The sequence below is a fragment of the Engraulis encrasicolus genome, chromosome 11, assembly GCF_034702125.1.
Source record: "Engraulis encrasicolus isolate BLACKSEA-1 chromosome 11, IST_EnEncr_1.0, whole genome shotgun sequence".
NCBI lineage: Eukaryota > Metazoa > Chordata > Actinopteri > Clupeiformes > Engraulidae > Engraulis > Engraulis encrasicolus.
The window spans coordinates 17,288,598-17,396,703 of record NC_085867.1 but is presented as its reverse complement, the minus strand read 5'-3'; the positions used below and the strand labels follow the sequence as shown (position 1 = coordinate 17,396,703).

Below are 108,106 nucleotides of genomic sequence, written 5' to 3'. Positions count from 1 at the left end.
TAAGTGCACTTAAAATGAGATGTAATTAAGTTGCTCTCAAAGAAAGTACACTTAGCGAACCAGTGGCATAACTATAGGCGGTGCAGCAGGTGCAGTCGCACCGGGGCCCGCGACCACTGAGGGGACCCGTGACCGGGCCCTTCGAAGTGGTTCGCGGGCCCCCACAGTTTAGTCAAGTCAAGTCAAGTCAAGTAGGTTTTATTGTCAATTTCTTTTACATGCACTGGTCATACAAAGAATTTGAAATTACATTTCTTGCTTTCCCATACAGACATAGACTAACCTAGGTAAGGACATAGACAGTATAGACATAGACAGTACTTATACATGGACTTAAGACAGTATGGACATAGACAGTGCTCATACAGACATTTAAAGTGCAAGACTGGACAACAGAAGACTTGTAGAGGACATACATTAAGAGGTATTTGTTGTGCTTATATATTTATGTTTACTTATATATAGCAATTTGAAGAACGAATACGCAAAGGACCCTATGCGCTTTCATTATTTGTCCAGACACTATTTATAGACCGTGGCAGACTCCCACAAGATATACTGTATATTTTCATACACTATCATTGGCTGTATGTAAACAGGGAGCGCGAGTAACGTTCTGTTTGTTTATATTGATTTCATATCACTCATCTCCTTCAGGTATTTTCCAGTTGTTGTCACATTTCTAGTCCAGTGACTTAGTCTGGGTTCGGCAGGGTCTGGTTAAACGAATGAGACGAGGCACATTTTTAACGGTGTCCATTCTAGTTTATGATCTGTGACAGCGGTATTGCTGTAGTTATTCCCAGCGTTATAACTTAGTTTTGTGTTCTCCAATTGACAACTAGTTGTGCTGACTCGCTAACAGCATCTCCACTCCATATTGATTTTATCATCTAGCGTTTCTCCTGTTAGCATAATATAAGTTAAGTTCTTCTGTTAGCTTGGCTATGTTACGAAGTGGACTCGCGAGTTGTCAGCTCTGGGAGGGGAGAAAGAAATCTAAATAAGTGGACCATTCTGTGTGCGTGTGTAGGGCTCTATCTGTGTATGTTTTACTGGTGGGCTGTCACCAATGTGTTGGCATGGTTGTCTTGGATGTTGTGTTTCCATTCAAAGTGCACCGTCTCCACCTTTTCCCATGTTTATGGTAGCCGGGACCGTCTTCCATTACCAGCATTGCATATTGTGCCGTTATTTGATGATGCCAAAGGACGCAAAACTTTGCAGTGGCACCTTGTGTATGTGGGGTAGTGGAAGATTGAAATCATTATGAAGGCATATCCTGTTGATTGTGCTAACTATCTTTTAAGTCCTTAGTGTTATTTTTTTTATCTATGAAGTTTAAACTGGGGTGCTGAAGATCAGCAGGGTTGTCTCCCTCGTCTGTGTAGCCTGCTGTGCTGTCAGCTGGGCAGGCACCGTGCGCTCGCAAGCACACGCACACACTGCTATTCTCCAGCCCACTGTCCCTGTCTCAACCAGTCTCTAGACACATATTCCGAAAGCCTTTCTTTGCGTTTGTCCTGGGTTTTTTTGGGACAGATAACTTAAATAGGCCTACTCTATGATGTAAATGTGCACATCGTTGCAGCATTCACGATGCTATTGCAATTGCAAAGAATATAGCCCACCCTTTCACCCGTAATGTATTAGGCTAGATAAAATATCCTAAAATTTGAACAACCTCCGAGGGCCCGTGCTGGATACTCGCACCAGGGCCCGTGACCGAGTTGTTACGCCACTGTAGCGAACCATACTTCAAGTGGACTTCGAAGATGTTTGGCTAAAGTGTATTTAGAGGAATATACTAATAGTGTTCTAAAAGTGAACTTACTAAAAGTGTATTTTTTAATAACATATTGCAATTGTACTTTTTTAAAGTGCAATATGATTACACTTGTGTGATTTTCTATAGTGCGCTTTAAAGTAAATCGCTTTAACATATTGCAAGTACACTTTTTCTAAGTGCACCATGATTGTACTTCACCCAAATATCTTCAAAGTGTGCTTACACAAAGTGCATTTACCCATCATGCACCATCATATTGTCCCATCATGCAATGCACTTCTTGGAGCTAAATTTCTCAATCAGAAAGCCATTTATCCTGAAGTAATATTTTTGGTTTGCATGAAAATATTACTCATTGTTATATTCTGTGTTTATTGTAGGAGTTTTAAAATTTTAAAGTGGTACACAAAAAATGACCATGTTCCCACCGTCATTATGATGGTCACGTATATGTTCTGGTATAGGCTCACACTTCCCTTAACATCATGGTGGGAGGTAAGTTGGAACTAGTTGTTCAAACAAAGAATACTGAAGAGGGTCACCATTAGTGATCAATTCAAGTGATCAACTGCAGGAAGGTGGATCAAGATTAAAGTGTAATTTGTATCTGACATCTCTGTAACAATGCAATGATTGTAAATGTCAGTCGTGCTAGGCATGCATATTGTATCACTACTGTGACATGTGGATGTGTGTAATGTACAAGCTCTGAGGACCAGCATGGATTGTAGTATTACATTTATATTATTTCATGTACTTGGGAGTGTACAGTAAATATACTTCAAGCATACCTGTTACATATTTACAATACTTAATATGATATACTTTTTACAGACTTAAAATGTTCCAATGAAGAAGCACGAAGTTAATATGCTTTTATTGAACTTCTAGTAACAATAAAATGTTATAGAAGTGTACTCAAGCACATACGAATGCATGAAAAGCGTGTTTGGAGCATACTTTCAAAAGTATGCTTGTAGTCCACTTAAAGTTGTCCAAAAGCGGTGCCAATTTAGCATCCTCAGTGTGCTGCAAGTGTGCTGAAGTACTGCTTTAGTAGTGCTTCAGCGCACTAATAGTGCAATGAAGCACACTTAAAATCGCCAAAAATAGTACACTTTGTACTAAGTACGGTCAAAGAAAAGTACACTTTAAGTATATGGGGTTTTCACCTGGGATGGTTTGAGATGGTTCAAATCAGTTTGAACCAGTTTGATTCGAACCAAACCAACAGCTCGATCCAAACCAGTTTGATCTTGTTTGAGCCGGTTTAAAACCAGTCTGAAACGTTTTGAACCAGTTTGATCTGGTCTTCACCAGTTTGAACCAAACCAATTTACTCATTCTAACTCATTCACTCATTGACATCAGCATGAGTCAGGATGAAGCCATTGTTCTGATTATTTAAACTAAAGGGATAGGCTACCGACAGTCTATTTGGGGGTCTCACCACAGTCCCGTCCCGAGACCAGTATAAAAGCGTTTTCCTGGTGACATAGTGTTGTGTCTTGCACTTACCTTTATCCTACCTGCAGATGGCTGCGTGCTTACTACCTGCTACCTACGATACCGTACAGTGCTACTACCTACGATACCACATTTTTTGGCGACGAGGATGTCTGTAACCGTACCCCTACCTGCTCTGTTCCTGCCTTTTCCTGGGGAGCCGGCAATCGCATTGCCGACTTGGATGAAAATGTTCGACAATTACATGCTTGTCATTGCGGCTACGGGGGACTCCTGGCCAGAAGCTAGGAAGCGCGCCGTGCTTCTACATGCACTTGGGACAGAGGGACAACGGATCTTCTATTCATTGCCGAATACAGGTACTACCTACAAATCTGCCCTGGAGGCTTTGAATAAACACTTTGTGCCCAAAGTCAATGTGATCGTGGAACGTCACAAATTCCGCCAGAGAGCACAGCGACCTGACGAGTCGATTAATGAGTATGTAGCCGCCCTGCGAGAGCTAGCATCCCAATGTGAATTCCGTGTCATGGAAGACCAAATGCTACGTGATCAGTTTATCGAGCGAGTCGCTAACACTCGCATCAGAGACAGACTTTTAATAGAATCGGACTTGACGTTTGAGAAGGCCATTTATTTATAAATAATTGTATTACCTGTATTTTAAGTGGTGCCCATATCACAAGCATACCTTGACTATTGTTATTAAGAGGAGAGAGGGGACAAATATAAGAAGACTTAAAATGTAAGGTGAAAGTGGATTGAAGAATGCTTCTGTACTGTTGGACCACAGTGCTACACATGCTAATGCTAGCACCCCTGCATCGCTGACGGTTGGAGCACTGACGTGTATAGTATAACTGGACTGCGGATGTTCGATGTGTTGTGAAGCAACGGCTGGGGGCGGGACATGGGACGATTTTTGGGCGGAAGAAGGAAGTAGAGCGCCTTTTTCCATTGATCTCTATGGTGGACTTGAAGCCATATAGTTCCTAGGCAATTCTTGCCGAGTCGGCCCTGTTTCGTTAAAACGGTAGTCTCCCCTCCCTCCCAAACAACCCAGATATTTTTTTCGGGCTGACCCTTTATTTAAGAAAGCTATTAAAATAGTTTAAATGACCAATGAGCATGGCTATTTGGGTTGATTGGCAGTTGCCATTCTTTAGAATTATTGTTTTGATTGACAGGCAGGCCGTTGTCAAGGAGAAGGGCGAGTCTCGCGGCGTCTCCAGGGGAAGCCCCCTCCCTCCCTGCTGCATTACTTTCAACCAGCTCTGCTTTCAAACAGCTTCATTACTGCGATGGGTTATTTAATTTTGGTACACTTTCCCCACAAATATGCGTTGTTGTACTTTTGGATGTACTTCTCCGTACTCTGTAAGGACCTCTGCAGTTTTGGTAAGTAAAATAAAAACATGTATATACGTGGCTGATTGACCAAAATGACTGAGCTTTGTTAAACAAAACACGTACGACAATGCTAGCTTGTTATTAGCCCAAGACAGCATGCTGATCTTTCAGTGTTTGATGATCTGTCGGCTTGTCAAGTAACTTAATTATAATTTGAATGCCATTGCTTTTGAAAGCAAAATGTGTCTGTTTGGCGTGCGTCAGGTGTAATTCCCTCCTTCCGTACCGTAGCCAAGTCCTTACATCAAGATGAGTAAACATTTCACTACCATTCTGGCACTATGCTGGCCAGTGGCCACATCGGAAAAGCAACGTAGTCTAGCTGTGTTCCTCCGTCAACTGTTAAATATTGTTTGTTTCTGTGTTGCCAAATTGCTAGTTGGTGATGAAATGATGGTCATTGGTACGTTCGTTTTCAGTATGCAAATTGCGTCATTAATGTTGACTGTACTGAGTGACGAGTGCATAGTGTAATGCAAATTGTGTCATTAATGTTTAATTGTAGGCCTACTGACGAGTGCATTGTGTAGTAAACATTTCCCCATCCTCATGTGACATGGTTTCATTCTGTAGGCAAACAACAAACCACACTTCACCTGGAAAACAGAGCCAGGACTCACTGTCAGGTAAGTAAAGTTTCAAATCCTTAAAGTATGCTCCTGAGTTAAGACCAGAGACCTTCCAATGTAAAGCTAACACCATCATCTGCTTACTCTGCATGTGTTTATATATTAGTAATAAAATAGTAATGAAATATAGTCCAGGAAGACAGATACTGAGGCACTCAAGGTTGCAATTTTTTTTAAAACTTTTTTTATTTGGCTACAATGCCTACGCGTTTCGGCCCTTATGGCCTTCTTCAGGGCGTATCAAGCTTGTATCCTTGATACGCCCTGAAGAAGGCCATAAGGGCCGAAACGCGTAGGCATTGTAGCCAAATAAAAAAGTTTTTTTTTAAAGAATTGCAACCTTGAGTGCCTCAGCATCTGTCTTCCTGGACCAAGTTTGAGAGCCTCTACACTGATGAGCACCAAGGAAAAAAAGGTGAAGACCCAGAAGCACTCCAATTACCTGCTTGTGAGTAATGAAATATATGTTGTTCTCATCACCCTTCGTTTGTCATCATTTTCTTTACAGATGTCTGAAAATGTACAGTAGGCTACACGCCAGCAGGTCTCACCATAGTCAACATCATCAAGGATTGTCACTCTGACCTGAGAAGAGGCCCCATAGAGACACGGACAAGGACCAGCCACTGTTGCCAGTGCACAACTGAGGACCCGACCAGCCTGCTGCCATCTATGATACTATATAGTACCCGGTATGTAACATTACACTACACTCAGCCAATGCTTTCATCCAAAGCTTATCACTTATTTTTACATGTGCCTCCCAATTTGAAGGGACAAAAAGTAATTGGACTGGATAAAAGTATACATCAAGCGTAGTAAACTCTTAGCATTTTGTCAGTAGCCACTATCTTCAATAATTACAAGGGTACCAATTCTATTGACAGATATGCATGCCCACACCATGAAACTACCACCCCATGATTTTCACTGATTAGGCAGCATGCTTTGAAACATGAGCAGCCCATCTCCTTATCTATTGTGTTTTCTTCCCATGAACCTAAGTTGTTGGTGTATCAAACGGTGACGTATTCTCATCACACTTCATATGCCATTATTTTATTTACAGCGGAGCGGTCTGAAGACGTGGAGTACACTGCAGCAGGTATCACATGACCAAGGACTTGGACAACGTCTCTGTTTACATCTATAGTGTATTACACAAGTGAGTCTACACCCCCATATTTCTGCAGATGTAATGGGACAATAAAGACATTTGAAAACTGAAAATGAAGTCTGCACTTCAAGCTCATCACATTAAATAAGTAAAACAGGAGCTTGGTGAGCAGACTTAATTTTCAGTTGTCATTTGACTTTGTTAGTCCTGCACCCAAAACTTTTTTGAGAAGGATGTTCATGGGTTTTTCCTTTTTAAACAAATGTAGACATTTGTAGACACTGAAATGTTATAGTTACTCTATATATACCAGTGATATGCTTCAATTATGTTAATGTTACATTAATTATTTTTTTTTTAAATAGATTTGTATTTATCGTTACAGCTGAAGATGTGCACAGTACGCTACTTCCTGCATCCTACCACCACAGAGGATCCGATATGCAGAACCAGCTTCAAAAACCATTGCAATTATGAAACACAGTTAATAAATGCTTATATACAGCAGCCCGCACATTTTGTTTAATTTGTAATATTGGTTAACACACTATTGTAACAACTGTTTAGATCGGTGTTTCCCAACCAGGGGTACATGTACCACTAGGGGTACGTGAACACAATGCAGGTGGTACATGCATTGGCAGGTATCAATAAAAAGAAATGTATGGAGCATAATCATATTGGGATAGAGCAGTGGTTCCTAACCTATGGGTCGGGACCCAACTTATGGGTCGCCAAAGATCCACAGTGGGTCGCTAAGCCCTCTTGATTTTAAGGGGTTTCGTTTTAATACCATATAGCCCATGTTGAATATATGACAAAGTAAAGCTTTTAAACTGATATATGCATAGAGGCAACAAAATGTAAGCGACACATTAAACAGTCATTCTATATTTGACTGAAGACAAATTGAGGAATACAATTTTCTAATGAGTTTCCGCATGACTCCCTCTCGCCTGGGACTCCCTCTCGCGTGGGCGCTGGCATGATTGGGTCACCAAAGCTTACAATGGTAAAAATATGGGTCCCTGAAGAAAAAGGTTGGGAACCACTGGGATAGAGGAAGATATACAGTAGACTAGAGCATGAGGGAGGGGGTACTCATGGTATGACAAAAATGCTTAGGGGGTACATGAGACAAAAAAGAAGTTGGGAGACACTGTGTGATTGAAGTAATGCATTTCTTACAAGCTTGGGGAAGAATGTCCACTCCATGATTTGCAAGTTTAAAAAGCTGAACATAAGGGTGAATATTTCATTTTAATCTTTATGTCAAGCATACAAAACACCCAGATGTTTAGTCATAGCCTACTGTAGGCCAGCTATGTTTTACTAACTGAAAGGTGTTAACTTTGGTTTGTTTACCATACCGTCTACTTCTAAGAGTGATTTTGTATTCTGAATCTTTTCAAAAACTGGGGGGGATCAGCAAAAAAATGGTCATGATGACTGCTCGACACCGGCAATCTTCATCTTCAATCTTCCGGATGACAGCTTGGCGTCGAGGAGCCTTTCTTCAGCGTCCATGGTTTGTCTGTCAAACGGAAAGGTTTTGCATGTCATTTGATGCCCAAACATTCAAAGTTATTTACAAATGTCCGTAGAGGATTAACTTGGTGTGGCAGACACAAACCAAACAATATTTTACGCAGATGTACAACATGAAAATTGGACCATTCTGAGCTCTCATACAAAAGCAATGTTGATACTGAGTATTGCTGACATGGATTATGTTTTGCCAAACGGTACGCCGACCCCAAAGACACATCTGCATGTTCTGTGTACAGCTCTGTTTGTAGCCTAACTTCCCATTTATCTTTAATTGCGGCTACATTACAACGTGGTGAAGTAACTTATAGTAAGCTAGGTCTTTCGCCACTCGGCTGGCTCACGTTAGATGCTAAGCTAAAATTATTATGGTCATCATAACAAGCTCTTCAAGGTTTCGTTAACCCAAAGTATCATTTTATTAATAGCATGGTATATTTGCCATACTTACCGATCACCAGTTCCATTTGAACTTGTGTTGCTGTTTTTATGACAATCAAGGGTTTCTGTGTCGACCAGTTCCACAGCTGAAAAGTGGGTTCAATATTTCTGCTGGGGACGCCATGTCATATTCGGGTGGGAGGGGCGGGACATGTCTTGAAGTGTCTGTTTGTGGATTGGCCGGCGATGTCGACCTATCAGCAATGTAGCTCAACGTTGTCAAGGGGATTATTATATTTCCGCATTTTTGGGGCGGAAGTAAATCAGCCGCGGTTGCTTCAAAACCGTTGAATGGAGTTCTATCGAACTCCGCAGTCCAGTTATACTATACACGTCAGTGGGTTGGAGCCATACACAGGCAGCCTCAAAAAACGACCGCGAAAAGAACAAAGGAACTTTTGGCGCGAATGCTGCTGCTGCTATTCTGCCAGTCACCTTGCAAATGATCGTTCATTCATGCCCTGCTGTCCACTCCACCTGCAATGCATGCGGGAAAGTGGGACATTTTTCAAGGGTGTGCCGGTCTGAACAACAACAACACGTTCGGCAAGTGGTTATGAATGACATTACAGTGCTTTACGTGACCGATACTGCTGCTGCCCGAGACAAGATTGTGTGCACTGTGCAGGTTGACACAGAGGGACATTCGCATGCTGTGCAGCTGAGTGTGGATACAGGCTCGTCAGTGTCCATCATCCCTGAGCCCCTGTACCGCACCTACTTCCCCACCTGCAAACTTCTGCCGCCTACTGTGAACCTGCTCACATACTCCAGAGACAGAATTCCTGTGACAGGCTGCATGGAAGCCACTGTCACACACGATGGCCGATCTACCACAGGCACATTTGTAGTGGTGAAGTCAGGCATGGCTTTGCTTGGACTTGATCTAGTGGCTGCACTCCACATGCGCATCGAGGGCGCAAAGGTCATCACTCTTCCTGGGGGCTCTCCTGCTGCTTCACCTACGTCTCCTGTTGCTTCACCTACACCCCCTGCTGCTGCAACACATCCACCTGCTTCACCTGAGAGACAACTGCTGCTGCCTGCTACGGAGGATGCTGACCTGGAACCACACATCGTGCTACCGTCTTCCAGGACTGCTTACCTGCCTGCTCGCCTACCATGCCCGAGTCCACTGCTGCATGCAACCCCTGCCAGTACAACGACAAGACGGTGAGAACTGCAACTGCACCGCATACACCAGCGGAGTTACCTGCTGGACCATGGGAAAAGGTGGCCATTGCCATCACAGGCCCCTTTGAACATGTCCCATGGGACTGTCGCTATGCCATCACCCTCACTGACACCTACAGTAAGTGGCCAGAAGTAGCACTCACCTCCTCAGTCACCACAGAGGTGATTACACGCTTCCTAGCCACAGTCTTCAGTCGTGAAGGGAACCCTACCTGCCTGGTCTCCGACAACAGCTGCCAGCTCACATCCCGTGAGTTTTCAACTTCCTGAGAGAGAGAGACATCATACATCTCCGCTCCAGTGTCGAGGATGAGGCCATCGAGAGACTCAACCGGGGGCTGAAAGAATGCTTACAGACTGCAGACGAACTACACAAGCCCTGGAAACAAGATGCGACAGAATTCCTGCAGACCTATGGAGCCACTCCACATGCTACTACTGGAGCTACACCATTCGAGCTGCTGCGGCAAAGAAAAATGCGCGTCAGGCTCAACACTGCACACTACACTGCACCACACTCACAAGTCATTCAGAGGGCTGTTCCCAAAGCAAGCTCTGGTGTGCACCAGAGAGGGCAAGGACATGGACGGTACAGACAATCTGCCCTTACCTGACTGCACACAGCTACAAACACCAGAACCAGGCCGACTCAGAACCTCGGGGTTAGAAACCCACCAGCCTGGCTTTCAGACTTTGTGAGGTGAAGGAGAACTTAAGAGAAAGAAAAAAAATACATTCAGAGACGGTTGTGAAATCAAAACAGTGTTTTAATGTTGAAATGTGATACTTGATTACTGCAACGTTTGAAATGTGTTGATACTAAATACTGTGAAATGACACTACCTGATTAATGCAATGCCTAACTAATGATACTTACCAAGTTCCAGGTATTTTCCCATGCAATGACTTAATTCATAAATTCAGAATTTAATATAGTACTTAATTCCTACAGTGACATGTAATGATTTTCATGGTTTCTATGTTCCTTATTCCTACAGGTATCCAGTAATGGTACATTATCTTACAGTGATTAATCCATTCACGAGATAAGATGCAATGTTTTCTTGCCTAATCCATATGTGTTACTTAAATCTTTTTCAGTTAACTTCACCTAGTTTCTAAGGGAAGTTGTTCCTTAAAAGAAAAGGGGAAAATGTTGTGTCTTGCACTTACCTTTATCCTACCTGCAGATGGCGCCACCGCGCATCTATAAATAGATTGCCTAAACTGAATTCGAGGGGTTGGAATAAACGAAGTGTACAGTACAGTCCGTGTCTGTCATGCCTGCGTGCTTACTTACCTGCTACCACCTACGATACCGTACAGTGCTACTACCTACGATACCACACATAGTCATTGTCAGAATCTAGCACTGACCACAGCTTGGTTTTGCGTAATACCTACAGACGGCCGTCACCATCAAAAACTTTCGGCTAAAGTGAAATAATTTATTGCATTTTGTCCACAATTACTTTCTTTTTGGGCCTGCTATTCACATCGAGTGCAAATGACGGTGCAAATCAACACGAAGGTCTTGACTTGGCCGTTTCGGTTTAGGTGCTATTTTCCAGTGCAGAACACAGCTGACACACACCACAGAAAGTCATTAGGAAACCCCTACCCCCCCAGGTCAAATTTTTTTGTACTTAAGTGTATTTTAAATATATTCAATTTTCGATAAGTATATTTTAAGTACACTATATTTTTTAAGTACAGTACTTAAATATGTTTTTAAAAATGTATTTATAGTTGAGTGTATTTTAATCACATTTTAAATACATTTATATTTTTAAAGTAATGTACTTAAATATAGTTTTAGAAAATATACTATTAGTGTACTGTATTTTAAGTGTATTTTAAATGTATTGGTATTTTTAAGGTAATGTGCTAAAGTGTGGTAGGCTATTAGAAAATATACTATTAGTCTATTGTATTTAAGTGTATTTTAAGTGTATTTGTACTTTTAAAGTAATGTGCTAAAGTGTAGTATTAGAAAATATACTAGGCCTATTAGGCCTAGTGTATTGTATTTAAGTGTATTTTAAGTGTATTTGTATTTTTTAAGTAATGTGCTAATATATGGTTTTAGAAATATTAGTGTATTGCATTTTAAGTGTATTTTAAGTGTATTTGTATTTCTAAAGTAATGTGCTAAAGTGTGGTAGGCCTATTAGAAAATACACTATTAGTTTAAGTGTAGGCCTATTTGTATTTTTAAAGTAATGTGCTTAATGGAAACAGGTTATAATACTTAGGCTATATTATAACCACTGGGCCTGTACGAGTAGGCTGTGAAATAGAATTGTTTTTTATGCAGGACATGGCCATTGAGTATGAATGAGTAGGCCTATTGTTTTTATTTTATGCATTATATTTTAATACCCTCACGCAAGAAGGGAAAAATAGCCTCAGTATACCCACTTAAAACTGATTGATCCATTATTTAGAATAGCATAAATATACAGTATACCCACTTCAAAAAATGCTCTAATAGCCTTTACAGTATACCCCATAGATGTGTATAGAAGACCTGCCCAGTCCAGCACAGGCCAGCAGCTGCCCAGCCCAGCCCAGTCTAGTCTTGCTCTGCCCAGCAAAGCACAGCAAAGCACAGCACAGCACAGCCATCTCCAGTCCAGACCAGCCTAGCCACTCGTCCTGCCCTCTGAACCGTGCACCATCATAGCAGCTGCCCATTACAACACATTCAAGCACAGCCTAGTAGTTGCATATGGTTTGCGTTCTTGGGTTTGTTTAATGAAAACAACTTGCATTATGATTTATACAAGACATTAAACGAATGACTTTGATGATGAGGTGATGTCTTTGTGTATGCTTTAGATGTTAACTTTTATATTACTAACTACATAAAGTGTTGTTATGAAATTGCCAAGAGGCTTAAGTCAGGGGTGTCAAACTCAACTTAAACAGGGGCCAAAATCAAAATCTGTGATGAAGTTGCGGGGCGAATTACATTTTTATGAAAGTATACAGTACACACGCAAATACCAAAAATACTCATTCCCATCAAATTTGGCCCGCAGGCCTGAGTTTGACATCCCTGGCTGAAGCTGTACATTTTAGTAATATGCAGGTCTTTAAATTAATAAACAAGCCAACTGGCCAAATGCTGGTGAAATTTAAGTTTGGCTGGTAGAAAAGCCCAAACTCACTAGCCACTTTGACCCATGTGTGTGTGTTTGGATAGTAAGACTTATCATACAAGCCATTTTGGGTGGTGACTAAAAAAGTTAATTTAGAGCCATGCATATGGTCTGTGTTACAATAATGTTGTAGGCCTAACATAGGCTCTGGAAAAAGGATTGAGAGGTATGCCTGCTGATATGACATGGGCTGTCTGTGGCACCTCAAATCATGGCCTATAGGCCTACTTTATTTATAAATAATTGTATTACCTGTATTTTAAGTGGTGCCCATATCACAAGCATACACCTTGACTATTGTTATTAAGAGGAGAGAGGGGACAAATATAAGAAGACTTAAAATGTAAGGTGAAACCTTTTTGTAGCACATCCGGCACATTGACAATGCATTGAAGTAAAAGCATGCAATACGATTCAGCACTGTAGTGAGATAAGTGTAACCAGAATGGTAAAATACTAAGTAAAATACAACGTTTTCTAACAGTGCACTTAATTAAGTTAATTAATTAAGATAATGCCTGTCCGTCCGTGACACGTTTATGAATTGTGATTCCCTCTTGTATCCACAAGGTGGCAGACTTGAGTTTTGGCCTGGAGCTAATGCGTGCTGGTAGAGGTGGTCTTATTTGGGCTACCGGTATTTATTAGGCATATTACTTGACGATGTTTGGATTCATGCAGTGATGCTGAAATGGCGTGATGGCCTACAAAAGGCTACTAATAATGTCTGGTAATTTGTCATTTACTTTATTAATTTGAAATCCTATGGTACTTTTTCAAATCATGGTACTTATTCAAATTTAAAATTATCACTCACGCAGTAGGCTATTTTTAATGTCTACTTCCGTTTGTTTTCTATGTATCAAACAAAACTGTTTGTAGCCTATCCACTAACATTTGAGGACATACGGTCATCTGGTAAGCACATCACTCTACCAACACAATGCCACGGGTGGGCCAATTAATTGTATGGAGAGACGACTTGCTGGAAGAGATGCAGGGCTACGGCAAGTGGGGCTTTTTTTTTTTTTAGAAGAACCAATGATATGTCGTACGTTTATTTACGGGATCTATTTAATTGCATGGAGGCTAGGGCTATACTGAGATATGCCAAATGTAGGCCTAATTAATATGATAGGCCTAATATAAATATTAATCACAACGCAGAATCATGAATAGCTTACATAGGCTACTTCAGTTTGTTTACCGTATAACAACCAAAACCTTCGATTGAAATCGATTGAAATTTGACGAAATTACAGTCATCTGGTGAATACATTACTACCAACTCAATGCAGAGAGGTGCGCCAGTTGGCTGTGGTAAGATGGCCGCCGTGTGCGGACGTTCGGCTTGTAGGTGCCCAACACGTTCCGCCTGCCTGATCCGTTCCCTTATGACTTTCACGTTTTAAATGTTTATTTTGCAGCCGCCAGAACATTCACACGAAGAGATATGCTATATATTGATATTATATCCTTACTTTATATCGTTGTTTTGCATAAAACGCGTGTGTCGCTGTAAATAATAGGCCTATTGTGCTCTGAATAGTCAGTTGGTTAGCTGACCAGTTGGTGACCTTATTAGCGATTCTGTAACGGTTATATATTATTATAAAACAGACAGTTTAAAACAGAAACTTCCTCCTGCAAAATAAACACTTAAAACGAGAAAGTAAAAATTTAACGGAACAAATCAGGCAATTTATCTTCCGTATACGTCATACTGCGCATGTGCAGTGTGCAAAGGGAACGGATCGGGCAGGCAGAACCCCATGGGCACCGACACGGCTTCCATTGTCGGCCGAACGTCCGCACGGTGACCGCGATTTCCTTGGGTTGCTGTTGTTCCTGGAATGACATCGCAAAGTTGGCACTGGATCAACATCTGGTTGCTCAGTTACGTCATCGTCGAAGTTGCGCCTCGCGCATCTTCTGACAGAAAGTAACTTTCAGCGCCAGCCTCGCGCATCTTCTGGCAGAAGTCAAGTCAAGTCAAGTAGGTTTTATTGTCAATTTCTTTACATGCACTGGTCATACAAAGAATTTGAAATTACATTTCTTGCTTTCCCATACAGACATAGACTAATCTAGGTAAGGACATAGACAGTATAGACATAGACAGTAGGCCTACTTATACATGGACTTAAGACAGTATGGACATAGACAGTGCTCATACAGACATTTAAAGTGCAAGACTGGACAACAGAAGACTTGTAGAGGACATACATTAAGAGGTATTTGTTGTGCTTTTGTGCTTTTCCTAAAAAAAGTCCTTTATAGCGTTCTGACATGGTAATAGTAGCATTTTGAAGAAAAATAAATATTAAAAAGGTCTAAAAGTAAATACAAAGGTTTTAAAAGGTTAAAAGTAACTTTCAGCGCCAGCCGAATTAACGTCTTCTGCTTCTGACAGAAAATAAATAGAGCTACAGTCTTTTCTACTACTCTGTAGGTAAGTGATTGAAACGTAACTACAATACGTAATATGATTCTGAGAATATGTGAATAAAGTAATAACATAGTTTAAAAAAAGATTGCCTACTTTAGAACACAGTCTTGAGCAGGGGCGATTTTAGCTTATGATCTTTAGGTGGGCCCCTGGTGCTGACAGTGGTACCTGACAGAAGTACCTGACAGAGTAAGCGTTTCATTTCTATTTCAGATTTGAGATTTTGTTTTCAAAAGGCTTTCAATTTTAAATAACAGTTCACTCAATGAAGGACTACCCACAAGTCATGACATTTCATTTCCCCACACGAAATCTAGGCCTAACTTACATTATCTACATAGGTAATCCTTGTGATTGGTAGCCTACTGTGTGTCATATATGCACTCTAATGGTTGGCATAGTTATTATGTGATTGAGAGGAAAGAAAAAGAGAGAGGAAAATATTATAAAGTATAAAGTATTATACAGAGTAGATACAAAGCCAGATGACAATGAAGCTTTTTTTGTCAAAACATGATAGCCTAGGCAGCTAGTTAGGGCAGCTCTACAGGTAGGCTACAGTAATTTGAACAGGAAGCTTGTTTCATCATTTGGCAGCATAATGACTAAATGCCATTTCACCTTGTATGGATTTTACCCTTGGCACAACAAGTAGAAAAGACACTGAAGAACTAAGACTCTTAATTGGATGATATTACTGCACTACATATTTAGGGCTAGGCCATTGAGTGACTTAAAAAATAATCAGAAGAGTTTTCCCTCTCATGTGCGCAGCGCTCCTTGCACCGCAAAGCACAGTTCCAATAGGTAGCTCAATAGATAAATAGACATCTCCTTCTCAAGCAAACATAAAAATAACAATGAAAACATCCCTGCCCAAAGTCATGCGATTATGGGAATCTCGCAACAAGGTGCGCGCTCCCTGTCACTAAATGGACAGTAGAAACGGCACGGGCACCAAAGTCACTCCTGCTCATTCCGAGCCAGAAGGCTATGTTCCAATAAGAGAAAAGTAGGCTAAGGTCCAACCTTCACACTTCCCAATCATTAAAATCAGTAGGCTAAGTGAGAAGTTGGAGAGCCCGCATTCTCACATCATAATTAGGCCTACAGCATCACCAAAATATGGATAAACCTCATTTGGGCGAACCTCGACTATCAATGTAATGGTGACTCGCAGTATAATTTTCAGCCGAGATGTGCCCGCGGTTCGCTATTCCAACGCAATTGCTGAAGCATGTTTCATTCCCTCGAGTCACAACTTCTAGCTAAACGCTGCCAGGCAGATATATAAATTTGACTGTCCTGATTGTAGCATAGGCTATTAGTATTAGTAACAACCCATATTTAACACTATGTCCTCATCATTTCTCCTCTGATTTTTTTCTGATACGTTTGCAAAAGATATGACATGGTTTCCACAGTAGGTTGATGCGCATTGTATTCCATCCGTATTTTGACTCCCCTTTCCGTTATCTTGCTATCTCAAGCTTTTGTGATTCTGACTGACTCACCTTGTCTTGCATGAAGTGGTCAACAGAGAGCCCCATAACACCGGCGAAAGTAAAATTGTGCGTCGCAAGGCCACCTCACAAGATCTTACCCACCGCTATAAGCATATTTCACGGATATCCACAATCTATTAATGGACGTTTTTAATGGTCTTTCATGGCAACACTTTTTTTTAACCAACGCTTACAAAATTATGTCAGTTATGATGACAATCAATGTTATCATAGTCCGCACATAGCACTGTAGCCTACACCACCTTATTGTGTGTGGTGTGTGCTCCATACCTTCTCATCACAAGAATATGCGCCGATTTGGGTTCTGCCTCGGCTGCATGATAAATCCAGAAACTACTTTCGCAAAAATCATAACTGAACACAACTCTGGCGGCAGGCAGTTGCATGAAGATGCAAACCAATCAGAAGAGGTGTAGCAGACTCGTCACAAGACCTTTCTTGATGCTCATACACAGCGTTGCCAGACGGGGCAGTAGCAGCAGAATATTGCGCAGGGGCAAAGCGACTGCGCAATTGCATTAATTTCCAATTCTCAAATAATATTGTGAAAGGCTCCTGAGCTAGTGGGGCCGAGCCAAGTCACGGTGGGGCCGTGGCCCCACTAAAAATAGCCTAAACTCGCCCCTGGTCTTGAGTCTTTTGCAAGAAGTGGCTTATTACAACTGTCCGTTTATTTAGCTACAATACCAACGGCTAGCTTAGCTGTAGTAAGCTGTCAAAAGCCATGCTATATTACATCACATTAGTAATGAAAAAGATGCCATATAGGCTACCACGTTGAGTCTGTGCCGTTATTTGCCATACATTTGTGATGATAGAAAATTATTAACAGATTAACCTTCAACCTAGCACTCAACTGCGTGATTTACAATTAGCTTGTTATCGAAGTGAACCACCTTGCGCGAAAGTGCAGTAAATAAAGGCCGTGTTTAGATATCACAATTATTAAGCTTAAGCTTACGTGATTTTAAATACACTGTAAAGACCTTAAAATGTAGAGTCATCAACATATTGTCAATTGATCCCTGGAACAACATTACCATGTTGACCCAGGACCCACATTTCCTATTGACCCTGGAACATCATTATTTACCATGTTGACCCAGGAACAACATTTTGATATGTATTGCATAATGTTTTTGTGTGTGTATTTTCTCCCCAGATTTAAAATTCACAATGTCTGGTGAGTCTAGGATTCTGACTTAAAAGCAAGTTACGGAGTTGAATAATTGAAGGGACATTCGACTAAAAACTAACTCTCGTTACAGTATTTCCAAAAGATTGCACAGTCGGTGTTCTAGGGTCATACACCATTGGCGGGTCCCATCTAAGGAGTCTGTTTGAAAATGATGACATTGTTGATGAGGTAATAGAATAGAAATAGAATGGAAAGCCTTTATTTGTTATGCAAAGCATAATGACTTTTGAGCTCCCCTACAAGGTGCACAGTCCTTTACAGATGAACACAGTCCAGCAAGTAAGTTCAGTGTAGTAACAGCAAAGAGTCTTTAATTCGTATTCATTTTAGATCGTCTCTGGTAACAGCTTTGGGGAAGAAGCTGTTCTTCATTGTATTGGCTTGGTTTTGGCTGGTACAGTACCGGTAATGCCTTGTAGCAGCTGACCTGTCAGGGGCAACAGTGCGAGTAGATGGAAGCAAAGGGTTTTGAACGATACTTGCTTAATATTTAAAATACTTGTAATTTAAACCCATTTATAACAAAGCTTACCTTTTCTTAAGGTCATTGATGCCCTGCTGTTCCTGAAGTGTCAGGTATTTAAAAATTTCCCTTACTGTTGTTATGCTATTGGTCTCGTTTTGGAATATATTTTAATAATGCATTTGTAAAATCTGGCATGCTTCCTTTAAAGGCGTTCCCAGGTGTCCTGGCTATTTCCAGCCAGGCCACCACAAAAATTCTGGAAGGATCCAGAAGGGCACACAGTGCCTACTTTTTGAAGGTACTTGCAAATAATGTGCATTTACAGTTCTGACAAGTAATCTGGAAACAATATGACAACCTCTCTCTCTCTCTGTCTCTCTCTCTGCAGAAAAACACCTTCAAAGCATACCATCAAATACTGGGGGCATTCCATGTATCTAGTCTTCTATACACATCTATGGTATACCCATTTGGCTATCCATCATTTGCATGTGACCATTATGTTGTCATAAGGACTTTGTGAGATATTTAACAGAGTTCTATGTGAGCTGTGTCCATATGTGTCTAGCTTCATGCTAAAGATGGCATGGACAATAATAACCTGGCTTATATGTGTGAGTATGAAATAGAATTGTTTTTTTTTTCATGCAGGACATGGCCATTGAGTATGAATGAGCACCAGTGGGTCTATTGTTTTATGCATAATATGCCAATAGGCCTACTCCCAGGAAGGGAAAAATGGTCTAATTTGTTCCCATATCATCTTTTGAACAAAACTGGGGACAACACCCGGTCACTTGTCAATTCAGATTATTTTAGAAGGCAGATTAGGCTACGGCATAGTTTATGTGAAAATTGTGTTAGCCTGGTTGGTGTCTGACATTCTGGGTGACAATGCACCAGCTAATGGATATGTAAATTGGATTGTGATTTTCTGGCGACAGCAGAGATCGGACATTGTTAAAGGGGAAAAAAACTTAAAGAAAATGTGAGTAAGTGAAGATTTAATGGAAACAAAGGTTATAACACTTGGGCTATTAGGCTATAAATCCACCACTGGGCATGTGCCCAGGTCAAAAATGTTTGTACTTAAGTGTATTTTAAATATATTTAATTTTCGATAAGTACTAATACACTATATTTTTTAAGTACAGTACTTAAATATGTTTTTAAAATATACTTATAGTTGAGTGTACTGTATTTTAATCACATTTTAAATAGATTCATATTTTTAAAGTAATGTAGGCTACTTAAATATAGTTTTAGAAAATGTACTATTAGTGTATTGTATTTTAAGTGTATTTTAAATGTATTGGTATTTCTAAAGTAATGTGCTAAAGTGTGGTATTAGAAAATACTGTACACTGTATTCCCCAACAGTACTATGAACTAGAAAAGTTTACGCTGTAGAACTCAATGTAGCAAAAATGTCCAGATGACATACACATTTTAGGTGTTCTCAACAGGTTTTCAGGTACCAATAAATTAACTCTGGTTGGCATTGTGTTTTTAAGTACAACTGACATCCTAACACAATGTCTTTGAGTTTGTAAATTGGAACTCTATCTGGCATATGAGTGGTTAGATGTCTTGACAACAGCTGAGGCGACCATGGAGTAGTGGTTAAACAGCTGGTCTTCAACCTCAAAGGTTGCAAGTTCAATCCCCAACATGGAGATAACCTTACCTACTTCCTAGAACATGGTATGAAAATGTTCAGATGGCCACCAGACCCATGACTCCAGCTTTAATTAGCAATATTTTTCACATTTAGTTTTGAGCGAAATTACAAAAGAAAAAGGCTTAGGTAAAGCAAGACAATGTTTGAGTTGCTGTGGTCTGGATAGGGGAATGGCCACAAGATCAGAGGATTGCAGGTTTGAATCCTGTATTACCAATAAAAAACACTCAAGTAGATATTTATTGTTTATTTCTCTCGAAACTGTGAAAGTTACAAATTCTTTAAATCATGTCAATTGGAACTATACAGTATCTGACATATGAGACTATGGATGTCAGCATGTTGTGCTTGGGCAGTCATGGACTAACAGTTAAGCAGTTGGCCTCAAAACATGATGGTTTCAAGTTCGATTCCCAGCACAGGATGTTAGTAAAAAAAATAAAAAATAAAAATCACATTCAAACATTATTGTTTTGGTATGATGTCAGTTGGTCGAATTTGAAGTGGAAAGTATGTGTGAAACACATTTGACTGTTAATTATGAGTAAGTCCAATACTTTCTAACAAAGAGGGCTAACTTTCTACCAATACAAAACCTGCAGTTGAGTGGTGTAGGGGATAGTCCTCTGCATATAGCCATATTGGCATGTCCTTATCTTGAGGTTGAGAGTTCGAATCCTAAGGCTGGGTCACTCACTTTTTTGGTTGTTTTAGTTGTTTTTTTAATTGTTTACCAGCTTCTGCTTTGTGTAAAGAAGAACCCATCCATGTCAGAACCATAGAAACCCTATTTTATTAAAATGTAACATAAAATACAAACTTCTCTAAAAATGGTGAATCTGTCAATGGGGGATAGATTTACTCAACACCATGTGACCATCAAACCACAACTGACAACTTGGCATGGAAAAATGTGTCTATCAACCTCACTTCAAGGTAAGAAAAGACCCATAAAAGTGTATTGGTGTGTATGTGTAGTAGTTTACTATGTTGCTGTGTGTGACATTAGGTGCTCTTGATGCTACACTGGGTGTATGTTTTGTTAGCAACTTAGCTTAGAATGTTAGCTACTGCTAGTTAGGCTAGCACTGTGTAGGCCTTTCATACAAATCTTTTTCTTGTATCATACATCTGCAGTGTATTTGCAAGTGATGCGTTGCATTTTCATGATGACATATTGCACATTGAACTTCTGTATAAACCAGTGTAGCAATCATGCTGTTGGGCCCTAATCCAACAAGTCCTCATGAAAGCCTTAAACTTATTAGGCCTATTTATGCTCCACAGGCAGCCGATATGGGACCACCAGAACTCTATGATCCATCAGCTCTACTCAACACTCCAAAGGATAAACAACTGACTGTGTTGTGAAGTCTGACACTATTTTGGGAGAAATGTTATTGTAAGTTAGGCTATATGGATCTCCTTCAGCCTCCAACTCCTAATGCAAGATTCAGAAATGGAAAACAAATACATGATTAAATTGCCTAATGTGAGGTTGATTCTTTTGTAATATATTGACTGTTGACTGTGTGGTCTAAATTTTAGATTTAGATTTAGATTGTTGTGTATTGTATGATTGTTGTGTTATTGTCTACTGTTTTTGTTTGTCAACCACATGGAACAAAAAAAAAAAAAAACTTGATATAAAGCATTGTTCATGTTTGTGGAATTAAAGCTCATGTTATATTTGGTTTAAACAGAGGGGTGGTAGCCTAGTGCATTAGTATAAACCAACCAATCAATAAACCAACCAAGATTTTTTTTGGGCTCTAAAATGGGAAAACATAAATCTTTTAATTTTGGAATCAAAAACTTAGAGCCAATATAGCTAAACAATGCTGTGCTTGTTTACTTAAAATTTTTAACTGTCTGCTTAGTACTAATTGCATTGATTTTTGCACCATTCTCGAAATATTTATGTCAATGGAGCATGTTAGATCTTTGAGTAGCAGCTACTAAAACATTCAAGATTTTATTTTTTCTCATAACATTCATTTTCACATAACATGTCTGATTTTATGTAAGACTTACACAAACGTTTTAGTTTTCAACTCAAATCTTTTGTGTAAACCATTGTTTCTGTGCATTTTAGAGTTTGGAGTACATACTTGACTTGGGCTGCTAAAAACTAAAAATCTAATTATGGAATTAAAGTTTTCAATCTTTTCAGTCATTTCAAAGTTTTTGATCATCTTCTGAAAGATTTTGTGTCCTGCATATGCATGCATGTATGTAGTATTTACATAAAACATTTGGTCACAAAACTAAAACTTTAACGGGAATAAGTTTCCACAAAAGTTTAGAGTTCGTGGAACATGTTGGGGAATACAGTGTAGTGTATTGTATTTAAGTGTATTTTAAGTGTATTTGTATTTTTAAAGTAATGTGCTAAAATATGGTTTTAGAAATATAATATTAGTGTATTGCATTTTAAGTGTATTTTAAGTGTATTTGTATTTCTAAAGTAATGTGCTAAAGTGTGGTATTAGAAAATATACTATTAGTGTATTGTATTTTAAGTGTATTTAAGTGTATTTGTATTTTAAAAGTAATGTGCTAAAGTTTGGTATTAGAAAGTATATTTGAAATGTACTTAAAGTTAAGCATGATTTTAGTATATTAAGTACACTTGTACAAATTGATTTTAGTACCAAAACTTAAAATGTGTTAAAGCTCTACTTAATTATATTTCAAGTTATACTATAAGTTGTCCCAAAATAACACAACTTAAGTATGTACTTCTGCAGTGTGCTAAAGTGCTTTCTTATGACCTTGAAATAGATTTGTAGCATACTTCAAATAGTTACACTTAAGCACACATTAAAGTACACATTAAACATCTTTTTAAGTGAATTAGTAAGTATATTTAAAGTGTACTTACGGTTAAGTATGATTTTAGTATATTAAGTACACTTGTAAAAAGATTGATTTTAGTTCCAAAAAGTCAGCTTAAAATGTGTTAAAGCTCTACTTAATCATATTTCAAGTGCATTTAAGTATACGATGAGTTGTCACAAAATAACATTATTTAAATACACACTTTTGAAGTATATTTTAAATACAAAAATACATACTTATTAAGTATATTAAGTACACTTTTTTCACCAGGGTACCTTTTAAACCATAATTTTAGTGTATTTTAACCTAGGCTTATTTATTCATTACGCTTTGTAACATTAAATAACCTTCCACCTTCCATTTTGCTAATGTATTTTCATGGTAAAAACACCTTGAAGAGCACACCCAGATTTGCCAGACAGAACATTCCATTGACTTTGAATGGGGTTTCATTTCTGGCAAATTAGAATTAGATTTGTAACAAAAATAGAAAAACTTGGTATGGAAATCTATGGAGTATAATGAAGAGGGAAGTGTGGGTCACCAGATCAAAGAACAAAAAACAGCTGACAGCTAAGCATCAATGATATCTGGGCTTTCATAACCCTCATGCAATGCCACTGCCATTGACTTCAATGTTAAACACAGTCAGGTCAGCAGTCTAACCCATGACTGTGGTTTTGAGTAATGAGCAAGGCTGAGACTTTTTAAAGCCTCACGAAGCTTTTACTGTTTAGAGTTAATTGGTTAATTCAGATGATTAGGTTAATAGCTTGTTTAGACAACCTTTTCATGATATGCTAATTTTTTTAGTTTATTTTTTGGGTTTATTTTTTTTAGGGAAAAATGGCCTAATTTATGGCCTAATTTATTCCCATATCATCTTTTGAACAAAACTGGGGACAACACCTGGTCACCTGTCAGTTCAGATGATTTTAGTAGCACCTTATGGATATGTAAATTGGATTGTGATTTTCTGGCGACAGCAGAGATTACTATTAAAGGAAAAACGCTGTTAAAGGGAAAAAAACATCAAGAAAATGTGAATAAGAGAAGCAGAGGTTAAAATACTTAGGCTATACTATAAATCCACCACTGGGCCTGTGTGAGTATGAAATAGAATTGTTTTTTTATGCAGGACATGGCCATTGAGTATGAATGAGTATTGTTTTTATGCATTATATGACCATTTTAATATCCACACGCAAGAAGGGAAAATAGCCTAATTTGCTCCCATAACATAATCTGAGTTAATCCCTCGGGCAAAGGTTTGGACTTTGAGTGGTTTTTGTGTCGTCCGTCCGTCCGTCGTCCCCCCCCCCCCACCAAAAAAAAACAAACCAAAACAAACAAAAACATGATAATACTGAAGCTGAATTGAGTGGCTTATGATATTTGTGTCCTTATAAACATATGTGTTCATACTATCTTCCTCAATAGCGTTTGTGTTTGGAGGGGAGTGTAGCTTTATGAGTGGCTTTTGAAAGTTAAAGTACATGTTTGATGTCTTTCCTTTCCCGATAGTGTTCATGTTTGTCGTGGACCATCGACGTTGATGGTCCCAAAGGAGCTTGCAATGGAACCAACGTTACAGAAAATGCAGTGACGGGCCAACGGGTGAACGGCATCTTTCAGCCGCACCCGCACCCGAACCAAACACGCAACCAGCAATCACCACTCCCCCTGCAGCAGCCGCAGCCGCAGCAGCCGCCGCCGCAGCAGCCGCCGCAGCAGCAGCCACCCCCTATGGGCCACTTTGATGGACCCTACCCCCCTCTCCATCAGCAGCAGCAGCCTCCACTAAACTCTTTCGAGGCCCAGGGCGACCTGAGCCAGCCCCAGCCCAAGGTGTCGGCCGCCCCCTACAGCCAGCCCAGTGAGACGGACACCCTGGGCATGTTCTTCCACGATGACGATAGTGGTTCTGGTGTTGTTAACGTCAACGACGTGGAGAACATGGAGACACCGTCTGGAGGAGACGTGGTGGCGAAAAAACAGCTGAATGGCATATCCCACCTGCCTCACACCTGCTCCTGTGTTTGCACATGCGCCTGTGCAAATCGGCAGCCTTTTGGTGGTGGTAGCTCCCCCGGCTCCGGTTTCTACCTACAGGTCACCGAAGATGCCCAGCGGGGCACGCAGGGCGAGGGCGACTCTGCAATCACCCGACCTCCGAGCGTGCCCGCACCTGTCTCCCAGCAGCCAACCCCCCCAGCCGCCTTCCCACTACAACAGCAGCAGCCCCCACCACCAGGGACATGCTCCGCCATGGCTATGCCAATACAGCCTTCTAATTACAAGCTGCTTGATTTCTCTACGCCTCAGTCACTAAAATCCAATCAGGCCATTGTCGCCATTCTTATTATCTCATTGTCGCCGCCGGCACCGCCTCTGTCTCTGCCACAGCTGGCCAGCCCGGCCGCGGCAGCAGCGTCACCACAGATGGCTGGTGGTAGTGGTGGTAAGGCGCCTGGCTCCGGTTTCTACCTACAGGTCAACATTGATGCCCAGCAGGGCACACAGGGCAAGGGTGAGGGCGACGCTGCTTCTGCCACCACTCGTCCTCTGAGCGTGCCCGCACCTGTCGCCCAGCAGTCTGTGCCCTACGGCCCGCACGGCTACCCCATGCAGGATACCCTGGCACAGCCACATCCCCAGGTAAACTACACAACATCTCCTGCTCCCCTTATGGTGTCTGCTTTGTGGTTGTTGTCGTTATTGTTGTGGTTTGTTTGATTTACACACTAACACACACACACACACACACACACACACACACACACACACACACACACACACTAACACACAACACACACACACACAGCTGTCTAAAAGTACTTTGTATTGTTTCTTTGTGGGTCTCTGATTCCTAATCTTTCCTTTAAAAAGTCTGGATGGATAGATCAAGGTCTCCACCTACGCTTGCCTTTCTGCTACACGTCGACACTAAACACACACTTGCGCACATAGACACGCACATACAGACAGACATATGCACAAACTCAGTATGATGAAGATGATGATGACGTCGATGATATTGATATAATCAGTTCACTGTATGCGTTGGTAGATATTCGTGTATTTTTGTTTATGTGTTTTTGTGACAGTGGAACAGTGTGTGTGTGTTTGTGTGAGTGTGAGTGAGTGAGTGAGTGAGTGAGAACGTGTGTATGTATACTCGCATGAATGTGTTTCTGACGGAGGAGTGATATGTGGTGAAAATGTGGTGTACCATTTCGTCTGTCTTCTGTATTTTGCAGCCATTTCTTCTTCCTCTAAACTCTTCCTCTCCTGTTTTTGCCCTGTAGTGTAGCGGCGATGACAAGTGGGGAGACTGGCGCCCCCATCTAAACATTGACCATGACCCAAGGAGCAGTCAGATGGTCGTCATGGGATCCAACCACAGGTAAGTCACACCCATCACAAGTTATACACACACACTGAAAAGAAACTACCATTAATAAATGTAAACTGCAGATACACCCAATTTAACCCATGCTCGTCTCGCACGCTCTCTCTCCCCCTTCAATACCCTCACCCTCTCTCGTCCTCCTCCTCTCCCTGTCATCCTCCTCTCTCTGTTATCCTCCTCCCTCTCTCGTCCACCTCTCTCTGTCAGTCTGTCGTTAGAGAATGGCTCTTCAGAGGCCATTCAGTCTAAAGCAACGTACGAGTATGCACAGTCTCTAGGCTCCCAACCACTCAGCCTCCCCAACTTCCAGGTAAGTGTGTGTGTGTGTGTGTGTGTGTGTGTGTGTGTGTACACACTCCCCAGTGCATGTGTGTAGACTGATTATGGTACAAAATATACCATCCCACACATTTATTTCAAAGAGCTTCTATTTTGGACGTTCCATTGGAATCTTTTTCTGTGCGGTGGGTCAGTGTTATCTAACTGTATAGTACTTGTGTGTGAAGGGGCTGGTGAGTGGGTGTCTTTTGTCAGATGTAAATTGAGCAACTATTTATGGATGAGTGTTACTGTGCTCTATGTGCTTCACTGTATAAATCGCTTCATGACCGCTTCATGATAGTATAGCAAAGTGCGTGACAGGAAGAAAGTTACACTGTGGATAGAAGCAAGAAATTCGGTACATGTGTTACTTATGTGACTTTCTAGAAGGGATGCCTCAAAAAATTCCAACAGGAAGTGAGATTTTGAAAAGAAAAAAAAATCTAAATGACTGCTTATTTCTTTTAAATATACAGTATTATGAATTGGCTGATCACGTTGTTTTTGCCTTAGTTAATGATGTATGGTGAGAGAAATAAGATTCAGCGGCTTACTAGCATTTTCATTGCGCAAATCCAAGCTGGCGGCCTCTTGTACTACAAAGTGTCATGCTTCAAGCAATTTACTGTTGATTGATTTACTGTGAGGGTCATCCAGGATTTCATGTGTCATTGCAAACCATTAACCTGTGTTTGTTTCGGTGCATGTGTTTCCAACCATTTTCCACTTGGTGTACAAGGTCATCTTTGAGTGTCGCTTGGCTGAGTCGGGGCTGTGTGCCCCGGCCTTCCACTACTGTGAGGTCATCAGTCTAGCTGTCCAGAAACAGACACCATACAATTCTATTGAATGCATCGCACAGGACAAAGAGGTACGCAAGCACACACACACACACACGTATGCGCGCATGCAGGCACGCACGCACGCATGCACGCACGCACGCACGCACGCATGCAGGCACGCACGCACGCAGGCACGCACACACCTACGCACATGCACACACAAGCACACGCACACACCCACGCACATGCACACACAAGCACACGCACACACCCTGTCACTTAGCCTAGTACATCGCACAGCTCTTTGAGGTACACACACACACACACACACACACACACACACACACACACACACACACACACACACACACACACACACACACACACACACACACACACACACACACACACACACACACACACGGCCGTCTAAAAGTACCTCGTATTATCTCTTTGTCGGTTTCTGATTCCTAATTTTTGCTTAAAGTCCAGATGTCTGATGTGCTCTCAGTAGATCTTTGACCTGTAATTCATCTGATATTGAATCTAGCTCTGTGTGTGTGTGCGTACGTGCGTGCTTGTGTGTGTGTGTGTGTGTGTGTGTGTGTGTGTGTGTGTGTGTGTGTGTGTGTGTGTGTGTGTGTGTGTGTGTGTGTGTGTGATTTGCAGCTGTCTGTCCGATTCTACGACCCCCAATTGAAGGAGAAGCCGGAGCAGGAGCTCTTCCTGAAACCTGATTGGCTGGACCGCCAGATAGAGGTCTCCAGAAACACACACACACACACACACACACACACACACACACACACACACACACACACACACACACACACACACACACACACACACACACAAGACGGATAGATCAAGTTCTCCACCTACACTTGCCTTTTTGCTACACATCGAAACAAAACACACATTCTCTCTCTCTCTCTCTCTCTCTCTCTCTCTCTCTCTCTCTCTCTAACATACACACTCACTCACACACTTTCTCTTTCACACAGACACTCACAATCTCTTGCTCCCTCTCTCTCCCTCTCTTTCTCTCCCTCTTGCTCCCTCTCTCTCTCTCTCTCTTGCTCCCTCTCCCTTTCTCTCCCTCTCTCTATCTCTCAAATTCAAATTCAAATTCAAATTCAAATTCAAACTGTGCTTTATTAGCATGACTGTAATGATACAATGTTGCCAAAGCATACAAATTCCAAAACAAAAGTATGAACATTTACAGAAGATCTGTTTGCGTGTTTGTGTGTGTGTTTGTGTGTGTGCATGTGCGTGTGTGAGTGTGTATGTGTGCGTGTGTGTGTGCATGCATATGGACAGGCATGTGGGGGTGCAAGGGTGTGTGGCTGTGTGTATGTTTTCATTGTGCAAATCCAAGATGGCGGCCTCTTGTACAAAGTGTCATGCTTCAAGCAATTTACTGCTGATTGATTTACTGTGAGGGTCATCCAGGATTTCATGTGTCATTGCAAACCATTAACCTGTGTTTGTTTCGGTGCATGTGTTTCCAACCATTTTCCACTTGGTGTACAAGGTCATCTTTGAGTGTCGCTTGGCTGAGTCGGGGCTGTGTGTCCCGGCCTTCCACTACTGCGAGGTCATCAGTCGAGCTGTGCTGAAACAGACACCATATCATTCTATTGAATGCATCGCACAGGCCAAAGAGGTACGCAAGCACACACACACACACACGTATGCACGCATGCACGCACGCACACTCCTACGCACATGCACACACAAGCACATGCACACACCCTGTCACTTAGCCTAGTACATCGCACAGCTCTTTGATGTACACACACACACACACACACACACACACACACACACACACACACACACAGCCGTCTAAAAGTACCATGTATTATCTCTTTGTTGGTTTCTGATTCCTAATCTTTGCTTAAAACCCAGATGTCTGATGTGCTGTCTGTAGATCTTTGACCTGTAATGCATCTGATATTGAATCTAGCTCTGTGTCTGATATTGAATCTGGCTCTGTGTGTCTGTGCGTACCTGCGTGCTTGCGTGTGCGTGTGTGTGTGTGTGTGTGTGTGTGTGTGTGTGTGTGTGTGTGTGTGTGTGTGTGTGTGTGTGTGTGTGTGTGTGTGTGTGATTAGCAGCTTTCCTTGCGATTCTACGACCCCCAATTGAAGGAGAAGCCGGAGCAGGAGCTCTTCCTGAAACCTGATTGGCTGGACCGCCAGATAGAGGTCTCCAGAAACACACACACACACACACACACACACACACACACACACACACACACACACACACACACACACACAAGACGGATAGATCAAGTTCTCCACCTACGCTTGCCTTTTTGCTACACATCGAAACAAAACACACATTCTTTCTCTCTCTCTCTCTCTCTCTCTCTCTCTCTCTCTCTCTCTCTCTCTCTCTCTCTCTCTGTCTCTGTCTCTAACACACACACACACACACACTTTCTCTTTCACACAGACACTCACACTCTCTTGCTCCCTCTCTCTCCCTCTCTTTCTCTCTCTCATGCTCCCTCTCTCCCTCTCTCTCCCTCTCTTTCTCTCCCTCTTGCTCCCTCTCTCTCTCTCTCTCTTGCTCCCTCTCCCTCTCTCTCCCTCTCTCTATCTCTCAAATTCAAATTCAAATTCAAATTCAAATTGTGCTTTATTAGTAAGACTGTAATGATACAATGTTGCCAAAGCATACAAATTACAAAACAAAAGTGTGAACATTTACAGACGATCTATTTGCGTGTTTGTGTGTGCATGTACGTGTGTGTGCGTGTGTGTGTGTGCATGTGCGTGTATGCTTGTGTATGTGTGCGTGTGTGTGTGCATGCATATGGACAGGCATATGGGGGTGCGAGGGTGTGTGGCTGTGTGTATGAATTATTAATACATTTTTACACTATACATTATTACATTTGCATATTACTGTGGCTGGAGTCCCTCATTTTGTGGCATGCAAGCACATATTGTGCGGCAAGATCTGGTGAGAGCCCTTCGCCGTATAATCGCCATCCTTTCCGCTTCTGGGAGGCGTTCGAAATTTGGGTATATATTTGGGAATTTGGGGAAGAAGATTTTCCTCACATCCTCATATTTCTTGCAGTATAGCAGAAAGTGCACCTCTGTCTCAACCCTCTCTGCTTCACAGTGACCACATATCCTTTTGTCTTTGGGTAGCCATGTTTTTCTTTGTCTCCCTGTCTCTATCGCGAGAGTGTGGTCACTGAGCCTGTACTTGGTCAGGATTTTCCTCTGCTTCGTATCTCTGACAGAGATGAGATACTCTGCCAATTCATATTCTCTATTTAGGGTCAGGTAGGCATTCATTCTGCTTTGGTTAGTAGTTTGTTTTGTCCAATGTTCCAAGTAGTCTTCTTTTCTTTCGTTCATAATTTAGTTGACACTAATTGAGGTTTTGGAAGCAGTGCTGGGCTGAGCTTTGTTTGTATTCTCTCTCTCTCTCTCTCTCTCTCTCTCTCTCTCTCTCTCTCTCTCTCTCTCTCTCTCTCTCTCTCTCTCTCTCTCTCTCTGCCTTCCCCATTCTGCCCCTGTTCCCTTGTTCTGTTTCTTCGCTATAGTTTCTGTCAGTCTTTCCCTTCCATTGGAGTCAAGTGGCTGTTTCATCTCTTGAGACCTCTGTTGTTGTTTGGGACGAGAAGACTCACCCATTGGTGAATCAGGATGAGCCAGAGGAGGAGGTGCGTGTCTTTGTGTGTAGATGTGTGTGTGTGTGTGTGTGCGGGTGTGGGTGTGTATTTCTGCTTGTATATACATTCTACATGTTTACATTTAATCGTGCATATAGAAGTACACAAATTTTCTGGTTTATTTAGTCATTTATCATGGGTTAGTTAAGGATTGGACGGTAAATGGTCACTCATTTGTCTGAAATGACAGCACGAAAATGAATACATACTAATGATAACAAATACACTAATCGACTCCCTCGTATACGTTTGTCTCCTCGTAGAGCAAGCCCCTTCCACCTCCCCATTCCAGCGTCCACAAGATGGCCCCACCAGGAGCCGGGACCGAATCAGGTAACATGCTTAGGAGAGGAGGTGAGACTCACATCGTCTAGTGCCCAGTTAGGGTGTTGGACTAACTGGACCCTAAATGGTAGCCCTAAAGTACAATAGCTGGTTCAATGCCTGACACCAGTTGTGCTGCCCTTAGGACTAATTCACACACTGGGTTGTAATGACACTGCATTTCCTATAATTGGAATCTTTCCTTATGTACCGTAGCCATTGTCTACAACAGTGTTTCTCAACCTTTTTTTAGGCGAGGCACCCTTTCAATTCCTGAAAATTTTCAAGGCACCCCAAACCAACAAGCTGTAACATGGCATCGCATCGGATACCACAAAAGCTTAGAAAAGTAATACATTTGGAGACGTCACACAACCTACGTTCGAAGTTGCAGCTTACTGAGGCGACCTAAATTTACTTTATTGTGCGTAAATGGCAGATGAAAGACTCCACTGACTAAGCAATACTTAATTAATTTAGACAAATATGTATCATATTTAATCATTTATTTATCAGCCACGTTTCCGCGGCACCCCTGAGGGTGGCCTGTGGCACCCCGGTTGAGAAACACTGGTCTACGATGTCATTTGGTGACTGGCTATTACATTTTCATCATTTGTGTGTGTGCCACAGGTGCGAGCAGACGTTATGTGAATGCGCTAAACCGTGGCACGGGAGCCGGTGGTGTTGGCGAGGGTGCACCCAAAAAGACAACGCCCGCGCCCGCGCCCGCCGACCTGTTCGCCCCCCTCGCCCCCATGCCTATGCTGCCCGCCAACATCCTCTTCAGCCCCAACGCCAGTAAGACACACTGTACTTAATTGGGTATTTTTTGAGACGAGGACTGTGTACAAGGTTCATTTATCTTATCATGGTCAAGTAAGCTGCCGTTTATGTGTATGTGTGGGAGTCAGTAATAAACAATTGTGTGTTTGTGTGTCACTGATTAAACCCATTTGCGTGCTCATGACTGTGGTAGTGAGATAGTTAGTGCATGTGTGTGTCTGATGAGAGAGAGAGAGAGAGAGAGAGAGAGAGAGAGAGAGAGAGAGAGAGAGAGAGAGAGAGTCTACAGTATGTGATCTCTGCATTCTGTATTTCCGCAGCGGATGGAGCCAACCAGACGCAACCCCAGGTACACACACACACACACACACACACACACACACACACACACACACACACACACACACACACACACACACACACACACACAGACAGACAGACAGACAGACACACAGACACACACCTAGCTATGACGGCACTTGGATCTCGGCATTTTGTATTCACGTATAAAACACACGCTCACACCTTACTATGACGGCACTTGGAGCTGAGCATGTTGTGTACACATTGTATAACACACACACACACACACACACACACACACACACACACACACACACACACACACACACACACACACACACACACACACACACACACCAAAAAGTGAATGTCTCAAGTCGCCATTATATAATACCCAGGGACCGGGTTCGAGTCCGGCCTCAGGTCATTTCACGATCCTTCCCCTCTCTCTACCTCTCATTTCCTGTCACATCGTCAAACTGTCCTATCCAACTAAAGGCATAAAAGCCCCAAAAAATTGTTTAACCCATTGACGCCTAAAGCACCTGCAAAAAAGGGTGCTGAATGCCTGAACTCTTTTTAAGAAAAGCTGCCCTCAGCCTATAAAAACCTAAATATCTCAGCTTCTGAAGCACATAAAAATATTCACTAAGCTGTATTTAAACGCAAAGACCCTCATCTTTCATTAGAATGTGTTCATTCATCTCAAACAAACAGAGATTTTTAATAAAGTTGTGTCAAATCTCATGACCCTGAATGCTGCGTAATGCAGCTCCAGGCATCAGGGCCAATGTTGCGCAACGCTAGCCTGGGAGTACCCATGCTGCCTTGCGCATTCTTTTCGAATTGATCACACTTGTGATTGAGTCAGGATTTTGCAGCCAGACAAGCGCAACGCAGCATCAGGCATCAATGGGTTAACAAAAAAAAGCTACCTGGATAACTTGTATCATTTTTGGACTTATTTCTTTGAATAAAAAATCATGGGTCAATGTCTAAACCACTAATGGGGATCTCTGCTTGTTCAAACAGTATGCGGTTGACTGACTGTTCTGAGTCTTTTGTGTGTGTTGTGTTTGCGTCCAGAGTGGCGGAGATGGCGACTGGTTCACTTCGCTTTACCCAAGGAAGAACGAGACCTCCCTCTCTGATGACAAACACAAATCGGTGAGCCTCTCTCTCTCTCTCTCTCTCTCTCTCTCTCTCTCTCGACCTCTCACACACACTCCCTTGATCCCCTTCTCACCTTCTTCTCACCCTCTCACACTCTCTCTCTCTCTCTCTCTCTCTCTCTCTCGCTCTCTCTCTCTCGCTCTCTCTCACACAGAGACACAGACACACACACACACACACACACACACACACACACACACACACACACACACACACACTCTCTATCACACACACACACACTCTTTTGCCCCATCCCCCCCCCTCTCTCTGACCTTTTCTTAACAAAAAAAAGCTACCTGGATAACTTGGATCATTTTTGGACTTCTTTCTTTGAAATAAAAAGTCAAGGCTCAATGTTGTCTAAATCACTAATGGGAATCAGTGCTTGTTCAAACAGTATGCGGTTGACTGACCGTTCTGAGTCTTTTGTGTGTGTTGTGTTTGCGTTCAGAGTGGCAGAGGTGGCGGGTGGCTCACCTGGACATTTTTCTGCTTGGCTGCGTGGCTAGTCGGTGGGCTAGTTTGCAAAAAGAAGAAGAAAGAGGCCTTCCTCCCAGATGACCACACTAAACTAGTGAGCATCTCTCTCTCTCTCTCTCTCTCACTCTCACTCTCAGTCTCTCTCTCTCTCTCTCTCTCTCTCTCTCTCTCTCTCTCTCTCTCACACACACACACACAAACAAGTTAATGCTTGCAATTAATATCTGCAAGAAAAGAAAGCAAACAGAAACGTGTGTGTGTGTTTGTGCACATATGCGCGAGTGTGTGTGTGTGTGTGTTTGTGCACATATGCACGAGTGGGTGTGCGTGAGAGTTTGTGAGTGTGTTTGTATGTGTGCTTGTGATGGTGTGTAAGGTTTATGTTGTATGGTGCATCACTGAGGGGTCACTCCTCTTTCTGTCACAATTATAAAAATAGTTTGCAGCCATCATTATGCAATCCGTTTCCTCCCCTAATAAATATCTCATTCTTTCTGTGTCATTAAGTTTGCTAAATTTAGGGTGTATGTGTTAAAATTGTGGGTAAAACATTGATCTAATTTCTTTGAAATGGGAGCAGCTTGTGAGAAAATGTAGTTCAGACTCTATTTCGCCGTTATTACAGTAAACGCATAGCCTGGTAGCCATGTCTTGCCTGTGTCTTCCTGTCTCCATAGATACATTGTGGTTGCTAAGCCTGTATTTTGTAATTGTGCGCCTCAATTTTGTGTCTTTTAGTGTTAAGTACAAGCGGATTCCGAAAAAGTTGGGACACTTGGTATTTTGTGAATCAAAATGCTGGCATTTTCAAAACATTCAATATGTTAATAAGGTAGAGCATTGTGTACAGACAACATATCAGTTGTTAATGCCAAGTAGAATGATTGTTTTGGGGTAATTATGTGATCATTTAAAATTTCACCCTTGCAACAAATTCCGAAAAAGTTGGGACAGGGCCAATAAAATGTTTTTTATGTTGGATAAGACTAAACACAATACAAAGGAGGAGACTTAACATTTAAATACTTTGACTGATGGCATGATTTTATTTAAAAAATAGCATATGCAAGACATGATTTCAGCAGCTTAACTGATAGGTGTGTTCTTCGACTTGTTTACCTTCTTGTTATGCTTAATGTGGCATATCCTGACTGCAAGATGTTTACTCTTATGATGGAACCACACTGATGGAACATAGATTGAAATTTGCCATCATTATGGGGCAATATCTAAAGGCTGTGCTCCAAAATATAATGCTTTGGTGGCTATGTATGATGTTTAAAGTCTGAATATATCATTCAGCCTTCATTTTAATGTGCTACATAAGTAAGAAGACCATAACCAAGGCATCTCTGCACCCCTTTACCATCATATATGCTGTCTTTCAGACTGACCACTAAATAAAGCTGAAGTGTTCATTTTCTTCATAACCTGTAGGGTGCATGACTCCATGATTTAAAAAAGAATGAAATATTTTCCATTCTGTAATCAGAGGACAGTTTCACATGTGTCCTAGGTCCATCTAGAATGAGCTTTGCCACTTGCAACACTGTTTAATGTCTGCATCATGTACCTTAATCAAGTGTTGTTTATAGTATTTTTTTCAACAGCTGTCATTGTTGAAGTGTCATAGTTTGCTTATTGACGATGGGTATGTCATGATCTCATAACTCATGCAATGAATTTACAGAACTCTACATTACAGAAATAGGCCTTATATGGCTGCAATTTTGATAATTCAATCTTTCTGTGTAATCGATCAGTAATTAGTCCCTCAAAATCTTCGTTACTGAGTGCCACAGCCTCTCTGTCATGGTATTTTATTTGTGCATTCATGTTGGCAGTCAATATAGTTCCTTTCAAAATATTCCTCCTTGTGTTATTTTTAGAATTATCCAACTATTACAACATTTTTTTGGCCCTGTCCGAACTTTTTTGAGATTTGTTGCATGGGTCGAATTTTAAAGGACCACATATTTCCCTCAAAACAATGCTGTTGCCTCATTTTAACTCTTCCTATGTTGACCTTGTGCCATTGTGTATCTTATGCATGGATTAAATGTTTTGAAAATGACAGCATTTTGATTTTATTCACAAAATACCAAATGTCCCAACTTTTTTGGAATCCGCTTGTATTTCGCTAGGCTGTAATCCTTACTAAGATATTGGTATGTTTTCAATTTGCTTTGTTTATTTATCGCTTCGGTCCAATATGTAATATATTTTTGTATTTGTGCATCGTTAATCTTTTTTATGTCAGTTCTTTGATTTTATGTGATATTAACTGTGACTTCTTGTTTCAGTCTTATAATGAGCTGAATAAGGTGACTGGTGTCCACATTTGCCTAGTGCATTTTTTGAGCTTTGTAGTGGTAGGTATGGTAGGTATTTGGGTCGCTTGCTTCTAAACGATTCCAGAATTTGGAATTGAAGGCTCTTTTTTAGATTTTGAGTAGTAGGCGGCATAGGCCAAGTTCTCTCTCTCTCTCTCTCTCTCTCTCTCTCTCTCTCTCTCTCTCTCTCTCTGTCTGTCTCTAACACACACACACTCACTGGTCCCTCCATCCGTCTCTCTCTCTCTCTCTCTCTCTCTCTCTCTCTCTCTCTCTCTCTCTCTCTCCATACCCTCCCCATTCTGCCCCTGTTCCTTTGTTCTGTTTGCCGTCCTCACTGTAGTTTCTGTCAGCCTTTGCCTCCCTCAATCTGTGTCAAGTGGCTCTTTTCTCATGAGACCTCTGTTGGGTTTTTTAGATTGTTTGGGACGAGAAGAAACAGAGATGGGTTAATCAGGATGAGCCAGAGGAGGAGGTGTGTTTCTGTGTGTGTAGAAATTGTGTGTGTGTATATCTGCTTGTATATACATTCTACATTTTTACATTTATTTGTGCAAATAGTATAACATTTTTCTGGTTTATTTACTAATTTATCATGGTTTAGTTAAGGATTGGATGCTAAACGGGCACTCATTGTCTTTGCATCTGCACTTGTTCTGTATACTGTATTTCCTGTGCACTTTGTATCTGCTAGTGATGTTGGCTATGTGATTATGTCCTCTTTTGAAAGTCGCTTTGGTTATAAAGCGTTTGCCAAATGCAATGTAATGTAATGCAATGTAATGAAATGACTGTAATATAATGTAATGAAATGACTGAATACATGATACTAATATAATAAATACACTAATCGAGGCCCTCGTATACATTTGTCTCCTCGTAGAGCAAGCCCCTTCCACCTCCGCCATCTGCCTTCCCAAAGATGGCCCCAGGACGCGGGAGAAACATGTTCAGGAGAGGAGGTGAGACTCACACCGTCTAGTGCCCAGTTAGGGTGTTGGACTAACTGGGCCCTAAATGGTAGCCCTAAAGCACAATAGCTGGTTCAATGCCTGACACCAGTTGCGCTGCCCTTAGGACTAATTCACACACTGGGTTGTAATGACACTGCATTGCAATAATTGGAATCTTTCCTTATGTACCGTAGCCATTGTCTACGATGTCATTTGGTGACTGGCTATTACATTTTGATCATTTGTGTGTGTGCCACAGGTGCGAGCAGACGTTATGTGGACATAGCGAACCGTGGCACGGGAGCCGGTGGTGTTGGCGAGGGTGCACCCAAAAAGACAATGCCCGCGCCCGCGCCCGCCGACCTGTTCGCCCCCCTCGCCCCCATGCCTATGCTGCCCGCCAACATCCTCTTCAGCCCCAACGCCAGTAAGACACACTGTACTTAATTGGGTATTTTTTGAGACGAGGACTGTGTACACAGTGAATTCATTTGATTGTGCTCAAGTAAGCTGCCGTTTATGTGTATGTGTGGGAGTCAGTAATAAACAATTGTGTGTTTGTGTGTCACTGATTAAACCCATTTGCGTGCTCATGACTGTGGTAGTGAGATAGTTAGTGAATGCATATCAGTACGTCTTTTCTCTGATTAGGGTCATCATGTTTGGCTTGATTCCAAAGGCAGTGAAATTCTACTTGATTTAAAGTGAAACAAATGACAAATGCTGACACTGATCCTTAAAATACTAGGATGTTACTTCTTGAACTGTCTTACTCAACGATGGCACGATGTCTTTGATTTTTCATGTCATGTCACCTGTCTTTCCTCTGTTTTCCCCCTTTTTTAAACTCACTTCCTGTCTTCATTCCCTGCCACAGCCCCGCCCACCATCCTCCAGGACGGCGCTCCCCCCATGGCCCCGACGCCGGACGCCATGGGCGGCTTCTACCTGACGGTGCCCGCGCCAACTGTGCCCACCTTCTTGCCGACCTACCAGGTCGACGGCAGCGCCCCCATGGCAATGCCCCCTCTCTCCATGCAGCACACTGGACCACCCACACCACAGTTAAACTCTGAAATGCCCGGACACATGACCCCTCAGTTGCCCGGTCAGATGCCTTGCCCTCCCATGCCCGGCCAACAGATGCCAGGGCAGCAAATGCCGGGACAAATGCCCCCGCCGATGCAGGTGCCTAAGCAGGTGACTCAGCCTATGCCAGGCCAAATGGCAGGCCAGATGCCAGGCCAGATGCCAGGCCAAATGGCAGGCCAGATGCCAGGCCAGATGCCAGGCCAGATGCCAGGAGGGCACATGCCTTCCCCGCAGGTAATTTATCATGGTGTAGGTAAAGAATTGACGCTAAATGGGCACTCATTTGTCTGAAATGACGGCATGAAAATTAATGTAGCAGAGTGGAGATTAGATGTTAAACTAAGATAATAAATTACCTCAAGCACGACTACGCCAGCTACGGGGGTCATGCCGTAGGAATTTAACCCTTTAGATGTAGGAGATGGAATGCTAGGCAACACAGGTTTGCTGTACCAAACCCAGACACGAGGATCCCAAATGATTAATCTCTTTAATAACTGTACCAGTGGGGTCATCCCTATGTTCCCCAGGTCCTATGTTCCCCGCAACCGGGGTACTTAAGACCGTTTTTTTTTCCCAAAAAGGGTTCTATGCTCCCTGCTGCTCCCAAGTAGACTGCTGCCACATGGCAAAGCGCAGGCTGTTGTTGCACATCTGACAGGTTAGGTTTAGGGATAGTTTTGTTCAGGGCATACATTTACAACTCAGAAACATTGCATTACTGACAGGTTAGGTTTAGGGATGGTTTTGGGAAGGGCACAATTTGAAAACTCGGAAACATACAATGTGGTCAACATAGAACCCTTTTTTAGAAAAAGGGTCCTATGTTCCCCGGTCCCATACAAAGAAAGGGGAACATAGGACCCGGGGAACATAGGTACTCTCCTGTACTAGGCACAGATGTTTATGTGAAATACAATATGCAAACGGCAAATTCAACATACTCATCCACGCTCAAGCACTCACACGCACACAAAGGCCTACACAGCGCCACTAGCCGCGGAGGTGAGGTTGAGTGACGTAACTTATACAGGAAGAACTTTGGTATAAGCAGATTCTTTAAGTATAGAGATATGCCAACATAATAGGTTTCTATGGGCACCTAACGTGACCAGGTTCCGGTCTGCCTAAAGGGGCGTGTCATAATGCTCCTAGCATTGAATAGAACAGTCCTCAGGTCTGCCTAGGTCTGCCTAAAGGGGGATTTCCCCTCCAATAATAGAACCCGGAAACAATGGGCCAATGGAACCTCTCTCTCTCTACTATAAGCGACCACACGTACCTGCGCTCCTGCTTAGTGCCTTCAGTGCATCTCGCACACAACACACAACGTGCATGCTCCTTTCCTTCATAACCCACCCCAACCCCCTCATCAGCGTCCAGTCAGTGTGTGTGTGCATGCATGCCGTTTCATCGTGACCTCTTGGTGATGTGTAAAGGCTCAGGGGTCCGTATCTCGAAAGCGTCTTTGCTAACGACGGTAGCAACGTTTTTCGTAAGAGCGACTCAACTCTCTCTCCACAGCGACGCTCACCACTAAATCCAAGGGAATGGTAAGACAGTCTTAAGACGGTCTTAAGACGGTTAGCAACGACAAGAATCGAGAAACGGACCCCTGATCAGTTCTGGTGGTTGTGTTTTGTTTCTTGATTTGTTTATTTTTGTAACCATTGTTGACATGGTAATTGTGTTTCAACAGGCCCCGCCAGCAGCAGGCATGACTTTGTACAACCCCGCCCAATTTTCACAGGTAATTAGTGCAAATAATTCACAGAATTTTTTCATGTGGTGTAATTGTGGGGGTAAATCGTAAAAAGTTTTTAGATATGGAAAGTGGTAGCCTGGTTCATACCAGACGGAAGCTACACAAACAACGTCTGGTGTGAACCAGGCTAGAAAGTGGTAGCCGGCTCTCTCCAAATCGTCTGGGTCATGACTATGACCACGGTTCCCTTAGCAGGGACCAGATCTAACACATGGGACGTGACGTATGCACGGATCCAATCGAAGCACTTTCTACTCACGCCGAATGGCTGAGAGGCTGTCAGTCATCCACTGAGCCCGCCCTTAGGGCATAAATAGCTGGGTATGACGCAGCCTCGGCCTCTTTCAATACTGAGCATTATGCCCAGCAAGGCACTGTAATCGCAACGCAGTGTTAGATCTGGTCCCTGCTAAGGGAACCGTGGTCATAGTCATGACCCAGACGTTCCCTATCGCAGTGGACTGCGATCTAACACATGGGACCGTATCCCATCACGCGTGAATTACAGTGGAGGCCTAAGCACCCACCTTATGGGCTTATTATTAATAGGGGTAAATGCAGGGATAATATGTGGTGATTAAGCACATTAGAGACCAACATGTTATGCATTTGTTACACTTCCAAAAAGGGTTGTAAATCTGGGTAATCACAGGTTCACTGCTCCCAGAACACCCTGCAGAAAACTAGGCTCACTCACATCTAACATGTAATAACGAATGAATGTGTGATGAGAATTCCAACTGGCTGCTCTGCATATCTCTTCTATGGAGACACCCTTCAGTAGGGCCCAAGAAGAAGAGACTCCTCGAGTCGAATGAGCGCGCAGTCCCTCTGGAGCTTCCAGAGACTGGCTGCTGTAAGCCAGCTCAATGGTTTCCACTATCCAGCGTGATAGGCTTGGTTTTGACAGTGGCCTACCCTTAGCCTGAGTGCCAAAACACACAAATAACTGATCAGACTGCCTGAAAGACCTGGTGCGCTCCACATAGCAACGCAGAGCCCGCACCGGGCACAGTTTGTTCAACTGCTCCTCCTCTGCTGATGCAAAGGGAGGAGGTGAGAAACTGACTAACTCAATGACTTGATTACGGAAGGGAGTAGATACTACCTTGGGTGTGTATGCGGCATTTGGACGCATAATGACCTTATCACCTGCTCCGGAGAACTGCATACAAGTCGAGCTCACTGAGAGAGCTTGAATGTCACCTATGCGTTTTGCTGACACCAGGGCCAGCAAGAAAGCTGTCTTTAGGGAAACAAGCTTCATGTCCACCTCACTCAGGGGCTCAAAGGGAGGCCCAGTAAGAGCACGTAACACTACTAACAGATCCCATGAGGGCACCAGCTGTTTGTGAGGGGCCCTGAGCCGTCTCACCCCAGCCATAAATCGTGACACCAGAGGGTGGTTACCAGGTGTTGCACCACCTATGCCCACATGACAAGCAGAGATAGCTGCCACATACACCTTTAGTGTAGAGGCAGCCTTACCATCATCAAACATGTGCTGCAAAAAATCTAATATGACACCTACAGCACAGTTGATGGGGTCATGACCCCGTGAGATACACCACTGCTCGAATAAACGCCATTTCAGCGTATAGAGAGAGCGAGTTGATGGAGCCCTAGCACTCTGAATAGTATTGACTACTGCCTCAGATAGTCCTGATGCTAACAGCCTTCCCCTTTCAGGTGCCAGGCCCTGAGCTGCCACAGCTCCGGCCGGGGGTGCCATATGGATCCTCCCGCCTGTGACAGCAGGTCCCTCCGTGAGGGCAACTCCCATGGCGGCTGTACTGACATCCTGTTCAACTCTGCGACCCATGGCCGGTTCGGCCACAAGGGGGCTATTAACAACAGTTCTCTCCTCTCCTCCATGACTCTGCTCAGCACCTGAGGAATTAGAGGCACTGGAGGAAATGCATAAAGACTTCCGCCCGGCCACGGATGTGCCAGTGCGTCCACCCCCAGAGGTGGGTCGTCTCCCCCCAGAGAGAACCAAAGCTGACAGTGTGTGTTCTGTCTCGTGGCAAACAGGTCCACTTCGGCTTTGTAGAACCGCCGCCATACCTGATCGACCAACAGAGGATGGAGGCGCCAGTCGGCCGCCTGCGGGTTGCCCCTTGAGAGTAGGTCCGCTCCACAGTTGAGGTGACCTGGAATATGAACTGCTCTGAGAGACAACAAGTGATCTGCTGCCCATAGCAGTAAACCGTTCGCCAACCGGTGTAAAGCCAGGGAGCGCACGCCCCCCTGGCGATTTATGTATGCCATGGCCGTGGTGTTGTCTGTCCTCACCAGAACATGATGGCCTTTCACCACTGACAAAAAATACAGTAGGGCTAGAAACACTGTCTGCAGCTCCAACACATTTATATGAGCTTTGGCCTGGGCTGCAGACCAACGACCGTTCACCGATCTCCCGTTGCAGACTGCCCCCCAACCAGTTGTAGACGCGTCGGTCGTAATCACCACTCGGTGCGTCACTATGCCTAGAGACGCTCCCGCACTGAGAAATTGGGAGGATCTCCATATTGTGAGGGCCTTCCTGCACTTTGAATTCACTACTATTTTGCGGTATTTGTCTTTGGAGGGGTTGAGCTTCAGAGACAGGTACCACATTTGAAAAGGCCGCATGCGCAGTAGCCCCATTGGCAGGGAGACTGCTGCTGCTGCCATCATTCCCAGCAGCCTCTGGCAGAGGTGAGATGACACCCATTGGCCTATTCTGAATTGGGCCACACAGGTCTTGATTGCGGCTGCTCTCTCCTGAGAGAGGTGAGCTGTCATAGTCACAGAATCCAGTGTCATGCCTAGGAACTGTGAAGTCTGACTTGGTTTGAGAACACACTTCTTCCTGTTTATCACAAATCCCAACTGGCCTAGGTGTGCCTGCACAAGACTGGCCTGCTGTGCAGCTAACTCTTGCGAGTGGCAGCAAAGAAGGCAGTCGTCTAGAAAGTTGAACAAGCGCACCCCCTGCTGGCGTAATGGTGCGACTGCCGCTTCCAGACACTTTGTGAACAGAAAAGGGGATAGGGCTAGACCGAATGGGAGACGCGAAAACTGATATGCTTTCCCTCTGAATGCAAATCTGAGAAATTTCCGATGCCTTGGCACCACCTTTATGTGAAAATATGCATCCTTCAGGTCTATGGTTACAAACCAGTCGTTTGGTTTCACAAATTGAAGGAGCTGGCGGTTGGTCAGCATCCTGAATTTTCTTTTCATGAGTGATTTGTTCAGCCTCCTTAAATCTAAGATTGGCCGAAATCCCCCGCCTTTTTTCGGGACAAGAAAATACCGGCTGTAAAAGCCTGCGTTTTCTTCCCCTTGTGGCACCATCTCTATTGCCTTTTTCAACAACAAGGAGTCTATTTCCTCCTGTAGGAAAGGGACCTGACCCTCCCGAACTATTGTTTGAATCACCCCGCTGAATTTTGGTGGGGGGCGAGCAAACTGAATTGTGTAGCCCACTGAGACAGTCTTCAAAACCCAGGGTGATGCCTGTGCGCATTTGCGCCAGTTTTCCACGCATGCCTCTAGGCATGGCATGGAGTCTTTTAATTGGTCGGGGACGCTCCCGCTCATCGCCAAACCTTTTAATCTTTGATTTAGACTCAATTGGTCGGGGTTTTCCCCGCTCATGGTCAATTTGTCTATATTCGGCTTTATTCCCGCACCGTCTAAGGAGGGGGTCAAGCTCTGAGGGCAGCTTGTCACACTGTTTAGGTAAACATGGGTGAGAGAATGCTGTTTTAATATTGGATGCAGAGAGGGGGACAAAACATTTTCTGTTTGTGTGTGTGGTGCTTGTGGAAACTGACACAACGTGCTTGACATGAGCGGTGCATGTGAGCAACGGGCAGTCCTTTTTCGCTGAGGGGAAAACTCCTCCCCCCCCCCCTCTCTTCAGGACGTGATCCTCAGGTCCGCGTCCTGTTCGCACCACCACGGCGGGCAGTAGCCTGGCGCGGGACGAACGGCGCTCTCTGCTGCTGCTGCTGGGGTGCTGGCTGTGGGGCCTGTGGCTGAGGCTGGGGCGGCGGCCTAAACGGGTGTCGCTGCCATCCTCTCCTTGCCGGCATCTTAGCTGGAAGAGCTGGAGAACGGGATCCACTCCCCCGCTTCATGCCAGGAGCTGGTCCACCCGGGGGGCCCCGGGGTTCACCTCTGCTGCGTGGCATCCAGGCCATGAAAGCCTCCCGGCTTTTCTGCTCCACCTCAAATTTAGCAGTCATTGTCCCCACAGCATCACCAAACACTCCTTCAGCACTCACCGGGGCATCTAGGAGTGGGGCCTTCTCCCGTTCCGACAGCTGTGCCAGGGACAGCCACAGAGAACGCTGTGTTGCTACTGCCGCCCCCATAGCACGGCCCACTGCCTGAGATGAACAGCGCGTGAGGCGGAGAGACAGGTCAGTCGCCCTGCGCAGTTCCACCACCAACTCACTCTCAGCATCCAGCGTATTAGACAGCTCCGTGAGTAGCTTGGCCTGATATCTCTGCAGCAACGCCGCTGTGTTGATGGAGCATGCTGCTTGTCCAGCCGCCAGGTAGGACTTTTCAGCGAGAGTGGCCTGGAGTCTGGCCACTGGAGGACGGCAGGAGAGGTTTGCGGCCCAGGCGCAATGCAGGTGAAGAGGGCGACAAGTAACTCGCCACCGTATCCTCCACCTGTGGGAAGGAGAGATATCCACACTCCTTGGCCTGGTCCATATGCATGTAGGCAGCAAAGCCTGGGACTGGGGCACGGGCCGAATAGGGGTTGCTCCAGGTCTTGACTAGCTCCCTGTGCACTTCTGGAAAAAACGGGATTGGGCAGGGCGCCGGTGTTTGGGGCCCGGCGTAGTATTCCCCATCCAGCAACGACATCTCTGTGCTGGGGGGGGTGGGGAGAGGGAGGCCGAGTTTGCTAGCTGCCCTGCTAGCCACCTCGTGCAGCTGCAGACCCAGTGTCCTCGAACCTACCGGGGGAGAGGATGCCCGGGACTCTTCGACCACCTCCTCCTCATATTCACCATAATACCCCTCTGCATCACTGAAGTCCTCTGGCTGTTCCTCCGACTCCTGCCCAAATACCAGCTCTGGCAGGGGCTGGTCGTGGAAGCCACGCGGTAACTCCACCGCCTCGTGGTGCGACCTCACTCTTGCATGTGGGGCTGGTGCAGCTAGCTCCCCTGCTGCCTCGTGGCGTGAACTCCCGCCAGATGGCAAGGTGGGAGCGGGGTTGGCTGTGGCGGGCTCGCGACAGTCATGCCCCTCCATATCGTGATCTGTGCTGCCTTCGGCTGTGGGAATCTCCTCAGCCTGGGCAGCAGCTTCTCTCGCCTCTCTGCGAGTCCAGTAAGCCGAGCGCTTAGTGATTTAGCGAGTGTCAGTTCCGCACAGAATTCGCAGGTAGAACCGCCCGACAGCGCTGCCTCGGCGTGCTCTCTGCCGAGACAGACAATGCAAAATCGGTGCCGGTCCCCTTTGTCCCTGCTGTGCGGGCACTCCGGGTACAGCAGCCTCGACATCCTAGACACACCAGAGAAACAGTTAACACTCACAATCGGTCCGAATTCTAAAGAAAACTACCGAGTGAATGCTCCAGTTAGCTAATGTAGCAACCACTAGCAAGCAGAGCTAACAGAAGTAGCAAACTTGCAAGCTAGAAGCTAATAGCCAAATACAAGAAACAAAAATCAACTCGTGGCACCCAAAGCCTGTGACCAGAGAAAATCCACTCACCGGCTTGAAAGAGTTGAAGCACACGGTTGAAAACTCGAATCTGAGATAAAGTAGTTGCTTGACGGATCACTTCTATCGAAGTATTGAAAGAGGCCGAGGCTGCGTCATACCCAGCTATTTATGCCCTAAGGGCGGGCCCAGGGGATGACTGACAGCCTCTCAGCCATTCGGCGTGAGTAGAAAGTGCTTCGATTGGATCCGTGCATACGTCACGTCCCATGTGTTAGATCGCAGTCCACTGCGATAGGGAACTCTGTAGTTCCATGAGCTCCACTCACTGGTCTGGGACTGTTGCGTGTTGGATTCGTTTTAAGAAGTCGTGACATTATCCGACATATACTGTCCTTGCGGCCAACAACTCATCAAACTCTGTATCCTGTTCCATCACTTTAAACAGTCAATATAGTGTATCTACAATACAATTGCAGTGGAACACCTGCTTTGGCAATTTCCGGGAATTCCGGGAAAAGGCGCTGTAGACCACATCCTTGTCTGCGGCATCAATAGGAAGAGTTACATCGTTGCCGTAGGATCCCACTGTGAAAAGCGGCAGTGAAATTTGTCCATATATGGTCCAACATGGCTGATCTCCTGATTTTGTGCAACCTTCAAAAGGTTCTGGACACAGCGCTAGTTTCCATAGAGGAATTGATAACCGTTTTTGCACATTTTTAAAGCATGTAAAGGGCTGTGTAATTATTACTCGACCTCAAATGGTAACTTATTTCAGGACAATCGCAGAACAGCCAACTTTGTAGAATTAGCACACGTAACCTAGCCATGGTAACACAAACATATGGCAGAGATGGGTTTACTCAGAACCTTTGAGGCTAGCATAAAACCATGTGACAAGAGATCAAAGCATAACCCAACTTTGTTCTATCTATGGCTCTGACCTGTGTGTGGAGCTCTTGGAGACCCCCTGGTGGAGCTGTGTGGAACTACACAGGTCTGGTGAGAGGCGGGCAACAAACGTTTTGGATATCGTCCACAAATGTCTTTCAACAAAACTATCTTCTGTGTGCTCCCCCACCACCCCTCGTCCATTCTTCCCTCCCCCTCCCCTAGGCGGCTCCGGTGGCCACACGTGTCGGGGGGCGGCTGGGCAGACGGAGAGTCTACCCCACACTTAATTGGTGAAGCCCTTATATGGATCCACAGTGGTCAATTATCTTCTTCTTCTTCTTCTATTATCTATTCAGCATAATTAAAATTAAAAAATATATATATATCAGCATCCAATCCCCTCGTCTAATATGCATGTTCTGTTCTTCTGTATCTGCTTTCTTCCTCCCCTTTTTGTTTCCTTGAGAGTGATGTGTGCGTGTATGGGTGTGTATGTGTCGCACGCACACGCACTCATGCACACACACACACTCTCTCTCTCTCTCTCTCTCTCTCTCTCTCTCTCTCTCTCTCTCTCTCTCTCTCTCTCTCTCTCTCACACTCACACTCTCTCACACTCACACTCTATGTAACTGTGCTCCATGTGACTGCACCTTACCTCAGACCTCCACTACCAAGAACTGCTTGCACTATGTGATTTTGCACCTTACTGCACTACCTCATACACACACAACACACTATGCTGCTACTTGATCAACTGGACTAGAATGGACTATGCTGGACTGCACTGTGTGTAGTACAGCATAGCCTTGTCTTAGTATTTTTGTCTTTTACTATTATTATTATTATTGTTATGTGGTCTTCTATTCTATTCTTCCCTATATGTTAAAATGTTATATGTTAAAATTGTTATTATTACTTCAATCAGTTAACCACTTTATCACTTATTGTTACTGGTTCACCACTGGTCCATCACTTTCACTCACCAATTTTAAATGCTCAGTTATTATTTATTACTTAATCACTTTACTGTTATTGGTCCATCACTGTTACAGTCCTGTCTTGCACTTTGATGTCAGTTTGTAAATGTCAGTCCTGTGTATGTCTATGTCCTTTCATGGTGTAGACTAGAGACAGAAAAGTAATTTCAATTTCCTTGTATGACCTGCTGTGCATATGAGGACACTAACAATAAAAGTTGACTTGACTTAGAGTAGAGTAGTAGAGTAGAGTAGAGTAGAGAAACTTTATTGATCCCCAGGGGGAAATTCAGGTGTCAAGTAGCTACATAAAAACAAACACAGACACACACACATGCCAAGAGGTTCCAGATCTGGGCCAGCTCTGGCATCTCAGGCAGTCCAATCCCCAATAATGATGTCCTTCTTAGTGTCCTTCTGTATACTGTTAAACAGTTGAATGGCCCAAGGGACAAAGGACCTCCTTAGCCTGTCTGTCCTGCAGGTGAAAGCACGGAGTCTATGACTGAACAGACTCAGTTGGTTAGTGAAGGTGGCGTTAAGGGGGTGATGCTGATTGTCCATAATAGAGTCCAGTCTGCTCAGTGTTCTGCTCTCAGCTGTTGAGGTGAGTGACTGCAGCTCCATGCCCACCACTNACCCCGCCTTCCTCACCAGTCTGTCAAGGCGTGCAGCATCTCTCTTCCTAATGCGTCCACCCCAGCAAGTCACAGCGTAGAAGAGCACACTGGCCATGACAGACTGGTAGAACATAAGCAGAAGTTGGCGGCAGACATTGAAGGACCTCAGCCTTCTGAGGAAATAGAGCCTTGTGTGCATGTGTGTGAGAGAGAGATTTAGAAGAGTGCCTGTCAGGGTTTTGTTATGTGCAATAATGATCACTAGTAGACTGCATTCTATAATTTGCCCGTGTGTGTGTGTTTATTTTTCCCCTCGTCTCCTGTCAGTCTGCCCATTTCAGGTGTGAGGTAATGGGGTGGGTTATTATGACATCCCGGGGCCCTCTCTTGGCTCCTGCTGTGGTTAACAGTATTGGGAGTGTTGATGTTGGGTTTTTACATATTTATATAAAAAAAGAAAAGAAAAATGCTCTTGTGAAGGGAGGGGATTGGCTGCCCATTGTCTTTTCTCAACCAACCAAACAGAACCAACAGACTTCCATCTCATCCAATCAGATCGTCTTACCCTTCCCAGGAACTTTGTCTAATCATTCTCTAATCACCTCATCTCTGCTCATCTTTTCTTTTCTTTTTTTCTTTTGATTGTGATCTGATTTTTTTTCTTCTTTTTTGTGTTTGGTGTCTCAGAAACTTGTGTATCCCCTGTAATTTCAGTAGAGGTGGATTGTGATATTCCATAAACCCAAAGTATCGCTGTGTTTGAAGGAACAGGAGATCGACTTTCTTAGATGTTTAGAATTGACTGTGAAATTATTGACAAATGTAAAAAAAAAGTGATAATAAAGATATTTTTGCTCTTTAGTACTTTGAAAAAAATGCCTGGTGTAGTTTGTGTGTACATCGTGCATCATTGTGTCTTAATAAATAATTCTCCGTAAAACTCCAAACTTGCTCTCAAGAGGAATGATTAGACCAAGGATATGGATCACTGGAACCATGTTGTATGGTCTGAAGAGACCAAGATCAACAAATTAAACAAATTTGCTTTAGATGGTGTCAAGCATGTGTGGTGGTAAACAAGTGAGTTTGAATTTTTTTTAATGTTATCCTCTCGATAGTCAAGCATGGTAGTGGGACTGACTGACATAGTTCAGGGATGCACGGATGCGGTCAACATTGGAAATCTGAATTAGTCTACACCTAAGAACCATGCATGTCAATATGCACTGTGACTAGGCCTACTGAAGCAGATCATGATACTCTCCATAGGATTGCATTCAAATCTCACACCAATCTATTTAAGCCAGGAGCAGACTCAAAATGTAAAAATTACGGTAAAGAAAGGTTGAAAAGCACACCGATGGCCTCCCTTTTAATCCCTTTTCATTTCGGGATGAATCGAGCCAACACGGTCCCTTCTCTACCGGATTTCAATCTGGAGTGTACTCACTTTTGTGAAGAATGTTCAAACATTAATGGCTGTATTTCTTTCTGAGTGAACAAGAAATTTAAGCGGTTATATATGTTGTTAAAAGGTCACTTATTTGTGTCAAAGTGAAATTTCTTTAAAGGTACACTGTGCAGGAAATGGCCAGAAAAGGTACTGCACCTATGCTGCTCATTGAAACTGGGCTGCCTATTGCCAAATTTGATCTTTACATGGAAGTTTACTAAGTAATAAACAAATATTTTCTAGTATGGTCCAAGTAGAGTCATTTTTGCAGCTAAAAATGGCTATTTTTGGAAATTCAAAATAGCGGACCATGGAGAAGATCCCCCTTTTCATGTATGAAAAGTGCAATTTTCCCAGTCATAATGAATACTTAGAATTTGATGGTGGTGGTAAGTATTCATGAAAAATGTAACATTAGTGAATGGGCAGCATGAATTCTGGAAATAAATAACTAAGAATCTCACACAGTGTCCCTTTAATGCTCTCCCATGAAAAGAAAGATATACTTACAAATCTGAAAAAATGTGAGGGGTGTACTTGTAACGGAGGCTAACTAGAACAGAGTTGGCGTGGAACGTTGGTAAAGCTACCTCCGATAGCCTCATACAGTCTCGTGCCGTTGGGCCGAGAGACTAGTCTCTTGGCCCAGCGGTATCGTACAGTAGGCTACTGTGTCTCCCATTGCCGAACCGTTGTAGTTGACTAGGTCGCACGTTCGATCCCCGAGGGGGGTGAACAGGTGCAAGATGACCTCCGTCACAGTGGTGCCGCTGACCCGGGATGGGAGTGAGGTTTAAGGGGGAGAGTGTAACGGAGGCTAACTAGAACAGAGTTGGCGTGGAACGTTGGTGAACCTCCCTCCGATAGCCTCATACAGTCTCATGCCGTTGGGCCGAGAGACGAGTCTCTTGGCCCAGCAGTATTGTACTGTGTCTCCCATTGCCGAACCGTTGTACTTGACGAGGTCGCACGTTCGATAACCGAGGGGGGTGAACAGGTGCAAGATGACCTGCGTCACATACTGACATGACATACTGTATTCTTTGACTTTCGCAAAGCCTTTGACACGGTCAATCACAATGTCCTCATTTCCAAGCTTTCTCACTTTAATCTTTCGACACACACACACTCTGTGTCAGAGTCAAAGAAGCACATTCCACTTGTGTAATGAACACAATGGACGTGCCACAAGGATCTGTGCTGGGAACTCTGCTCTGCTCAATGCCTACCACAACACTGTAGACTAATGTGTACAGATGTGTACAGATGATACTAACCTGTCTTACTCTGAATGTCAGTCAGACAAAGGGCATGTTCTTCTTTAAAAACAAGGGGCAGACTCCAACAGCAAATATTAAAACTAGACATGAATTCATTGATATAGTTACTGAATTCACATATCTTGGTGTTACACCTAACCTCAAATTTTAGACATAGGCCTATAATATCATCACTTCCTATGGATGTAGCCATCCTACATCCTATGCATGGTCTCATCTTTTCACACATTTCATATTGCATTACCTGTTGGGGTGTTTATTTTTCACAATTGCTCTAAATAAAAGAGTGTGTGACACTGGGCGTAAACTAGGCTATAGTGCAGAAGTGGATAGAAGAGCTAAACCTCCATTATGGGCTTATATATATGGTCCCACAGCTTATGCCTGCTGGCCCATGTTCCCACACTTCTAAGAGTTTATTCAAATGTAGGCCCTATATGGCAAGGAGAAAGGCATGTTCTCTTAGTTTACTCGGAAATGTGGGAACATGGATTTGTAGAACATAGGGCGTATATTTGAATAATTTCTTTAAAATGTGGGAACATGGAGCAGCAAGAATAAGCAGTGGGACCAATGAGATTTGGGACCAACGGGATGGGACCAATGGACTGTGGGAACATAGAGCTGACCCCGGGGAACCTGCATGATAAACGGCTTATAATAATTGGTTTATTATGGTAATCTTTATGAGAAATCCGATTCGCAGAGGTAGGTTTTTAGATTTCTCAAGACATAGTATAGGCCTAGGCTACACACCTTTAACAGCTTATTACCGGGTTATTGACATTATAGAATAGCAGCCAATCACAAGCTTTGAATTCCTGGTTAGTGTCACACACTTGAGTGGAACTCATGCAACCGATAGACTGCATGTAAACAATAAACAAAACCTGATTGTTGTGGTAGGCCTAATGTAAAATCACTGTCTGCTGCTGTCAGTTATGGACCATTCATAATTCAAATATTCAAAAAGCTTTATTGTCAAACCGGCTGTTGCCATGATAGAACATTGTGTTTGAAGGGTAGGCTCTGTGTGTGTGTGTGTGTGTGTGTGTGTGTGTGTGTGTGTGTGTGTGTGTGTGTGTGTGTGTGTGTTAGAGAGAGAATCACCATATTTTTTTCTTCCATGGCCTCGCTCAAGCACTATAGTTCATGATGAAATTTTCACCTGAACACTCAGGAAATGTGAATACCCAGCCAAACACATTTTCAAAAGAGCCCCAATAGGCCAATATAAAATGACATCTAACACATATTTCACTGTTCTGATAAAAAAAAAAATGAATACCCGTTTGTGGATTTATATTGGTGAGGCTTTCTCAATTAGGTCTAGCCTACAACAGCATATGGTTCGCCATCTTGCAAAAAGAACAAGGCCTAGGCTATGGGTGCATCCCAATATGTGTCCTTGCCTCCTCCACTTGTGCTTGTCTCCTCGTCCCGCCTCCTGGCCCCTCCTCCGTGGAGAAAACTATAAAGTTTCCCAGCTGTCAGCCTCGCCACAACAACTTTTGAGGGACTGTTTTTCATTCACCATCCCAATTGCAAATGAGAAAAAGACTTTACAATTGAGCTTTTGCAAGATATTGAAATATAATGCTGTTGTCAGTGATGTCATCATGACGAGAAGCAAGTGGAGGAGGCAAGTGGAGGAGGCAAGGTCACATATTGGGATGCACCCTATGTCTAGTTCAGTGGTCACCAACCTTTTTATGCCCGAGATCCCTAATCTCTGCCTAGATATCAAGCAAGATCTACCTCTTGAAGCGTTGACAGAAATAAAAATCCAGTCAAGATGGTTTCATGCTGAGGCTTTCAATTTAGCCTTATTTTAGTTTAATAAGATTATGATCAATACATACTTATTAGTAACTAGTAATTGTATTGCTACGGGAGTCAATGTCATGGCGATGATGACTGAACAGTCATGTAGGCTACTGTTTAGGCCCGAATATAAGACAAGCCTGAATAAGATCTGGTGACGCCAGTTTTTGGCCCAGCCCTTTCTGAGATATGAGCTATTCTAATGGGGGCAAATTTTGTTTACATTTTTAAAAAAATGAGCATAGGGCTATTCCAAATATTTTCCCAAAATGTATCGCTGTTTGCTAGCTGTCTGCTGATGTTGCATAACCTTTTGGATGTTTTTGGGAATAAATAAAAATGTTTTTTGAAATGTAAACAAAAGTTGCCCCCATTACAACACGAAAGGTCTGCATGGGTTGAACGTAACGTCCTTAGGTCTTCTACGAAAAATCCCCAGGTACCGCACGAAACGCCCCATGCCTTCTACGAATGGTCCAACGTTTTGTTCGAATGGTCCCCTCTCAACAATTCATTAGACGAATCGTCTCGAATTCGAATAGCTCATATCTCGGAAAGGGCTGAGCCAAAAAAGGCAGCGTCACCGTGTACTGACAAGTCAAGGGTAGCGTGAGCAATACAACAGCACATTGAAATTGGCAGGAGGGCAAAACACTGATAGGGCCCCCCATACAGCCTGCCTAGGTCACTGTTGGGCCCCACTATCAATACGGGAGGGCCCAGGGGCAAATGCCCTGCTCACCCCTCCTATAGCTCCGCCCCTGATTGGCTTTCCCCCCAAAGTTATCCCATAAAAGGGGCGTAATTGTCATAGCAGGTAAGTCTTTCACTCATAGAGGTAGAAAATAACACTAGAGAGGACACAGCAATTTGCGACAGCACTGGGAAATGGCAGCTGGAGCTTCCCAACTTCCGTAGGTAGTGTAGGCAATGCAAGTCAATGGAGAACACGCCCACCCCTGTCAAGAAATTGACTAAAACTGTGTAAATATGAAGTAACACTTTAATCAAAGACCAGATTTGAAATGTCAGTTTAAATATCTACTTAAATCATATGAGTCGATAAAATACATTTAAAAATCAAATAATATATTTTATGAACAAAGTTAGCAACACAGTTCAAATATTGTCCTTGTATAGTGTGTTGATGGACATTTTCACATGATTAAGCCATTTTTGACAGAGGTGAGCCTCGTTCTCCGTTAATTTCCATTTCTCTGATCTACCTACAGATAATGGCTGCTACAGATTGCCGTAAAAAGGGGGGCGGGGTCCTCTCTAGTGTTATTTTCTACCTCTATGCTTTCACTTCTCACATTCTGTGCAGTCCTAGCATACCACTATTCCAAGGTCCTTCAAGTCTATATTCATCATGCACCCCCTTCCCTGACAATATTGACCTGCTCCTGATAGGGGCTAACAAAACAGGGAAATTTGTAAGCTTTCTTTGTTTACCAAGTGTTGTTCATATTTCACATGGTCAGTGTTATGTACATGTTGGCTATTGCAGTAGATATTGAATGCAAAAACTACTTTACGTTTTATGCACAGACCTTTTCAAATGATGATTAATGGCAGAGATATTGTTAAGTCAAGCCTCCATAAACCTGCTTGGACTCAAGGTAGACTGATATTATTATTATTATTGTTATTTTTTAAGTACGACATGCTTGGTTGGTACATTTAATTTTATTATAAACAGAGCATTCTCAAAATATAATACACGCCATTGCAGATGTGACACCAAAAGTTGCCGAGATGCAGCAGGTCTTCCCATGATTACTTTTTTTTGCTTTCATTATAAGCCACATGCTGATAACAAGAGGGAGTATTTGATGGTTCCCATCGCTGGTTTGGCAAAACAGCAACTCAGAAGCAGGTACAGTTCATGAAATCGTCCAGGTTTTATTAGACCAACAGCACAGCGTTGATACAGCCATCGTTCTCAGGATTGTTTGTTACCTGGGCATATTTACCTGAAACACAAAATCATAGAGTTTGTGTGACTTTTGAGACCACTTCAAAAACAACATTACTCAACATTTTTGAGGTTAACGCATCAGCATCTTACATAACTAGATTGTTCATTGACGACAGTGTGAATGAAAGCTCTTTCTTGGCCCTCTAGTGGTCTACAGGGGAAAACAATAATTTGGACAAGTCTCAACATGTGCTGTACAGACCATGGCGACAGGGGCAGTGGTGTAATGGTGCATTCACACCAACGGCGTGGACGTCCACAGTACGTCCACTTCACGTGTCCGTTATCAGTCCGAAACGGTTAGAATGCATGAAACAAATCATGCCTTGCACACAGGAACGCGGTGTAAGCGTGGCGCATGTCCGTCCCGACCGGACATGTCCGCGTTGCACCTTGAAAATAGAACTCGAATCTATTTTCCTGCGCGGACGTCCGCGTTCAATGCGCGGCTCCCATTGAAAATGAATAGCTGCTGCCCGCAGATAGAACATGGACGTTGACTGCAGTGTGAAAGGCAGCCCGTGAACCTCTCGGACTCGCACTGCTCACTGAGACGTTAAGGAAACGTGTAGGGATGCACCGCACCCGATACTGCTCATTATACTCGTACTCGTACTCGTCAAGCACTTGCCGATACCAGTAACGATACTGCTATTACACAAAACAATGCTAAATCTTGTCACATTCTGTGGACTTGAAAGCAGCATGGAAAAGTGCCAACTCGTACATTTACTAACATTTAAATCTACATGGAAATGGACAATAAAAATATCACAGGTGGAAAAAAAACAAGGCCATGCATTTATTTTCATTTTATTTTGGTGGTAAAAGGTATCGGTATCGGCAACTACACACATTATTAATGTACTCGTACTTGTATCGGTTTTCAAAAAAGTGGTATCGGTGCATCCCTAGAAATGTGTCGTCTGTACCGTAAAACAGGGCCTGAGCGCTGTGTATTTGGTTGGAGGGGGGACACACCGGCAGTTTTTGTTCACATGGACTTACCCCAGATGACCTTTCCGCCTTGTGTGACGAGACCCAGTTCGCTGACGTTGACTTCGACGACTGTTCCCTTGGTGATGACACCTAGTGTTGTGTACAGGGGCGAGGAGGGGTTCTTCTTCACGCCCAGGATGGGCAGGCAGAATGTGGCCTTTAGCTCTGGGTGCGTCACATGAGCCTTTTTAAATCGGAGACCCTGTATGGGGCGGGGGAAGGAATATCACAAATCATACTTTAGTTTGTTAATTGACGTTTGTGCATGAAACAACAAGTGTATATAATGCAATACTGAAGGCTCAAAATGAACCCAATAAAACCGGGAAAAACATCTGCATGTATTTACCTTTAATACGAACTACAACATCTATGCACATTTGCCTTTTAGAGCGTTGACAGTTCTGTTACATTTTTCAGACCTGTTAGGTCCGTTAGAAGTCTCAATAACTTTAGTTTTCTATACAACTTTTTGATTGTCTATCAGAGAAAAGAGCGGTCGTCAAATTTTTTAAATAAATTAATAAAGAATTAATTTTTTATAAGTCTGTGTACCATAGGGCGAATGAAGCGCTCGTATTTGGGGGGTTTACGTGTGAAGCCGTCTCCTACGAAGCAGACTTTGGTGACCATGCGCTTCCAGGCCTTCTTCTGCCTCTTGCCCGTACGCACCACCTTCAGCACCTCCGTCTCCCCTTGGGCCCGCACCTTTGGCAGCGGCACCTCCCATTTACCCTGAAAACACACAACAAGAACAACAACACGTTTCCATTACTGTCATTCATAAATGATGAATTTCACCTGAAGAGGGTCGGATGACCGAAACGTATTAAAATTAACTTTCTGGTGGAATGGACAGTGTGAGGGATCTTTCTTACACATCATTCAATGTTCAAGACTTAAGATTCTTTTATTGGTTTCAAAGGAAATCCATCAATTATTTTTTTTCCTGGACTGTATGAGCAGACTCCTTAAAGTTTGCTTGGTGAAAGCCCTTTTAGTTCAGAGCAAGTCAATCTGTTGATTTGAGGAATTTTCTTGTACTGTTAAATTTCATAACTCCAACAAGATTGTATAGTGTACTACTACACTAACATATTCAGGACACTTCTCATGATACAAAAGCCCGGGCCAAAGACCAGTAATAATTCAACACAGTAATTCACACAGTATTTTCAAAGAGGTAAGAAGCTTAAGTAATCACTGGACTGGATTTCAAAGCGAATACTCACGGCTTTCTCCTTCCTCTTCTGTTTGATCATGTTTGAGAGGACCTTGGCCCGTGACTGACCCTCTCTGTCCAGCAGGTACGCTGGCACGGCTCCCTCTGGTGTCTTCTCATCATCTTTCTGTTTGCTCTTTCTCTGTTCATGCATCTTCAGGCTATATGAAACAAACAACCACAAACAAATAAGTATTATGTTTACCACCAATACATAAAAGAGCGAATGACGCATTATTTAGGTGTACAGTAAATTGCGATATAATCATAAAAACCAGCTGAAGACCATACAAGATATGCATATGGGGAATGAATGACTGCTCTTTTCATCTCAAGTTTTCTGTAAGTTATCAAAACAATTATTAACATCAAAGTGTCTCTTAGCAGCTATTACACCTGATCAGCTCATCTCCGGCAGCTGTAACTGTGCTGATCATTCCTTCACATCAGGCCATATGCCCATGGGGACCCAGGTTCAAATCTGGCCTGGGTCATTTCTCAACGCTACCCCATCTCTCTTTATCTCTCTCATTTCCTGCCACTCTTTCACTGTGATGTCTATAATGGGCATAAAAAGCCCTAAAATATCTTATATAAAAAAAGTTCCTCACGTCTTCTTCATCTGGATCTTCTCGGCATGTCGTTGTTTGTGGTAGAGTTTGGCCTTGAGGCCGATCAGCTTGCGTGCCTTGTGTGAGCGCTCGTGCGCCTCACGGCTCTCCTTCTTCCTCTTTTTCTCATGGTGGTCCAGGCGGTAGCCGTGTCGCTTACGGTGCAACTCAATGTGCTCGTTCTGAGGCTGGAAACAAGAGGGGGAAATAAACCACGTCAGCTGTTTATCTCTGGCTTCATCTTGAAAAATCTTTAATAGTGGTACATCTAGAAAGAAATGATTTATATTTCACTCCAGGGGGATAGATGCTATTTGACTAAACAGTACAAGGTGACGTGGTCTACAATTGAGATAATGCTTCAGGTAAACATTACCAGCTGCCATAGCAGTCTAACTTGTTACCCAAAACGTTGATACGTGGGAGAGTTTGATGCCTTTTTATAATTTGCCACTGATGACATGGAAAAGATACCAATGCAAACAGCCGTCTGCTTACAGTGTCAAGTGGATTACATAACACGGTTCAACACACAATGAGTACAACTAATTTTGATCATTTGAATTTTGATGTTTTGAAAATAACATTAATCTTATTGGCATGATGTTTTACAATACCTTTATTTACATGTTGTAAATAAATCATATTATTTTGTTTGGGCTACATGAAGTTACCTCCAATTGTATGTAATCCTGTATGGTTCTACAGTACATACAAGCACAGGCATAAGAATCATGATACATTGCGAAAGATTTGACAGTAACAAAGTTACGTTCAGTGGGGTATTGTTAAATGATACAAATACGTTACATTGTAAGAACTAACATCCTTGACGTCAACGTATCTTTTTGTTTACTTGTGCTTGATGTAAACTCAGATGATTGATCTTAACTTACATCTAAAATAAATTACAGGCGTTTACACCAGAACTAACAGACTGTTCTATTATATTAACTCTTCAGTACAGGCAAGAACAAGAAGATTCACAGTCTGATGTTCCTCCGTCTGCATACAGGTATACTCCACTCGCATATGCCACCACGTTTTGTTTGTTAGCATGATTTGCTAGCTTTCTTAAACGGTGTTTACGATGGGATATAGAGAGTTTGTTTACACTTACCATGTTTAATCTTGATGTTCACGTATTCCAACGAAAGATGTAAGTCTTTTGATGTTAAAAAGACGAGTTGGAAGAGTTTATTTTAATACTTGTTTTACAGGCTCGGTGTCAGATGTTTCTCCACCGGATGCCCAAACTTAAGAGGAAGTGTTCATGTTTAACACGTCCGTCTGAATATTTTGCACATTTTCTGTTTAACAGTCTAAAACCTAATACGCGACATTTAGCATGTATATATATATATATATATATATATATATATATATATATATATATATATATATATATATATATATATATATATTATCTTTTACGTCCGTGTAAAATGTTATGTGACAAGAAATTGTGTATTACCCCCAAAAGACAATATATAGCCGAAATCCACTACTCTAGTGGAACTATCATGCTAAACGTTCGGCAGTCGGATGTATTTGACCGACGTACAGACCCAGACATGTCTGAAAAACTTGCCATGAAAAAGCCTGGGACGCCTTCTAAAGAGGTTTGTGTACTGTTTTGTTTTGTGTTGCCAACGACACAACAATAAAGGGAAGAAATAAATCACTGTTCTGTATGCAGACTAAATTTGGTAAATGTTGAACGTTAGGGAAATTGTTGACAGACTGAGATTGTCCCTCACGCCTCCGACGTAAACACGTTGTTGGATACAACAGTCCGACTCCATTTCTTCTTTGAAGCTATTACATTACATTACCGTCTTGTAAAATCACATCTCTTAATGTCTCTCTTACAAAAACTTTATTTTGTTTTCGACAGGGTCAAGAAAGAGTCGACTGGAAGAAATGGAAATCAGAACGTGAGTGTACTTTGGTGGGTTGTTAACTACTTCTGATTTATTGACATTGTATTGGTACCAATGACTGGTGGTCCATGTATGTAGGGAAGGAGCAGCAGCGCAGGCGGAAGGAGGAAAAACTGATAACGCAGCTAGAGAAGCAGAAGATGAAAGAGTTGGAGGAAAAAAAGACTCAAGCAGCAGACGAGGAGCAGAGTAATGGTAAGCTGTTAATCTTTCACATTTTACATTAGCTGATAATATGATTATTATGTCGAAATAGTCTACATATTCTGGCCTGTTTTTTTGTAAAGGAAGATGGTGATTTCAGGCCTCTGTCCTCTGACATACTGTTGTCTGTTGCTATTGTCAGGTCGCTCATATACGCTGAGCATAGCACTACCAGGATCTGTTTTGGACAATGCACAGTCACCTGAGCTGCGAACATATTTAGCAGGGCAGATTGCGCGCGCCTGCACTGTCTTCTGTGTCGATGAAGTAGTTGTGTTCGATGAACATGGGGAAGAAGCAAAGTAAGTGTCAGCCTTTTGTCTGACTAGGACATAAACTGTTTTAAAGGACTTTCACATCTCTCAAAATTGCTGTACCATAGCTTGCAGACTGGACTTGTTCCTAAAATGTGTTATTTATGACTTGTCACTTGTATTCATTATTGTGTTTAATGAATGCCTTTTATTTAAGAAACACGGAAGGAGAGTACAAGGGGGTTGGGAAGAAGGGGAAAGCGTGCGTCCAACTGGCACGCATTCTTCAGTATTTGGAGTGTCCGCAGTAAGTATGGTTGTCTCTGAATTCCACTTGTGAACACTTAAGTGAAACATGCCCCTTAAATTGGGTTTGTTTTCCATTTACCCTAAAATTCTGTTGCTTCCACTTTTGCAGGTACTTGAGGAAAGCGTTTTTCCCCAAGCATCAGGATCTACAGTTTGCAGGTAGGACACCCTTTTCACTTTGCTCTACAGTAGTGTTTCTCAACGGAGGTTCCCCAGGGGGCGTTGTTGGGCTCTAGGGCACTGTTTCCCAACCTTTTTTGTCCTGCATACCCCCTAAGCCATTTTGTCATGTGATGAGTACCCCCTCGCCCTCACATATGACATGTGTCCTCTATCCCAATGTGACTACACTCAATATATTTGCTATTATTACACGTACCCCTGGTTGGGAAACACTGCTCTAGGGGGCGTTGAGAAAGATACAACTGAGAGGGGGCAGTGCTTAGTTGCCATTGGGGGGCATTAGTCGATTTAATTTTTTAATACTAAGGGGGGCATTGTCAGTCTTACCATGATGTCAAGGGGATGTTGGGAGGCTTGAGATGAGGCCAAGGGGGCGTTTCTTCAAAAAAAGGTTGAGAACCACTGCTCTACAGTCACTACCTACTGAAGTGAAACCCAAACTGAGAAGCTCCAATTCCCATTGTCATTTTGCCACAGCACTCCACAGCACACAAGTGCACACTGTACACATTAAATAGCATGTACTTTGTATGCCACAACCAAGTAAGGGGGCAGCCCCCAATGGTGCCTGAAAGGCAGCAGGAGTACCATGCTCAGGGTACCTCAGTCATGGAAGAGGATGGCGGAGAGCACTGGTTAATTACTCCCCCCACCAACCTGGCAGGTCAGGAGTCGAACCGGCAACCTCTGGGCCACAAGTCTGACACCCCCTTACCCATGAATGCACTACTGTGTGTTGGGACTGAATTGATTTTAAGGGGAAAATAATAATAATAAAAAATAGATTTAAATATTACGATTTCAACTTCATTAGAAAAATGTAAAGTGTGTGAGTGACTTTGTGTTCGTCTGATGGCAGGCCTTCTGAACCCCTTGGATAGTCCCCATCACATGCGTATGGATGAGGAGGCAGACTTCCGGGAAGGACTGGTCCTTGACAGGCCGTGCAAGGCAGATAAGGGCTCCTACGTGGACTGTGGCATGAGAAAAGTGAGTGCTTTCATAACACAATTTCAACCCTGGTGCATTGTCACAGTCATAAAAAACAGATTTGGTGCTTTGTTACATACAGTGGTGGCCAAAAGTATTGGCACCCCTTCAATTCTGTCAGAAAATGATTGCAATGCAACCACAAATGCTTTGTTATTAATATCTTCATTTGTTTGTCTTGCAATGAAAAAACACAAAAGATAATGAAAAAAAGTCAAATGAATGACCATTTTACACAAAACTCCAAAAATGGGCCGGACAGAAGTATTGACACCCTCAGCCTAATACTTGGTAGCACAACCTTTAGACAAAACAACTGAGAACAACCACTTCTGGTAACCATCAATGAGTTTCCTACAACGCTCTGCTGGAATTTTAGACCATCCTTGAGGTGATTTGAAGGGTGTGTTCTCCACATTGCCATTTTGAGATCTCTCCATAGGTTTTCTAAAGGATTCAGGGGTGGACTCCTACATTATGCTGCAAAATTTGTTGATAGTCTTCAGACTTCATAATTCCATGCACACGGTCAAGCAGTCCAGTGCCAGAGGCAGCAAAGCAACCTCAAAACAACAGGGAAACTCTGCCATATTTGACTTTAGGGACTGTGTTCTTTTCTTTGAAGGCCTCATTTTTTCCTGCTAACTCAAATGAATAGAGGAAAAATAAATGAGGCCTTCATGTGGAGAACACACCCTTCAAATCACCTCAAGGATGGTCTAAAAATCCAGCAGAGCGTTGTAGGAAACTCATTGATGGTTACCAGAAGTGGTTGTTCTAAGTTATTTTGTCTAAAGGTTGTGCTACCAAGTATTAGGCTGAGGGTGTTAATACTTCTGTCCGGCCCATTTTTGGAGTTTTGTGTAAAATGGTCATTCAATTGACTTTTTTTTCATTATCTTTTGTGTTTTTTCATTGCAAGACAAACAAATGAAGATATTAATAACAAAGCATTTGTGATTGCAATCATTTTCTGGAAGATAATGAGTATTATCTGACAGAATTGAAGGGTGCCAATACTTTTGGCCAGCACTGTACCACTCAAAAAGAAGCTTTTTTGCCTGATGTGTGTTTCTGGTGTAACGTAGGAGGTTCGGATTGACAAACAGCTGAAGCCAGGACTAAGGGTTACAGTGAAACTCGACAAGAATCAAGACTCTGGTAAGTGATACAAACATTAGATATGAATGATACAGCTGAACATTTGTATGGGTCTTTACTTTCCATTTTGTCATGCTGCACTGTTGCGTGTGTGTGTGTGTGTGTGTGTGTGTGTGTGTGTGTGTGTGTGTGTGTGTGTGTGTGTGTGTGTGTGCGTGTGTGTGTGTGTGTGTGTGTGTGTGTGTGTGTGTGTGTGTGTGTGTGTGTGTGTGTGTGTGTGTGTAAATACAGTATCTAATGTGTGTGTTTGTCTGTCTACATGTGTGTTTGTGTGTCCAAAGTACTGAACCAAAGATATTTAGGTGTACTTTCACCTCTTCTCTCATGCATGTCTCTATGTGTCTCTCTCCATCCCTCCCTCCCTCTCTTTCTTTCATTCTCCCTCTCTCCCTCTCTCTTTGTGTTTTGAAGGTTGTAAGCGGTATAGAGGTGTGGTGGTGGCTCCTCATGTACCACGTACAGAAAAAGGGTTGTATTGGGGTTACCAAGTTCGACTCGCTTCCTCTCTTAGTAAGTTCCTATGGTGTTTGGAAAATGAATGTTCATTTATACACATATTGCACATAATTGATGAACATAATTTATTTTTCTTTCCATCAGATATAGCCGCATGTTTTCTATTCTTTTATAATATGTAAATTGATGTCCTGTCTCAGGTGCTGTATTCACCGAATGCCCTTTTAAAGATGGCTATGATGTCACCGTTGGAACGTCTGAGAGAGGCAGAAATGCAGACGACGTTACAGTATCCCCATTCAGGTGATTTTTTACTTAATATGAGGTGGAAACCTAACCTTGTTCCCTTGTTCCCTCTGTCAATCATTCATTTATCCATGGGTCATTGATGTTTTAGTAGCAGAAGTGCAACCACACCTAATGGCACTAATGAATAAATTAAATTGTTAATGTTTTTCCTGGATTACATACAAAAATTCATTCCATGTAAACGAAATGCGTTGTAGAACTGATACATACACACAGGAGTGACATTAAATGTGGATGCGCCACACTGAGAGATTCCTTAGCACTGCTTCTTTTATAGTGCCTCCTGTCCTGTTTCTTAAATGCTCTCTGTCTGCCCTCCTCTCTCTCCCACTTAAGCCACATGCTGGTGGTCTTTGGTGGTTTGGCAGGTCTGGAAGCCAGTGTGGATGCTGATAACGACCTGGAAATCTCTGACCCGAGCTCTCTGTTTCACCTCTACCTCAACACCTGTCCCACACAGGGAAGTCGCACCATACGAACTGAGGTGAGTGAGGGAGGAGGGGAAGGAGAGATGGGTTATGCTTAATGTTGTTGAGCTTTTTTACAGTGTACACACATTTAATGTTATGACCGTGATGTAGTTACTATGAAAGTTTTAGATATCGTGCAGTCATGGTGGCAATGTCTTCTGTGTGCCTGGTTAGTATAAGGGTTTTACAATGGCCTTCACTAGCACACATAAGCACATCTGGTTCCATTATTATGTGCATATTTTGTTTTTATTTGCAGACATGTAGTGGGTAATATAAAACTTTATTTATCAGATGTTTATTTATACTTTCAACACGGTTATTCTCCTGAGTAATTTACTTTGAATTCTTTTCATACTTTACAATGATGTTTCACAATGTATTTTGATAGTGTCTTTCTCCTCTGATATTGGGCTGTTTTTGCCTTTTTGTCATTACAGGAGGCCATCTTGATCTCGCTGTCCATATTAAGACAGAAAATTGCTACAGTCTTTCCAAGCTCCTCTGAATAATTATATCAAATGGATTCCACTATCTGTTTTTTCCAGCCACATATTATGTCATGGACCAATGTCTTAAAAAATAAAAGCTTAATAATTATTTCTTACATCATCAGTAATCCTTTTTGAGATTATTTGGATGTGTGTGTTTCGAGATCGTTTTTATTTTACTATGTGAAAAACCTGTAAAAAGCCAAATGTACTGTTAGAAGCCAGCTACTGTAGTGTACATTAGTACTGTACTGTACTGTAGTGTAGTGTACATCTGTAGTGTACATGTAGTGCACATTCCGTTCAGCACTGCGGCGCACTTTCGCTTCCGACATAATTCGGACCTCAAAAACCCAATTTCACCCAAATATTGCATTGATAGTCAATGGGCGGCGCCGACAAAATAGAACTCGTCTCTAATTGCTATCCGACATCGGTGAATGTCCGCGGACATCGGCACCAGTGTGCGTTGTTCTATTGAAAACAATGAAATCGAACTTTTGCCCAGCAGTGCTCAGCACTTTGTCGGAGCCGGTGTGCGGAAGCCCTTACACTGAAAGATTTTATTATTAGACCGCATTTGCCTCGTAAGCCACCTCCATATGAACACTGAGTATTTATGGAGCTATTTCTTTCTTCCTTGAATGTTTTTAGAATGATTTTAAACGTGTTCTCTAGGTCTGCTGTCCCATTTAAAAGAAGGACATTGTTAATGTCAGCACATGCGATTGGGAATTGGGGGAATTTGAAATGGGGTTATACTTTTTGAGGTTATAAGCTTTGGGTCACGTTGACATGGCTCTGAGGGGCACTTGTTACAATTCCCCAAATAAATCTGTCAACATGTCGCTGTCTGTTTCCTCGCAGGCGACGTGTATAGTGTTTAGCGGATAATCATGTCATCATCTATCTCCTCAAATGAAGTACTTTTGCACCTGTTGGTAGTGGGTGTCAGAATACCAGACAGACAAGTTCAGAACGGCAGAACAACAGGGAGTGGGGGAGTGGTCACTGCGTTTCTGTATTTGCTTTGAGTGGTTTGGGTAACAAAATCACCAGGAGCCTGTTCAGTAGTAAATCAGGTTCTTCTATTAGATGATTTACCTCTTAACTTAACCTGGTTTACTCCTGTACCAGCTTCTTAGTGTAGGCTCCTGGTGATTTTGTTACCCAAACCACTCAAGGCAAATACAGACCTCTCTGCATTTACATGGCAGTTTTATGTCAATAGTAAAATAAACATGGCATTTATGGAAATATTTTGTGGCAAATGTTTATGTACGCTATAAGACGAGGACAAAAATAGCAAGGGATGCCATACATCCAACATTTGCCTGTATGACACAAGTGCTGAAGGAAGGCAAAAGAAGCAACAACAACAAAAAAGTTATTTGATAGAAACTGTCTCTAAACATGTTCAATGAGAGCAACCTTCTGTATGTTGTACAATATTGCATGATGATCTGTTAATAATTATAATACGAAAATAAAACTAAGGGGTACTAATCCCAAAAGCCAAGATGCTCTCACTGCTTCTGTTGCACTGATGTGACTTAACACAGTTGCTATGATGGTGAAGTAGGCTCAATCCCATATAGGAAGCGAAAGTATAATGGCCAAATATTTTTAGTACCATTTGCCACCCTTTCATGGTCAAGTACATTCTCCGTACTTGCCAGTTGTAGCCTTGCAATGCCAGGAATGTAAAACCATGGGCGTTGACAGCAGGTGTGGGCTATAACTTAAACGTTTAGGACATTTTGCGCCATTTAAGAACATTGAACTCTCTTTGCGTCAGTTGAGATTATTAGTTTTTCTCCAAATGATTGAATTCACCAACAAATTAAATGTAAGAAAACAACAAATTAAGAATGTGGTGAAAGGACGTTTTTAATAAAGTGAGAGAGAGAATCTGAGAAGCCAAGGTAAATGGTTTGCGCAGAGTACATGACGGAATGGGAACCTACAGACATGCCGGTGTTCTCACATACTGCACGGCAGGGAGTGGGCGAGAACCAGCACCTGCTCCACACTGGATCGTTGACGTTTCATAATGTAAGTGGGCAGCCGGTGTCCAGTGTCCTGCGTTGTGTAGGCTACAGAAGACATATTTCTTCTTTCGTATTTTTGAAAGTGGTGCCCTTTTTGCTATTCTTTCAATGCTTAGTCATTTATCCACTACTTACACATTTATTTCAGGCGAGCACACACATGTCCTGATGATTAGATGAGTTGATTTTTTTAATGTTGTGACATCCTTGAGCCAGCCGTGACCTCACTGCTGCAGCATTTCCAGGGTGTCTCTTCAGTGAGTCATGCAAGATAATGTTGCAGATGCCCCAACACATCAAGAGGGAATAGTAGTCTATGGGGCTTTGCTACTGAAAGAGCGACGAAACAATATCTATTTATCTATTCAAAAATAGTATCATCATTATTCTTGTGTTCAGCACATGAGGTCAGACTTCCCCCTTCAGATCTCCTGGATCAGTCCTGTGTGTGTGTGTGTGTGTGTGTGTGTGTGTGTGTGTGTGTGTGTGTGTGTGTGTGTGTGTGTGTGTGTGTGTGTGTGTGTGTGGTGCATGCGGTGTGATGAGTGAGGAGGGGACAAGGGGCTCGATCATCAGCTCGTCAGGACAGGAATATCTCGCCTCACACATTCACACTCACGCCAGCCACCCCTCCACCCCTCCCCACCCCTCTCATCAACATCAACATCCCCCTTGATAAATCGAGTCCTCTTTACTGAACATAATGTGACACAAGTGAAGAAGAAGACATGCCACCCCCAGGCCAAATTAAGTGTCTCCCCGCATTCCCGCATGGACACAGTGAATGAAGCTGTGTTGGAAGTCACGAAGAAACCGATAATGTGTTGTGTAACATAATTTGTGTTTCACTGTCAAATCTAATGCATATGAAAATTGAAACTGTGTGCAGTGCAGGGTCAAACTGTTGTGCAAGTAAAGGTAGAGATCGAGTTGTGCACCGAGGAGCCCCCTTTTAATCCATTTTATTGCGGAGCCACTCGAAAGGTCACTGTAATAAAAGTGATTAAAAAGGGGCGCCCCTCGGTGCGCGGCTCGTCTTTGCCTTAACTTGAACTACGTTGTGACCCTGCACCCTGTTTAAATTTGGACGTCCATTAGATTTGACTGTAAAACATAATGTGATATAGCAGCACATGAACCGTTTCTCTTCTGCCACTTCTGTAACTTTCCTCTGATGCCCAGCAGGAACATCAGGCAGGTCCCATTCCGAGACGCTGACTCTCTTCTGCCTGCAAATTGTCTATATTTGAATGTGGGCGTGTGTGTGTGTGTGTGTGTGTGTGTGTGTGTGTGTGTGTGTGTGTGTGTGTGTGTGTGTAAGACTGTCAGACTGTCGTCAGCTGGGCATGTTGTTTTAACTGCTGTTCTCGGGGGCCTTGGGATTCCTTAGTGGCATGTGATGAGAGAGAGGACGCGAAGGGGACAGCAGGACAAAAGGATAGGCAGCCATCACACTTCATACTGCATACTCAAACATGGTACTGCACTCGGACACAGGGTGAGTTATTCATTTTAATTTCATTTTTGATATTAATTATTATTATTTATTTCATTTAATTTTCTATGTTGGCCTTATGGGATGATGGATGTATTCATTATGTCATCATTTTTCTTTTATTTCAGACATGTAAAGGATGATATCTTAAATGTGTTCCTTCATAAAGAAACAGGCATTATTACATACTTATATTTGGACTTACAACATACCATAAAAAATATTGATTGTCATCTGTGGTTTATATGCAAATCCATATGAATGTAGTGTTTAGAAATAAACTGCTGGACATGTTTTCATACGTTCATAATGTATGTGGAAGTTAACATAATCGTCTGCATAATTATGATGATTATCTGCATCAGGGGTTTTCAACTGGTCCTGGTCCAGAGACCACCATTCAGACTGAGCAGTAGCCCTTGGCCCTCGGTGTTAGTGTATTTTTATATTTGCCGTCGTTAAACAGCATAGCAACTCCTGAGCCACACCAGCTACATTGGCATGGACCACCAGTGGGCCGCAGACCACTGGTTGAAAACCCCACATCTACATATGAAGTTTCCACATATGAAGAGTATCCACCATTTTTGACTTATGCATTTTAATGTTGAAAATGACAGTTCAGAGGTCCTATCACCTATGTGCGAATTCTTGCCATTCAAATATTTTGATAACATACTTTTTCAACCTATATAAAATGCATTTTACAATGCAATACAATGGAATGCCCAATACAAAAATGTCAATTTCCCAACATTCTACAAAATGGAGATGCACCGTTTTGCAAATTAACTTTTCATATATCTATGTAATTATCCGTGTGTGTGTGTGTGTGTGTTGGGGGGTCTTGTGTAGTGTGATTTTATTATAGCTCTGTGTTCAATTTCATATTCAACACATTTAGGGAAGATGTGAGCCTCAGTGGCTCATTGCAGGCCCAAAGCAGAAAATCCAAGTCTTCACATTCCGACGTGGTGTATGTAGGTGAGTCTTTCGCTATTAGTATTATTACTAATTCATTACACACTATATGTGTATTTGTAACTGTATTACAGACTGTATTGTATGTGTGAAACTGGAAGTATTCAACTGTGTGTTTGCGTACGAGCGTGTATGCATGCGCATGCGTGTGTGCGTGTCTGTGTGTGCGTGCATGCGTATGTCTTGAATCTCCACATGTGTGTGGGTCAATGACATTTTTGTAGTAACAGACATCAGAGTGGTGCAGCCATAGCTAATGGCACTATTGTATGGATGAAATCTTTTATTGTTTTAACTGGTTTATCGAAGGAACATATTCATCGTTTGTATATTAACGATCAATTGCTAATTAATGTATGGGCATTAGCTGTGGTTGTAGCCTACCACCTGCTGTCCTCAAACCTCAACGACCCGTGTATGTGTCTGCAGTGGGTGGATGGACCCCAGAAGATCCCACGTGCACAATTGAGCACTTTTGTGCGGAGTATAACGAATGGAAGGTGACAACTCCGCTCTTTCGAAACCGCAAGGACGCCGGGATATGTGCTGTTGGAGAATTCATATACATGGTTGGCGGAGCCGATGAAATGACATGCTTTAGCAGCGTGGATAGGTGAAGATACAGTACACGCACACGCACACGCACACGCACACGCACACGCACACACATACACACACACACACACACACACACACTCAAAAGAGTTGAATATGCAATGACATATTCAGGAGAACACAGCAGACCAAAGCCATTTGAATAACAGAGAGGCTTTAGACCAAAAGGCTTTAGACTGGTTTTAAATTAGACCAGCCGAAAGCATGTGCCATAGTTACAACGCCCCAGACCTGGACTGGGCGAGAAATAGGACTTGGGCACTTTTGGCTTAAAGGGGCCCCTCATAATTAGCGGTGCAGAACTCACCCTCTATGCCCTAGCGGTGACGCAACGCCTTCGGCTCAGCTACACACACTAAGGCCAAAAGCTTGCTCAGGTAGAGTTGGGATCCCGCTACAGTGGGAACTCCACCCACTTTGTCGGGAACCAATCAACTTTGAGCATTTCCAACCGTCCTGGGTAGAGGCGTGTTCAAGGCAGTGACGTTGTTTAAGCTGAGACGTTTTGTTGGGGACTAAGAAATGTTTGGTTTAAACTTTGGCTCAGCCTTTTCTGCCCTTAACCAGTAGCAAACCAAGGGAGGTGGGTCAACCATGCCATTTAAGAATGTTTGTTGTTATGATCTTGGTCAGACCAAGTCTCGAAGAGATGTGAAAGTCATGATGATATTCAGGCAACTCACCTTCATGCCCGCACCCGCACCCTCGTCACGTGGGCCCCTATTTTCAGAAATGTAAAACAAACAAAAAAACATTTCTGAACATAGGGGCCCACAAGGGTGTGGGGCCCACCAGGAAATGCCCGCTGTGCTAGATGGCCAATTCAGCCCAGGGCCAGTACAGACCCCAGGCCTGAATTCCACTTGACAGGTGGATGATGGGAGTCTAGAATTGGCATGGCTTCCTACTTAACTCATCAGATTGTGTTCTATTAATAATATCCACTGTGCTTGAGTCACACTGTCACGCCTATCACATAGCGCACACATAATGCTTCTCCCTCGTATAAAATTAACAGTACCGTTGGGACAACGATAAAATCATTTATTGCATACCATAGCATCATTCACCATTTGAATTGTTTATTGCTGTGTGTGTGTGTGTGTGTGTGTGTGTGTGTGTGTGTGTGTGTGTGTGTGTGTGTGTGTGTGTGTGTGTGTGTGTGTGTGTGTGTGTGTGTGTGTGTGTGTGTGTGCGTGCCTGCATGCATGTGTGTTTGCAGGTATGACCCTGATCAGGGTTCGTGGTACAGTGAGTTGCCATCTCTCTCCTCTCCAAGAAGTCAAGTATGTCTTTGTGAGATGGATGGGTGCCTGATCTGCATTGGAGGCTTTGACGGATACGCGTACCTCAATTCAGTAGACCGGTAACACACACACACACACACACACACACACAAACACACGCTCGTACACCCACACACACACACACACACAAACACACACTCTAGGCTACATTTGTAGGTCAAACTTAACAGAAATGTTGCTGATAAATAGTAGACAGACAGACAGACAGACCGACATACAGACAGACAGACAGACAGACAGACACTCGAAAATTGTGTGTGTGTGTGTGTGTGTGTGTGCTTGCGTGCGTGCGTGTGTGTGTGTTTTTTTATGTGTACAGGTATGACCCCGACCGTAACGCCTGGTCTAAGCTAGCACCCATGCATCATAAAAGGGGTGGAGCGACTGCCGTGATAATGGACGGACAACTGTATGTGATTGGAGGACATGATGGAAAGGCAGTCCTCGACTCAGGTCTCCTTATTTACATGCAATCTGTTATCAGTGCAAAAAATGTAACAATTCAGAATGCATATGAAGCACAGACTATTTTTGCATTTGTTTATGCCTGTGTACAGTAGGCCTATGTATTGTGTACAAAAAATGCACAACATAAAAACATAAAGCCCTTTCCAATATTTCAACAAAACCCAAAGGAAGAAATGGACTTGATTTATAACAAAAATATTTTAAATCCACTATAAAATCCAATATATTATATTGAAAATAATAATCTGTGAGTTTTAATCTGTAATAAGATGTAAAAGGAATAGTTTACTCTATATTCTTTCTAACAATTACAATTGTATTGTATTGTCCGGAGTGGAAGAGCATTTTGGGCTTATAATGTTGATGATTATGATGATGGTCGTTTGGCCAGGTATTGCAATGACTTGTCTATTTGTGTGTTTTCCGGTAGTGTTTCGGGCCATCTGACATTGGCGCCAAAACATACATCACATGCATTGTGTATTTGCAAGAGAGACTAGGTAGCTGTCTCTGATCGCTCTTTTTTTTACCATCTTTGCCCTATGGCAGTGGAGCGCTTCAACCCAGCGGAGGGATGCTGGTCTCTGTGCCCCCCTCTGCGGTGCCCGCGCGAGGGGGCGGGCAGTGCCGTCTACCTGGGCCGCATCTACGTGATGGGGGGTCACGATGACCTCGGCCTGCCCCTGAAAACGGGCGAGAAGTACGACGCCGACTCCCAACGCTGGACCCCCGTGAAAGCCATGAAGAACAAACGCTACCAGGTCAGTGAGCATGCTTGTCATTCACTGTAGTCCAAACTACTGTACATACAGTCAACTCCACACCACAGCGAACGACACAGTAGAAGGTGATTATTCTTCATTAATAAGGAACTCCTGATCTTCCAAATGGGAAGAAAATGCATTTAAATAACCACTGGCACCACAGAAACCTCTATGTCTTATGATGTGGCAACAACACACAACATTGTAATTTGTACTTTTGGTCTCAATCTTGCCTGGCTCTTCCCCGACCTGTAGTTCCGTGCAGCTTCATAAGCTCCACTACTAGGGGCTCCAGAGCTACACACGCACACGCACACGCACACGCACACGCACACACGCACACACACACACACACACACACACACACACACACACACACACACACACACACACACACACACACACACACACAGAGGTCTGGTAGGAACCAGGCTTGTCTTAATCAGCCCAGAAACTACATTTTGTGTGCAGGGGCCCCAGCACATGCATTACGATGAATCGACAGTGAACAGTGAACCTTTTTTCACACTTCTCAGCTGTCCAAAAAGTTAATTAGCTCTGACCTCAGAGGATAGCAACCCCTACCCCATAGCAAATCCCAATGTAACCTGTGTGCTTGGGTCTGTGCGTGTGTGTGTGTGTCTGTCTGTGTGTCAGGGCTTGACACTGGCACCTGCCAACCGGCCAAATGCTGGTCAAATGTAGCTGTGGCTGGTAACAATTTCAGTGTCACTAGCCAATTTGGCAGGTAGCTTATTCTATGATATGACATATCAGAATAGCGAATATTCTGCCTTTTGCCCCTTGTGTATTAATTGTTTGTATTTTAAGCTCAGTTACTCAGTTTCTATTTGTTTGTTTTATTTCCATGTAGAAACCTATGCACTCATCTTCTTGCTTTAAGCACCTCATCTTGCAGCGTCATGATAAAAAAAAATGTGGCTAGTAGAATAGCTGGATGGCTAGTGACTCGGGAAAACCACTAGCCACAGTGGCTGGCAAGCACAAAAAGTTAATGTCAAGCCCTGGTGTGTGTGTGTGCGCGTGTGCCTGCCCATGTTTCAGGTGTCCCTGCTGGTGTTCAATGACCTCCTGCTGGCTGTGGGAGGATCTGATGGTGTCTCTGATCTCAAAACGATGGAGGCTTATGACTATGAAAACAACTCCTGGAGGTAAAGCAGAAATGAAGCGCTGACAAATCCCGACATGCCTCTCTCACAAGATGGACACAAGAGTAGGAATTATCATATTCCCTCATATGCAATAGTTACTATTAACAAAAAGCAGTTTGGACCATGCTACAATAGGAGCAGGCTTACAATCGAATAGCAGCCTGGCCCCCTGGCTATGCTAGATGGACTGTGTGTGTGTGTGTGTGTGTGTGTGTGTGTGTGTGTGTGTGTGTGTGTGTGTGTGTGTGTGTGTGTGTGTGTGTGTGTGTGTGTGTGTGTGTGTTTGTGTGTGTATTTGACGCCCCTAGAGGCACCACAAAAAATTGTGGACAGATACACAGATACACAGGGTCAGTCCAATTTCTAACCTAACCACCTTCGTGTAGTAGGGTAATGAGGCTTTTAATACCAAATGAAAAAAAGTATCCAGAGCCATATTTGCCGTATACTATCCATAGCAAAATAATAGGCCAAGGCCTTTCCTACAATCTTCATAATATTCTAGGGGTGTGATGGAGATAATAGCATGATAGTGGATATGAAAGCACTTTGAGTCAACTTCATAGTTGTGAAACTGTGTTATATGAATACATGGTGTATTGTATTGTATAATAGCAGAGAAAATACTAGAGAAGTATGGAAAGATAATGTTATATTGGCTGCGACACCTATTAAAAGAGGCAAGTTTTTATTTATTAAACCTGACCAAGTCAATAAAAAAGACAGGCTACTATTATAGAGGCTCCAGATAAGATTAAACGTTTAATTAATCACTGTTCCAAGTCAGCCGATGGTTATGTGAATCATAAGTAAGTGAACGATGAGTCTCGCGACCACTTCCACAGTCCACTGTCAGAAAACCCTGAATGCAACTTTTTGACAGAGCGGTCCGAAGGAGTGTCGTGTTAAACACTTTTCATACGAAAAATCACTTTACATACCGTATTCAGATTTATATCAACTGCTGGTATTCTGTGATGAAAAACATTCTCACAGCGAGTTTATTTGAACAGCATTTTTTTTCATTACGGTGTAGATTTTGAGACAGGCATGCCACGGGCACTGTGCAAACGACGTCATCCTACCTTGTGCCCCTTTAAGGCCCAGGCTATATGGACAATAAAAGTTATGTATGGCATGGTTTACAGTGTTCCATTTTTGACATTTCTCCCCCCTCTCTTACGTTTATCGTTCACAGGCACTTTGGAAGCATGAAATCCAAGCATCCGGGTGGTCATGTTGCTGTGCTGAAGGTTACATGAAGACAACTTTCCACCAACAGAGTTCAGCTCAGTTGTCAGTACAGCTGGAGAGAGCCATGCAAGCAAAGATCAACTACTGTAGGCCTACAATAAACACCCATCTGGAGTTTCAAAGCAAATAAACGAATTAAGCCGCTGAAGTGATGTCTTGTTCTTGATGAATTAGTTGTTTGTTCATGTTCAATCATGTGAGTTGTTCATGCGCAGAATTAAATGTAATATCACGACAGAAATCATTCAAAGATTGTATCCATGCCATTTACACATCCATGCCATCTTGTAGGATGATCTTGACTTGTTGTCATCTCTGCAATATACTGCATGTAGAGCAGGCCAGTGCTCCAAATGGCGGCTTGTGGGGCAGATCCGGCCCGGGCATGGCACCACGAGGTTGGAACAAATGAAAGCATACAGTATACGTACACTGTCTGCTGTCTGCTATCTGGTCGGGCGATTTGTTTGGCCCTCAGCCTCATTTGCGCTATTATATACAGTAATTAGGCACTTGGGGGTACGCAATTGGAGACCACTGGCCTAGACCATTGAGTGACTTGTAGTCGATTTAAGAATTTTAAACTCAATTCTAAACCTCACAGACAGCCAGTGTAATGACCTAGTACTGGAGTGATACGATCTTCTCTGTTTTGGTAGGAATCCTAGCAGCAGAATTTTGCATTAGCTGTGCCTACCTGAGTAATGGATTCTATTGGATCTATGACTACACAAATGCGCCTGACATATGAAAAATTGAATCAGTACATGGTTTACTTACAACATAGTGCTTTTCCTGATATTTTATTTAAGTTAAAAAATAATAATAATTGACAACCGGTCTACTCTCCCCTGCATAGCAGCCTACACATAATCTGTGTCAGAGCCAGACTGAGAGAGCGATGTAGAAGAAAATGAATGGCTCTAACTGTGTCTGGCACTTTTGTGTAGTATGGATGTCCAGACCTGCTTGATACGAGATTTGTTTGTTTGTTGTAAGTCAGTTTAATTCACACAATCAAATTTCTTTTGGTTTACTAAGCAAAATGTGAAGCTGATATGAGCATGGACAGTCCCTCCCCAATCCACAAGAGGGGCTCTTCTGCACAGTAAAGTGCACTAACCGGAAGTTGCGTATATCGAAATTACTCAAACTCTGGCTAGTGGACATTTTGAATTGAGCAAAGTGAGACGGCGTTCCAAAGAGTCTGCAAAATAACTTACTAACTCAATATTGTAATTGCACCTGCCTTGTGCACACTTGATGGCTGATGTTTGTGTGCATGGCGAAGGTCCAGTAGGATGGTGAAGAGTTTAGGCACTTGAGGGCTTTTTATATCCCAGGTAAGCTGGCTAATAATGGTTGCTGTGGATGTTAACCACCTAGCTAGCTGGCTAATAGCAGCTAGAGCCTAGCTGAGAACTAGCAGCTAGGGGTTTCCTCCCTTTGCTAGCCTTCCATTTTCAAAACTTACCCATAAAGAATGACTATAGGCTGTGTAACACTGTAGCCGTCATTTATATCTCTAAAGTTGTAAACGATGACATTCACATCTGTCGTTGAACGTCAATTTGGCTGGGGTTGCAGCTGTGCACTGAGCACTTGGTTCGCATTAGCGAAGTGTTGCATCAAGGCCGCTTAATACCATACTAACGTTAGCATTAGTCACCAGATAACGAAGTTGGCTGGCTAGCCAGAGAGGAAAACTGAATTTGGGAAGTTGAGCTAGCTGTTTACAATGTGCTGACTATGGAAGAGAACTGTCAGACATCAAACATACCCCAATGGCGTTTTATGTGTAGGCTAGATGTGGGACTTTGTGTAGATGCTACGTGCAAGCAGCTTCTCGGCTGTGCGTGCACTTGTCAACGCTGTTTGTTTAGAAGGCATGATGAACCATAATTCCCTTGTTAGTGATGATGCACCGTAAAGTATGTTGTGTGCATGTGATGCATGATTGACAACGTCTTTATAGCTCTGTCAGACCTTGAGAGAGTGAGATCTGTGTTGGAGTAACTGGCTTGGATTACACCTCCCGCGCGGCAAGGTGCTGCCTGCAACATGAGTGGGTTTCTGAACAAGTTCTCGCGCTGACGTGACTTGTGCTGCTGGCGATACTGTTGACGGGTCACGACATGCGAGTCTCGCCTTCTTCAACTTTTATACGCCAAACGCTAAGGTTCAGTGGATAGAGAATGATAGGGTGTCCGACCCAGTGTGCGAGATTGTGGTACATTGACACCTGCATAGAATCTAATACAATGCAGTATCAACATAGAAGTGGAAAGCTGCAAACTCCGTTTTGTCAGGTTTCTCCAGCTACAGGGCTTAAGGGCCGTACACACACGTCGCTGCTAGTTACTCGCTCAGCGGATGAAGTCAATAGAATGTCTACGTGTTCCAGCGAGTCTCGCTGGCGAGTAGGCGAGGAGAGTACAAGCGATGCGATGTGGGCGGGTTCCGAGATAAACTTATTTTATCTTCGAGCGACGCGAGTTAAGCGAGTAACCAATTGGAATGCAGGATACAGATTATTGACAGGTGACGTTGCCCCTGTGGTGTTCTGACCACCCAACTTCTGCACGCAATCACACTTTGAAGTGTTGAGGAAAATACATCCAATACAGTGTACACCATCAAAGGCTCATATGCATGGTTGTGCACAGCACACGATCAACGTTAAACAGCGTAGGTCTACATTTTGTTTCGTACGGACGTTATTGGCGCGGACAGCGGGAACCATGACAACCAGTAAACAAAATCACCCAGAGCGAGTGGCAAGTAGGCGAGTGAGCAAGTAGCGAGTAAATAGCAGCGACGTGTGTGTACGGCCCTTAAGTTGTAAAATTCGGGTTGATCTCTCTCTCTCTCTCTCTCTCTCTCTCTCTCTCTCTCTCTCTCTCTCTCTGCACAACTAATTTTGTTGTGCAAAATATACTTGTGTATAAAATATAAATAGGTGTATAAAATAAATTGTGTAAAAGTCCTTGCATGAATGCAAACATTTTGTGCCGTCACCTGTCATTTTAGACCCGTTGTACCTTTCCAAACTGAGGTATTTTGTTTCATCACCTAACCCTCTTTTTACGCCCACTTGCCGTTTTTATGTTTGTTGTTATGTCATTAATTTATTTAATTAGGCAAAATATATATATTTTTAAATCTCAGAGTGATACCATGTTTGGGTAGTTTCATTTGTAACCCAGTCTTCAAACAGTCTTGTTATGCATGTTTGCTTTTCAGTGGGAAACGTCTGTGACCTTCAGCTGGGGAAACAAAATTAAGTCAGTGAGTGAGATTGTCCAGCCACTTGGGGCTAGGCAGATGAAGGCCAGACGCATGAACTGATTAAATCTAGCTGCTGTTTTCTCTCCCTAATGTGAGCTTAATTTGATCGCTTGTGACCAATAAACCCTGTCCTGGAACGTCCCCCCGAACGCAGATTATAGTCGGCAACTGTCAAGCCTCTCAAAACAGTGTTTCATCATTAGCACTTCAAGCCCTTTTTAACATTAAGCTTAAATGCTCCAAGGTTTGGATGGTGTGAAAGAGGTCTACTAGCCTAATGAGTCTATTGCTCAGGTTTGGAACAGAGTGGCCTGTGGATGAGTGCTAGTTTGCGGTGGTACCATCATGCCACCTGTCCTCTTTCCACCTTCCGTCCCACCCCCCACCCCCATTCCTGTTCTCCCACAAGTGAATACAACACTGGCTATACGTTCTATAGCGTTGTATCTACAGACAGTTTAAGGATGCAAACTCCCCAACTTTTTGTGGGTGATGCTGGGGAGCTTTCCCATACAAATACTAGTTTGACCCTGTTCGCTTTCCGTAGGTACAGTAACAAGGTGAAAATAAATTGTTACGCTGTCCTTTCAGCCTTCCAGGGTGGTTCACTGTTGCAGTGAATGCATCAGGGAGCATCTCAAAGTGGCTCCTCAAAAGATGAATTGCCCTCCTGTGTCTGTTCTTTCTTTCTTGTTTTATTTCTGTTTTTTTCTGGCCTACTTTCCCCCCACTTTTCTGCATTGTACCTCATTACATTTTTTTAATGTGTTTGACACTTTGGTGTGTGCAGTCATAACTAATAAGTGTAAAGGGTTTGTAGGTAACCAGCATCACTGTGTTAGTAACCTTTTGGTGGTGTTTAGTATCTCTGGTTTTCCAAAGTACAGTGCTAGTTATTTCTGCTGAGTACAGGCTGGAACACTCCTATTCTCTAGTCTACCACATGGTAAATGGACTGCATTTATATGCATTTAAATGAATGCAAAATATTCTAGTATGAGAGATCCCTGCCCATAGTTCATCCCTGTTAAAGGGGTCCACTCCTTTCAGTTTACAAATTCAAATACATTTAGATCTACAGGTCTTAAATCTACATCTAAATATATTGCATCATTTTTGAACCGCTTTCTTCAGGCAGACTAACTTTGGTTGAAGTCCTCATTCCAAATGCAATACGCTCACAGGACATTCGACTTGCACATGCAGCCTTCAATCTACCATGTTAGAAATAAAGCGCTTTTTCTATGATGGATCTTGAATGTATTGGCCCTGAAATCCTGACAGAGTCTGCAATGGCAGCTACTGTGCCCAGACCTTAACCACTGGGGGGAGACAACAGACCAGGAATAGCAAGAGGGTTCTCTGGCGTCAATTGTCTAGTGCGTAGGCTGACCATGTTGAGATGCACTAGTTATCTGGTGGGCTCTAAATGAACACCTGCCAACCGACCAAATTTTGGGGAAATTCAGTTTGGCTGGTAGACAAGAAAACTTACTAGCCATTTTGATCGACAATGAATGTAATTTTGGCTCGCATCACCAACAAAACAAAACATGTTGCATGATGCATGTTTTGCTATTGTAATAATTAGCTAGTGATTTATACTTTTTGTCTCCTGCTGAAATGCTTATGCACGGTGTTTACATTTGCAGGCAAGCTCGTCCCATCAAGAGCCTGTCTGTCTCCCAGACCCGTTCCCACAGCCCAGACCCCCGCCTCAGCCACGATGGCCAGCCAGGAGACGGAGAAGGAGAAGGAGAAGGAGGCAGAGATCCTACAGGCCGATTGCAGCACTGAGGACACGCCCCTGAAGTCTGTGAGCACGCCCACCAGCTCTCCGCCGGGCGAGGGTGACGAGGACGCGTCAGCAGCAGGAGGTACCAGCCTGTCGGAGAGCTGCTCGGCTGGCCTCCTGTCGATGCCCGGCCTGCTAAAGGACCTGAAGGGCAACGGCGCCACCACTGGTGGTGGTGGAGGGAGCGGGCGCGCACATACACACGGCCACGAGGAGAGCGACTCTTCCCCCTGCCTGCTGTCCCCGTCCTCCTCCGGCCACCTTGGCGACTCGGACACGCAGTCGTCGGCCGAGGAGGGGGCTGTCAAGCGCGCCGTCACGGGCAGTGGCACGACGACGGCGACGCCAGCGGCGGCGGCTGGCAACGAGCGTGGCACAGGCACGGCCGGTGCCAGCGGCGCCGGTGACCCGGGGGCAACAGGCAGGAAGTCGCGTCGCTCGCACTCGGAGAGCGACACGCCCGGCAGCGCCTCCATGGCGGCCAAGAAGAACCGCTGCCAGGAGCGCCAGCAGCAGCAGCAGCAGCAGACGGTGGCCAGCAACGGGCAGCGGGTGCGGGTGCGCGGCCACCGCAGCCGGCTGCAGAAGGAGCGCATGCGCATGCGGCGGCAGAAGCGCGAGGCGGCGGCGCGGCGGAAGCCCGACCTGCTGCAGGACAGCAGCACGTCCGACAGCGACATCACGGCGCAGTCCTCCTCCTCGTCTTCCTCGTCCTCGTCGGACAACGAGCACGGCGCCGGCACCGGCATCAACTCACACACACCAGGTAACGTGGCGTAACACTCAAGCACCTCAACACACAGACACCCACCCACTGTTTGTGTCATTTCTCACATGACAACCTGTAGCAGTTCATCAGCCTCTGAAATGCAGTCTCAGTGTGAATGTGGTAGATCAGACTCTCTGAAGGAGGAGGGGTGCTCCTGCGGACATGGCCATGAGGGCGGCGATACAGACTTGATTTGATGGGCTGTTTTTGCATCCGTTTCAGTTATAAGCGGTAATAAGCTTAAGTTTTTTGTTCTGACATGCAGAAATGCAGGGTGCAGCTTGGCATGCATAATGCACTGAAATTTGTTCATGACAATATCAGGTCTGATGAAGCTCTTTGGTCGAATCAGAATGTTTATAGAACGTTCTGTGTTGTAGCTGAAATGTTAACAAACACACTATGAAAAACTGTGTTTTGCTTTTGACTTGGCTTGCACTCGCATGCATTCAATTGATGTTCTTAGATGTTGCCTTGCCCAAATGTGTGATCCACGCAGACACTTGCTCTACCACATAAGCCTTCAAATTCGACCTGTCTGCGTGACGAAATTTACATCAGTCTGGCAATGTTCGCGAAACCATTTCCGCAGAAGTATACCAATAGCTGTATAATAGTCCTCTGACTCTGCAAGTCCTGCAATTCTGTCCATTACCACTACATACTCAGCTTGGAGATGTATTATAGCATGAAAGGAACGTGCCGGTTGTCATGAACATGCGTGGCATGATGGTACTGTGATTTAGGTTTGCTAGGCAAGCTTGGTCAGTATGCATTATTATTTTCTAGCACCAAAATATCACATTTTACCACAGGTGTGATAGGAACGTTGTTCTCTTATTGTTTCCTTGTTGGTAAACTACATTTTAATAATTGTCTTAAGTATGTTCAACTTGGTATAAACATACAATGGTACCTCAGGGCCAGGTCACCTTGTCAAAAAAATAGAGATGCTCACTTGTTTCGAAGTGTTTTAAAATGGTTGGTTGGTTTGTGTGCAATAATATATTGGAAGTTCTCAGGCATGCCCTGCCTGGTCCCTGACAAAATGGTGTTTTAGTAATGCCTTTCTTGATCTGTATCGCTGGCACTGTGCTCACCACTAGGCTTTTCTTATCTTATAGTTACCTTGATGTCTTAATTGAACAATTAAACTCCACAAAGCAAGTGTCCACACTATTGAATTGCAAATGCCTACTGCTGAGCTACATACTGCGGAGAGAGAGGCAAAACACATCAGCGTATCTCACGTCTGACAGTTTAATCAACTGGTTGTGCCTTCCTGTCTTCTGTCGATGCAGAGGGTTGTACTCAGTTTGGCTCAATCATTTTTAATTGGTCCATCAGCTACTGTCGGGTGCAGAGAGGAGCTAATTGGCTGTGATTTGAGACTTGAAGTGAGCTGCTGAGCCGTCAGTCCCCTGTCAAATGATCAGCCACCTCAGAGCTCCCTGATGTTGACAAGTCCACCACACTGCACCACACCACACCACACTGCACCACACCACACCACACTGCACCACACCACACCACACTGCACCACACCACACCACACTGCACCACACCACACTGCACTGCACCACACCACACCACACTGCACCACACCACACCACACTGCACCACACCACACCACACTGCACCACACCACACTGCACCACACCACACCACACTGCACCACATCACACCACACTGCACCACATCGGTGTTGCTCTCCTCCTTTGCGCTAAATTGCACTGCCAACACCCATCAGGCTTGAATGTACATCATAGACTTTACCAGAGCTATCAGAGATGGCTCCCTGGCCCCCTGGCCAATGCTAGATACACACACTATATATATGTTGTTTGTTTGGTTCCAACCGCAGGCAAAGCAAAACACTGCGGGCAGTCACACAGACGTACGGGCAGGGTTATCCCAATGCCTGGCCCTCAACCCATCAATAATTTAAATATTAAGTTCTAGGCCAGTGATTCTCAAACTATGGGCCAGGGCCCACTGGTGGACCCTGAAGGTATTCCAAGTGGGCCTTGAAATCATTTTCCAAAAATACTAATCATATTTTGGTGTGTGTGTGTGTGTGTTGCTGTTGATCTATTTGAATTTTATTCTTAATTGGGTCAGAGGTGGGCCCCGAACATTTTTGACGATTTCGAGTAGGCCCCAAGTTGAAAAAGGTTGGGAACGCCTGTTCTAGGCAAATACTAGCCAGGTAAAAATCAAATGCTATACTTACTAATGTATAAATAGTAGGGATGGTACAAACCGCACCGAAAACCGAAACCGTTCAATTCACACACATACCGAACCGAACCGTGCAATCCGTGGCAAACCGCAATTCATGTACTGCCCAGAAAAATATGTAAAATAGAGATTCTAGGAGTATCTTATCCACTCTCTCTGATTAAAACATTAGCGTATGAGACCAATCAGAGGATGAAACCATTAAAATCACACCATTTTCACATTATAAGCCTATACAAACCATATATAGGATATTAAGTGATAAGTCCAATTATATTAGCCAATTGAAAGAGGGCATTTGGAACGCTCAGACAGCGCACATCAGCTGACGACAGTTTAAGTGTATAATATTCCCATGGAATCATTTATCATGAACTAAAAAAAAGAACCGTAGAGAACCGAAAACCGTGACCTTGACACCGTGATATGAACCGAACCGTGAATTTTGTGAACCGTACCACCCCTAATAAATAGATTATTATTGATTGATTAAGAAGTTATTCATTATTTTTCCTCAAGGGGAAATTCCTGTTCCAGATGGCTCTGTATAGATGAAAATAGATAAATATATACACTAAGAATAGAATTCCAAGCATTTGATTTTATCCTTGACTGACATATTATAGAGATGTATGGCTCTTGGGACAAAATGAATTTCCTACTCTGCCAGTTGTACTCGACAATGCCCTCAGCCTCCAGCTGAACACACTATTCTGTTGGATAATGGTGTTATAGAGTGGAGGATGATGGGGCAGTTTGTAGAGATGTTTTCTTCTTTTAGGATTTCAGCCTCCTCAGGAAGTACAGGACTCTGTCCTGTTTGTACACTGCATCTGTTGGCTGACCAGTCCAATTTGATCTCTAGTGCCTCTTTTCCACTGCAGTGGCGGCCAGGTCGCGCTGTGTCGAGCAGTTCGCCTACCAGAAAAACGGCAGTGGAAAAGAGGCATAGGTGAACCCTCTGATACTTCTAGTGCTAACAATCTCCACTTCAACACCTTCAATTGAGAATGGTTGCAGAGCGAGCTTAGACCTCCATAAGTCCACCGCCATCACCTTGGTCTTGGTAGTAGAGACCGACCGATATGGGTTTTTCTAAGGCCGATGCGATACCGATATTTAGTGGTCAGAGTCAGCCGATGGCCGATGTGACCTGCCGTTTTTTTGGGCCAATTTTTAGGGCCGACATACTATCATATTATCCTTAATTGCCATGCTAAAAATGCTTTGTTAATGAAAGAAATATTAATTGCATCCGCTTTGTTAAAATTTCACTTTATTATATTTCACGTTATTATATTTTAGAGCGAAACATCACGCTGGTCGTCACCAGCATTGATCATTCCAAGTAGATGGCTGCCCGCAGATGTGCCTGAGTTAAAATTGGCGCGGCCAAATAAGAAAATTGGCCGATGCCGATTTATTGAAAAATAGCAAAAATCGGACGATTAAATCGGCCGGTCTCTACTTGGTAGTGTTTAGTTGTAGGTGGTTGAGTTTAAACTAGCGTACAAAGCCCCCCCCACAACACTCATGTACTCCCCCTCCTACCCATCGTAAATGCTGCCAACTTCATGTGGCAGAAGGCACATGCATTGCAGGCCATTCATAAGTATCTCCTTATCCAGTTGCTGTGATGATGTCAAACTTATTGAGGGACTCATTGTGGTATTTGGTCTGAGCCAATGACTGATTGCACTTACACACACACAGTTTGGAGGCCTGAGAGTATTAAGCTGGCTAAGCAGCATTTATCCAGCCTCTTGTTGTGGAGTCCTGAGGTGTATTAGCGGTAACCCTTCCTTCCACTCAGCCTACACCTCAGTATGCGGTTCATGTGTGTCATTTTAAACAGTGGCTTACTAATATTGCATAATATAAAAACAAGACAAAATGCAGATGCAGTACATCCAAATCGAAGTCAGCAAGTTGTATTATTATTTTTTGCATTTGTATCTCATACTGATTTTCTTGTCTGTGTTGTCCAGAGGAGACATTACTTTTTGAGCCGTTGGTCCGTTGGTAAAGGCGTTGGTCAGCATGGTAGAAAAAAGATTTGAAGAAAGAAATACAAGAATGACTCAAGTTTAGTGTTAAGCTCTCGGAATAGCAACTCCAACAAAGCATGGACTGTAGAACCCTGCTCTCTGCCGATATTTGATTGCATTTTGGTGAGAAAAAACTGTGCACTGGTGGCGAACTCTCCTCTGATTATGATTCCATTGTTGAATTCACTGCCTTTTTGATATGTGTCTATCCTTTTTGATATGCCACTATGGCAAAGCAGACAGTGTGTGAGGAAAAGTGAAGTGGTCCAGTTTGAAAGGGCCAATGCTGGGTATTTCTCAAACTGAAGTGTTCTAGTCTTGCTAGGACGAGTATCAGCCCTTTTTGACGGATTTCACCGAAGACTGTCCAATCAATACACTACTTCCAAGTAGGGTTGGGCGGTTCTGGAAAAAATGTGTATCATGGTTTTCTTAATGAAAATTAATATCACGGTTCTCTGCACGATGTTTTCTCATAAACAGTGATTTCCCCCCCACATCTCAATGTTTCTGCTTCAAAATGAGATAAAATCCAGAATTTTAATTAGTCTCCATTTCTATTTTAATCACTTTTTTTGATTAAAAACGTTGATAAAAAAACCCTCATCACAAAGTGAACCTTGTGTAGGTGAAAACCGTTATCACGTTTTTTTTTACGGTATACCGCCCAGCCCTACTTCCAAGTGTAATTAGTAAGTGGATACACCTTGGAAAAATGGGGGTTACTCATCCTAGCAAGGCTAGAACACTTCAGTTTGAGAAATGCCCGTGTTGGAGATATCAGTCTTCAAGCTTGTACCAGGGTCATCTGTGGTGGTTGGCAACTTAGTTAGAAGCTGGTTTGATGTTCTTGGGAATGTAGTGAGTGACGTTTTTCATTGCCAATGAGGCTTTGTACTTTGAATAAGAAAAACCTGGGAAAGTATAGGGAAAAAATCACTACAGCGTTTCGGAATATGTCATCTCATTGGCAGCAGTTTGACAGATGTTTTTGTTCGGTGTTTTTGCATATTTTGTCTACCTCGGTTGTCTTTGACAAAATTTTCATCCCTTGTTTTTCTGGTGTAGTAGTCTTTGGAAATGTCCTTCTCTTGTCCATCATGTACAAGCCAGCTGTTTTAGAAAAATCTCTAAAAAGGATTTTAAAAGCAATTTAAAGGCAGGTATTCAATATAGCCAAACCAATATGTTGAGGCAAATGCAGCCTAAATCCTAAGCGTAGAGTCTGTTTTTTTTTGCAGCAAATGCATCTAATACTCTTTGCATGGTCACAAGCATGTACACAAAAACCAAAGCGAACTCCTACTACCTAGAGCTAACATTTTTCTAGTTAAAAGTCCTCCTCAACCAGAGATTCGTCAAGAAGGTGTGTGACTTGCATATGAGGCCCGTGTCTTTACATTCTGTTTTTGGCATTCGTGTACAGCATGTCCCTCTTAAGTTAACTCCACCATCTTCTAGACGTGGTCCCATTATCCATGAAATCGTTTTTCATTTTGACTTACACCCAACAACAACAAACTCAGCATGACCGCCGTCCGTTTCGCATGTGTTCGTTCGTTCGTCCGTCCGTTTGTGCGTGCGTCTGTGTGTGTGCGCGTGCGTGCTCGTGACGTGTGACCGTGTGTTTTCCCTTCGGCTTGGGCCGCTGTCTTTATCAAGCTCGCCGTCGCCGTCGGACTGAACATTACCGATCCTCGCACCACGGACGGAGCATGCTGGCTGAGGGCGGGGCCAGCGCTACCACGGCAACCACCACCACCAGCGGCGGATTGGGCGGAGTCCTGGAGGAGGCGCTGACGCGCTTCGCTGTCATGCAGCGGCAGACAGAGGAGCACTTCCGCGTGTGGATGGACCGTCTGGCGCGCCTCCACTCGGACAGCGAGCAGTCGGAGAGCGAGCAGGGTGGCGGGCGCCAGAGCTCCTTCCTGCCCTCGTCCGAGTCCCAGGAGACGCTGGCGGCATGGCGCATGGCCCAGCTGAGTGCTAGTGTTAACGCCACCTACGCCGCCCCCAGCGCCACCGCGTGCAGCAGCACGGCAGCCACGGCCCCCGAGCAGCCCGTCGACCCCAACCTGCTGAATGTATAAGAAAGAGACATAAGAGACACGTAGACGTACACCTCCCCAAGCCTTCCCTCTCCTGCCACCACCACCCAACTTCCTCCTCCTGTTTTGTCTTCGGTTTTTATCTCTCTGGCATTCCCTCTATCTTTCTTTTATTCACTATTCATCTCTCTTTCACTCACTCTGCCTCTCTCTCTTGCTTTTTCTCTCTCTTTCAATCACTCTCTTGCTTTCTTGCCATCTTTCTTTTGCTCTTGATCTCTTTCTCTGTCAATCACTCAATCTCTCTCCCTCATTCTCTCTCCCCCTGTTTATTGATACGTCATAGCCCCCAACCCCCCTATCCCTTTCTGAGAGCATGTGCCTTTGAGGTACTCAGGAGCTTCAGACTTTTTGTTTACTTGTGCACGGCAGCGCTGAAAAAAAAAAACAAACAAACAAAAACCAAAACGGTACGGATCTTCTTACTGCAGTATGCCAGCAATGCAATGTTATTGTGCCACCAAAACACTGGAAGCCCCCCAGGAATCGCCCAGCAACATCTCAGGGTTGCTTTTAGATGTGCTGTTGTAAAAAAAAAGTTGATAATCCTTATTTTTTTAGTAACAAATCAGGTTCAGATTTAGTTGTCCTGATTGTCTGAGTTAGACGTTTTTTTTGTTTTTTATTAGTTGTCTGTCCTGTGTTCCTTTGCTGTAACTGGTAACCTGCATGTGTCAAAAACAGATCAAGCCAGCTTAGCTTGACTTGCACTTGCTCACCGATTAACACCGTTAACATCTATATACACGCATACAACGCAATAGTCACAAATTAGGATTAGGACGTTTGTTTTTGGCATTACAAATCTTGAGTGTACATGCACGCTAACAGGTGACCATGGAAAGATTCACCCTTAACAGAAAACCCAGTTCAGTTGAAAAAGAAACTTAAAGTTATGAAGAAATTGTTTACGTTTTTTTGTACGAATGAATGATTCTGGAGTGCAGGACTACTTTCTAAGTGCTGATAAACGTTAGGCCGTCTTTAAACCATTGACAGGGAGTTTAGGGACCCTCCTTAATTGCTTGTTAACCTGAAATATGATATAGTCAATAAAACTAGAGTGCCTGTTTATTGAAATGCCTATTTGCATTAAATACTGTGCATACATACAATGAAGAGTTACACCCCCCGTCTGACTGTGTCTGAAGGGCTATGGTGTTTGAAAAAGACCACGTATGTTTTTTGTCGTTTTACACGATGGTTTCACAAGTAGAATTTTATTAAAGGAGGGAAAAGGATGTGTTCAATGCGAGTTTATTCTTCTACGTAATTATAACTCAGATAAATTGTGAACATATCTTTAGTTGACTCTGAATGCAAAGTAGAAGTGTGTGTGTGTGTGTGTGTGTGTGTGTGTGTGTGTGTGTGTGTGTGTGTGTGTGTGTGTGTGTGTGTGTGTGTGTGTGTGTGTGTGTGTGTGTGTGTGTGTGTGTGTGTGGCCAAGTTCTACATTGTAGCATTGTATGAGGCAGACTCTTGGTGTAAAATCATTTTAAGTCAACACTATCGTCAGCCATTTTGAGGATAATTTCTGAGGTGAGTCTCTACTATTGTGTATTGTTGTAATGATCGTCTTAAGAGTGATGTCTTTAAGAAATGCCTGGTATATATATATATATAATATCTGAACACCTGAATATGTTGTCTACTCTGTATATTTTGAGAAATCTTGGAACTAGGACCTGTATTGTGGCTAAATAGAAAGAATAGTGTTCCCTACTATGTAAGCTACGTTTTACTGCTACCATCAATTTCGAAGTGTTCCTTATGGCTTGGAAATTTGCACTTTTCATACACGACTTGTTGGAACCACCCCACTGTTTAATCCGGCTGTACTCAATTAGCTCAATTGGTGATCCCAGCAAAAAAGTAAGCTATTTCAATTTACATTACTACCAGTTCGGTTGGTTATAGTTTTTTCCCTTGTGTATTGTCTGGTCTTGCCCAACTGCACAAGCAGTTATCGTTGCTAATGCATACAATCGAAGTGCTTCATGGCGATATATCGAGGTGGATCATTGTACTAGCTAGTTCCAAAAATAAACGTGTTGAATTGAGCTTTTCTAAAATGTGGAGGTATGCAGTGGATGTAGAAAGTTTGCACACCCTTGTTCAAATGCCAGACTTTCATGATGTAAAAAAAAATGACAAGACAAATTTACAACGTTTTCCTCCTTTACTGTAGTATAACCTGTACAATGCAATTGAAATGTGAACCCAAAGTTTTAAATGGGAAAGATGGAAAATACAATACTTAAATTAACATGGTTGCATAAATATGCACGTCCTGTAACTAATACTTTGTTGCAGCACCTTTGGCTGTTATTGCAACACTCAGTGTGAGACTTTTTTGGGTAAGAGAGTCTATCAGCGTAGCACATCTTGATGTGCCAATATTTGCCCACTATCTCCTGTGCACAGCCTTCTTCAGATCACCCCACAGATGTTCGATATGATTCTGGCTGGACCATTTCAAAGCCTCAATTTTATTCTGGTGAAGCCATTCTTTTGTTTATTTATACTTGTGCTTTGGTTAATTGTCATTCTGTCTTTCTTCATCTTCAACTTTCTAACTGGAAGCCAAAGGTTTTGTGCCAACTAGGGCTGGGTAAAATAATCGATTCAATCGATAATCGATCGATATCATTTAAAATTCACATAATCGATTCTCAGGGCACAAAATCATTTTTTTTTGTTCTTTTTCTTTTTGTTCTTTTTGTTTCATTTATGTCTATGGAAAATACCCAGTAGGTATTAGTCAATTAGGCCTAGGCCTACTTATTACAAATTAGCAATCTGTTAACACTGTCAAGCCACAGCCCTTTGACATTTTTATATGAAAATAGGCAACAGCATCTTTTGGGGGAAATCCTTGCACCAAAAAGGGAACGGATTGAATCGATTCGGAGTGAATCGAATTGAATCGAATCGAATCGAATCGTGATTAATCGATTCAAAACCCTAAGAATCGAAATCGAATCGATACAGGAACATAGCTGCAATACCCAGCCCTAGTGCCAACACTGGTATTTAGAACTGTTCAAAATTCCTTCCTCTCTTACTAAGGCCCCAGTTCCAGCTGAAGAGAAAACGGCCTCAAAGTATAGCCCTATTCCGACGGGACTAGTTTTATATATGGACATGGGGAAATGTAATTTTTATCTCAGGACGTCGGTAATAGAAATGGCTGATTCGGACTAGATTAAAATATCTCAGAAAACGAACAGAAAGTAGGAGGGGTTACTCATCACGCACAGTTGTGACTGCACTTGTTGTCATGTGCATGCTAACTTCACAATATTGATGCAGTCGGTTCGTATGCTCCGCCTACCCAAAATGAGCTGGCGGAGCACTCGGAGGGTAAACACACAGCCTCAAAATGAATGGCAGTGAATGAGAAGCCAGCGTACTGAAGGGTACAACTCTGCTTTTTTGGACTTGTGGTCGTCGGAAGCACTTTCATTCAAAGTCCACTGCCTGCCTCGTGAATCCAGGGAAACGACTATAAAGTGGCAGAACCATTTATATGTCCGAATGACCACGAGCAGTTGTAGAATCCACAGTCCCCCCATCAACACTCAGTCTGACAGCTTGTGACGGCAGTCATAGATAAAAAGAATTGGCGCATTGCCATACCATCCCGTGGGAACGTCCACCGACCAAACTGGCTGCAAACCTGACCATATATGGTCAAATATGGCCGACCTCGCGGCCTCATTCAGTTTTGCTGTGTCACCTTGTTCCAGGTGTAGCGTTTGTTTCCGTTGACCATCATTAGGGAGTCTGAGAAGAATTGATGTATAACAACCGTTTTTGCGCATTTCAAAGCACCACATGTCAGTGGACTCTGTAATTACTTGACCTAAAATGTAACTGGAGTCAGAACAGAAGCAGTTCGGCCGAATTTGTAGTATTAGTACATGTAACCTAACCTAGCAAAACTGAATGGGACCGCGAAGTCGGCCATATTTGACCATATATGGTCGGTTTTGCCGCCAATTTGGTCGGCGGAAGTTCCCGCGGGATGTTATGGCAACACGCTAATTCTTTTTATCTTTGGCTCTGCTATGACTCCTACCCCAAAAAAACTGAGCGTTGTAATAAAAGCCAAAGATACTGCAACAAAGTATTAAGGGTGTGCATATTTATGCAACTGTTAATTTAAAGGGGTATGCCACTATTTTGGGGCTTAATACAGTTAAAATCGTTGGCTGGGGTTTATAAAGGTGGTAAAGTGTCTTATTTTTCATGATAAGCGTTGTCTTCCTTTAAGACAAGTTAAGAGGAAATATGTCGCTAAGCTAGTGAAAGTCAATGGATCCGTGTAGCATTGTAGCATGCTACACGGATCCATTGACTTTCACTAGCTTAGCGACATATTTCCTCTTAACTTGTCTTAAAGGAAGACAACGCTTATCATGAAAAATAAGACACTTTACCACCTTTATAAACCCCAGCCAACGGTTTTAACTGTATTAAGCCCCAAAATAGTGGCATACCCCTTTAAGTTTTTAATTCATTTTATTTTTTTCACTTTAAACTAAGCTTTGGGTTTGTTTCTCAATTGCATTACACAGGAAAGGATATCGTTTTCATTAAAGGTGGAAAGAGTTGTTAAATAAAAAAAATAAAAAAAAGACGTGCAATTATTTGTCTATCATGAAAACCTGGCACTTGAACAGGGGTCCGTACACTACATGTTCCTAAATGAGAAAATAATTATTTTGAATGTTATGCATCAGCTTAACTCTCTTGCAAGAGACCACAGATCATCTCCTACCATTTTCTAAAAGGGAAGTTGTGCCCAACCAGCTGCGATGGTAGTCTCAGGAAGTTTCCTTTTCTTAAGGATCAACAAATCTTAACATCTTTCACACAAGTGCCCGACTGTTTGGCCTCCAATTGCGCCATTTCCTAAAAAACACATCCTGTTAACCTTAACAATCGTTGTAGCGGCCACAGTAGGCTAGTGGTCAAGGAACCACAAGAATATGAATAGAAGAAAATGGACACAGCTGATGGACCCAGATTTAGGAACAGAAAAAAACACTTGCAGTGCCTTGAGCTAAACAATCACTTGCAGTGCCCGACAAGTCCCAAAACTTAACAAGCAACAGGACTTAAGTTTCATGAGGACTTGGTCGGTCCATTATGGCACACAATTTAAAATGGAGCCTGCACTTCACTGCCGTTCACTGGTGTCTTTGTTTGTTTGTGCAGTTGGGCCAGAAGTTGTGGGGCACTATGACCTGTCAGACACCCACTCAGAGCAGGAGCCGCCATCTTCACACCCCCATACACTACCCCCCTCAGGTCTGTTATTGTCCATCCATCATGGTGAATGATCGCTTCTTCAGAAAAAGAAATCGCCTCTTTCCCTTCTTGTTACGGATAGGCATGTGCAGCAAGAGATGCGCAATGTCCATAAAATATCTCCGTTTGAACTAATCTTCACTAGCAAAGTCTTCTGTTTGTTTTTGGTTATCGTTTTGGGTTTGTAGTATACCTAACTTTGCACTTCAATGTACTTCAGGACCCACCTAGATCCCGTAGATGCGCTATTCCTTTTGTGAACAAATATCAGTTTTAGTCTTCATTCTTCCCCAATCATTCAAAATGCCTTCTGATTCAGGGATAGAACCACGGATAGAACACTAGAACACTCCTTTGTAGTGGCTCAAGTCAGATTGTCGCCATATTTAGCTGGTATAACGTTTCCATTTATCAGCGATAAGGTGATGCACACATGATCCTGTAGGAGGCAATGACGCAGGATCTATCGAAAACACAAGATACTGGACCAAGATGGCGGCGCGAAGGGTTGGGCCACGCCAAAAGGCTGAACACAGTGTCTAGTGTTCTATATCTATGGTTCAAGCAGGGCAATCGCCTGGTTGAAAATGGAATATGTGGCACCGGGTTGTAATTAATGAACCCAGGTTGTCCATCACTGCTTACTGATCAGTCATGTCAAGGTTGGGCCACACCACAATGCTGTGTGCACTATCTAGTGCTCCATATTCATGCAGTAGAGGAAAATGAACATAATCGAAACAACCCGCTGTGCGAAATGTGGTGGTGCATGTGTCAGACAGAAAGCAAATCACTGTTCAACAGTACAACTTTTAGTTTGAAAAACTGGCTCAATGCTCCAGGGAGGGAGCAGAGCTGTGTCATTTGATTATGTATTTTGGTTGTCACTGGCTATGGTTTTTCTGGCACTATGGGGACTTGTATGCATATATCATGATGTCTTACTCATTGTGTTTCATTGTTACTATTTTAGGTGAGGCAGAGGCAAAGCCTCAGGTGAGCCGACCGTCCTCAGACAGTGAAGTGGAGATAATCGGCGTTCAGGAGAACCCCAGGTATGAATAAAAACACATTTCCAACCTCATCAATAAACCCTTATAAATCTATAATAACCGTGCAAACTACTATAAAAACTATTCCCCTTGGAAATATGAACTGTACTATAAAGGGCACCTGAATATAAGCCACACAAGGGAAAGATAATTGTACAAACATAGAGACCATACCTCGGTATAAAGCACAGGTGTCCACATTGAAACGTGGGAGCTCCATTAAATCCAATGTTAGCAGTGCATGGGTCGACCGTGTCCACTACATTGAAATTCTTCAAAATCAAAATGGGATAGCAGTGCATGGCTTATGAGGCGTGATAACCATATAAAGTATGATTCGGAGTACAATAAAACTGCACTGGGTTTGTGAGTAATACCTCTCCAACCCTCAATGCCATCTTCTCTGTCTCTCTGCTCCCCAAGAGCCTCCCCCGCCCCGTTTGTGCTGTCTTGTGATGTCTTGTATATATTTGCTTATGCCTTGAGGATTTTTAGACTTATGACTCAATGTTATAATTTTATAATGTTGATGCCTTTTTTCCTCACCTTACCCAATGTTATACTAAGTTTACTTTTTGGGTGCGCTGGCCTGAGCAGAGTGGCATCAAGGTTACCCTAATTTCCCATTGGGTGTTAAAGGGCAAGTGCACCATTTTCAACATTTTCAACAAGCCCCTTATCTGAGTTGTCTGCAATGTTTTAGAGTCCCCCTCACCACCCCTCATGGTTCAATTATTGCTTATCCTTTAATAAAGTTACTCTACTCTACTCTAATTCTTGAGTGTTTTGTGATGCAGGTTCCCTCGTGGAGGGGTGATCCAGTCTCTGTCCTCTTGGAAGAGCGGGCCCAAGCCCACGTGGAACACAAACCCTAGTCAGCCCGGATGGGCACCGCCCCCCGAGGTAGTGGACTTGACACTGGAGGAGGACAGACAGAGATACCTGCTGTGACACACACACACACACACACACACACGCTCATATATACCTACTGTAACAGATCCCTCACCCCTCCTCAAACGAACCGAAAACCTGCTGTAACACAGTCGCACACCCTTGCTTCACACAAACACACACACACACACGCACACACACACACACACACACACACACACACACACACACGCACCCTTGTACTACAGTGAAAAAGAAACCCACAATGTTTATACGGCTTCCATTGCCTAATGGGTCCCACACTACATATCAAACCTAGAACATGGAGCGTAGACACACGACACGCAAACACAAGCACATACACATAGACGCTTTTGGAGTGTGTGCACTGATCAAGTACTAGCCTGCATCCTCCTTCTCTTCCTCTTTTTACCCACGTCAGGTCTTCGCTAATAAGCAATATGAATGTGCGTGTGTGTGCGCGCGCTTGTGTGTGTGTATATGTGTGTGTGCGTGTGTCTGTGTGTGTTTGCATGACTGCCTCCATGTGTTTAGGTGCCAGTCAATATTTGTCCTCCCGTCCTTTCCTGTGGACTCTGTTGCCTCTGTAGAAAAATCATACGTTTCCCCGCTATCAACCAGCACAGAGTGATTTTTGTGTTTTTGTTGTCTTTTTTCTTTTCTTTTTTGTTTTTTTGTTTTGTTTTTCAGTGTCCCGATTACAAATGAGAGAATGACCTTTTGCATTCTTTTTGCAATCTATTGACTAGAAATGATCACTGACGTTGAGCCTCACGTCACGATGCCACAAGCAAAAGGAAATGAAGGAGGACAGAAATTGACTTGAACCCTTTGAGTGAGTGAGTGAATGAATGGCTGTGCAATAGCCTCAAAAAGCTGCTGCTCGAGGAATGAATGTACAGGGATGAATCCAACATGTTAAAGGAACAGTCCACCATTTTTGGAAAGGTGATCATTTTACACCTGAATTTTTACCCGTCTCCACCTTGTTTAACGTGTGGTTCAAGCATCTCTTCCAATGACGATGCATGTAGCGGGCGTCAAATATCAACATTTCAAGGGACAGGCTTTGCTACACCTTGCCGCATAATGGCGGCAAAGAGTAGAGATGAGCAGGCTTTCGGCACGCACATGCGTCAGGATCAGTGGACTATATATTTAACTCGAGGGTGAGGTGTAAAATGTTCTGACTGTTCCTTTAAACTCGTTCACTGTAAAACGCACTAAGCAGAAAAAGACCACAATGTAACTCACACTTTTTTTGTCCTGCGATGTGCATTGTGAACAAGTGGATGTTTTGGATGCACCGTGTGTGACTGTGTGACTGTGTGACTGTGTGTGTGCACGCTATTTGATTTGTGTGTGTGTGTGAGCGTGTGTGTGAACGAGCGAGCGAGACAGAGGGGGGCAGATGTATGTTCTGTTTTTTTTGTTTTTTTTAACAAATGGTGTGTGAAATGCAGAGGCTGAAGACGATGAACTGTTGTTGCTGCTGCACTTTAGAGACTTCTCAATCAAGAGTTAACTATACAATCATGATCACTCATAGATGTATACACTCTCGCAGAGTGGACAACACACGCTAACCTCCTTTAATCTGTTCTACACCACGACTCAGTCAGTGATGGGCAAGATGTAGTCATTACAATCCATTGCCACATATTCCAAATGCCTTTGTTTTGCCTGTCCAATTCAGGAAGGTGATTGGCTGGTTGAATGATCACCTGGCTCAATTGGACAGGTAAAACAAGGTCATGTGGAATATGTGGCACTATGGTGTAACTAATGAATCCTTTTTGTCCATTACTGCTCAAAATACAATACAATACACATGCACACGCAAAACACCTTCAAAAACCTTACACTTGCATTAACCACAGGGGCTCTTTTGCTCTAGACCCGAAGATCACTAACCAATAACATTTCTTTTGTTCTTCTGAAATGTATCCGCGTGATCCTATGTCCCCGGTACTCACACTTGTTACTTTTGTGGGCCGTTTTTCTCTGTAGTTTTCTGAAGCGCCGCTAACTATTCAGACAACCGACTTTGTCTAGCTGAAATTGTTTTAGATGCAATACAAAGCTTTCCGTGTTTGGCCCCTTTGCCTTCTACGCTGCCTCGAATGAGAAATGGAATATAGTATATTTTTATTTTCTGCATTAAGAAGTTAAATAAAGAATGGATCATGATGACAAGATGGTGGATACTGCAGCACAAATGGGGGAAAAAATAATCAATTGCTCTCATCTTCTGAGGTTCAACTTGTACAAATTGCTCAATCCGTATAATGCCGTGTGAGAGCTGAAGCAGTGCAGTCTGTACTTACAACTGTGGAATACAAAAGGGTGTAAATCTTGATGATAATTAAAGGGACACTGTGTGAGATTTTTTTGTTGTTTATTTCCAGAATTCATGCTTCCCATTCACTAATGTTACCTTTTTCATGAATACTTACCACCACCATCAAATTCTAAGTATTCATTATGACAGGAAAAATTGCACTTTTCATACATGAAAAGGGGGATCTTCTCCATGGTCCGCCATTTTGAATTTCCAAAAATAGCAATTTTTAGCTGCAAAAATGACTCTACTTGGACCATACTAGAAAATATTTGTTTATTACTTAGTAAACTTTCATGTAAATACCAAATTTGGCAATAGGCAGCCCAGTTTCAATCAGCAGGATAGTTGCAGTACCTTTTTTGACCATTTCCTGCACAGTGTCCCTTTAATAACATTGTAAGCCTGAATCGGACAGCACTTCAACATCCAATCATTTCATTCGTTGTTGTTTTTTTCTTTACTTACGGAAGACACTTCTTTGTTGTGTATGTGTGTGTTGAAGGGTTCATTGCTCTCATTTGTTATTTACACACCATGTAACTTTATGTGGGTATCATTTACTCACAGGCATTCATTTTTGTGTGTGTTTTTTTTTTTAAAACTGTCTATGTTTGCATTGTATCATACACACACACACACACAGATATGTGTGAAATATTTTAGTTTGACTGTTTTTGGTTGTTGGAAAAATCATGGCATGGTGTCAGTCCATAGACCCAGAGGATTTTCTGTTGTAAGAGTCCCAGACCTAATTGTAGGTGGGGGTTTTTTCCTCAGCTTTTTTTTTTTTTTTTTTACATCTAATCTGAGGATGTACATAAATACATTAAAACACCTGGAACAAACATGAGATGCATGTAATGAGACCGAACATCTAGTAATTCCCTAATGATCCTAGTCTTTTATTTTGTGTTGTAATTTGGAGTGTTTTAAGTTGAACAAAAAAAAACTGCAAATACATGCCCTGCAGTCCTCCTCTTGTACCTGTATGTCAGTGCTGACGTTTCTCAGTTTGTTTTTTTCTGTTTTTGTTTTCCACTGTTTTTTTCTGTCCATACACATGTAGGTGCATTCAATTCCTTTATGTTTGTAATGCCCTTTGAGGTCCCCTTTTGCTGCATTTTCATCCCACACCTCCCATCTCGACCTACACCTTTTCAGCTTGGAGTCTTGTACGTGACTGGTTCATATTTCTCCAATATCAGCTTAATTCACAGATACACAACACTAGATGCTGCGTTCAGCGAGTTGGCGTGGCCCAACCTTGAGTGCTGCCGTTTTTGGGCCTATACTACAAAGCTGATTCAGGAGTAAACCAGGTTAAGTTAAGAGGTAAATCATCTAATAGAAGAGGGAGGACCAAAGGCTCTTCTATTAGATGATTTACCTCTTATCTTAACCTGGTTTACTCCAGAGCTTTGTAGTAAAAGCCCCTGGTGTGGTATCCAATGTTCACAGACGTTGTTTTACTGCCACCTGTAGGATAATGTGCGTATCGCCTTGTCACTGATTTGATGGGGGTGTTGTATCGAGTGAGGCCATTCATTCCAGTACAAAGTCAACGGTCAACGCTGCATCTAGTATTCTGTATCTATGAATGGAATTGGAAGCCAGGGGTGCATTTCTCAAAAGAGAAGTTATTAGCCTGTTAGCAACTTTGGTAGTTGCCAATGGGAAAATGCATTGAAAACAACAAAGTAGCTACGTTGGCTTCGAGAAATGCACCCTGGAGTTGATCTTTTGAAGCAGTATGAGGGCAGGAAGAGATGAAAAGGTGACAGTGATCTTGAAACACTGCTATTGCCTACACAGTCACACATTTAGACGCATTCATGAGGCAACACCAACACATACACACAGTCACAGACACACACTGATATTGCGTAAAGTCACACATTTCTGAGGCAAGACACACACACACACACACACACACACACACACACACACACACACACACACACACACACACACACACACACACACACACACACACACACACACACACACACACACTTTATTCCACTGCAGTGTTTCCTACAACAGGTCAGCAATATATGTATAAAATATGGTGAACTTTATTTTGGGTACATATTATTTCAGGTAATATTTTGTGCAGTGTGTGTGTGGAGACACATGAACCTACTGTGGCTGGCCAGTATGAGTATGTGCAAACCATAATGGGTGGATCTCAAACTAGTTCCTCCGTCCCCCTATCTGCTGCTTGTAGCCTCCTGCCTGCCTCTGTGTAGCCCCGTTTCCATAGAGAAAACAGAGTTTCCCCACTGACAACCAGCGCAGAGCACTCATCATCCCAATTTGCAAATGAGATCACTTTTTTTAAATTATGTTTTGCAAGATATTGATTGAAACTTTGAGACTGTGGATACGGCAGTAGAAATGGAAAAAAAGAGAGAATCAATTGCTCTCATCTTCTGAGATTCAAACTTCAACAAATTGCTTAATTGCTTGAAACTTTGATCATGGAGGACATAGAGCTTTGGGCCATGAGGCCACTAGCAGCAGGAAATGACGGGAGGAACTGGTTTGGTTTACACCCCATGTGTGGGAAACTACTGACACTTCTGATCTCACACGTCTCCCTCGTCTCAGATGATGACGACCTCCTTGTCCGACTGTACACTATGTCATGTACAGTAGTACATCACCCCTCATAACCATTACATGTGTGCTACAGCATTATGTCCTTCTCACACACACACACACATTAAATACAATACACTGTCTCACACATTTGGCATCCACCACTGATTCCAAAGGAGCTCTTCTCCCTCCCTCTGTGCCCCCCCCCCCTCCTTTATTCCTGTGTCCACTGCTCCTTTTCCTCAGTATTTTAGGAGGAATGTTTATAATATTCTCTTGCCTCAGCAAGCCAGACTTCCTTCAAAATGACAAATATGATGTAGAGAGAAATGAAACTATTTTAAAATAAATTAATAGTTATTTAAAAGACTGGAGCTTCTTTCTTTTCTGTGTGTAGTTTTGTGCAAGTGTCTGTATGTTTGCATGGTGTGTCACTGCCATGGGTTTTTCAATAGAGTCAAGTTTTTGCTTGCTTTACCATTGAATTAATAAGAGTGTTTACCGATCATAAGGGAAAAGTTGTGCACTGATTCCAATTCTTACTTTTCACTTACCACAACCACTGGAGCATTTCTTTCTGTTGTTCTATTTTTTTATCAATTGGTGTTGAGATCCAATGACTGACTGAAGCTATGAATAACAGAAGCAGACAACCAATGAAAAGCAGCAAAATCACCCCTGGCTAGTAAAAGTTGGGTCACACCTTTATTCCTTTCAACCCCTCTGCTGAAAAATGCAGATGTGTTTACAACATGAAATTAGTCATGGGCCCCCTACTTAACCCCCTGAGAGAGTCAGCGTGTTTGTGGGTGTGTGCGTGCGTGTGGACACAATTATGTACACAAAAGTTGGGAGGGTTGTGTATCTCACCCGCACACACAAAAAGATCAACACAGTGCAATGGCCATGCCCAAAAGGAAATGACCTCTAATTGATCTTACGTAACAATGGAATGAACTGGCAGTGTAATGCCACAAATCAACAGCTTCCTCACACCTTTCAAAAAATACCTTAGCACTAAATCCATTTTCAGTCTCGTCATGATGGTCAACATTGGTTTTGCTATTGCTGCTGTGGTGTCGTTTTTTGCTCCCTTGAAGTCAGGGGTGTCAAGGGCCGTACTATGAAAACCAACCAGGATATTGAAGGTGGGAGCCTTTACAACATACCCCGCCTTTACTAGGTCCCCTGAAAATATAACTTGATTGTATTGCTAATGTCATTTTTAAGTTTTCCATTAAAAAATATCATTTTTTATGTGAAATTTTATGTGAAACGGCAGGACATTGAAATTATATCGGGGCCGGATAAGACAGCCTCAGGGGGGCGTAAATGGCCCCCGAAACAATAGGTTCCTCACCCCAGCTTTAAGTTCTCATCAGGTGCAATCCCAGATGACCATGTGGGTACTACACTCATCAGATCATTTGCAGAGGCCTCAATTCCATCAGTAGCGTCTGGGGTTGCAGGATTTCTTGGGCAGAAGCTTTTCTGGAAATATTGGAAGACTGTGGTGAGAGTGAACGGTTCCGTTTGTTGCTGTTGCTGACAGAACATCTTGTCAAGCAAACAGAATTGGAAACTTGTAAAAACATGGGAAATGGCAACAATTGAGGCAGTTATTTTTCATACAGTTAGCACATTATTCACACTATTCTAAGCATTTACAGAGGAGCAGCTCACATGCATTGTCCCATTGTCTGTGTATAGCAATGTCCAAGTCGCTGTGCTGAACCCATGTCAACAGCAGCAGCAGCAGTCCATTGAAGCAGGCGCTGTCGGCACAGACATATGAAGACAGCACTCATGATTAGGCACTTAACAAGAGTTCAGCAGCAACATCCTCACTGAATTCGGGACGTGACCCAGAGTCAGTAGTCTGGGACGGCCCATTTCTACCTGTGACGCTGCTCAAAATTTAATTTCAAATTTCAAAAAGTCAAAATAGTCGCTCCATCTGCCTTTTCTCCAACATTATCTCAAGGCCCACCCTCTCCTCTCGCCAGACCAACGCAAAGAGTTGGAAGTCATGATAGCCAGACTACAGAGTCACAGGTGCTGCACTAATTCATACTTGTCCATTGATCCATCATATCTCTTGTATCCATGTCAGATCATCAGCTATAATAGCACTTGCGGCTTAGCGTGTTCTGATTCTGTGGAATTCAAGAATTCTGGATCCTTACATTACGTTTAGCTGACGAATGTACCCATAGCAATTTACAGGGTATCATTCGCAGTCCCTGAAGCAATGCATGGTTAGCAGTGCGTTGCTCATGGGCTCTTCAGCCATGGATGGAGGTGTAGGGAGAAAGGTAAGGGTGAGATTCGAACCCACAACCATCTGATCCAAAGACCAACTCCCTAAACATTAGGTCAGTGCTTGGCGGCTGGACGATATGCTAGTTCACCGACACAGACGCTGCTGTGTGTGGAGGCAACACGGGGAGGACATCATCATCAGTATTTGGGGTAGATGGTGCGTCGTGTCTTGCCGTCTGCCTTCTTCTTGTCCAGCCACTTGCCACAGTGGAAGATGGTGGTGACGGCGTTGGCCGTGTTGGTGATCTCCACACGCTCCAGGAGCCAGCCGGGACTCAGCCCTGTAATAATAATAACAATGATGATAATAATAATGAATGAGAAATGCACTCAGAGAATGCATACCTCCGTCAAGGAAGTTGTTTGATATAACATTTAAATATGTTACATCCACATTTTTTTCAAGTCTTTCTGCCTTGTTTTTGTGGAGTTAGAAACTGGAATGTCAAAATTCGCCCTATCGTGCAATGGTGAATATTTTTAAAACATTCCTGGATCTGGATCGTGATTCGGACCACCACCAAAATTTTATCACTTGTTCCTTTTGACATTTCCAACAACTCCACAAAGTTTCATCAAAATCCATTCATAACTTTTTGAATTATCCTGCTGACAGACAGATAGACAAACCAACACGACCGAAAACATAACTTCTTTGGCAGAGGTAATGAATTAGATTAGAAAGGACTTTCAAGATACTCAAGGAAGCTGAGCAATAAAAGTTTGAGGGTAAAAACGAGCAATTTAAGAATAAGAATCATTTGATAAAATTAAATAGTCTAGTCAGGTAAAGTTAAGTGTGTGACTGGCCTACTTGTCAACACTTTGGTGAGCTGACGTTGATTTTATAAATGCATTATACATAAATAAACCTTGACTTCACTTGACTTGAAAATTAATACATCAAAGAAGTGACTGTTCTATAGAGTATTTGAAATAATGTGAAAAAATAATAACTTTTTATCACACTGTTTTTAACCAAGGCTGAGCAGATAGGCCTATGCCTATTTTCCTTTCAAAAAGGCATAGCCATAGGCCTATCATATATTTTTGCCATTGTTTGAATATGCTCAATATATATTTATCATATTTCTATTTAATGACAACCTCATTTAAGTATGGCTATAATGTTGTGGTTAACGGTTAATTAAATGTTGGTGAACATTTCTGTTAAATACATAAAGCTAATGTAGAGCAAGAAGACAATATTCCAAGACACCTTTGTTGTCGTGCTCCATGATGACATGCGTGAGGTCTCCCATCTCCAGCAGCTCCAGGTTGAAGCGCTCCGTCTTGTCGCGCTCGAAATTGTTCTGGAAGCGCTTGCGCAGCTGACGCCGGCCTGAGTCTCCGTTGGTGCCGAAGACCGTCATGAAGACGTTGGCGTCTGTGCCGGCGCCCTTCTCGTCGCCCGTGACGACGATGATCTCATAACGCACGGGCACCAGGCTGCGGGCCTTGGAGGCGAAGCTCTCCACCATCTTGGACAACTCGAAGGTCACAGGGTCGTCGCGTTTGGACTGCAACGGGATCTGGGCGTTGCAGTTGAAGAAAAACCTATGGGGCAGACAGAGGGAAGTGAGTGGTGGGAAACTAGTAGACCGCAAATGAAACAAAGAATATATCGGGATAAATGGGATAATCAGAGCATTACAGGCGAATAAATACCTATAGGCAGAGGCAGAGAAGAGTAGGTGTGAAACAAATTCACCACAAATGAAACCATGCCACAAAGCAGACATCAACAGGATATGGTAGTATCAGGATAAGTGGTAGCCAGGCCGTGCCCTCCGATTGACGCAACACCTTCAGCGCTGCAACTAGTCAGGTCAAGATCAATGCAAGTACTTTCTGAGCTCCCAAAAAATCGCGAAACCCTTCCACTTTGTTGGGAAGCAAACAACCTTTAGCAAACCATTAGGGAGCCTGTTTGAGAAAGGCCGTTTGGGAAATGTTAATTGTTATGCTCTTGGTCAGACCAAGTCTCGAAGAGATTTGAAAGTCGATGATAATCAGGCTAGATAAGTAGAACTGTGATCTGAATTTTCCCAGTTAATTTTTGTTAAACCAAATTTAATAATCAAAGCATTGATTTTACTGATATTTTACTGAATCCATTTTTTGAAAATGTAGTGAGATGTAGTGTTTTGGGAAACACTGGACCCTTCTCTTATTCTTGCGGAGTTCCACAGGGTACCTACTTGTTTCCAAGCTCTATCTCAGTGACGATGATCTCCACAACGTGCCAGTAAGCCTCTCCTTTGGGTTTCTTCCCGTCTTTAGGGACGTGTCCAACGCAGATGCCCGCAATGTCACCCACATTCTTGGAGGAGAACTCAAATCTGTCTTCACTTCCACTGAGAGGGCACACAAGGATGCAACTTACTGTGCTAACTCAGACATATTATACATTACTGATATTTTGACTTTTCGATAGATTCATGCACATTGTCCAATCAAATATATAAAAGAAGGACAGGATGGGAGAGATATTCTAATAAATATGTAGGACTGCAGTGTCGAATGTCAGATATAAAACTGATTAGATACACAATAATAATTTAAAAAACACACAAACAGTGTAAGCTACCTTAAGAAGCGCCTCTTTTTCCCTGAGTTTTCTAGATCCAACACTTTGGAGCGCCCCTTCCTTCCTTCCAGGATTATCGTCACATTCTCTTTAGTCTCAGCATCATCGTCATCTGCTGTCACTGTGACGATTTCATACTCTGCCAAACAAAAACATAGCCATTAGTGTGGCAGTGCAAGAGACCATATACTGTACTACATAGCATGATAAGACAGTCATGATGGAGTTAAATTTAAGATGGCAATGTATGCTTCAACATTCTGTATGCTTTTCTGACTTTAAAGACAGAATGACTACAGCACACGTGCACAGCATGTCTCAGTTTCAACAGAATCAAGGCCTTGCACATTCATACTGCATTATGGGTTAATACAGCATGATTTATTGGCATTAATGTTTGTGTAAAATTGTCCTTTTATTTATTTCAAGAATATGGCAGAGCAATATAAAAAACCTCACATGGCATTCTCACAGTCCATCAATCGCTGCCTATTCATTTGTAGAAAACACATCTGGACTTTTTCCATGTGATGTTAAACAAGTTCTGATTTGAAGCGAAGCAGATTCTCTATATGTAACAGATAGGTGGTGGGCCCAGTCTCATATCTTGTCAGTTCGTTGGTGTTAACGAGTGGCAACTTTATTTTTGCTTACATAACCCCCTGACAACCCATTAATCAATATTTTGGCTGTTGCCATCCTCAAAACTTGCACATTGATTTATAAAAATGACAACAAAAACTAGCTGACCGAGTGACGTCACGTCAATGCAAAGTCAACGAGGCAGAATACAGCTAGCGCGTGCATGCTACCCGGAACCGTCAGATTTCATGGCAAAAAGTTACAAGTTGGGGGGTAGGTGGGCTCACTTGTGGTGTACATGCCAAAAAAAATATTTTCCTCAAACTTTCAGAAGTGCTCTTTTTCGCTGTTAGTGTTCGACTGTCTGACCATCATTGGGCAACGAGAGATAAATGTCAAAAAGAGGACAGGTCTGTTCCCTCAAAGCAATAGAGCAATGAGGTGACGGGGGTAGATCAATTCGCCAAAAAAAACCTATGTGTCAGTAAAGAAATGCAAGCTGTGCTATTTTTTCCAGTAACAGGAAAATGGTCAGGAATTAAATGCCTACGTTGTTTTTCAATGATTAGGTGAATTATCTGCTATGAAAAAAGCCCGATATGCGGATAAATATTCCCTTTTCAACTTTGAGGGGCGGAGACTTCCCATTGACTGTGCATTATGTGACGTCACCCCCAGTCTTTTTTATTTTCGTTATTTTTTAATATCAACGTGCAACTTTTCAACGTGGCAACAGCCAGAATATTGCTTTACATATTGTCAGGAGGTCATATTAGAAAAATCAAGTTGCCACTCGAGAGTGAGAACGAAACTCGTTTTCTAAAGGAGCTACGAAATCTAGCCCACCGTCTAAGAGGCCAACTAGCAGAATGTGGCGTGGAATGTTAGTAAACCTCCCTCCTGAAGCCTCTATACAGTGCGGTAGCATTGGGCTATCGGACCGGCCCGCAGCCTCTTACTGCAGCTGGGGTCGCCGGCCACCCTATTCACTTGCTGAAAATGCTTAACTACATCATAACAACATTGCTATGACATTACAGAGAGCCATAGTGCTGTGCTAAGGGGATAAGCTCAGCGTGTTCGTACTGTGACTCCCATTGCCAAACTGATGTAGTTGACGAGGTGGCAGGTTCGCGCCCCGAGGGGGACGAAATGTGCAGGAACACCTCCGTCACATTTATATGACTACCGGTTTCAGGCAGGAAACAGAGGCGTGTATTTACAGTATCTATGCTACCTGATGCAACATATACCTGCTTCAAATGCATTGAATCAAAGATGTCTGGTGTTAAAGGGGTATGCCACTATTTTGGGGCTGAAAACAGTTAAAATCATTGCCCTGGGTATACAAAGGTGGTAAAGTGCCTTATTTTTCATGTTAGACGTTGTCTTGTTTTAAGGAGGGAGTAAGTATCTAAGCTAGTGAGAGTCAGTGGATCACACATGCTACAGTGATCCATTGACTTTCACTAGCTTAGCTACATACTCCCTCTTTCAACTTGTCTTAAAGCAAGACAATGCATAACATGAAAAACAAGACACTTTACCACCTTTATAAACCCCTGCCAACGATTTTAACTGTATTAAGCCCCAACATAGTGGCATACCCCTTTAAATGTGCAGGGTACTGTCTGTCTTCCATCAATGTGCAGTTTGGCTGCCCCCATGTCTGTCTTGTGCAATCAGCAGGTTGGCTCAACTGGTGCTCATTGACGTGATGGGCAACACCTGTGGGTCTGTGGGTACAGTAGGCTAAATAATGACGCTTCCTATCATTGCTTCACTGTCCTATTGAAATAAAAGCCCCACACCCTCTTGTAGCCTCTTACTGCAGCAGGGGTCGCCGGCGACCCTATTCACTTGCTGAAAATGCTTAACTACATCATAACAACATTGCTGTGACATTACTGAGAGCCATAGTGCTGTGCTAAGGGGTTAAAAAAATGAATCACGAAACTCACTGGTTTTCTCATCGAGGTCCAGTATGTCGTTGTTGGCGCAGCCCAGCTCCCTCATCAGCTGGCCGTCATCTTCGCTCTTGGCAAGCCACTTCCTACAGGGGAACCGAAACGTCTGGTCCATCAGCTCATCGCGCACCTCCACAAAATCAAGAAACCAACCAGGAGCTGGACCTGAAACACAGAAAACACACACACGCACACACGCACACAAGCACACACAAGCGTGCGCAAGGGAACACACACACGTGCGCGCGAACACACACAGAAATCTGTGATGTACTGTGCAAGGACTTTTATTTGTCAAATGCCTAGAAATACTAAAAGCATAACATGCGATGAAATTAGAGTTACTGTAGCATTACTGCACTTTTCATATACTGTAAGTGTGTGTGTGTGGGGGGGGGGTGCAATAGTGCCAAAGTGCTTATGAATGGCATAGTATATACAGTACTGTGTATCCACTTGCATCAGAAACATATCAATCATCACATCATATTATTATAGCATATTATTATAGCTTCTCTTCTATGCTCCCCTCCTGGTTTTTTTAATGAAAAAGTTGTGTGCATAGTTGGCTTGCCTGAGTTGTCATGCCACAGACGGACTTTGGAGAGGTCTCCCAAGCTGAGCTTCTCTGGGAATTTGAAGACGTCAGTCTTCTTGCGCTCAAACTTGTTGCCGTTCTGAGAGTGTTTAAGTGCCAGAACGCCCGTGTCTCCGTTCTCACCAAAAACCATGCACCACACATTGGCATCGGTCCCTGCGGCTGAACACATAAAAACAACAACAACATAAAATTCTACAGGGCAGAGACATTGACACAGGTAGTATTGCAGTGCAGTATTGTATGTGTATGTACAGTTTGTACTACTGTGTGTGTGCGTGTGCGTGTGCGTGTGCGTGTGCGTGCGTGCGTGTGCGTGTGCGTGTCTGTGTCTGTGTCTGTGTCTGTGTCTGTGGTGCATGCATACCCATGGCCTCTCCGGTCTTGATGCTCATGGTGTAATCAGTCAGCTTGTGTGTGTGTGTCTGCGTCTGTGTGTCTGTGTGTGTGTGTCTGTGTGTGTGTGTGTGTGTGTGTGTGTGTTGCATGCGTACCCATGGCCTCTCCGGTCTTGACGGTGATGGTGTAATCGGTTCGCGTGTGTGTGTGTGTGTGTCTGTGTGTGCGTGTGTGTGTGTGTGTGTGTGTGTGTGTGTCTGCGTGTGTGTTGCATGCGTACCCATGGCCTCTCCGGTCTTGATGCTCATGGTGTAATCGGTCCGCTTGTGTGTGTGTGTGTGTGTGTGTGTGTGTGTGTGTGTGTGTGTGTGTGTGTGTGTGCGTGTGTGTGTGTGTGTCTGCGTGTGTGTTGCATGCGTACCCATGGCCTCTCCGGTCTTGACGGTGATGGTGTAATCGGT

General features: G+C 43.1%; 6 protein-coding genes and 1 long non-coding RNA gene across 12 annotated transcripts in view; 5 read left to right on the top strand and 2 right to left on the bottom strand.

The window, feature by feature from the left end:
• The first annotated feature begins 4,103 nt into the window (after positions 1 to 4,103).
• On the top strand, positions 4,104 to 7,160 carry LOC134458820 (uncharacterized). Of its 3 annotated transcripts, none has more exons than XR_010036650.1 (4): positions 4,104 to 4,654; positions 5,240 to 5,292; positions 5,804 to 5,987; positions 6,365 to 6,745. It is a non-coding gene; the product is annotated as an uncharacterized LOC134458820 (long non-coding RNA). The 3 variants fall into 3 exon arrangements; XR_010036651.1 differs by lacking the exon at positions 4,104 to 4,654 and adding an exon at positions 6,798 to 7,160 and having other exon boundaries at positions 4,729 to 5,292; positions 6,365 to 6,460; XR_010036649.1 differs by lacking the exon at positions 4,104 to 4,654 and having other exon boundaries at positions 4,729 to 5,292.
• A 24,316-nt stretch (positions 7,161 to 31,476) lies between these two features.
• On the top strand, positions 31,477 to 40,303 carry LOC134458694 (basic proline-rich protein-like). Its single transcript, XM_063211123.1, has 10 exons — positions 31,477 to 31,492; positions 32,096 to 32,263; positions 32,569 to 32,597; positions 33,638 to 33,718; positions 36,956 to 37,012; positions 37,421 to 37,499; positions 37,750 to 37,917; positions 38,368 to 38,816; positions 39,113 to 39,135; positions 40,282 to 40,303. The coding sequence occupies exons 1-10, from the start codon at positions 31,477 to 31,479 to the stop codon at positions 40,301 to 40,303; spliced, it is 1,092 nt and encodes a 363-aa protein (XP_063067193.1).
• Positions 40,304 to 54,960: 14,657 nt separating this feature from the next.
• On the bottom strand, positions 54,961 to 59,176 carry nsa2 (NSA2 ribosome biogenesis homolog (S. cerevisiae)). The gene is made up of 6 exons (XM_063210069.1): positions 59,014 to 59,176; positions 57,894 to 58,081; positions 57,293 to 57,443; positions 56,616 to 56,795; positions 56,070 to 56,262; positions 54,961 to 55,056 (listed from the first exon to the last, which is right to left on the bottom strand). Exons 1-6 carry the CDS (start codon positions 59,014 to 59,016, stop codon positions 54,989 to 54,991), a joined length of 783 nt encoding a protein of 260 aa, XP_063066139.1. The 5' UTR covers positions 59,017 to 59,176; the 3' UTR covers positions 54,961 to 54,988.
• Positions 59,177 to 59,413: 237 nt separating this feature from the next.
• Positions 59,414 to 64,779, top strand: spout1 (SPOUT domain containing methyltransferase 1). Its single transcript, XM_063210067.1, has 12 exons — positions 59,414 to 59,515; positions 59,791 to 59,830; positions 59,915 to 60,031; positions 60,183 to 60,342; positions 60,512 to 60,601; positions 60,713 to 60,762; positions 61,646 to 61,776; positions 62,865 to 62,937; positions 63,349 to 63,447; positions 63,594 to 63,696; positions 64,039 to 64,186; positions 64,613 to 64,779. The coding sequence occupies exons 1-12, from the start codon at positions 59,417 to 59,419 to the stop codon at positions 64,682 to 64,684; spliced, it is 1,182 nt and encodes a 393-aa protein (XP_063066137.1). The 5' UTR covers positions 59,414 to 59,416; the 3' UTR covers positions 64,685 to 64,779.
• A 3,193-nt stretch (positions 64,780 to 67,972) lies between these two features.
• Positions 67,973 to 74,918, top strand: si:ch73-29c22.1 (kelch-like protein diablo). Its single transcript, XM_063211223.1, has 8 exons — positions 67,973 to 68,212; positions 69,114 to 69,193; positions 69,620 to 69,803; positions 71,028 to 71,171; positions 71,432 to 71,565; positions 72,130 to 72,341; positions 73,410 to 73,516; positions 74,715 to 74,918. The coding sequence occupies exons 1-8, from the start codon at positions 68,190 to 68,192 to the stop codon at positions 74,776 to 74,778; spliced, it is 948 nt and encodes a 315-aa protein (XP_063067293.1). The 5' UTR covers positions 67,973 to 68,189; the 3' UTR covers positions 74,779 to 74,918.
• Positions 74,919 to 75,919: 1,001 nt separating this feature from the next.
• Positions 75,920 to 99,616, top strand: ark2n (arkadia (rnf111) N-terminal like PKA signaling regulator 2n). Of its 4 annotated transcripts, XM_063210066.1 has the most exons (4): positions 77,112 to 77,458; positions 79,711 to 80,619; positions 93,309 to 93,390; positions 94,185 to 99,616. In XM_063210066.1, exons 1-4 carry the CDS (start codon positions 77,419 to 77,421, stop codon positions 94,336 to 94,338), a joined length of 1,185 nt encoding a protein of 394 aa, XP_063066136.1. In that variant the 5' UTR covers positions 77,112 to 77,418; the 3' UTR covers positions 94,339 to 99,616. The 4 variants fall into 4 exon arrangements, with proteins under 4 accessions (XP_063066135.1, XP_063066134.1, XP_063066136.1 ...); XM_063210065.1 differs by lacking the exons at positions 77,112 to 77,458; positions 93,309 to 93,390; positions 94,185 to 99,616 and adding exons at positions 75,920 to 75,955; positions 86,574 to 88,260; XM_063210064.1 differs by lacking the exons at positions 77,112 to 77,458; positions 93,309 to 93,390; positions 94,185 to 99,616 and adding exons at positions 75,926 to 76,113; positions 86,574 to 88,260.
• A 1,987-nt stretch (positions 99,617 to 101,603) lies between these two features.
• The window catches only part of LOC134458693 (lipoxygenase homology domain-containing protein 1-like), an 84,573-nt gene continuing 78,070 nt past the window's right edge, over positions 101,604 to 108,106 (bottom strand). Inside the window, exons 42-47 of the mRNA XM_063211122.1 lie at positions 107,283 to 107,468; positions 106,703 to 106,873; positions 104,160 to 104,298; positions 103,771 to 103,926; positions 102,789 to 103,126; positions 101,604 to 101,850 (exon numbers count right to left, since the gene is read on the bottom strand). Of these exons, the coding sequence (XP_063067192.1) occupies positions 101,708 to 101,850; positions 102,789 to 103,126; positions 103,771 to 103,926; positions 104,160 to 104,298; positions 106,703 to 106,873; positions 107,283 to 107,468 (1,133 nt within the window). The 3' untranslated portion in view covers positions 101,604 to 101,707. The remainder of the gene's footprint in view (positions 101,851 to 102,788; positions 103,127 to 103,770; positions 103,927 to 104,159; positions 104,299 to 106,702; positions 106,874 to 107,282; positions 107,469 to 108,106) is intronic.

What these genes read in the sequence shown, in the direction of transcription:
- si:ch73-29c22.1 (XM_063211223.1), top strand. Translation starts at nt 68,190, where the DNA reads ATGGTACTGCACTCGGACACAGG. An exon ending in GTACTGCACTCGGACACAGG is followed by an intron (nt 68,213 to 69,113) that starts GTGAGTTATTCA and finishes CAACACATTTAG; the next exon opens with GGAAGATGTGAGCCTCAGTG. An exon ending in TGCTTTAGCAGCGTGGATAG is followed by an intron (nt 69,804 to 71,027) that starts GTGAAGATACAG and finishes GTGTGTTTGCAG; the next exon opens with GTATGACCCTGATCAGGGTT.
- LOC134458694 (XM_063211123.1), top strand. An exon ending in CCAACCAGACGCAACCCCAG is followed by an intron (nt 32,598 to 33,637) that starts GTACACACACAC and finishes GTTTGCGTCCAG; the next exon opens with AGTGGCGGAGATGGCGACTG. An exon ending in GGCACATGCCTTCCCCGCAG is followed by an intron (nt 38,817 to 39,112) that starts GTAATTTATCAT and finishes TATGTTCCCCAG; the next exon opens with GTCCTATGTTCCCCGCAACC.
- ark2n (XM_063210063.1), top strand. Translation starts at nt 77,419, where the DNA reads ATGCATGGTTGTGCACAGCACACGATCAACGTTAAACAGC. An exon ending in CACGATCAACGTTAAACAGC is followed by an intron (nt 77,459 to 79,710) that starts GTAGGTCTACAT and finishes TTACATTTGCAG; the next exon opens with GCAAGCTCGTCCCATCAAGA. An exon ending in CATCAACTCACACACACCAG is followed by an intron (nt 80,620 to 86,573) that starts GTAACGTGGCGT and finishes GTCTTTATCAAG; the next exon opens with CTCGCCGTCGCCGTCGGACT.
- nsa2 (XM_063210069.1), bottom strand. An exon ending in AGAAGAGGAAGGAGAAAGCC is followed by an intron (nt 56,796 to 57,292) that starts GTGAGTATTCGC and finishes GTGTGTTTTCAG; the next exon opens with GGTAAATGGGAGGTGCCGCT. An exon ending in AGGCGGAAAGGTCATCTGGG is followed by an intron (nt 55,057 to 56,069) that starts GTAAGTCCATGT and finishes TTTGTGTTTCAG; the next exon opens with GTAAATATGCCCAGGTAACA.
- spout1 (XM_063210067.1), top strand. Translation starts at nt 59,417, where the DNA reads ATGCTAAACGTTCGGCAGTCGGATGTATTTGACCGACGTACAGACCCA. An exon ending in TCGACTCGCTTCCTCTCTTA is followed by an intron (nt 63,448 to 63,593) that starts GTAAGTTCCTAT and finishes GTCCTGTCTCAG; the next exon opens with GTGCTGTATTCACCGAATGC. An exon ending in GTTACAGTATCCCCATTCAG is followed by an intron (nt 63,697 to 64,038) that starts GTGATTTTTTAC and finishes CTCCCACTTAAG; the next exon opens with CCACATGCTGGTGGTCTTTG.